The sequence below is a fragment of the Scleropages formosus genome, chromosome 2, assembly GCF_900964775.1.
Source record: "Scleropages formosus chromosome 2, fSclFor1.1, whole genome shotgun sequence".
Classification (NCBI taxonomy): Eukaryota; Metazoa; Chordata; class Actinopteri; order Osteoglossiformes; family Osteoglossidae; genus Scleropages; species Scleropages formosus.
Window position 1 is genome coordinate 16,916,520 of NC_041807.1, and position 135,343 is coordinate 17,051,862.

Genomic DNA, 135,343 nt, shown 5'->3' on the forward strand with positions numbered 1-135,343 from the left:
GACAGAATCTCGTGCAATAAGGTCAGTTCATTTTTTTAATTACCACTATTGTCAGCTCACCCCTTATTCGCTTAACGCTGATTTTTAATATCCGGTTTTTATAGATTGACATTTGAGAACGTTGTTGCAAATTATGCATAAAAGATCCAGCAAACCAAGACACCAGCTGTCTCCTTCATGAGAAATGTGTTTATAATTGTAATGTCACTGTGTAAATGTGATTTTCCTAACCCTAACCCTAACCCTGACCCTGACCCAGTTGGTCTGGAACCCATCGTGACTTTTTTATTTTTAAGGCATTTTTCTTTTCTCATGGTCATTCAACCTTTTAATGCGATGGAATAAATGCAGGAAAACACGTCACCCGTCTCCGGTCAAGTGTCACTTCTCATCCCCAGGGATCACGGTGTTAGGTGAGGCTGCGGTAAATACCACACCCGCGCTACCGTTTACCCCTTCTTCCGTCCGCAACTTTAATTTGGCTTCCTGTTATGTCAGTTTTGATTTTAAAGCCCACCGAATTAAAATGTTAACAGTACGCAGACGCTTTGTACCTTTTTAGATTTAAATGCTTACTGTTAGTCGAACGTGAGCACCATGGTACGTTATTCGCTTTAACGTCTCCGCGTCAGAAATGCACCTTGGTCCAATCGTTTCGGCGTGTTCAATTCCATTTAAATCGCTTTAGGCCCTGGCAAAACTCCACTTGGCCTTGCGTACCTTATGTAGAGTGTAAAAATGATTGGTAAGTCAACCCTTTGACGTGGTGCTCCCATCCAATATTGGGCGCCCTGTTTGACCAAATTATTCCAGGTTATTATCGCAGGTTCTACACTTCTTTCTAGAATTCATCACCTACAGACCCTATTTACCCAAATGATACCGAGCGTGTGCGTAATTAGATACGCTTTGCTCTTTATTATAGTCCCACCGGTTTATTTCCTACGACCGGCCGGACCTGAACGCACACCGCGACATAAATGCGAAATATGAACCGAAAACATAAAGTTCAAGCCTACTGGTGATGGCTTTTTTCTGTGTTCAGATGCCTAGCGCGGAGGATGTCGTGAGGTCAGACGACTGCGGTCGTGTTCATGAGCGAGGGAGTCGCTAATGCCGTTACGCAACGTGGTGACACTTCTTTCCAGCCCGAGGTGTCGTCCGCGGAGGGCGGAAGTTACACTCGCGCCTATCTCGATGTGCGACGACACCGCTGACCTTGGCTCCAGCTCCCTGGAGGACTCCGCTGGACCGAGGCGCTCCTCTCCACCATCCCCCTGGTGCGGATGAGACCGGCGGTTAAGTCCTCGAGACGTTCAGCCCGACCTTGTCTCCGTGTTCGCTGAGGCGTGGCCGCAAGCAGGCGCTTGCCAGGGCATGGTGGACAGGAGGGGCCATCCCATGTACCTACTGTGCAGGGGCTCCGGACTCCAGGGGTCCAACAGCCACGCCCGCCCCGGGGGGGTCTCCGGGAGCGCGCGCTACTCTCCTGTTTCACTGGAACAGGACTCCGCGGTGAATAATGGATCAGGCGCTCGCAGCGGCCTCAAAGCGGACATAAAGGGGGCAGCGTCGCGCGTCGCGGGCCCCTCCGCCTCCAGCTCGCCTTCGCCGGGCCCGCGGCTCGGAGCCCGCTCTCCGAAGCACCTGCCGTACCCCCGCCGCGCCGACATGAGCATGCAGGGCAACGTGTACAACTTCCTGGAGAGGCCCAGCGGACGAAAGTGCTTCCTCTACCACTTCTCAGTGTGAGTAAGACCGCGAACGTCTTCTCTGACCGACGCTCTAACGCCTCCCAGCATCTCCCAGCACCCGGAGGCGTGGGTTTAGCGTTCATGCAGTCCTTCCGGTGGTGTATCGAGACCGAGGTCGTGAAAGTCGTTGAGGGCGAATCCGTCGTGCGTTCAGCTAACAGGAGCAGCGGAAGAAGCGGTCATGGGGTTGTCAGTTCCATTCCATCGCATCTCGCGTGCTCGTGGGAGGACGAACCTGTCGAGGAGGTCCGCGATGGACGGTAGTCCTTGTTGAGTTTCTCAGCCCACAGCTTGAGATCATAGAAGACTTTCTGTGCTCTTCCCCACTGCTGCCAGCTGGCTTCCTCTACTATTTATTTATATGTGTCAGAACTGTAATTCTGGATTATTATGCGAAAACCTCATTTGGCCCCTGGTGCGACTTCTGAGAAGAGCGCTCTGTAAGAACACATTCTACTGCACTGAAAATATTCAGTCTTGTACATTAACTCTATAAAACTACACACACACACACACACACACACACACACACACATTTTCAGAACCGCTTGTCCCAGACAGGGTCGCGGGGAACTGGAGCCTACCCGGCAACACAGGGCATAAGGCCGGAGGGGGAGGGGACACACCCAGGACGGGACGCCAGTTCGCCGCAAGGCACCCCAAGCGGGACTCGAACCCCAGACCCATTGGAGAGCAGGACCCGGTCCGACCCACTGCACCACCGCGCCCCCAAAATCATTTTCAATATGTAATTTTATATTTAACTGCGGACACCGAGGGCTGACGGACATCAGGTGAGCTCGTCTCCGCAAAGACACAAGCTTCAGGTCTGTGACCACAGACTACTTACCGCTAGTTTGCCGTTTACCCCGTAAAAATCACAGTTCATGGTGACGAGGCTCTTTCGATGCGAAACCCCCGACCGCCCTCGTACATGCCGGCAGCGCTCGGTTTAAAAAATATCTCTTATTATTGGCAGAAGGTTCTTTGCTGTAACGGACACTTTTCCGGGGCTCTCTGCGACAGAGGTGGGGCCTCGAAAGTCTCGGCTCTTTTGTTTCATTAATTGATGCTCTGGAAATTTGGCAGCAGGCCACCGTGAAGAGGGAAAAAGCGCCTGAATGAGGCCTCCGTGTGTTTTTGTTAAGTTTTCGCTTTGGGTTTCAGATGATCTGCTCGGGCGGTAATTGAGGCTATAACGTTTCCACGCCGTGAATACCCGTGGAGCGCAGGCTGCCTCGCGGCCCTTCGGCTTCGCTTCTTTAAGTAACTCTCAGCCGTCAGCGACCCTGTTCCGCGCTTCCTGCCGGACGCGGGGTCGCCTCGCTGTGCGCTCGCCTCCGGTCCCGCTCCTCACGCCACACCTCAAGATGTTTCGCGGGTTTTAAACCCGGCCGTTCAAACTATGGAAATTCTTCTCGAAAGTGCCTGGGGGTTGTTGAAATGATTATTGTCGAAAAAGTTGGGAGATCAACTGTAGAACAGTAAGGTAACACACAGACATATGGTCACACACTCATTTGGGGATTTATAAGCTTAAAGTACGTATACACACACACAGTTGACAACCGCTTGTCCTGACGAGCCAGAGCCAAACCCAGGGCAGGAGAGGACACACCAAGGATGGGACGCCAGTCCACGGCAAGGCACCCCAAGCAGGACTCGAACCCCGGACCCACCACGCAGCAGGCCCTGGCCAAACCCATTGTATCACCGCACCACCCCCTCCCCAAGCTTAAAGTACCTACAGTTATTTACCCAAATATAAATCTTGGTAATTTTTACTAGAGCAATTTAGAGTAAATTCCTTGATCGAGGGTACGACAGTAGTAGGTGGGATCTGAACCCAAACGCCGCAGTTCTATCCACTACCCTATGTACGTATGGAACTGTAACTGTAGGGATTACTTCCTGTGAGGCCGAGCAGCAGGGCGCAGTGCAGTGTTGAGTAGCGCTTGAGTTCTGATGATGAGTGTGGCGAGAAGAAGAGTGTCGGCGTGGGCCGGGAATGTGGTTTCCTGCTCTCTGTCACGCTAAACAAAGTTGTCGTCTTCTATGCGCAACCAGCTGTGGTTCCGGCGTAATTAGTGTCAGTAAAATGGTTTATTTCCATACGGGTGGCTTACAGGCTTCCAGAGCAGCCTCCTTTACAAGCACAGCGTTGGTGGTATAGTGGTTAGCATAGCTGCCTTCCAAGCAGTTGACCCGGGTTCGATTCCCGGCCAACGCATGCGGGTTCTTTTTTTCCCCATTGCAGTTCTCCTATATACCGAACGATCACTTTACAGTTGACACTAAATGAATAAAAATAAATGCTTTTTGTTTCGTTGTTGCCTCATGCACGAATCTTCACAGTTTGCCAACTTCTTGCTTGTTGTGCCTCCATCTGCGATCCGGGAAAACCGAACATACGCGAATGTAACGTTACCGTTAATATTGCTTTTTTTTGCAGCCGGTGACGTTTTTCTTCCCGGATCAAGATTTCTACGGCAGGACAACTAACGCGTTCTAGCAACCCGGAGCTGTCACTGCTTACGGAAGATTCATTCATCATCTCTGTTTCAAGATATAAAAGTATTTAGAGTATTGCATGAATGCTTTGAAATCTGTCATGCTGCATCGAAACACGATTCCCGATAGACTAACCATAAAAATACGCTGCATGAGGGATCATCTGAATCAAAACCATGCGCCGAGTCTCTAAGATTCCTGAAACCCTTAATAAGAACACTTACCACGGTAGCTCTGCAACTTCAGATGGACGGTCACTGGCCGGTTGCCATGGTGCTACTGTGTGACTGATGCTACCGCATATTGACACGTTGCTCAGAAACACCGATCACCATAAAGCTGAATAAAATACTCACACTAAATAAACATAACACATTTTTTACAGAGAACTTACAGCAATAAGTGGTTAAATTCACCATCCCTCCTTTTCCCTTTAATGACTTTTTGGTGCAGTGGTTAGAACTGTTAACCTTGGACTCAAGGGATGTAGGTTTGAGTCCCACCTTCTAGTGCGATGCTCTTGAAAGAGCATCTTACTGTGAACTGATGCAGTAGAAATTGCCCCGTTGTCTAAATGGGGGGTTGTTATGAAGTGTTTTTATGGAAAGTTAGTTAAATAAATAGATGGAATGTGGATGAGGCATTGGCACAGTGAGCCTGGCTGGGTGCCACCCTCCGGTGGGTCTGGGGTTCGAGTCCTGCTTGGGGTGCCCTGCAATGGACTGGCGTCCCATCCTTAGTGTGCCCTGCACCCAACGCCTGCGACCCCACCTGGGGCGAACAACCCCAGCCAGTGTGTGTGGATGAGGCATCGTGATACCGGGATGTGCAGCTGGTTTATCGCCACGCAGAGCTGGGCTTGTGGTCAGAGAGAGTCACACAGCATCTGCAAATGATGCGATCATCATTTTCGGCGTGAAGGAGCGTTTTTCCCCTCCCGTAATCTCCTGGGCCGAACAGAATGGGCCGTTTTGATCATAGATCTCCTCCGTCCTTACAAGCTGTTCTTAATCTCCACCCATCTGCCCGTAGCGCGCCCCGAACGCCAAAGGGATGCGGTTGTGAGCGTGCGCCTACGATGGCGAGTGTCCGGCAGATGCATGAAAAAGTAAACCCCGAACGTAAAGCAGCTGTGTTAAATGCTGCGGAATGAGTGTCCGTGCCATTTATCGGCAGCGGTGCGCGTCTGCCAGGAAACACAGCGCCTTCGGACAGGGCTTCGGGGTTGGATATCAGAGACGCCGAGGAGTGATACCCCAATTACTCCCGTTTCCCTCTGGGCTGTGTTGACATCCCCTCGACACACAGTCACTGGACACTACCGCTCATCAACTCCAACCGCTGCCTGTGCATTATGTATTTACACGTCCAAAAAACTATCCATCATGTTGTTTTTTTTTTTTTTTTGTATATATAATTTTATTATTCACTCTTTATTGCATTAGTAGTAAAAAATTAATAGTAATATAAGAAAGAGTGTACTTCCTTTTTTACTCTTCGTGACATTACTACTCAGTTTTGATTCTCATGTCTTACTCACACGCACCGGCTGAAACCGCTTGTCCCGAGCGGGATCGCGGCGAGCCGGAGCCTAATCCGGCAACACAAGGCACAAGGCTGGAGGGGTGGGACACGCACCCAGGACGGGACGCCAGTCCATCACAAAGCCCCCCAAGCGGGACTCGAACCCCCGACCCACCAGAGAGCAGGACCCGGCCAAACCCGCTGCACCACCACACCCCCTTGTTTTTAATTATTTTATTATATTATTGTCATATTCGCCTGCAGAAGCGAGTTCTAGAATCTAAAATGCTGCTCTAACTTCTACACAGAACTGCCTTTTGTTTTTAAGAAGATGCTGATAAGTTGAGGGTTAGGGTTAGGCTAACCCTAACCCTAACCCTAACCCTAAAGTTTCAGGCTGTATTAAAGGATGGGACAGAGAGGATCTGGGGGACCAGTGCAGGCACACGGGACATAGCAGCATCGGAGTGGCTGTACCTCCTCTGCACACGCGTCCACATGTGTAACGTGTTCCGCATAGGTCCGTACGCGAGGAACAGTGATCCGTGAGAAGAGCTCTCAATCAGTGCCAGCGCGACGGGCCTCGCGCGCCTTCGGTCCGTACGGCCGCCTGCTCTGACCGTTCTCTTTCGACCGACAGGTTCCTGATGGTGCTGATCTGCCTCCTCTTCAGCGTGCTCTCCACCATCGAGCAGTATGCCGTCTTCGCCACCGGGACCCTCTTTTGGATGGTACGAGTCACATGGCAGAATGGCTGTGTTTTCCTCTCATAAATTCACATTCGTTCACCCGACAGACGGTTTCCTCCAAAGGGACTTACAGTGATTACCTTTATCCAAGGTGATTTACAGTGCTAGATACAGTGTAAATGGCACCAGAACACTTGCAGTAATTTGTTCTCTCGTACACCTGCCGACGTAACACACTCGGTACGAGCACTGTGCAGTACGGTAAGAGTGAAGAAGACGGTCCTTGCCGTGCCACGCTGCCCAGCTTGCGGCCCAAGGTCCTTGTTTTGCGCTGGCGAGCGACCGAAGCGTGACCGCGGACGACCGGTAAGGTACTCGGCCGCGTAACTGTTCGGAACCGCAGCTGCCGGAGACGCTCGTGTCGAAGGGAAGCGCAAGACCCTTTCGCACGGATTTTACAGCACAAAGCCTTTATTGAGCGTAGCTGTGTGTGGTCACGCGCGACGTGGAGAGTTTTCGGAAGCAGGCAGCGTGGAAGTAAAAAGCGGTTGTTGCCTTGCGGTCGAAGAACGCGGGTTCGAATCCCTCTCCTACCGCGGGAGCCCTGATCAAGGTACTTACCATGGATTGCTCGGTGCAATGAACGCCCTAGGTGTATAAATATGTAAATGATTGACGGTGGCTCGGTTTAGTACGGCATACCTAACGCCGTAAGTCGCCTTGGGCAAATGTGTCGGCACAGGGTTAACGCACACACACTTTCTGTACCGCTTGTCCCATACGGGGTCGCGGGGAACCGGAGCCTTACCCAGCAACTCAGAGCATAAGGCCGGAGGGGGAGGAGACGCACCCAGGACGGGATGCCAGTCTGTCGCAAGGCACCCCAAGTGGGACTCGAACCCCAGACCCACCGGAGAGCAGAACCCGGTCCGCAAGGTTAACAATAATGAAAAATGAAGATGCGTTTTGACGTCCGATAGGGCAGTATTGCCGCAGTGCTGCGGGGATCCACATGGGGGCGCTCAGACTTCACCTCGACAGCACGGCTGCGGGCTTCAGCCGCATCAGAGAATCGCTTGATCGCGGCCCGATTGAGACTCGATCAAGTGGGCGACGCCGGCTGCCACTCTTCACGTCACGTTCGGAACAGAGCAGGTTGTCAATAGCGAATGATGAGAAATTTCTCAGTCCACGTGAAAGACGTGTGTCCTTTCGGGCTAAGCGAGGTTAGGAATCGCTTACTGAGGTGTGATGCGGCAAACTGTTACTACGGCACATGCGGTCAACGGTCGGCCTTTTCCGGAGCCCCTTCAGATTTCATGCGGGTTGAGGAACTCGGAAAGGTTCCCGCTTTCCGACGAACTTCAAGACAATTTCTTGAAGTTTTCTTTTTTTTCCGGAACACCAGGGACATGATACAAAAAAAAAAAAAAAAAGTTGTTTTTATGTGTTCAGCGGCAGCTCTTTTTTTTTGTATAGGTGAAACAAGAGGAGACCGACATTTCCTTAGAACGGGTTTGCCGGTACCTTTATTCCCCTTCTGGATGGGTTTCTCCAGGAGTGCCACTTTTGGCCTCGGTACCTTTGCTTCGGCCGGACCTACAGCAGATCGTTCCGCTCCCTTTCCCCTGAGAAAAAGCACCTTTCCACATTGTTATCGTCAACGTGTTTGTACTTTTGTTCCGGAGGGTTCCTCGGGGACTCTTCCAACGGCGGCAGCCGCAGCTGGCCGCTCGTGCCGTCGCGGCCGTGTCAGTCCAGCGGCGACTCTCCTGTGGGGCAGCAGGCGGCGTACCGGTTAGAGCAGCCAGCTTTTGACCCAGATCTTACTCACCCTGAAGTGCTGCAGTGAAAATTACCCAACTGTATAAGTGGATAAATCACTGTAAATAGCTTAACACCGTAAGCCGCTTTGGGGAGACGTGTCAGCTGAATGAATAAATGTAGGTGTAAACGTAGCGCGTGACAGTAGTAGGAATTACTCTGAGTCACTCTTACCTCACGTACTTACGTGTACATTTATTCATTTAGCACAAGCTTTTCCCCAAAGCGACGTACAGCCGGTCGTAGACGAAGTTAACAAAAGTGCTTTTCACCAACGGACACAGACACGCAATTCTCGAAGTACAGCCAACTAGTCTAATACCACCATTTGGTCAGCATACATTACACGCTTTTTGCATATAGAATTGGTAGAGAGTGCTATTTATTTATTTTTTTTTATTAGAACAGATGATTTAGTGCAACTTCATGGAGCATATACAAGATTAGGAGAAAAGTGGGTTTCAAAGAGAGCTGTTTTGAAACCTTTCTTCAATGTCGAGAGGATGGGATTCAGCAGTTCTGAGGGGTAGAGGGAGATCATTCCACTACACTGAGCCAGAACCGTTCTTTATAGGCAGAACTGTACCCTGATGCTGAACATGAACAGGTGTGTATCTGCGGGGGGGGGGGGGCTTGGTCTGGGCTGAAGGGGACCAGCCATCGGGCCTAACAGAATTCCTCCCTTGAGGTCTGTGGTGCCGAAAACTGTGTACCTCTGCTCCCCCTCCATGCACGCGCACACACACACACACACACACACACACACACACACACACACACACACACACACTCCTCTGGGCACACGCTGCTCCCCGGTCGACGGATTTTGACTCAGTGTGCTGAGAGCGGGAATGCACGCGGTGTTCTGTAAACTTTTTTGGCCAAGATAGCCTTTCCAGGACTTACCGCTCAACATATTCATTTATTTTCACGCTGGCTGAGCTCCCTGGAAGCCGCCTGTCTGTTACTCACACACACACACACACACACACACACACACACACACACACACACACTGACATTGGGCTGGCAGGGAACAGGCCTTGTCGGGAAGAAGTGCTTACGGTAGCCCCTGATGGATTCCAGTTGTTTTTCTGAACTTTCTCTTTTTCATTTTCTCCACACCTGCGTGTGTATGTGTGTGTGTGTGTGTGTGTGTGTGTGTGTGTGTGTGTGTGGATTATACTTTCGGAGGGAGGGTGCGCTGACGTGCATGAAGTGAAGAAGCCTGCTTGTTTTGGACAGCAGAGAGAATGGTGCTGATGGAGGATGTTTGTTTTCTAAGGGCAGCTTCCATGAGTTCATTTAGGACCCCCCCCCCGACACACACACACACCCCCCACCACCACACACCATCCCATCCCACCCCACACCGCCCCTCCCCCGCTTAGACAGCTGCTCACGAGTAGCACGTCACCGTCACCTTAGGATCATGCCACATGAGAGGGCTGTAACATCCCTGACCTGTGCGGGCTGTTGACCGCATGATGGACTTCACCAACTCTAGTCAGCCCGTTGACCAGGAGCGTGTTTTTTTACCGCGGTTATTCACACTCCTGGCCTGCAATACTCTCAGTAGCTGAAATGTTCTTCAGCAGATTTAGTGTTCTGCCCCTAAGGCTGTCCACTAGCTCAGCTAGTTTCTTCTTTCAAGCTGTTTTAACAATCGTTACACAGCTTTGTACAGGGGACCAATTTAAAGATTTTAAGATGCTTCCTGTGTAGTTTTTATGACTTTGACCTCTTCATGTTTCTTCTAATTTCCCTCACCCTCCGTGTACGAGCAGTTCATACCTAAACAACCCATAGCTAGAAGTGTTGATCTGTTTAGTGTGACCCCATCCCTGAGGAGCTCATAGCTCAACCTCTCTCCACAAGGCAAGGACTGACTTCCTGTAGCTGGGATCTGGAGCCCAGCACGTACAGGACTTGATCAGTCCCTTCCTCCACCCTCTGCCTACCTGGAGGTCCCACATTTGAATGTCTGAAATTGAAAGTCGGAGAGATCTCAACTCTGCCTCCGACATGGGGCTTTCAGCTCCCTCTGTCCCTCGGAGCTGCTGAATCCCCCTCAACCTCCAAGAAGGCCCTCAGAACCCATCTCTTCCAGACCTACTTCTTTACTGATCTCCTATATGCTCCGTAAACATGCTTTATATAATTTGCCACGGTCTGTGTTCTACTGTATGTGGCTAGTCTAATATACGCTGGTAAAAACTGCGGTATTGGACAAACTAACTGAAAAATGTGCGTCTGCATCTCTTTATCTGTTGGCGAAATGCACTTTTGTTGACCCAGAGTCATACGTTGCTGTGACAAAAGGCCTGGTTCACCAGACAAGAGGATGCCAACTCAGGGTTTCTGGATTCAGCAGCCTTCATTGAGAAACTCTTCAGCTGGACATTGTGCCGGGGAATCCTACGGGTGGCCACTCTCAGTCCCCAGCCAGTCCTCTCACTGTCAAAGCAGGGCCATCCATTGGGGAGTCATGGCAACTAGGTGTTTGTGTTAGGGTGCAATGCTGGTAACCAGGTGTACGTGTGGGTGTGCATCTGATGTTCCATATATGGCAAAGGTAATGCATTAGGTGGCACGGTGGGATAGTCATCTGTTCTGTATGTGTGTGTGTGCTTTGTCTTCCCACATGCCACAATCACACTGGAGAAAAACATCTAAATGAATAAATGTAAATGTAATGTTTGGTTGCCGTTCTCCAGTGCGCCCTGGCTCCGTCGCCTAGATGGACCGTTTACAGAACGCATGTTTGCTCAGTTCTCCAGCGCTCACTGGATCTGCTGTGGTACTGTTTGCCCAGATGGTGCCGCATCTGCGGAAGGTGAGCGGGGCATCATGCGGCACACGGCGGCTCAGCTCCGCATATCCCCTCTCCTCTACAAAAGGATGGGCATACTGGGACTGTCAGGGGTGAGCTTTCCGGAGCTGTGGTTTTCCAGCAGGCAAACACTTTCTAGCGTGTGTTGCTTTTCACGTGCGCCGCTACGTGTGACAGTAGGAGGAAAAGGGGATTAGCGCAGCGCCGGCGAGTTCGGGCTCGCTGCAAATCATCACGAGCCTGTTTGCCCCCATTTATATACCTGCGGGCATATGCTGAGTTAAGTCGTTCAGGTTTGGCCTCCGTGCCGGCGAACCGGCGTGACCCGTGCCGTTGTAGCAAAATGACAGTCGCCTGTAACTTCGCACCCCGAGCCGCGTTACCGCAGCTTAGGCGTCCGTGTTCATTTTCATGGAGCGATGCGGAGGCTGGCCAGTCCAAGCAAGCGGCGGAACGGCCACCCACCAATGTTTGTTTGTCCGGTCAGTTGCAGTTTATTACGATGGCTCCAGATTGCCAGAAGAACGACCCCAGAGCTGTGCCCCTTAGATTGGCGGTGCGTGAGGTTGAGCTTGACAGGGCTTGTCCCGTGGTCCACTCCAGGCTTTTTGAGCGGGTGGGCGATCCGAGGTAGGGCTGAGTTCCACCACCGGCGGTTTCTGCAATCTCTGCATGCTGTCAAGGATGACAAATGAGGAGATGAAAAGACGGGTGGTGCGAGAGCCCTTAAATCCCGTGGCCCGGGGGGGGAGGTGAGCCTCCGGGGGTTACGATGTCTTGGTGACGATGAGGACGCCTTGACAGCCTGACAAGTATGTGCAGGACTCCATGGTGGGGTGAGCCCTCCTGCTCTTTAGGTGTTTACGTGACGGTGCCAAATCGTACCGTGGAAATGACTCAAACGGCCCGGGTGATGAATCAGATTAAAGTTTCCCAGCCGCAGGAGATGTTATCGACGCTTGTTTTTGTGAGCCCACCTTGAGCATTAACCCCCACCACCACCTCTTTTTGGAATCTTAAGTCGCCTCATCTGTCAGCCCCACCGCCAGTTCTGAAAAATTATTGCTGGGGCTCAAGATCAAAAACTTTATCATGACTGTTTTGACACGATCGGCAGCGTCTGTCTCTGTAGGGGGGGAGCTCTTATTTGTCCTGGTGGAGTAGGTGCTCTGGCCAGGACACTGAGCACTTTCCGTGACTTGACACGAATTGTCCCTCTGTGATGCAGTGTGATGTTGTAGACAGAGCTGTCTGGCCTTGGAGGAGGTGACGGTATTGATCGTGAAGTCATAACCCAACCTCAGCGGACATATCCCCGGACAGAGGGTTCAGGTGGGGGACATGGAGGTAAGAACCACTCTGTTTTCACTGTCTGTTCACCATCCCGCCTCTCTCTTGGATCCCGCAGGAGATTGTTCTGGTGGTGTTTTTCGGTGCGGAGTACGTGGTCCGCTTGTGGTCAGCGGGATGCCGCAGCAAATATGTGGGCATCAAGGGCCGACTTCGCTTTGCCAGGAAACCCATCTGTATCATAGGTGAGTCCCGCAGTCCACCTTCCGTGTTCCACGGAGACGAATGCAGGTGTGATTTGAGAGAAATTACATCTTCCTTAGCTTACTTTGGTCTGGATCATTAGTCATGACATATAAGTTCCTTCCTTTTCAAATCGTTACGAATGTGATTTAAATGAAGTTTTGTTCAACTGGATGTTTCCATCTTCACACGTTTTTCGTCTTACAGACTTGATCATAGTCGTTGCCTCGGTCATTGTCCTGAGCGTGGGCTCCAATGGACAGGTGTTTGCGACTTCAGCCATCAGGTACAGCCGGCGTCATAAAATAACAGACAGCGTTAATACAGCCGGTGTTAAAGTAACACAGAGCCTATGAAAATAACAGATGCAGATCTGTTACAGTACATTTGAAAGCATACAGTGAAGCAGAAGAAGAAGCATCTGGCATCTGTAGTGTGCAATGGTCATTTGTCTTTTCCTTTTATGCCTTCAGGGGTATACGATTCCTGCAGATTCTACGTATGCTGCATGTGGACCGACAGGGGGGCACCTGGAGGCTTCTGGGATCTGTAGTTTTTATTCATAGACAAGTAAGTCATGTCGTAGAGTTTAATTTCGCATATAACCATCCCTCATTTACTGTTATTATTATTCCAGCTGCATGGATTTCATAGCTGATACGTTGCAACAGGGAGAAGAATAGGATGCATCATGCAATTTGAGCCATTTATACAGTTGGTTGTTTACTGGGCCAATTTATAGTGTTACTTGATATTGGGATCAAGGTAACGAATCCACGTCCGTAGCTGCTGCATTAACTACTGCCCTGTTATACTGCTGGTCAACAGATGACTATGTATATTCATGCATGTATATGTTTAAATTGTGTAATCAACTATTTTTTTAAAATTACCCACAGATGCAAATACCTACTTCTAGGTCAGTAGGTAGATAAATAGACATTAGGTGTTTGCATCTGTGTGTATTTTTCTTAAACAGCTGATTATGTAATTGACCTAAATAAAAATTTCAGTTATTCAAGAGATGTTATGGGGTCAGCTGTTTATAAACACTTAAAGCTTACCTTTGTGGTATTTACTGAAATCCTGAATCTTCTGGTAACGTATCTCAATGGGAACGTTTTGAAAGAACGACCTTGAAGATTACACTAATCCTGCAGATTAGTCAGAGTGACTGCGTTCGTGTTTTTCCAAATCGGCGTGTTGTTCTTCCCCAGTAACCATTATGGATTTCTGGAAATCCGACGGGACAAATTGCAGCTGGTTTGTTCCACATGAGGGATGTACCTGTCAGACTCTCTCTAAGCGGGAGGCAGGCTCCTTCCCCTGACGTGCGCCTCTGTTGGGGAGATTAGCGCACCATGTCCCCCGTGGGGGCGGAATGTGAACGTGTGGTCACCTGGGGAGCTCCCTCCCCCATCCTTGCTTGAACCACAGTGGCCCAGTCATGACTTTATAAGGCACAGGAGATACTGATCCCCATTCATAACGGACCGTTTTGCTCATTGCGCTTCGGTGAACCGTCAATGAGCAAACTCTATTCGTGATCCCATTTGATCCCCCCAGACCCCACCATAAGGAAAAGCAGCATTCTCATGGGAAATGAGCCTTGCCTTTTAAGGCTCTGCTTGCCCGCAGAGGTTCTACAGACTTCGAATGCACCTGGGAAAAAAAGTGTTTATGACAAGCAGAATCTGTTCTGAGGGAGCACATGTTCAAACCTGAACCTTCCCGTCTCACGTGGTTCATATTATCAGCAAATTTTTGCCTGAAAAAAATTAATGTTAAATAATTTCTTTGTTTGTCTTCTAAAGTGAGTGATCTGAAGGCAGAGGTGAGCGGGACAAGCTTAGAGTTTCTCAGTGGGATGTGTGTCGGGGTATATTTGGAGCTCCTTCATTCAAAACCTTTGTTAGTTATCGCAGACAGTCCCTGGGCTTGTGTTAAGAACAATAACTCATATGAAGCCATTCATTGGACAAGTTAGCATTTCACTGATGTCATAGTTATATAATTTTTTACTATCCTAAGCCACGCTTTCTTAGAATGAACTTGGGGAAAGAGACACTAATCAAAAACTGCAATTAATCGATGTGGACCATAAGCATGGCATTCCATACTAAATGCTTTTTTATACACACTTTCAGTGTAAAACATCAATATTTCCAAGACCCAGTAGTGCGTATAACTAATTCAGGTAGCATTGTTTATAAACTATGGTTTCAGTAATTTACAAGCCACACTGAGAAATGAGCTTTTTCTGTTTTACAGTGATGTGGTTTTCTTTGTTTATCAAACATCCTTGTGTTGTTTCCGATTTTTTTACTCATTTACTGCTCTACTAATTTGTACTCAATTTCTTTTAAATCGTTGTTATTTCCTGTCAGTTTATAAACTTCTGTGCTGTGTAATACACTGCATAGGTGGGTGTTTCTGTTTTTATTGCAGGAGCTGATAACCACACTGTACATTGGTTTCTTGGGCCTTATCTTCTCTTCCTACTTCGTATACCTGGCTGAAAAGGATGCGGTAGATGAGGAGGGCAAGACTGGCTTCTCCACCTATGCGGACGCCCTGTGGTGGGGTGTGGTAAGAACCTGTCACGTGAGAAGTGGAGAAAAGGACGCTGTACTGCAGCAATGGTTCCATCAGTTCAGTTCAACTCGTGTTTATGAAGCACCCTTCTCAGCACAGCGATGCAAAGCATCGGAAGACTGAGCAACAGTGACACAGAAGTGAGAAAAGAAAACCAAAACACAAAAGTAACTGAATCAAAAGTTCGATCAAAGCCTGAATCGAAATTGCCAACAGTAGTTATGAAAGCCAAATGGCAACTGAGGAGAGGAAAACAAAAAAGTTCCACTGGGGAAGGGAGAGTGTAGTGGAACTAAAGCCCGCCAGAGCTTGACATTATTTTTTTCTGTCTGGTTGCCCATCAGACAGGTATATTTTCTAGTTTAACCTGTCCCGTCAAATTTTGCGCATGTTCACTTTTGGAAAAGTATCGGAAAGACAAAAGTAAATGCCCAGGGTTAAAATGTCCTTGTAAAAATTGTAATCAAAGTGAGCCGATCATGGAAAGGTAGCATAGGTACGAAAAGTCGTAAACATAAAGAAATTGCCCAACATAGTAAACTATTGAGCTATTTTACTCCATTCTTGACAAATTTGGGAGTTTTCTAGTGAAAAGACTTATTTTAAAACAAAGTGCAGGCAACACAATTAGTGATGTCACGCAACTTCTTTAATACGATGCCGGTGTTGTTCTGCATTGAATTTCTTAATATTTTACCTTAATTTATTTCCCTTCTGCCCATTGGACAGGCAATGGAATGATTCTGCCTGTCCGACTATGAAAATTTAAGCAAATTACTTGTCTCAGCCGTTAATGCCGAACCCTGTCCAACTGTTCTTGGTCGAGCTCTGAGACTGCACTCCCTCTTCTATAAAAACACACACGCTGCCTACAACCGCTTGTCCTGAGCCAGGCTGCGGCGAACCGGAGCCTAACCCGACAACACAGGGCACAGGGCTGGAGGGGAAGGGGACTCACCCAGGACGGGACGCCAGTCCATCACAAGGCACCCCAAGCGGGACGCGAACTCCAGACCCACCACAGAGCAGGACCTTGCTAAATCCACTGCACCACCTTGCCGCCCTTCTGTAAAACCATGCAACGATAAAAACATACAATAATACCTAGAATGGTTGCTGCCATTGATGCTGACTTATGGCAACCACATAAATGGAGTGCCTCCAGAACATTCTGTCCTCCCCTTCTATCCCTAGCCTTGAAAAGGATGTACCCATTGTTGCTGTGATTAAGATGCAAGCGGAGTTCCTTATCATCAGTGACCTCAGCCAAGTCCGCTATTGCCTGTTTGTTTCAATGTCCAAAGACTTTAATGAGACCAAATAATATGAGATATTGTTTTTCGCCAAGCAGTGTGCGCAGTTAGTTACAAAGGGCATTTGTGGAGAAGCAGTGTTACGGAGAAGGCAACTTTCACCAGAATGTTCCGTATGAGATATCCCAGGGCTGGGTTATTGTCTAGGTCATTGCTGAAGCGGGAAGTGAGGAACGGTGTGAATGTGCGGGTGGACAATGGGGCCGGTGCTCAACAGAACGTCGCAATGCCGGCGCGGGGCTATTCATGATTCCCGGGTGTCACAGGCACACACAAAGAGGCAAGAGGCTGCTGCTTCCCTCGCTAAGTTGCCGTTTGATCCTTCCCTGGTCTCGCTCCACAGTTCAGTTAATTAAGCCCGTTCAGTTAAACGTCCCCGGGTTTTGAAAACTGATGCCATTTGCGTACGCGGGGTTCGTGTTTCAAAAGAGTGGCAATAACCCTCTTTCACAGCTCTGGTTTTGGTTGAAAGACTTTTAAACGCTGTATAATAATGTGTCAGTTCCTTTAATTAAGCCTTTAAGTGTTGGATTTGTTGTTCGGGTCATAAAGATTTGAAGATCTTTGGTCCCTCATCCGCGCCGCGTTGCAAAATAATGAACTTGTTTGCCTGTGCTAGTTCACCAAAAAAAAAAAAAAAAATCCTAAAGGGGCTTCTTTTCATTTTCTGGGAATGTAACACTGATTTAGGAAGGAGTGAGGCAGGCGATTGCCGCAGTGCGTGTGTGTCTCGGGGAGCAGGGGGAAGCAAACCGCTGCTACGCCGAGCGCCGCCGACTTGTTTTTCCCAGCTCCGGGTTTGCAGGTGCAGCTCCCAGCTGCAGGGCCGAAGTACGCCAACCTATGAGTTGCTGCCCCGCCGTCCACTAGAACAATCAAAGCAGATGGAGGTCATTAAAGGACCCTGTGTTTGATCTGGCGCTGCACTGTCATTTTTGCGGAAAAACTGAATATTTAGAAGCTTTAGGCATGACGAGGCGGTGTGGAATACAGCTTGGTTTTACAGCTGTCGACCGTGGCTGCAGTTATTGTTTAACAGGGAGAAAAAGCAACGGAGGGCTGGGGGAGGGGTGAGCAGCAGCTTTTGACCCATCCTGGTCTTGCCACACACGTAGAATACGGGCCTTGGGGCAGGTTGAGTCTCCTCGAGTGGCCCACTCCACACGACATGTCCCACATTTGGTTAGTTGCTGATCTGTGGATGAGGATTTAAATCCTTTTACACTCACTGAAAAGACTCTCCAAGCGTCGCACCTTAGATCACCCTCCCCCCATTGTCTCCATTCAGGGCAGGTTGGGCGTAGGTTCCAAAGGCACTTACTGTAGGCCAAGTGCCGCCTGAATGTGTCAAAATCGGCTCATTTGAGGCCGTGCTGGTGCGCTGGGGGATGGCACGCATACATGAATGCTCCCCCTTAACACCAGCTTTTATGCCCCTGTATTTGTGGTGGGCCTGTGTTCATCAAGGCTCAATAGCCAATTGTACCCTGGTGGAATGCGTTGTAAAGACGCTTAGAGTAGTGACAAATATGGAGTGGATCTACCAATGCAGACAAATATTTATAATCCATGGTAATCTGGTTCCGTCGTGAAGGACCCGTGAAAGCACTTCGGACAGACCCCGTCAAAGTGCCTGATGAACTTTGAAACGGGAGAAAAAAATTCTTCAGAGTTAGCAGCGTGTAGTGAGTTCGAATGTTCTCCGGTTGTCTTTGTTGAAGCGGTTCCCGTTTGGGTCAAGCAGAGCTCCTGCAACGCTTTCTGTGGTCCTTGACGGACCTGGAACTTGTAAACTCGGAGAGTGAACACCGAGAGCCCAGAGCCAAATCTTCGATATTTACACACGTTTTCTCTAGGTGACGGTGACAACCATCGGCTACGGGGACAAGGTCCCTCAGACATGGATTGGAAAGACCATCGCATCCTGCTTCAGCGTATTTGCCATCTCCTTCTTCGCTCTGCCGGCGGTAATGACCTGTTTTTTTTCCATTCTTTTCTATTTCTGTTTCTTTCTATTATCAGCTTGAAAAAATAAGAAATAAATAAAAATGCATGTGTTTGGATTGTGATACAGTTTTATATGTTTTCAGATTTGACTGGGGTGGAGTTATGGAATGATCGCATTAAAGCAGGAGTCGGTGTAAAATTCCCCGCTAAGATAGATGAACAATAATGTGCGTGTGTTTACGTGTCGGTGGAGGGTAGAGGTTTGGACATTGACGCGTGCAAGTACGATCATTCTACCCTAACGCAGGCCCAACCCACATCTGTCTGCTTCCAGGGGATTTTGGGTTCAGGCTTTGCTCTGAAGGTGCAGCAGAAGCAGAGGCAGAAGCACTTCAACAGACAGATCCCTGCCGCAGCCTCTCTCATCCAGGTACAGGGACGTGGAGACGGGGTTCCACACGCTCTCTACCGCGGCCTCCAGTAGTCAGAAGCTGCACTCGTTGAGATGGTCTCAGGGTGTGTAGCTTCAGCACTGCAAAATCCATCATCTGTTTGAAGCGCTATAAATAGTTGCCGCTTGTTATGAACCCATCTGTGTTTTTAGTAAAGTCACCTAGTGTCCATTGCAGTACACAGCTGAGAAAGATACTGAGTCTCATACAGGCCCATACGGTCAGGGGAATGGTGGAAAACACACACACACACACACACACACACACACACAACCTGAACCGCTTGTCCCATACAGGGTCGCGGGGAGCCGGAGCCTAACCCGGTAACACAGGGCATAAGGCTGGAGGGGGAGGGGACACACCCAGGATGGGACGCCAGTCCATCACAAGGCACCCCAAGCGGGATTCGAACCCCAGACCCACCAGAGAGCAGGACCCGGTCCGACCCACTGCGTCACCGCATCCCCCATGGTGGAAAACATTGTGATGGAAAACATCGTAGATGAACTTGTAGACCTTAGTTGATACTTGCTAACTTACTCATTTGCTTTTGTTAACCACTTGTCCTTGTCAGAGTCACAGCAGTCCAGAGCCTATCCTGGAGTCACTGGGCTCTATTCCAGGAGGGTTACACCCTGAACGAGATGCCAGTCCTCCTCAGTGCAGCCACACATGCACATGTTCACACTCTCTGGACAATTTAAAGTCAGCAATTAACCAAAACCCATGGTCAGCCAGGGGGCGCGATGGCGCAGTGGGTTGGGCCGCAGTCCTGCTCTCCGGTGGGTCTGGGGTTCGAGTCCTGCTTGGGGTGGCGGACTGGCGTCCCATCCTGGGTGTGTCCCCTTCCTCCTCTGGCGTTATGCCCTGTGTTGCCGGGTAGGCTCCGGTTCCCCGTGACCCTGTATGGGGCAAGCGGTTCTGAAAATGTGTGTGTGTGCATGTTTGACCTGTGGAACGAAACCCATACAGACACGGGGAGAAAGTCCACATTTTACACAGACTGAGCTGTATTGGAACCCGTGCCCAAACAGTCCGAGCACCGTGAGGCGACAGCGCTACCTGCCGCACCGCTGTGCCGCCCACTATTTCATGCACTCATTTAGTTCTGCCTATATTTAGTTAGTAAAGTTACATTATGCTGTCTGGGGTTTTTGTATAAACACACCCAGTGCTGTTAAAAACTGGCAGATTGCATGTCCAGAGGGCTTTCTTTGTTCTCCACAGTCCATGCCAACGTATTTTACGAAAGCAGCGAAATCCAAACAGTCTGAGCAATCGGTCTCTGTCCAGGAAAAGGTGAGGCGCTGTATCCTCCCTGTCAGAGACGACAGGCAAATATTGTACGTGTTGGTGAGGGAGCGTGGGGCTACAAAGGGCGCTTTGAGCTGGTCGGCGCCTCCGGGGAAGCGACAAGACCGAGAGCATCAGCCTTTTGCTGTCGCGGAAGGGTCACGGAGGGACGCCGGCTGCACCGCGCAATTACGACGTGATGGCTCAGTTTTGCACACGTCCCGCTCGAATCAAACGCGCAAGGTTGTGTTCGGAGCCCGTGACCCTCGGTAGCCTTGTAGGGTGAGGGACCGCGCCGGAGGCGAGTGACGCCGCCTTTCTCCCCGAACTAGACGCTGTGGCGCTGCTACGCTGCGGAGTCCCCTGAAGGCTGCCCTGCCACGTGGGCGATGTACGAGCTGACCGTCGACCGCGTTCCTGCCATGGCTGCCGAAGGCGGCAGAGAGAACTTCAGGAAACTGGTAAACAATGCGATCCTCCTTCGTGCACCGTCGCCTCGTCTGTGTCGTACCCCACCGCGTACGTCTCAACCACCCCCTGTTCTCGGTTACCCCCTTTATGAACCGGTTCCAAACCGGTCTTGTACAGCAGCAGACCTGAATGTCTATAGGAGAAAAGTTTTTTTCTTACCTTGGTGTTAAAATATTTTGAATAGTGACCAACCACAGACTGAGGCCTTACTCTTTAATAACCCCTCAGGACATTTGGACGGTTAGTCAGTGGGATGCAATTTTTTTTGCCCGGAGAAGTAACGGCGAGTTTCACCACATCGGTTCTTCGTTCTGTCCCGTGTTCTCTGCCCTGTGCCGCTCGCGTGCCGGAAAGACTCGGAATTTGACTCTGTCCCACTTGACGTTCAGAGCAAGCGCTGCAGGAAGAAGCCCAAGTTCCCTCGTGACAATGGCTTCCTGGGTCCCGCTGTCTCTGGAGAGCAAGCCCTGTCCGTGCCGCAAATCACGTTTGAGCACGCGGACAGTGCGGACGCGAAGAAGGAGGCCTCTTTATACCTGGACGAATCCTCAGGTAACGGAGTCTCAATATCAGCCTCACATACTCGAACGTAGCGCAATAATCCTATATAGCCGGCCAGATCGTAATTGTACGCTGAGATGTATTAGTTGCCAGATAGGTTAAAAAAAAATTTCCATTAGTCACTTTTTTGCTAGCGGATATTTTAGTTTTTATTTAGTCTGTGGTAATGTACATGTAATAAAGGCCACGGTGCCAAGTTCCTGACTTTAAACAAATATGCTCCCCAAAAACAAAGGAAGAGCAGTTCTAACTCCGCTTTCTCCCGGCAAGTTGCGACGTTTTATTTTGAATATTTGACTGACGTTGGACGATAAGGAAAAGGATAAGCCTGCAGTATGTGTAGCTGCAGAAATCCAAGGAAAACGGAGCAAACGCATTTTTCTTGGAGTGTGCGGGGGCTGAAGGACCTAGAGGGAGGCGGGCGTCGCACAGAGAGCATGGGAGAAAGGTTGTGGCGGATAACACCCGTGAGCTTATCATCATCAAACCCAAGTTATATTTTAATTTTTTAAATTTTTCTATTTTTCGTATTGCGTTCCCCATTGAAATCATGAAATGGAATCAAGTAAAATGAAGTGCAAATAAATAAGAGAAAAGTCAGTATTATTTCTACCGATCGTGAGACATGCTGTGGCTGCCCTGTAAGCTGTTGTGTTGGATTAAACGCCGAGCCAAGTTGCGTGTCAGACACAAGGAAATTCTGGAAGGGAACGGTGCTGACGGTGAAGGATAGCGATGTGCTTGAACGAGCTTCAGAATGGGGTTCTATTCTTTTTCTATAGGACCTCATGTTTTTTAATGGGATTCGTTAAAGGAAGTGGCTGTCTGCTGCTTTCTGTTGTCATGGCGACACTTTTAAACAGCTGTACACCTATTTATGCGAGAGGAACCTCAAAATGGTATGGAAACACTTTAGGATGTACCACTATGTATCACTATTACTTCCAGAACTGTCCATGCAGCCAGTAAATAAATCTTCACACTTTGCTCCCCTGGGTTCAGATTTCTGCATGTATAATTGTGTGATTGCATCTATTTGATCTGACATGGGGAGGTTCTGCAGTTTCCTGCACATCAACCTGCCTTTGCTTTTTTTGTGGAAAAAAAAGGGTGGTTTGCTTGTAGGTGTTTGAAAGAATATGATGCTTCGAGGCCTGATGCAAGAATGGTCACCAGTGTCAATGTCATTTCATAACCTTAAGCACATTATGTCACGTGATCAATCACACACACATAGTCTGAAGCCGCTTGTCCCAAGGCGAACCGGAGCCTAACCCGGCAACACAGGGCGCAAGGCTGGAGGGGACACAGGACGGGGATGCCAGTCTGTCGCAAGGCACCCCAAGCAGGACTCGAACCCCAGACCTGCCAGAGAGTAGGACCCGGCCAAACCCGCTGCGCCAACACACCCCTGTGTGAGCAATCATTTAAAACGAATTATCGCGGTATTGAAACCTTTCTTCATTTGGAGCCAGACTTGGTGAGCCAGTGCTTTTTATAACCAAGAGGTGATGTCATGCAGATGAACACTTTTGACATACTGAAAAGTCATCAGTGCAGTGAAAAAATATTTTACACGATAAGTCTAAACCTCTGGGACTTGGAGGGTTAAGGGGAAGGGTGGAGGAGGGCGGAATGTTGGCAGGTTTGGCGATTGAGCGTGTGGCAGAAAGACCAGAGCAGAGCAGCGGGATTCTGGAGAACTGAAGAACTGCCGTTAACCCCTTTCTCTTCTCGCTTCATTCGCCTGGTGCTGCGCAGAAAGGCGTCCATGTGTCCAGGAATGGACATGTCCTCTCCTCAGAGGATCTGAGGGTCGGTTTAAGGTCAGAGGGGCTCTGCTCTCTCACCCGGGCTGTAGATGGAGACGCGGAAAGTAAAGTTTGCAATTTGGAGAGATCCCCTGAGAGAATCTTGGTTTACCACAGGAGCCCAGGGTACACTGCGGTGTTTCACAGAGGCTGCCCCCCAGGTGCATCGCAGCTCCGCTCCCCAAGGAGCTGGCGGAGAGCGTGGTGTTGTCGGTTGTTTATGAGGGTTTTTAATCTCTGCGAGAACAGGGCCCTCAAACAGCCCTGCGTGCGCGAGATTGATGCCACATGCATCCAGTAAGGGCCACATGGAAGTCATTAGTCAGCAGTGGTGATTTCAGGTCATGTGTACCGCTTATTGTTGCTCGACTTGTCGAAGCTGCGGCCCTTGCCGATTGACAGCATGATGAATATCTACCAGAGAAACGAGTCCAGCCTTTTCTGGGCTTTGTGTCTTCCTATTCGAATGTGAAATAGCAGGAAAAAATGTTCTGTGGTTTATCCCAAGTATGTTTCTAAAAATAGCCAGAATTGTATTTTGTTCTCTATTTTTTACCCCCTTGAAATGAACAGTGAGCTCGCATTAGATCTAAAATAGTTTTGTTTCGGTTCTCTGTCAAAATTACAAGATTTTGGTTTGAGTTTGATTTTTTAACAGGTGGCACAGTAGGTAGCACTGGTGTGTCGTAACTCCTGTGCTGTGGGTTCAGATGTGGGTTTGAATCAGGGCCACCGTGTGTGGAGTTTGCATGTTCTTCCTGTGTTCATGAACCTTTCCACCCACAGTCTGAAGAAGTGTGTTTCTGCTCAACTGCTGACTCTAAATTGCCCTTTGTGCAAACATATGAATGAGTGATTGTGTGTGATTGTCCTGCAATGGACTGGTACCCCATTCAGGGTGTACCTTGCGCCAAACTGTCTCCAGAAAGACTGCATACCACTGTGACCCTGCTTTAGAAAAACTATAATCGAGGATGGGTGGATGGATTTTATAAGGCTGAAGAAAGTTATTAAAGGGCCAATAAGTGCAGAGAAAGATCTGTAATGAAAGCACCAAATTTCTCTCCTGATAGTGATGGTGGCATGGCTGCTCATCACAGTTCCTACCCCTGTATTTGCTTCCCAATGTCGTTAACATTTTAGGGATTGCCTGCATGAAATAACATTTACTGTATTAAATTAGATGGCCTCACACCATAAGCTGCCAAATCTTGTGAAACTTTAACCCTCTTTGTCTACGGCTCTAGAGCCATCGTCCCTTGGAAGAAACAGGAACTTTGTCTTCTCGTGAAAGGTCACATAAACAGCAACAGGCGGTCATGTGTGTACGTGCATGTACTCCCTGAATCGCTGGAGGCTAACAAGCTCTTCTCTTGCTTCCCTGCTGCATGGCGGTAAACCCGATGACTCCAGTGAATGGGTGTTACTAGACAGCTACAGGGATAAAGCAGGATCTCACTTGGGGCCTAATTGGTGACATGTAGGGAGCCTACAGAAGACATTGCAAAGGAGCTGATGTCAATAGATCTTTGAACTTCAAACAAGCCTCTAGACCCAAGACAAGCCATGTATGTTTCTTGTACAGTCTATTAAGAGCCATTTGGTCAATGAACTTCATACGTTGCATTACCCTTGCACAACTGGCATGATGGGTAATGATGGTATCTGAAGAAATGAGGAAGTTATGTAACTAAGCTAGAATACAACAGTGTGTGGTTAGGTTGAGCTGTAAAGGTATTCTTTAAGATGGTGATGTTCTTTACACTTTCCTGCCTCAATGAAACCTATCTTTTAAATCTTGGGATATGTTCTGATTGTGTATATTTTACAACTGCTTTATGAACAATCATAACAGTCTACCCAGTTTTGGATGAGGTCTCTAAGCACAGAAAGCTCTCAGGGGTTAAATGTTCAACCTTTGCTTCTCAGTCCCATCCATCCATCCATCCATCCAAAATGTACATTTGTTTTTAGGCAGTAGATAGAGTGCAGTCCACTGTCATGTCACGCAAGTTATTCTCAGTTGAAGGAGCGTACACGGGTAGACACAATGGTATTAGTAAGTCATTTTCATCGAAAGCTCGTTTTGAAGAGATTTCCTATTTTGGTGTTTCAGCCCATAGAGTCAATGCTGTTCTGCCCTTCACTACAGCAACAAATGTTTTTACGACATTGAGACGCAAAGGCCACTGGTGGAGTTCTGTCTATCGCGGAGCGACGGCCTGGCTGCTTCCGTCTTGTTCCATTGCGTTCGGCTCCTGGGCTGTTTTTCTTGGCGCTGTGCCCCCATTTGGAATGGCAGCAAGTCAGTGCAACACTGGTGACAAGGAACTGGCCACTTTTGAGGAGGAAACGTCATGGCCAATGGCTTTGGAACAAGAATGTCATAGCTCTGTGGAAATGTGCAGACAACATCCATCACTGGCCTTTCTTAAAAAGACTCGCCTGAGTTTCTGTTGACATGTATGGCACGGAGCTGCTACCTGTCATTTTTATTAGGCTGGAATGGCACGTTTCACCTTGTCACCAAGCACGTCGAGCTGAAAGTGAGTGGAAAGTGAGTCTCCTCTCTCGGATGTTAGCAGCTTCGCTCCTTGCTGCAACTGGATGGTTTTCCCCTCCAGATGAAGAGAAGCCTGAGACAGGATGTACAGGAGTAGACACCTGGGCCAGGATCGAGGAAATGTTGGATTAGACCAGCCATAAACAATCATCACATTGTTTCACTGAGCCCTTGACCTGCTCTTCCTGTCTTTTGATTCTGTAGTCTCGGTCTGCATAAAAAATCCTTCAATAACTGTTAAATATTGTAACATGTTTATTCAGGTGTTTGGAAATACACCTTATTAAAACACATGTGTTTACTGTATTGACTGAAGTTCAGTAAACCCCTCACCATGTTCCTCTTTTGTGTCACTAACGCCTGGTCCTTCTCTTTTTCTGCCATGTTTGCTGTGTTCGTCGTTTCATGTTTGGACTGTGACAGGTCATCAACAGCCATGGCCACCCTTGTCTCTCAGCTGTCCTGCTTCTCCAGGTAGGATCCCAGGATTTTACCCTGCCCTGTCTTTTCTCTTGAGGGTCTCTGCACCTGAATAAAATTTTGAAAGAAAACCAATACTGTAAAGTTTTAGAGGCTCACATTACAGTAAGCACAGTACATGGGTTGTATTTTGACAATTTCGCTTTTGCTTTTATTTTCACAGTCAAAAAGAGCCTGGATGTTCCCTCCCTAGATGTCTCGAGGACCAACAGCTTTGTAGATGAGGTGGACTTTGTTGCAGAGGATGTGACATCTCCCCTGGTGACAGGCACATCTGAGTGAGTCCATACCTCTGTTCCTCAGGAGCTCATGTTAGAACAGGGATGTGGGACCCCTGGCCTCCAGAGTCGATTTATATGATGGCTTTGGTTCTACCTCACCTCTCTATTGTTTAATTGAAGTCTTTTTTGGTCTTCAGTCACTTCTTCTGGTGTTCCAAATCAGTGGCTTAGAGGTAGATGGAAGAGATAGGGGCTGTGTGCTCTCAGACCTCAAGATTCTATGGGCAGCATCTCCCTCCTCAGGTCTGAATGGTTTGCAGAAGAGAAACAAGGAGAAACAGTATAGTAGTGCATATTCAACTATCAGAGTCTTTAAAAACACAAAGAATACAAAGAAGGAAAGGCCAAATACCCAGGAATCCCTAATAGGTGTGAGACTCTAGGTTAATGGTAGCCTCTGGGTTGTGTGCTCTTTCTGCTATGGGGTAACATGGGCAAAGTGGAGTCTCCAAGTTCCATAGTTATGAATTACATTCAGAGACCAGAAGGCTTTAATTTAATGATGACTGCATGAAAATGTCCAATTTGAATGTGTCATGCTACTAAATGGAACCAGAACTCTTCAGAGTCATTTTTTATTTTTTTCTTATTTTTCTTGTTTCCTTGTCTGATGGCTTAAACTGATTATTTTTAACTTTCCAGTTTCTCAAGTATTCCATGGATCTTTTTCATTCAAATAGGTAATTTAAAATTAGTAGGACCAAATAGCGAGCCGCTTCTGGTCTTCACGGATATTTGCCATTGACTGACTTTTGCATGTTGCATTTTTTCTTGTCACACTCGCGCATATTTTTTTATACTTAATTACGAATTTAATAGCGCAGGGCAACATCCACATCTCTTGTAGAGTTCCTTCCTGCTGGAGTCAAAGCGGGGTCTGGTTTCATAGGACATCTTCTGTTGATATGTTTCTTCTTAGGCTCAAGGCTCCAGGCTCCAGACTTGTAAAGTTATGTCTTTATAGCTTTTTATAAGCTCTCAAATAAACCAGAGGGACTCAAATAGTGGTTTATCTGAAATAAAAGGTCAGTGGTAAATTCTAGCACATGTCTTGCAGGTGTTAAAAGCCCCATTTTGGCACCTACTGTACAGCTTGTCAGTCTGAAAGTTCTTCACTGATAACTATGCTTTCATTAAACATTTTGTTGTTTTCTGCTGCACTTTTATTTTCCCCTCTGTGTATTTTTTGCAACATTGCATTTTTCAGTTGTGCTGTCATTTCTTTTTTTGCTTGACATCAATCCAGTCTGGAGTTCTGTTGGGGTTCTTCATTTTCAACTCGAATACTTCTTTCATTTTCTTCTTCTTTCTCAGCCCCCACCTCAAGTCATAACCAATTTTCTGGTAGATTTTGATGAGCTTATGCGCAATTTCATTTAGTTTTTTTGCACTATGCACTCCTTAGGAAGCCTCTCCAATAGTTGGCGGTGGAGCAGGGGCTATTAAGGGTGAATGGTTTCATCCCCGCTCTCCTGATTCCTCTCCCTGCTAATCCAATTCTTCATTAATGCTTTCATTCTGCATTCCTTCATTTACGAACTAATGTTTTCCCCATGCTCCATGGCAAATACAGCCCTCTGTAGAGAAGACAAGCCCCTCCTCCTTTGCTAGCTGCTGACAAACTCACCCAGACCCCAGCCTTCTCACAGCATGTGAACACAACAGTGTATTTATGATCATTATGGTTTGATTTGTTTGCCATGGGTCTTATTTGCCTACGCTAGTGGAAGCATAATAATATAAATATATACCGACCAACTGAAACATGTAATTGCTCTAAAAGATGACACTGGAATTGCTGACGGGCTGTACTGTGGCTGAACTCATCCCTGGACAAGAAGTGGTAGTGGTCCAGTTACCAGGACATTGAATAACCTTGTGGGTTTTTTTTGTAATTTGTCTTTTTTCGTTACTGAAATGCATTTAACATACAGTAAACAGTCATCTTGCACGAGTCAGACATGACATTTTGTTTGTGTATCTGAAGTTGAAAATGATAAATTTCTGTTCCTCATTATCTCTTTTCTAAAATATGGACTCTGTTTGACCTCGCATTCATTGGCCTACACAAGGCTTCTCTTTGGTCATATCCTACAGGGCGAGGAGGTTATTATATCAGAGCAGCGCTCGTTTCTGGGCTTGTTGTGGGTCCAGTGCCGTGTTGCCTTTCACTCATCAACATGCTCTGAGCTCGACTTCTGAGGACCATTGAGCAAATGGAATGAGACTGATTTGGCGTGGATTGTGCCTCTGTACTTTGTGGCTACTGTGAATGACAGGTGTGTGTTTGAAGTGATATAATGTCACATGAACGCAATTTACATCAACCTTCAGCTGATGTAATCACTACTAAGAATTGCACTAGTACAGCACTCGTGTTTGGGCTATGTTAGAGCTCTTAAATTTATTCATTTAGCTGACACTTTATTCCACAGCAACTCACACTTATTTACCCATTTGTGCAACCAGGTAATTCTTACTGGAGCAACTTGGGATAAGTACCTTGCTCAAGGCTACTCCAGCAGGATGTGGGGTTTGAACCTGGATCCTTAGAAGACAAATGCAGCAGCTGTGACCATTACACCACCTACTACCTTAGTACATCTACTGGAGCACAAAGTCCAGCAATCACCATGAGTGCAGACCTGTCATTTTTAATGTCACACTCCTGGGCACATTTCTACCACTTTTGTATGGTCATTAGTTTTCCTTTATTCTTGTCTTCCAACTGTTTACGCAGAGCAGATACTGTATGTCGTTTTAATTCTGTATTTGATGGACTCAGATCACAAGATGTCATTGGGTGTGTAGAATTTGTGTTTCCTGATTGGGCGTTTCTGAACTTGACCTTTTAATCGTATGATGAAGAATGTCTGGGACCTACAGTACAAGAAGGTCCACGGACACAATGGCTATGATTCATTTTTCTCTGCTGGACGAGGTAAAAGTGAGCCAGCTGGAGGGGGTGGCATGCTGCATAGACTCTGACCAAGTTCAAATGGACAGCATGAAAAGGGGATTTTCTTAATTACCCAATTAGTCCCAAAACTCAGTCCATCCATATCACAGAGATGGTTCAAGTAAAAGGCTACGTTCTCTGCTAGAGAGAGCAGTGTCGTCTTTGTGCACTAATGAAATGATATGAAGTGGTAATTGGCACATGCTGCTGAGGGCGGGGGATTGTGGCCCGATGAGAAACGGGTGTGGGTCCGTTTGGAGACTTCTGCCGAACCTTCTTACGGCTGGCAGCACTTTGCTGTAATTACAGTAAGTACACGCTCAAGGGGTAATAGTGAGTGGGAATTTACTCTCCTGGGTTTGTCCTCTGGAAGAGAAGACCAGAACAGACTCGAGTGAACACACAGAGGTTTTGCTAACCTTTTGGAAGCCTTCTAGAAGTAGATGTAGATGCAAGGATGATAAATCTCACATGTATTCATCTAGCTGACATTTTCATCTAATGTCACGGTGTTAAGTGACTTACAGTGATTTTATCCATTTATACAGCTGGGCAATTTTTACTGTATCAGTTCAGGGTAAGTACTTTAAACAAGGTATACTACAGCAAGAAGTAGAATTTTAAGATAGGTCCTTTGAATTCAAATGGGAAATGGTCCTTTGGTGACACTGGTAACAGTTTGGTTGGTGGGTCTCTGGCTGTGTGCTCTTTCATTCTGCCCTGCACCGTTGCTTGACTTGCCACAGCCCACAGACTCTGCAAATGGCTGCAGCACACTGGAAACACTTACATCAGTGTATTGTGGAAGCAAGTCGGCCCCGTCCTTTCTTCAGTTACACCCTCCTCCCTGCTCTGGCCACAAAGTGCAGAGGAGATGGTGGTAGTAGTGGGATCAGGCAGCACACTTCTGCAAGGAGCTCACAGCAGATTGTTCCACCCCGTTAGCCTACACGTGGTAAGGTGCATGGTGCTGTTCGCTGAGATATAAGTATGCCATACCCATTGTTCTCTGTGGCACCTCTGGAGAACAGGGGGCAGAGCCCCTCTCTCAGCGGCTTGGAGATCCTTATCAAAGTACACACAAAAACTAAACATGGATGTTTATTTTCTACTCATGACGTCTGCATGTCGGTCTCCTCCTCCGTTTGTCTCGGCAAACATTAGCAAGCAGGATAAAGTGTGAGCAAGAGACCGTTGCTGTGGGTGTTTGCATGGATGCAGATGGAGACAAACCCTTTGCTACACAAGGACTCGTGTTGCATTGGATAGACTTGCATGACCTTGGGAAGGAGCAAGACTGAGCCGTAATCTCCTGTGAGAGACATGGACGATGTTGTTATCAGGGGGATGTGGAACTGGCTGCGGGGCCGAGCCTGTGCTGATCTTTTGTGGCTTTTCAAAGGCCTAAATTCCAAGCGTGCACAGATAGTGAAAATATGCACTCTACTCCCAGATTCTAGAAAAGATAGTATAAACACAATGTATAATCTAAGGTAGTGATTTTAAACACATCCCAGATACAGTGTATTGGTTTTTTTGCCCTTCAGTCTAGACGTAAGTGTGTATGCTTCAACGTGATGGTTAGTCGTATTTTTCACAAGCCTCTTTTCTTTCCTTTTCAGGTAAAATTTTAACAAATTATTACCGCTTGCTGTAAAAATCTCCGAGGGGGCAAAAATGAGAGAACCTTGGATGGGGTGGTGAAGTGGGCATCCAAGCACTGTACTACACATGCTGCAACGGTTTGTAAGGGCATTAAAAATAAACACGGTAAAAATCACCATAGCTTTTACACCAGTAAAAGGGAGTTATAGCCAAATATGGGAAGAGCCCGATTCTGCCCACTCCTTCAGCATAGGGCGAGAGAAGTCCCGTTTTAACGATAATCGAAAACTGTCTAATCTGCTTCCATGTCCAAAGGCGACAGTGGGGCTCTGTTATCTCTGATTTACTCTGGGCTCTTCAAGGAAACAGTCTGGCTTCTTGCTGCGTCTAGAGGTTCTTCTGGCGCCTTACCGGACCTGTAAAAGTCCGCATGGAACACCTTGAGGGTCTCTTCCACGGCTCCCTAATTGCTCCCTTTGCTTGTAAGTCAAATGTGGATGACCTCTAACCAACAGGCCTAAAGAACGCATCAGCTTTTATGTCCAATTCCTTTGTCCAGACCAAAATTTGCTTTTTTTGCAAAATGTACATGCTAGATGAGTCTCAGGTAAACCTGTGGCCTGTTAAAGGTACATTCATCCAGGAAGTTACTGTAGAAGGACATTCATCGTACTTGGAAATTTGTTTTTTTTTTCTTGCCGAAGGATAAATAATCTGTCCTGGCACAGCCATAAAGGTCAGCAGAAAATAGCTCTAAGCAGACAGTCTTTGTGGAACTGCGCTTGCATCTTTTTCATTCCAGACGACGAGTCAAATTCCTTTCCGAGGGCCGTGGCATAGGGGGTGGGAGTGATAACATGGTTGCCTGGGTGGCCAGCTTCACTAAGGACCCTTTATGTGATGAGCTAATATAATGTCACATACCTTGAGTTCTGTTGACATGATTACGTGTGTAAGTTTGTGTACGGTGCGTATGACCTCTGAAACAGACCATGAAGAATAATTTTTAAAGGATTTCATTACTTGATATGCTGGCATGAGGTGGATTCCGTCGTTCAAAATCTTATAAGATAGGAGAAAAAGGTTGGTCTTGCATTAGACTTTTTGGGGATTTTGGTACCTGGCTGAGGACCACTAGCTGCACTGTACGTTTCAGCCAGAATGTTTGCTATTAAAGTAACAAATTGGCTCGTCCCGTCAGAAATATGATTCATCTGTGTGCACACAGATGCAGGCTGGTCGACCGTTGTAGAGCTGTTTGGAGTCCTCGGGGAGACTTATAAAAGGCCTGTCTGTTGCCGTGCTGAAGAATGAAAAGAACAAATTGTGCAACGGTTTCTTGAACCGCTGCCAACATGGGCAAGGGGGGAATAAACGTCTTCATAATAAAACGGCCACATTCTGATTCATCTCCCAGGACATAAGTGTCTTGCATGCACTTGGACAGTAGTTAATCTCTTCGCCAAGACTCAGTTTTTATATAGCCAGCGCCTGGATCCCCATTATTCGTGTGCACAACCAATATTTAAAATACTTCCAGGGACTGCTTTATGATATCCCGAGTAGCTGGAGCCTTTTCAGGAATGACACCAAAATCCAGATAATAAGTGACTGGACATAAAACGTTCCAGCCTGAGAGCTGAGGAAAGGGAGAGAAGAAGAAAAAAGTTGAACCGTCGTAAAATATCCTCCTTGAGTTATGGATTACTGCACGGAGAGACAGAGAGCAGTAGCTTCTCGAGCAGAACCGAATCACATTTGTTTTCATTTTAAACTGTTAACTGTGATTCATCGGCTGGATTTCCTGTCCGTCGGAATTTTCCACTCTCAGACCAAGTTTTTGCACCTCTTTATCCAGTAATTTTGTATTGACTTTCCATTGTGTGGTCTTACAGTTGGATCTTTGATTCATGCTCTCGCCACACTTGGTCAAAGAGTTGATCCAGTGTACATGGTTAAAAGTCTTCCTCGTGCCTCAGGCTGAGCGCTTACCGTGGTACTTGTCAGCATGAGGTGTGCGGCTGCATGGTCATTTCCCACAAACGCTTCTTCTGCAGGGTGACCTTCTAGTCATTGTGGCGAAAAAGAACAAGTGTAGAATGGACTGTGAATATGGGGTTAAGCCTGAGGGTGGGCTTTGATATGACATTCTATCACTTGTCTCAGCCCTGCTCCAGACACACGTCCCATGACCGGTTTGTCTCAAAGGAGCCAGTTTGCTTAAGGCGTGGACTTTACATAGCAGCCACCTTATCTCTAGTGCACATGGTGCAAAATGCTCTCACTATGCAGTGTATTTGTTTGTTTGTTCTCTTTCTGGACGGTCAGTTATAATACATCATGCTATGGGCTGTGCCAGAGGGATAGAATTCAATACGGTCCTTATCTCCAAATACGCTGAAACCTGCTGCCGGCCTGATTGTGAAGGATCAAAAGAGAAGTGTTCACCAGCATTCAGGAAGGACTCACTGACTGTGGAACAGATTCCAAACACAAAGATAACGGCCAGCAACTTTTTTTTTTTTTTTTTTTTTTTTAACAGCCGTGTGCCAGACCGAAGCAATAAAATGTCCCTCCATAAACGGTTTAATTAAAGAGTACATTTATATACGGGCCGTCGCTGGATTCCCTGGGCCTAATGAAAGCCTCCTGTCAGTACAGAGAGTAATTGTTTACCCGCAGCGTCGCTGGCTCTTGTTTTATGTGCGGCGAGCAGGGCTGTGGGGGCGGGTGGGGACTGGAGGCCGGAGGGCAGAGGGCACATTGACTCCCCGGCTGGATCCGTTTGGCAAACACCAACAGTCCCCTCCTGATTTTCACCGAGCGCAGGAGTATCGACCTTCTCCGGGTCCTGCAGACCAACCCTAAGAGTAGCTCCTTCGCTCCCCTTCTCCCAAAGCACAGTTTGTTCAGGCAAAATGTCAGGCCTGACGTTACCGAGGGTGGCTTCTCTGTGTGGGGGACCCTAGCAACCTAGAGGGCGCCATGGCAACGGCAATGGCTTTCAAGCCTCCACTTTCGTCTCAACCCCGCTTTGGGCCTAGAAGACCCAGCGGAACCCGCTGAGCCTTGAGCCAGAACCTCCGTGACAGTTCCAACAACCCCAGGGCGTGTGCGGAGGGGTGATACAAGGCTAATTTTTCTTGCCCACCGCAGCTCCCCGCTGAACGCAGGTCACCGTAAGATGCCAAAAACGAGAGTGCAGATGCTCTCCGATGGGCCTTACGCTTGAGCCTGCCAGGAGTGATCCATCCTCCGTGTAATGAAATGTCAAACATTTCATTATACACATCAGCCGGGCAACTTTTGGCAGCGGAAGGTATCCTGTCTGCCTGGTACAGCATGTCCCATACCACGTCAAATCTTACAGTGAAAAGAAAAAAAAAAAAACGGGAAAGAAAAATAAACACAGGAAATTACTGTTTTTGTAATATGTCTTGCAGAACCCTGAATGATGTCATGTTTTCTTTTTGTTGTTTTTTGGAGGAAAATATTAGTGAAATTAGCCGTGTGTTTATTTTGATTAAGTCTGACCACCACCAACAATTACAGTTACTCCAGAATAAAGCCATATTAATGGAGATTATGCACTTTTATTTTTGGCTAGAGTCTTTGTGTGCCTTTTGACATTTTGATATTGCTCTTTCTTTATTCCTGTCGGTAAACTTGTTTGATCCTTCGAGTAAAAAAGATCGGGGTCAGTTAGATCGAATAAAAGCTATCCCAAATATTTTTAAAAATACAAAGTGCTGCTATTGCATTTCAAAACTCCACGTTTTTCCACTCTCATACAGTCCCTCTGCAGAAGATTTTTGAAAACACCCATGCAATATTCTCATGTCTCTAGTCTGAACACGCCGATACATTTTATGAACGCGGTTCACTTTTAAGACGCACGTATTCTGTAGAGATTAACATTTACTCCAACTATTTTATGGGTTTCCACATTTTAAAAAGTAACACTTGTGACTGAATGAAATTCACTGAACGCAGTCCAAGGTGAGACAAAAAACAGCACGTTTGAGCAAATATTCTGCACCGCAGGGTACATGGCAGGATGGCTTCAAAGGGGCAGGATCGTGAAAACAGGATACACCTGTTCACTTTAGTGCCCGGTAAACCACAGCGACACAGGTTACTGAAATATATAAACTTCTGTGTGCTTTTTCCCCCTTTTTTTGACACTGCTGAGATTGTGTTGCTGTGAGCGAAGTCAGCGGCTGCTAGGTTTGCGCTCTGCCCTGTTCTCTAGGGCGGGGGGCAGGGGGTGGCAGTCGTGGTATTACTCGGGGGCACGCAGCCACAGAGCTCATTCACAAACCCGTCTGGCCCAGGCCGCTCGGAGCACCTGTGCAAACACACGCCCCGCTTTCCAGACCGGGGAATAAAAATGCCGGTGCATACCAGTAGCACCTGCATCTGTGATTCATCCACTTCTCCGCTCCACCCTATGTTGCTTTACCCTCCCTGAGATGGGGTGGGGGTGGAGTTTCTCAGGTGTGTTCGGCTGGCTGAGCCCTGGATCCGGCGACCCCGGCACCGCAGGGTGACCACGAACACCCTCTTCTCTGGTGTTGGACTCAAGGGAAACCCAGAGCTACATTATGTCATTGAGTGCACCTCATTCACTTCCCCCTTGCACCCGTGTCGGTTTAAAGCAGGTCTGATGAGGGACTGCATCAAGGCCGTGGTGTCCTCAGCACTCTGATAGCTGCCTTGGGGCTTTGCTTTCCTGCCCCAGTATCACTCACTGCATCCAGAGCCACTGAGAGGGGTTTTGGTGCCCCCAGATAAAAATCCATCCCGTACCTTTGACTACTATTGTTAAGTGAATGGAGGATACATAAATATTACAAAATATCTGTATTTTAGATATAGATTCATGTAGATGATGAAGGGAAATAAAATTTCAATTCAGAAGTAAAATGGGGGGGGGGGGGCGGTGGCGCAGCAGGCTTGGCCAGGTCCTGCTCTTGGGTGGGTCTGGGGTTTAAGTCCCTGGGGTGCCTTGTGACGGACTGGGGTCCCGTCCTGGGTGTGGCCCCTTTGTGGCGCCCTGTGTTGCCGGGTTAGGCTCCGGTTTGCCACAACCCCGCTTGGGACAAGTGGTTTCTATCTATGCGAAGGCTGACAGTTTGTTTCATAAATAATATGAAACATAATACTGTATAAGGAGGCAAATCTTCAATTTTCTGAGAAAACTGTTTCCTTATTACTAAGCAACTTTTTTTCAGTTTCTTTTTTTTCTTTTTTCAAACATTGCAGTCTGTTTTCTGATTTTAGTAGGAAAATTGGTGGTTCCAAATTTCAGCGCCCCAATTGCCAAGGTTTGCCTAACTATAAAAGCAGCCCTGACTGTGTTGAGCAGAAACCACCATAGACCGTCCTCTACGAGGCTGATGATCGGGGCCGGGGGGGGGTCCACAAAACAGCTTCCCAATGACACCTTGCCATATGGCAATCTTGACTCTTCAGTGTAGCCAAAGATGGAAATGCTTTGTAATCATCACCCTTTAGCCACTGTGTTTGATGATCCAAGCCAGTGTGACAATGTTTCCCGGGCAGTATTTCACTGGAGGGCTAGGGTAGTGTGACCGCTGTTGCCAGCCAGGACACTGTACACTTCCTCAGTAGGGTGGTCAGTGCCTCGATGTCAGTGAGGACACTTTGAGCCAGGACAGGATATTCAACTCTTTAACACACCAATTGATCATTAAGTCCTTGCTGAGATTAAAAGGGTTCTTATAGTAAGACTGCAGTTAATGCAAAATACAAACCAGCTGTTTGTTATTCAAATAAGCAGCAGGTAATTCTTTCCGTGGGGAGAACAATCAACCAGCTCTCAGCAAGACCTCAGTGTTGCTGGCATAGGCTCAACGGCTTCGTACCTGCGCATTCATCCCAGACAAAGGCCCCCCCAGCTGGCGGTGAACGTTTGTCCCTGCTCACGGACGTCCGTTTTTCACATGTCGATCTGAGCTGACGTTGGCTACGCATTTTCAGTCCCATTCTTACAGTCTACATGATCTCAGCATCATGGTACCCGACACCAGTACTGAATTGATTTCTGATTCTGTCCAACTCAGGCTTCAATACAGAATGGGGTCACTTGCAGGCCTATAGAATGTGAGTAATGCTCACATGTACTGCTGTTTTATTGGCATTAAAGCCAGATGTTTAAAAGAGTCATCTGAGTTAACAGGTAAGGCCCCCTCAGCCCCATCTCCCTGAGAGCTCTTTAGTGACCCAGGCCTTTGTGGTCCTAACAAGACCCATACCACCCTAATTAAATCACTCCCAAAGGCCATATCGCTAGGTTGTACTAATAGTGTTCGGAATAAGTCTCGCAAGGTGTTGAAAGCCACGCCCCTTTCAGCACATGTGTGCATGCGAGCCTATTGACAGTGCAATATTTTTAACAGCGCTACTGTGAAATTACAGCCGTCTTTCTGCAAAGCGAAACCGAGCTGCGAAAAACCTCTCGGCCAGATACGTGTCAGCGTTTTGTTAGTATTTTAACAAGGTTACGAAGATTGACTCAAAAATATGTCATTGGTGTGTAGTTAGAAGGCATTTTGTAAAGTTCTTTGTCTGTGACCAGAGCAATAAAACGTGGTTGTTTGTTATGATCGCTGTTATCGTTTGCCAGTTGGACCTGCCTTCCTCTGTAGGAGCTGAACTTGGTTCATAAATTAGATTTGCATAGACGGCTGATGATGGGGCTACTTGGTCAGAGTAGAGGTGGAGGCCATCAAAGTGGGTGGGTGTGGTCAAGTCAGAGAGGCGTTGACCGCTGGCCTTCAGAGAAGACGTCGGCAGTCAAGGGCACATTCAAGTGGTCAGTGTCAAACTCAGGACAAAATCATTTTTTTGACATTTTTTGTGATCATCTCTCTCTCCAGTCTGTGGTCTCACCAGACTGCCAGACCACCATACCACACAATGCTGAGCAGCAACACTACTCAGTTGTCTGGACTCACATAAGCCTCATGCAGCATTCATGCCTGGAGCAACAGTGGACTCAGGCACGCTTTAATGACCATTTCATGTTGCTGTGTTGCACATACTGATTGATTTTTTGTGGGAAGCCCAGATCTGTGCGTATCCAGCTGAGGTTCTGTTCATGGAGAACATTGACAGTAGTTTAAAGTTCTTAAATTTAGCTCAGCGTCTACGGCATTTGCTGGTACACCCCCCCCCCCAGTTGTCCTTGGCGTGTATGTATGAGTAGATGAGTGTGTGTGGTTGCCCTCTGATGACCTGCTGTCTAATCCAGGGTGTAACCTGCCTCCCACCCTGTGCTTTCAGGATAGGCTGTGGACCACAGCAACCCTGCGGTTATTAATAGCGGATAGGTAGTTGGGTTATGAAATAAGGTTCTTTAAAGTGTAGATTAAAACACTGTTTTCAGTTTTATTCACATCTGTAAAATTCTTCCAACACTTGACAGTTATCATTCATTATTTAGTTATTATTATTATTAGACATTTGGGCAAACCAGGCTGCTTGGCCTCTTCCCGTTTGTTATAGTTTCATATTCCACATGTAGAGGGTCTTAATTTTCCTGATTGGTCTACTGAGGAGCAAATGGGAAGAAGGGATAAAATGCTTGACCCTCATGTCCACAACTGTCAGAGGTGAAGACAAGCCCAATAATATGGAAATTTTTGATTAATAAAGCAGAAGAAGGAAAAAAACAATAGAAAGAGGTCCATTTCATGGTTTAAAAGCCTCGCCTGGTCTTTCCGGGTTTAATCAGAGCAGAAATGAGTTTGGAAGAATAAAGTAAGTGGATTTGTGTCTCAGCAGCTTGCATCTCTCCAACGCCAAGTACTTAGTATGCTTCATCCTAGGGAATGACATCATTTCTCCCAGTCTTAGCTAAGGGGCATCACTTGGCTCAGAGCAGGTCTCTCTGGATTATGAATAATACCTCCCTTTTCTACTTTATACATCTTTTTCAAATGAAATGTGATGTTATAGTGTTAAGGTTGCTAAACCTTCCATGGAAGTGTAGTTCCTTGGGTTTTCAGTAGAATGTTCTTTTTTTTTTTTAGCAAGAAAGCCTCTCCCCAGCCACTATAATTTGAGTAATAGGGCTTGTCAACGGCACGTGAAATAAGAGGTGGAAGCAAAGTATTGTATAAGCAAATGGCATTCTGACATCCTTTTGAACCTAAAATAAAACGGAGTTGCATCTGACCTTTCTGGGTTTTAAATAGGCTGAAGGGTAAAAAAAAAAAAAAATGTGGCATTTACGTAACCTCGCTTGCCAAGTAGATTGGCTTTAGGATGCTTGTTTGTCTGGCAAGAAATGGTTTTAGTCACCCCTTGTATTGCATTCCAAAGCTCTTTGGTAATAGGAGACCATAAATGAATACAAGCACTCCAGAATGGATTATTTTAGCAGGCTTATGTGAATGGGCGAATCTGACTGTTGGAGTGAATACATGCCTGACAGCACTACCACCAGGAGGTGCTGTGGCAGCACCGTCGAGCATCGGGCGAGATCGTCTGTCAACGTTCGGACCAGCGGCGCTGAGAGACCTGGTTTAGTTTCTGCCATTCATGAGGCTGCAGGTTTGCTCAGACTCGGGGAAAACTTTCCACCGCGTAGGAGAGGAAATGTTTCGAGCCAAAATGGAGTGGAAGCGAAGGCCTGTGTGCTCGTTGTGAAGTCCTGCCTTGAGTTGGTCGGATGCATTCTGGCTCCTCGTCAATCCCCCCCCCCTCAGTTGTTTTACATTCACGGTCGTTGTGCTTGAATTGCAATTACCACAGTTGTCCCTCCACGGCCAAAAAAACATGCATGAAATTGCATGCTAATTCAGAATTGAAACCACATTTTCCATATTATTCTGGGAATTAGTCTTTTGATGGAACCAGAGTTCTGGATCTGTAGTAAACAAATGAAAGAATAAAGTTTGGAATGAAGGGGACACTCGCCTTCCCTTGATGGGGGTTTTGGGTCGTAAGTTTACATGTGCGATGTGCCTTCTGTGGGCTGAGAGCAGCTCCGGGCCTACGGCATTCTGGATCGGCGATGTCATCCGGGCTCAGGCACAGATCTTAGCCTTGTCAGTTTTAGGAAATGTTCTCATGCTCTCACATTGCTGGGAAGTGAAGACTGCGTCCGTGATGACGAGTGACACCCCCCCCCCGATTTTTTTTTTTTTTTTTTTTTTTTACTGGAAATGGGATGGGGCTCCTACCCAGCGATTTCCCCCCATACAGAAACGTCCCGTCGCAGCACAACGTTTCTCACTTGCAGAGATCCGTCAACCTGCCCGGAGCACCGGTCCCTCCCGGAGGGCCCGGAACCTGCTCCCGCTGCTCTGGACACCTCGTTATTAGAACGGACAGCAGCGGCCAAGCACATTGTCCGAGGTGTTTGTTTTACTTTTTATTTTTGGCTGTGTCTCGAGTCACAGACCTAGCCAGGCTTCAGCGTTTCTTGTAGGTGGAAAAACATACTTTGCTCTGTAAGGGCTGTAACTCCTGCAGAAGTGCGTGTAAAACCAAAGAGGGGTGGGGGGAGACAATAACTGGGCTCTTTTTTTCCCCAGCTTTGAGTCAGATGCACAACAAAAATAACCCGGGGAGGACGGCCCGGGGTCTGGCGAGTTGGAGACCAAACAGGATATTGTAGTACACAGACTCGGATTCCTTTCTCCTGTGTCTGGAAAAGCCGTGGCTGTGAGGATGCTCGTTGTCCGGGCCCTTCCGCCGACCCGATCGCGGGCTCGATGAGCCGCCCCGGAGAGGAGCTCCATCTTCACACGTTAGCAGTGGGAAGAAGATTCTTTGACAGGCCGTGTGTGTGACTGGGGGAGGTTAATAAAACAATTTGAAATGCGGTTACCCTTTGACCTCAGGCCTATTTCATCAGTCAGTCCTCATGCAACTAATGAAATAGTGCTCGAGCACATAACTACATTTCTTTTTTTTTTTTTTTTTTTTTTATGAGGGAAGCCACAAGTGAGATGAACTTGACAGTGACTTGCTATTTTAAACAGTTGAAAGGCAATATCCAGGCGTTAAAAGCATTACATCACTCTATGACTTTTTTAATACAGTGAAAGAAAAAACAAAAATATGAAATTATTGTGAAAAAAAAGCATTTTTGTTAGGGTGGAAAAGGTGGGGTGTTTTTTTTTGTGTTTGAGATTGAGACACAGATGAGGAATATGTAATTCATGGTGTGTTTGTTGGTGACAAATCTGGAGGGAGTTGCAGGATGGACAATTGCACCTACTTTTTACTCTCAAGGTTAGTGCTTATATAAGCAACGCCGGTCCCAGGCAGATGCAACAGTAACCAAGTGTGTAGAGCTTTACCTTCAGAAGGAACAAGACTGAAAGACTCAAAGATCTGTTCCATTACTTATAGCAAGCGGTGTCTACATTTTATCTCGAAGGAAACGTTGAAAAAGAATAGCACTTTGATTCTTAGAGAAAGTGGGTTGGGTGCCATTCGGACCCGAGTCATAGTTCCGAGCTTACCTTCGGCAGACAGGGCTGTGCTGACTAGGAGCAGAGTTGGGATTTTCATTGGATGGGAGATATTTGTTGAACAGGTATTATAACTACAATGTCAGAAGCAAAGTGTTCTCTCACTAGCTGGTAGTGTAGTTGTTTGAGCTGTTGGCTTTAGACCCAACAATCTTAGGTTCTAATCCCACTTCGAGGTGTGGTACCCTAGAGCAAGATACTGACCCTAAATTGCTCCTGTAAAATTATCCAGGTACATAAATAAGTGAGTAACTGTAGGTTGATTAAGACTGTGTCAAATCCCTAGAAAGAGAGGCCTGGTGTGGTGGGTGTCTTCTGTGGACCTGGTGAGTGTGGTGGGGCAGGTGGATTTTGGTGAGTTAAAATAACTGCGTGTGATCTGCTACAGGAGCCGCTCCTTCACTTTGTTCTGTCGTGTCACTTGGAGCCTTCATTTTTATGTTTGTCTCCTTAAGGAAACAGAAGTTCACACATTAGAACGCAGTTTTCTGAATTCACAAGCGTCAGTAAAACACGGCGACTCGCGTAGCCGGTTGAGATATCAGATTTGATGTTAGCTGCAGCCTGTTTAGTTTTGTGGAAGCGTAAGTCTCGACAGAAGGAAGTACTGGCTTTTCTACATTTCGAAAATTGCCCGACATGATGTCGAAAACTGGCAAAAATTTGGCATAAATTCGTGCAGTGCTTACAGTAAGAAAATAAGACCTCCGTAGAGCTTTTTGGCGATTTATTTTCCTTCCTCCGGGGGGGGAGAACATTTAGTCCTAACCCCAGTGACTTGTGATCTCCGAGACCCCCGCACTCTTTGTGTGCCAAAGTCCAGCCAGCAACGCAGCGATGAGGAATTCCTTTCCGAATCACCAGCATTCAACGCAAGGCCCCAGTAGTGTCAAAACAAACACGGCGGCGCGAGCGTGGTAAAACTGGCCATTGATGTAAACCACCACTGACTGAGTTGGAGGACAGCAGGTGGTGTAGTTGTTAAGGATATAGACCTATAGGAGGGACTGTGCTTATGCAATTTACTTAATTATGTACTTAAGTGAGAAGTGTTCAACAAAACATCCTGCTGCGTAGATGAAAAATTAATAATTATATCAGAGGCATATGGGGCAGCACTTATGTAGGTTCAGACACAAGCATAGAGAGACCCATGGAGAGATTCCATTGCTTCTGTGTCCTGCAGGTTGAGGCTGCTGCCGAGTCAGTGTGTGTCAGTGAGTAATTTCATCGTTTCATGTTGTAAGTTTTTTTTTTTTTTTTTTTCTCAATATAGCATGTGTTGCTCATACCCTGACCCTCCAGTGATTCTGGAGTAGGGTTAGGACCTGCGTGACCCTGACCGGGACAAGCGGTTAGTGAAAGTGAACGAATAAATGAATGAATGAATGAATGAATGAACGAACTGTTCAGAGAATTCTGGGGGATTTTCCTGGTATTGAAACGAAAGTGGTCGGCGACCTGCTGTACGGGAGTTGCTTTCCCCTTAACGACACGCTGAGCATAGTGGTGTTTGGGGTGCGCTGGCCGACCCTGTACGTGCACTCCGTTTTGCGGCAGGCCTGTCTCTTTCGGGCTCCTAAACATTGTCACCATGGGTTAAAAAACCATCAGCTGAAAAGGTTTCATTTTTCCCTCTCTTTTCATTCTAAACCACAACACTGCTTTAATTTTTTTTTTGTTTAAGTTATGGAATGAAGGATGGCTACTCTTAGATACTGTCACGTTCACGCCCACAACACAAGCAACAGCACCTGACTCCGCACTAGCTCATGAGTAATCACTCACCCTATAAAGACCCTCTTCAGCCCCCGTACCGTTGCGGAATCTCATTTGGGACAACCGCCCTTCCTCGTGTTACTACACTCTTGCTCTGTTCACGATCTCCGTTTTTTTTTTTTTTGACTCCTTGCTTCGTTCTCCGACCACGTCCATGGTCCTCGTTCCCGTCCCGTTCGCCGATCGGCCGACCCTTCGCCCGTCCCTGGTTTTGAGACCTTGCCTCTTCCCTCAACGTCTAACGAACAACGCTGCACTTGGGTTCGGCCGTCTCGGCTCCCTGTGTTCCGCGTGACGGATACTAGTCGAGGAATTTCTTTTATTGTTATGGTCAACACCTGAAGTTCCCTCTGTAAAAATGTGGATGACCAAAGTGTTTCACTTTCTTCCACTAGAGAAATTAAGATTGGATCTGCATACAATTCTAAGGAATTCTGAAATGTCTGGACACCTTTCTGAGACTTATTAGACAGTGCTATGTGTACTATTGTCAACTTTTCACCTATTTATGTACGTGGAAGTTCTCAGTGCACTGTTTCTGTCTGCATGTTGCTGTAACCCAGTGCTGTTGATAAAATTAATGCGAAAAAAGAAAAGGCGACAGTTGCCGTACATCGTAGCGCCTCGGAGTTTCCCCGTTTCGGAGTGGCGACTAACAGCTCTACCCCCAGAAGCCCTGCCGCTCTTGATGTCCTGAGTGCAGTGCAGCGGAGCGGGGCCGGCGGGGGCCGTGCAGAGCGAGAGGGTGGGGGAGCTCCCAGAAAGTAGGTGAGCGATTGAGACAACAAGGGATCGGGGGTGGGGGTGGTCGCCATTGAAAACAGCGCTGTTGCTAGGCAACTTTGTAACATGGTAACAATGGACAAAAACCTCATCGTACCAAGTCCCTCTTTTAATCACTTAAACACGAGGAGCAGCAGAAGAGCACGGGTGTTGCAATGGGTGGGGCTACAGCATAATTTTTTTTTTTCTCCTTCCTGCAGCTAGATTTGGATATTTTGAACGCCAGAAAATTTTAAGCGTCCAGCTGAAACTTGTCAATCGGAAAACTTTCCATGTCATGTCGTGTGGCGGCCAGGAGCGTTTCCACCGCGTCTGAGCCAAAAAGGAAGCTGTTGAAATGTAGTGGTGAGAAAATCAGTTTTTAATGCATTAACTGAAGCACCTGTGTGTTTAAAGCTCTTCCAAAGTTTGCTCTTTGGAAGCATTATCCGGGTTGGTCGCATTCTTCTTGCCCGATTCTCCTGTTGATTTGGTTTTTTTCCTTCCCTTCGACATTTAAAATGCTCGACACCGTTTTCTTGCCCCGTTAGGGTGGCGGGGGTGCACTCGGGTGGGTTAAGTGCAATGGCCTGATCCCGGCGAAAGAGAACGCCCCGCACACCGCAGTCTGTGCTCATTAATCAACGAATCAATCAATGATCAACCCAAGAAGTTAAGGAATGAAAGTGATAAATACATTGTGGAAAGTGACCGATCAAACCCCCTTCTCCCATTTAACAGTGCCCTATAAAGCCTTCGTATTTCACATCGACCCAACCCCCACCCGTAAGCCCCCTCAGATCCCCCTTCCCTCGTAGCTGCCTGGCAACCATAATGCAGTTGTACCCTGCGCTGAATTATTACTTTTAATCCTTCTAATTGTTCGACTTTGTAGAATGGGTCTCAGTCTGCTTGGAACTAATTCTGTCTGGGTTTTCATTTTAATTCGCCACACTGAGCCTAAGCTCTTTCAGTGCGAGCCCCTAAGAATATAAACCCCTTATCTTCCTGCGTTTCAGGACCCTGAGCGACATGCGCTGGGAGTAACTCCTCAAGAGCCCATAAAACATTCTTCTGATGTTCTTTCGTTTGTGTTCCTAAGTAATGGTAATGCAGTAGGTTGTTGGAGCGGAGCCTCAATTGCAGACCGCTTCTGGCAGAGATTGTCAAAAGGTTCATGCGAGTGTCAGTCGTCCAAGAATGGAGCCGGTTTCACCGCTGTTTATGGAATGGGGTGTGGAAGTAGTAGCGAAGGGTTCACTCAAGTAGTCTGCGGGCCCAGAATGGCATGGGTTTGGAGCAAATTGCGGACTTGTCTGTATTGGGATGGGAGTGGGCTGGCGCCTCTAGACCACTCGATTTTGAGTCTGTCCCGCCCCCCACAAGGTCAGAACGCCATTCTGGCTCCAGAGAGCGAGACTCCCCACACCTCGTACCCCGAACATGGCTCTTTTAATCGTATTTCCTGCCTTGCGTGGATGACCGACCGGCCGCCTCTCCCTTAGTCCCTTAGATGGGAATTTGTGATGAGAGCAGAGGCCTTTGATGTGGCGGGTGCTGGGCTTGCGGGGAGACGGCCAGTCGGCCCCGAGCTTTGATGTGTGGCCGGGGCAGGCGCTGCGCGCTCGCCGTTCGTCTGTCAGTAGCCCAGCTGCACCCCCCCAAGCCCCACCCCCAACCCCAACCCCAACCCCAATCCAGCCCCCACCGTCACCAGGAGGTCATCCGGCTCACCTGAGAGACTGCTGGCTCGGCCCTTTAGGGAAATGCATCAGATGCAGGTAGTCCTCGAATAATGAATATGTGACTTCTGACGACCCGGATTTACGGCGACTGTTTCATCAACCTTATTGCGTTATTTTCAAGTCTTAATTTTCGGCCGTAACGTGTAACAATGACCATCCGCTAACGTCGATAACATCGGCCGGCTGTTGTGCCGCAAGGTACCGCATTCCTTACCGACTCAGTCAGTGTGTCTATCGGCAACCGCGTTTTATTGACGTTATTGCAGAATGTTTCGCTTGTGAATTCAATTATTCATTCATTGAAAGTAACTAGCAAGAGAAAATGTGAGTATTCTGGAGGTGCAGAAAACTAAAAGCAAAAGAAAACACATTTAGAATTGAAAGTGAAAATAACAGTTCTGCATGACAATGTAGTTATAATAGCGTACTGTATTTGCAGTATTCGCTCACTCACTCTCCCTAACTGCCCGTCCTGGTCAGGGTCATGGCAGTCTGGAGCCTTTCCCGAAAGCTCTGGGCACGAGGCTGAGGAGCTACACATCTGGACAGAATGTCAATCCATCGCAGAGCAGCCGCACACTTACAGCAATTCACCCATTCGCACACTGAGGGCAATTTAGTGTCGCCGGTTCACCTGAACTGGATGTCTTTCGACTGTGGCAGGAAACCAGAGCATCTGGAGGAAACCCACAGAGACATGGAGGAAACATGGAAACACCACACAAAGTGAGGCAGATTCAAATCTGTGCCCAAAAGCCTGAGCCGTGAGGCGACAACACCGACTAGGCTACTTTTTGTATTATTGTATTTATATATTAGCGTTGTTTTAAAATGCTGTCTGGTAGTGTTGTGGTTAGAGCTGCTGTCTTAGGACACCAAGGTTATGGGTTCAAATCCCTCTGCTGGCTGTCATATCCTTGAGCAAGTTACTTACCCTAAAAGTTGCTAATTACCTGCCTCTGTGAATGGGTAAGTTTCTTTGGAGAAAAGTATCAGATAAATGTAACATGAATGTAGTGGGACTTTAGTAAAAAAAAAAAAAAACATCACATCCCTGTTAGGAAAAAAGCACTTAATTGGTGTACAGATCAAAATAAACAAGAGTATGTTTCATCAAGCGATTACTTCTAGTTATTTTTTTTTTTAACTACACGTGAATGGTTTGTTAATGTAAACCTTGGTCCTCTTTGTGCCACTTTGTTCTGATCTTCTCCGCGGCAGAAGACGTATTTCCCAAAACAGGATGTCAGTTCTGCAAAGCGGGTCATATGTACTCATGAACTTTATTATCAGTGGGGGAATATTTTGGTCATTAGATCTTTTCAAAAAATGCATACAGTAAATATTCCTTGAGAACAATTTGGCACATATCGTTATTTATTTTTTTAGTCCATTGCAAAAATGCAGAGAAACCCAACTGGTATCCTGTCCAGGGTGTACCCCCTTCTGCCTTCCACCCAGTGATTCCGGAATAGGCTCCAGACCCCCCAACCCTGACTGGGACAAGCGATTCATGAAACTGGGTGGGTGGATGGATGGATGGAGAAACCCATTTGCTGACCTGTGAACTTCCATAATGTAAACATGACTAGAAAACAAAGTCATGGGTGAACATTTCTACTGTCACTGCAGCATTAATGAGTGAGTTATATCTGTTGATGACATCGCTGGCGTCAACTGGAGATATAAAAGTGCTCTTTATGGTTTGTTTCAAAGAAAAATAAACCCTCCCCTCATTTTTTTCAGTGTATTTTCCTTAACATCCAGCCCTGATTTCATCCTGACCCCTAGCGAGAGGGGTTCTGTGGACTCAGGAACTCTTATCTGTGTGCAATGGCCATGAGTCAGACTCCTTCTGAAGCAAATATTTTGTCCGATCATCAGTGATTTATTTCCTTGACAGATTATCCATAATGATTTTTCTTACGGGTCTTCCAAAGCAGAACGGCAGAAGCTCCGCAGCTTTCGGCAACTGGTGCAGAACATTTGGGCTATTCATTTTTTTTTTTTTAACCATTTGACTCAGCATAAGCAAGGTCCAGTTAATTTATATAATCTTCCTTTACATAGCATTTGTCCATGAGAATATACAGTCACTGTTTCCACAACATTTAAGCACAGTGCCTTGCAAAAGTATTCACCCGCCCTTGGAAGCTTTCAACATTACCTGGATTGCAAATTATACTTTCATGTTGTTTTTGCAGTTAGTGCTTTTCTTGTGAACTCATTAAGCTAAATAAAAAATTTCTTTTGACGAATACAGTGCTTTGCAAAAGTTTTCAAACCCAGATAATTTATTTTGGCACCAAGTTGTCACAGCCAAAATAAGTTATCTGGGTTTGAATACTTTTGCAAGGTACTGTATTTGTCAGAAAGACTATTTTTTCTAACTGCGGTTTGTTCTATGTTTCCTAAACTGTTTTTTTGCAAAAGGGTGCTTTAGTAATGATGCTGCTGTGTAAGTTGGAGAAAATGAAAAGTGCCGAGTCGGGAAAAGAGCAACTCCTTTATAAACAGTGGTTTGCTCATGTTTTCTTTGCATATGGAGGCGGTAACTTTCTTGGGCAGAATTTACATTCACATTAATTCATTTTGCAGACGCTTTTCTTGTAATGCCCCAACAACACTCCTTTCCCCCCAAGTGAACTCACGCACACCCTGGCACTTATTCCTGTGCATTGTGTTATAGCTGAAATGAAATCTCAGCTGAAATGAAAACTGTTTCTTCTTTGATTGGCTTTATTAAAGGTTCATTGAAGGTTTTTTCCTTAAGTTTCCTTCTTTTCATTTTTGAAAATCAGCAATGGAAGGGCAGACTGAATGGATGAAACTGGTGTTTGTGCTTTTTATCCCTGCACATTTAAGATGAATATTGATTCTTGGAAATGGTTTGCATTCCTTTTCTATTATTTGTTTGCTAATATAATTGACTGGGACAGTTTTGTTTTTCTGGGGAATTTTCTTTGAATTTGAGCAGGGAAGGAACAGGCTTTGGGTAACCTTCAGGCTTTGCATTCAAGCACCCCACCCACCACACCAGAGCAAATGTGGTCTCTGACTATGGCAAGGTACAGAAAAGGCAGCTTCCTGTGTGATGAAGGGAAGCGAGCATGGTACAGCATTGTAACCTACATACGATTTTTAGACTGAAACCACAAATAGGGTCCAAATGGACAGCTGCAAGATGTGAAAGAACCTCACCTCTCAGGCTTCTCAAGGCTGAAGACATAGCGTGCTGAAATCATCGCTGGAGGGTGCAGGCGAGAGGGACATTTCCAGTTTAATGACTTTCCGCTTCATTAATGAGCACAACTGATGAATGAATGCAGTAACGGGCAGGTGGCTGCTGTACCCTGTCCAAGTCGGCGCACGGCAGCAATGCATACCTGTGATGCTAGAATACAGGTGTGCTCCAATGCGGCTGGATACGCCTGGATTAATACGAAGCATGTGAACTCGTGAAATGTTTGTGAAAAAAGCTGAAGTGGATGAGCAGCGATATAGATGGAACCTTGAAATCCAAACAAAGGGCTATCAGTGAGCCCAGAAAGGGCTTCTTCGAGTGTGATGTGGAACAGGGGGTCTTCTGTTCTCAAGTCGGGCAGCTGCGGTGACCTGGTCTCTTCTATAACCCTCACTGAGAGGGACGCAGGCATGGGGAAACAGTTCCTTTAGCTGCTTCAGAGCTGCCGAACGATGGCGAACGAGGAATGAAGATGCTCATCCAGACCCTTCCGTGGTGTGGTGGGAAGGGTGGGCGGAGCTTGACGTCGTCTGCCCCGGCGAGACCTTTTTCGCCTGAGCCGGGCCGCCTAGAGGCTCCTAGGGGCCCCAAGGCACACACACCTGCTGCTCTGGGGCACCGTTCATTTGCCCCCCCCACCTCCCACCCACAGGAGACTTCAATCCCTTTTTGATGAGACGGCTGGTTTTGATCATCGTGAGTGGTCGTGTTTGCCAAGCACCGTCCCTCAATGACAGCACCAGATCAGCCCTCTGTGTGGCTGAAAGACCCCCTCCACCTGTCTGCCCAAACATCACACCCATTAATAATATGGACCCTCTTAGGGCAGAAATTCGGGTGTAAACACACTCACAGTAACAAGATGAAAGGGAACATGGTGTCAGTAAGCCTATTGAGAAGGAAAAGTGGCCAATAACACAAAAGGCTTTGAGTGAATGAACAGGCCGGAACTTCTGTTAACAGTGAAGGGTCATTCCCCCATACATATTTCATTTAACAATAATGCCATCAGCTACTGCACTGGGAAATCCTTTTTTGCCCTTTATTATTATAGAAGTACTTGATCTCTGGTTTCTGGGAGAAACCATACGTTACAATTCTCATATACTCATAAGTCGTACTTTAGTTACCTTTCCTGAACAGCAACTAATTTTGGAACTTGGTGATTTGAAATTTCTTGGAATACCCCAAAAATTTATCAAAAGACTTTCATGCAAAGTACCTGCGTTTCCAAGCGTATGAATAAATGGAGGCCTAAAATGTTATAAACAGCGAAAGGATGCAGAAGGACGTTTCTTGAGAAATATTGCCTTTGGCTGCTGTCCACATTTTCGCTGGTGAATTCTTGCCAGATGCCTCGAGTATTCTCAAGTGGCCTTTGTGTTGTTTTGGAAAGTGGTTCTTAAACAACATAGCCCGAGTCGCTCGTGATTGTAATCTGTTCGATCCAAAATGGGACGAAAAAACAAAGGCGTAACATTGCAATTACATTAAATCCCTGATTTGTCTTCTGGGGTCCAGAATCGCGGTGAGGGGCGCCTCACGGAGCTGGTGTGCCTGCACTGCGCTGATGTGGAATTTTTAAAGTTCAGAAGCTATCACCTCTGGGCATGTACGATGCCTCAAGAGAAAAAAAAAAAAAAATTAAAACTGGCCATCCTTTCATTTGCCGCTTGCTGTGAGCTGGCAGTTTGCTTTTCGGTGCGGCCAATGCAGCCAAAGAGGCGACCTACATTTTACAGACCTTGGTTTGAACTCCGAGTGAGGAGCTCTATAAAGGAGAAGTGACTCCTGGCTGGGGGGGGCCCTCTAGTTGTTTACATCGCTTTTTCTCCCCTTGCCGAGCTGCCTGTTTGCAGAAAGATGGTGTATTTTCGAGAAGGGCTAGGTTTAGGAGCTCCCTTGATTTTAATTCTTGTTTTGGAAAAGGGATATGTTTTCCTCTCATAGATCAGTGTTGATCAATTTATTTTCTTGATTTTTAAGGGGTGACAGGCAGAAGACAGGGACTGTGATGAGTGTGTGAAGAAAGGGAGAGACGAAGAGATATGGCACTTGCTCAGAGGAAACGGCGACCACAGTCTGTTGAGCCATGGCTCTGTCTCCCTAGAGATCAGTCAAATGTCAGATATTTAGTTTTGTGCATGTGCCAGTTATGACTTTCAGTTTCTTGTGAGTTTCTGAAGATGTATTCACCGTGATATATTTAGATAAATGGTGGCATACATTTGCGAGCCACCAATATTCCCTCCTGTGCAACACTTTATTTACTTTGCTCTGTGCAGAAGAAGGTGTAAAACTGATAGTGGTTCTTCTAGAACAGCTCCCATCAACCTTCTTCAGAAGAGCACATATACCCACCGTGGGCTTCTTTTGAAAGCCTCAAAGCTGACATCCTCGAGCAAGTTGAAGTCACTTCATCCAAAACATCAAGGCCCCGCCATAGCTGGTCTCCTGTGACAGGCACACAGCCTGCTCTTGGGTTTCTCCACCTAGAAATCTCATCATACGTTTTCCTCACCTATCACATAGAACTGAAAAGCCATTAATGTGCCTCTCTGTTGAAACGTTCAAGCTAGTTCAAAGTGTAAGTCGTGCTTGTTTTTTTTTTGTTTCTCTGCTCATTGAAACACCTTCATGCACAGAACAGATAGCTGGACTTCTCTCTGGCAGGTATTGGTTCCTACTTGGGGGTTTGTGGCTTTTTGTGACAGATTTTTTCATTACCATTCGCTGCAGCACACACACGCAAGAGCACATGCACTATCGAAGCATTCCACATGGGTTTAACCATGCTCCCACCATGTTTCCAGGTGGAGTACCCAATTGAGCTCTGTTCACAGTCATCAATGGGACAAGCTCAGCTGAGTTCCACATTTTCACAGATGCTTCTGAAACAAGTAGCATCTGTGTTCAGCTGAGCTGAAGACGTGCAAAGCATTTATGTCATCAGGCGGGAGTTGTGCGTGCTGTGAGCTGCTCTGTTGTTGCTTAAACATAGAGCGTTCAATGTGCAGTTAAAGGAGAAAAGGAATGGACATGAAGTTTTGACGCATTGACATTTAGAAGGCAGAGTGTCTTCTCCTGAGTAATTTTCAGAAGATATGTCTGGTTTCTTTATATTAATTTCTGCTGTATTTATTCATATAGCACATAAATTTCTCCAAAGCAGTTTACAATGTTAAGTTGCCTACAATATTTATCCATTTGCGCAGCTGGGTCATTTTTACCAGACTAATTCAACATAAGTACGTTGCTCTGGGTACCATTGTAGGAGGTGGGATTCTAACCCATTACCTCCATACCCAAATATAGCAGCTCTCACCACTGCACTGCCAGCTTTTGACCAGAAAAAAAGCAAATAAGTAGGTAAATAAATAATGCATGGAAATGGTTAATTTTGCGATTCCTGCAAAGGCAGAATGTTACAGAGGCGGTGCTGAGTGAGACGGGGAAGCCCCGCAGACAGTCCCTGTGTCACGGAGACAGGAAGCGTGCTTTCGCCGTGCCGTGGGTGCAGAGCTCAGCTCTGCTCAAAAACCTGCCTTCTCAACATTTCAGTTTTCTGGCAGCCTCTTGTAAGATAGTTCCAATCTCAGTTGGGGCATGTCATGCACTTGTGACAAATTAAGGACTTGAAACCTAGTCAAGAAAACTCTTAACACTTCAGTTTGGGTGCTCAGCAGGTTAAGGGGAGGAGAGGAGTGTCAAGATCAAGGCAGTTGTGACCATTTGTTAGGTGAGGTCGCAATAAATGCAGTGGTGTGCGGCTCTCAAACTCGTACATCTGTTCCGTCAAAAATGATAAGACAGATCACAACTGAAACGAAAACTGTTTTCTTTCTACAGCCCAATTCTTTCTTTGGAATGGACTGTTGCTGTTGGGTAAACTTAATGAGAGCCGCTGTAGTGTGATGAGTGGAGCTGCTGCCTTCTGATCTGAAGGTTGCAAGTGTGAATCCTGCCTACTGCTGTAGTGCCCTTGAGCATGGTAAATTCCTTAAATGGATTGAGTAAAACTTACATAGCTATGTGACTGAGTATCTAAGTGTAGGTAGCTAAACATTGTAAGTTGCTTTGGAGAAAAGGGTCAGATTTATGACTAAATGTAAAGAAGAGCTACTGGGGCATTCGTAATTGGGCTGGTTCTGTAAAGGTCATCGAACCCCTCTTCTGTGGTGTCTTCCAAAAACCAGGTCCACCTCTCAGTTGTTCTCGGGATGTTTCTTTGGTCAAAGCTCTCTGGCTTTGGATGTTCGCCCTCCGTTTTCACACACGTCTTCCATGCCTGCTGCATCAGAGTCTGCGACGGCTCTCAAGATCTCCTCAAGCCATTGTTGTCAGACATTTTGTGCTGAGTTTGCGGACTCAGATAAAGGGCTCTTGAGAAAGGCCAGACTGCGGGAAGGGGGGGTGCTTTCAGAAAGTGGCCCTGACTTCAAAAAGCTGAAGAAATGAAAGAAAGCACAGGCTATGTGCAACACAGAGGTCGTCCCACTGGGGCCAAGTGGGACGGACTTCAAACAAGAGGCAGCTCAGATATGAGCCAATCTCTGGACATCTTACAAACAAAAGACACATATACACTGTGCTCCATATATAACCCATCGCTGCTCCCTACAGCTGCTTCCATTAATCTTAAATTAACGTCCTCTTTTCTTCTCCCACTCCCTGTGGTCCAGTTTCGCTTAACTACACCCCTGGCTTCTTCCTCTTAATGTCGCCAGCTTGCAGAATCATTATAATTTTTGAAAACAAGTTTTCCGACCAAAAAGGCCATAAAATGAATGTTGTTGGAATAGTGTCACTCTCGAGAGAAAATACAAGAAGGATCGTGGCTTCGGGACCATCGTGCAAGAAGGCTAGTGGCTTCTTTCAGTCAGAGCAGTACTAAAATAACACTTTGTTTTTACTGTACAGTATTATGACTGGTTTATGTTTACTGCCTGAATGTTGCTGTAAATCAAAAGCATCATAATTTAAGTTTCATTGTCACAGTGCACCGGGTTTGCACAATATTTTATTGGTGTGACTTTTGCAAGATACCATAGTACTCATACGTGTGCCTATTGTTTTAAATTTAACAATCAAGCAAGACCTCCCTGCTCAAGTGAAGGTCATTCATAAGTTGCAGCAATCACCTTTGTCAAGTGCCCCAGTCACGGTTCTTCAGTTAATTTATTTCCATTGCACTGCATTTCTTCTGCTGCACTAACATACCTGCAGGTTTTGTGATCGGATATGGAAGAGTGTACTCTCTGGTTCCGATGATTTCCTATGGCCTGTGTTGCGACCGCAGCGGTTGTCCAGAAATGCTGATTGTCGATTTGCCCTCTTGCCAGGGCTAAGGGTACTTGTAGTCACTAGGAACCCCAATTTTTATTCTTTCTGACCGGACTGGTGCGAGAGGCCATTGTGCCGGGAGGTAAGAGTCAGCGCAGGGGGCCTGGAGACAAGGGGGCTCAGTCCCAAGTTGGTCATCAGCATTGCGTCACAACTGAACCTTGAACGTGATTGTCGTGGTGTAGCTGCCCTCAGGAGTTGACCTCTGGGGTGATGTATGACATTGACACTGCCAGATTTGGTCATGACTGCCAGACAACCCCCAGGACAGTATTATAGTGGTACAGTGATTGAATTTGCTACCCTCCACTCAGAATACCCCCCAGATTGAAATCCAACTGGTTGTATAGAAGCCTTGATCAAGGTACTTGCCATAAATTGCTCCAGTAAAACTTGCCCAGCTATTTAAATGGATAAATTTCTGAAAGCAGCTTTACCTTACAACTCTCTTTGAAGAAAGAAGCATTGGCTATATGAATAAATGTAATGTTTATTGTAAGGTGTTATGGCCAGAGTGAAAATTAAGGTACATTTAACTTAAAGGTCATTTAAGGTTCACTCCATCTGCATGTATAGCTCTCTCCATTGTTTAATTGCAGTGTCTGAAACCCGGAAATGTTGCTGCACCCTCACATTAGGGTTTTTTCCCTGCCACCTCATTTTCTTTCTGACCCTGCCTCAGGGCTTTGTCTCCTTCATTTGCTGGCTGAGCATAGAGGTCACTCGTTGAACACCTATCAAAGTTTTATGTTGTTGGCCTCGTGTTAGATTGAGGGTCAGGGTCAGGGTTAGAGTTAGGATTAAGGTTAGGGTTAGGGACAGGGTCAGGATTAAAGTTAGGGTTAGGGTCAGGGTTTGGGTTTGTGCGTGGGTTAGGGTTGAAGTTATGGTCAGAGTTGGGCTATGGATCAGGGTGGGGTTAGGGTTAGGGGTTAGGTTGGGGTTAGATTAGGGTTAGAGTCAGTGTTAAAGTTATGATTAAGGTCAGGGTATGGGATGGAGTTAGGGTTAGGTTAGGGCTTGGGTTAGTGTCAGGGTTAGGATTAGGTTTACAGTTAGGCTTAAGGTCAGTGTTTGGGATAGGGTTAGGATTAGGGTTAGAGAAGCAAACATCTCTTTACCTAGGCTGGGATGAAATACATCCTTTATAGCGGATTATTTGTGGGTCCATTCTCTCCAGGGTCTTGTGCGGTACAAAGAGTGCTGAGAAGCAGGGGGTTCCATCGAAGACCTCAGCAGCCTGGTAGCGTGTCCCATCTACGTCTCCCATCTGGGCAGCAGTGCCAGTATGGGATCTGTTTGGGGGGTGCTGTGGGGTTAAAAATGGTTTTGGGCGTGGGGGATGGGGTGACGTTTGGCTTTGAACTTGGTACTGGAGTGGAGAGGGAGAGGGGGCGAAGCAGGGAGGTGTTTGGGTGGAACACAGGGAGTCCTTTATGAGCTGAGCTGAGGACAATGGTGGCATGGCAGGACCATTGGGGAAAGGGGTTAATTCCTTGCGTTAAGGCAGCAAAGTGAATGAATGGGCAAAGCAGGTGGGGGTGGGTGAAACACTAGCCCTCACCCCCTAACCCCTGGATTCTGTATGGTGCTGGACTGGGGTCCTTCAACAGATAACATCAATTACCACACGAGGCCTGGTAACCATATGGCCGCCTGCCCTATGGAAAGCGCTCATTCGGTCTCAGGCCTTCATATGTTTCCAGGCATTTATTATAGATGCTGCTGCGTATCGGCTCAGCGCTGGCAGAGGGGAAGGCTAATATTACAGAGGTGTCCACCAGTCGTGGGTCGGGATCGGGTTGCGCGGGGAGGGGAACGGGCACCCAAACCTACAGCTCTCAGCTGGCGCGTCGCTGTAATACAAAGCTTTGAAAGGTGCTTCACGTTCATGCTCAGGTATGGGGAGATGGGGGACACCCGGGGAACCAAGAGCATCTAAATAATTCAGCTGTCGCAGGGAAATTAAACTGCGCTCAGGAGGCTTTCCCAGGTTCCCAGAAAGTGGCCGTTCCTGTTTGTCATTCTGTCGCGAATCACTGCGGAAAATAATTTCCTAGCGGGATGGCATCGCTCTGTTTGAAATTTAGGTGTAATTGAAAAGACTAGAGGTCCACAAACTGTTCCATATCCCCATTAACAAAAAACACATTTTACCACAGCTTCACTAGATGGACTCTGTGTGAATTTTTTTGAGTGTGTGTGTGTGTTTTTATTATATAATGTGGAAAATAGAGAACAAAAAAAAAAAAAAGAAAAACAAGAAAACATCTGGACAATTAATCATTTGGCTCTTAAAGGAGGAGAAAGAAAACTAGTAGTGCGCTATAAGTGAAGATCACAGCGCCAGCACTGCAGGGCTCTTAGAAATGGACAGTAAGGGATAATTTTCTATCTGAGGCATGATGCTTATTAATATTTATTGGAGGACTCTTTGGTTCCTGACCCTGTGAGGGCAGGAGGAGATGGAGTGTGATGCTGGAGCTGGAGAGAGACGTGGCCGTCCCCGTCATGACCAAACTATGAATCACACTCACCGCACCATTTACAGCGCTGTTTGTTTTACAGGAGCTTGGGGACGTGGGGCTCTAGAAGGCGGCGCTCTTGGGCATGTTCCCGCACTGTAGTTTCTGATGAATCTGATGCCTCCAGAAACATGTGGAGTCCAGAGACACCTCTCTGTGCGTGCGTGTGTATGTGTGTGCGCGTAGGGGGGGTGCATGGGCACGATGGGGAGGCAGAGGCACATGACTTCTGGAATCTGCTGACTTGTAAGCCACTGGGGCACAGAGGAGTCCCGCCACATTTGCGTCCGCAGCTCAGCATCCCATGAAAGGTGATTGGTCCGTGACAGTTCTGTTTTGGCCCCCACGTGGGCAGAGGACTGCTCAACTGTGTCACACGTGTGCTCCGAAGGCCGGGGAGCCGGTGTCTCTCCCATGGAGTTCCGTTGTGCGACGGAAAGCGTTTCACTTTGATTTGATGGGCACCAAGAACCTGGTCAGGGGCCACAAGTGTACTGGGCTCCCATGGGGCCCCATCGGTAAACATGGGTTTTGCTGAAGCCTGAAATTTCCACTGTGGTGTTGGGTCACTGTGGTGTGTGTGGACTGGTGAGGGATGTGCAGACTCTCCGGGACGGCACGCCAAACCCCCCCCTGCCCTGAGGGGTGTACTTATTTATTCATATCCCTCCTTTAATCCACTCTGGGCAGCTGGTCACAGCGAGAGGGGTGGGTACGAATGCATGCCCAGCTGCCTGGCGGCCCCCGCTGCCCCTGCTTGCGTGAATATCCTGGCCTCTGGGAGCTTTAATAATTCAGGGTCCTGCTTGGGTTTCCCAGGCCGTGCAAAGAGTGTCACGCGAGAGCTCCGCTTTGCTTCGCTCTGTCCGCACGCTGCCCGCTCTCCTCCGAGTCGCCTTAATGAGCTCCTGCCTTTTGCCGTCTTCCGAGGATGACCTCCACCGCCCGGGACTCGTGCGAACGGAGTTCCCTGTCCAGCGGACCCATTCGCAATAACCGCTGCGGTGCCTGTGCCGCTTGTCGGCTGTATAAGCCTGCATATTATACAAAGTTACAGTAGATTAGGTGTTTTACATTCATATGCACATGGGGGTAGCAGGTGACATCGCAGTTAGGGCTGCTTCCTTTGGGCTAGATGATATGTGGTTTGAATCCCACCTCCTGCTGTAGTACGCTCGAGCATGGTACTTACTGCGAATTGCTCCAGTAAAAATGACCAAGCTGTATAAAATGGGTAAAACGCTGTGGCTGATTTATACACTAACATATAGTGACCAGCAGCGTTTGCTCAGAAACGGAGGTGTCCGGAAAGGAGGAAAAAATGAGTTGATGGCAGGCTTTTGCTCAGCAGAAACATGACTATATGTTGCATGGATACAAGGGTGCGGGGGGTGTGTCACTGCGTCCGAGGCCACCTCCGCTCCCACCCGCATTCTGCTAATCCGTGCAGGCCTGGAGGATCAGCGAGGAAGAGCCATCCCGCCATCCTGGCTGGGAGCCTTTGGCCGTGTTGTTTTAAATGTAATCTGGGGTGGCCCAGACCCACCCGCTCCGCCTGGGTGCGGCCGACTAGGGGGATGAGGAGGATGCTGCTGACAGCACCGTGGGGGGGCTCTTCAGCTGCTGTTTTCACAGCCTGATCCACCCTCTTCCTCACTGTTGTTGACACACTGGGTCTGGTGTCTGTTGGTTACCATAGTGTTTGGTTTACACTCAGCACCGGTTTAAACCAAACTGGCCAACGACCCGACGTTAAGCGGAAAGGGTCTGGGGCCTTGCTGGGAGTGTGTGGGATGCCCTGTCTGAAATGTGATCCAGTGTTGTAAGGAGTGCAATTGCACAGAGGTGAGGGGTTGGTGTATTTATTATATTGAATCTGTAGTGTGAATAAAAGGCATCTGATTTGGACAGTCACAGCCATACATACATCTAGCTGATGCTTTTCTCAAACCCCACTTGCAATGTTAGTCTACCTATAGTTATTTACTCATTTACACAGGTGGGTAATGTTACTGGAACTATTTTAGGGTCATTGCTTTGGTCAAGGGCACTACAGCTAGAGGTGAGATCAAACCTGCAACCTTTGGGTCCAAAGGCAACACCGCTAACCCCTATGCTACCAGCTGGCCCTACGTTTCATTTATTCTTTGTCCACATTAGTGTCTAGATCTTTACAATTACTAAATGTGCACAACTCAGTGTATTTCAATAAATAGAATGGAACAATCTGAGGACAAAAGTTTTACATAAAATATTATGAGGCCAGCACTCAGAGTAATAACTATATATATGATTTTTATTCAGTGTAAATACAAAATTGATGCTGTAACAGCATCGGTGAGGAGAATCTGCATTATTTCATGTCTGTGAAATGAGAATGACCCCTTGTCAGGTTGCAATGACTAAGAAATAAACAAAATCTTACTTGAACTCTTTGCCTTTGGTTTAGGTTCAAACATTTCAGATTTTTGTGTAGATTAGCGTGCTTGGTTGCTATTGCCTCCACTGTATTTTCTGGAACAGCTAATTATTTTGTAGATTGTAAGCTATTTGGTCCAGTAGGTGGCGAAGTGGTTACAAGTGTGACCTTGTGCACAAAGGCCCTGGGTTTGAATCCCTGCTCTCAATGCTGAACCCATGAATAAGGCTCTTGCCCTGCACTGATACAGCAAAGCTGCATAAATCAGTAAACGGCTGTAAATAATTTTATGTAGTTTAGTGTACAGTCCTGACACCGGACATCGATTTGAATACAGTGTCTGTTCTGCAACCTCCGAAAAAAGTGCACAATTTACTTTATGTTCCTCTGTCACGGAAAAGAGAAGTCTCACCGGCGAACCTCACGATTAATGATACCATATGCTTGTATCACCGAAACTTGACATTAAAACAACTTTAAAGAGAACAATTATAAGATTAAAATCTGGGACTGGTGATATCACAGCGAAGCCCCTGCCAGTTCCAGTCTCGATCACACAGACGGACTTTAGATGATATTGCACCATCGCCGGCCGGTGTGCGATCAGAAAGGCCAGATGGAAAGTGAGGTTAATGAGGTGCGATGATGAGCGACTGCCAGTCAAGCTTATTCTCAGGCATCCCAGAGAGGCCTGTTTCTCAGTTATCAATGGTGGGAGTCAGGATTCTCCCACACAGCAAAGGAACGTTTTTCTAGAATAATCCAAGTCTGACTTGGCATAAGATGTGTGGCTGTCATTCATGGCTGTGTCTATTTTGATTTCTAACTTTTGCAATAGTTTCAAGAATAATGCACAGCATTCGTTTGTACACTAAGTGACTTGCAGTGATTTACCTGTTTATTTAGCAGGGTAATTTTTACTGGAGCGGTGCAGGGTAAGTACATCGCTGAAGGCTACTACAGCAGAAAGGGGAATTCCAGCCTGGCTCTTCCAGCTGTGAGGCAGCTGCTCTCACCGCTACGCCACCTACTGCCTCCATATTATTAAACGTATAAATTATGCCCGTAAATTAGAAAAACACTCTTATTAACACTATTTTTACATATACTCATGGCATGTACTGATTTAACACCTTTCATTTTAACAGCCAGCGGTGACTCGAGATGTTTATTACCTTGTTTCTACATTTTTTGCTCTTATTCACACATCAGCTGTCAGGTATCCTGCCCTTTTTTACTGCACTGTCACACACTGCCTGTATGTGTTCGGCGAGAGGGATCTGGTCCCTTCTAGCCCTGAGTCCATGAGCCTGAGCCTTGTTGTCAAGCTGGGGAAGGTGTCAGCAGGGGGCAGTGTTGCCATGGTTCAGGTTAAGCCCCCCTCCCACCGCCGCCACTAGTGCCAACACCAGCACGGCTGCCAGTAAACACATTTCGGGCCAATGGTCCGCTCCCTCCCTCGTCTCTTTCTGCACGAGGCCCTGATTGCACGGCGCGCAGCATGAATGGAGCCCGAGTGGAAAAAAGCTCCGGTAAATGGGAAATGAGGCGTTGGGCTCCCTAGGGAGCAGGGTCCCAGCAATCCACCCTAGATTTCGTGAGGCCTTAGACAAGATGAAACCAGAAACCAGCTCCGTGGGACACGTGCGAAGGACGTTGCGGACGCCCTGGGACCCTCCCCATGTGACCCACTTAAATCGGCTAATCCCGGGGCCTCGGGACGGAGACCGCCATATACTCGAAACGGCGGACCTCAAAAATGAGTAAATGCTCTGCGGACGCCGTCCTGAAGACTTTCCACCCTCGTCGGTCCATTTATTGCACACTGTTTTTATAGCAGTTCCACGTGGCCGTGACCATAATAATGGGATGTCTTCCGAAACGACGCCGTCTGCAGCCTGATCTTCTTCCCTCCTCTGCCTCCGCTGTGTAGACAGCACTGAGACGTCCAAAAGGGTGTTTTGCTCTCTGCCAGGTGTCCTCTTCTGCTGAGGATGAGTGTCACCTGGGCAGCGGTGCAGGTATTTGCGTGGCGCTGTGTCATTTTCATTCCATACTGGAGCATCCTAAATATCTGCATTCCTACACACACATGTGGACGCACACACACGCAGCCCCCTCCACCCATCCATGGATAGAGGACGTTTCCCCTCGGGGGGGGCGATAGCGGGTCAGGTGGGGCGGAGTGCAGCACGGCTCGCCTTGTTTTCAGGAAACCTGTTTCTCTCGCTTTGAACCTTGGGGGGGGGGGGCACGTTTCCTGACGATGTCTGACTCAAAGGGCAGAAAGAATAGCAGCCCCCAGCAGTCACGTCCCCCCTCCCACCCGTCCGCTGTCGTGCGCTCCATTCAAAAACAGCCCTTTGGTAAATACACGACAGCAAACCCAGGTGCAGAACTGCAACCCTTCCTGAGTGCAAAAGAAAAAAATGACCACACACACAATCATAAATGCACTGGTGTTCATTTAAATCAATTTTTAACTCTGCATTTTACACATCAACATTTTTCTCATGTTTTTCAATGATTTTAAATGTGTTCACTTTGTTTCCTAAATAAATACTCTTCATACCTGTACTCTAAACCCGTATTTACTGAGTTACTCTGAATAATACTACTATATAAAAAACAAATAAGTCATGTATTAATAAATGGAGGAGCGCGGTGGTGCAGTGGGTTGGACCGGGTCCTGCTGTCTGGTGGGTCTGGGGTTCAAGTCCCGCATGGGGTGCCTTGCGACGGATTGGCGTTCCGTCCTGGGTGTGTCCCCTCCCCCTCCAGCCTTACGCCCTGTGTTGCCGGGTTAGGCTCTGGCTCCCCGCGACCCCATATGGAACAAGCGGTTCAGATGATGCGTATTAATAAATGTACAGCTACGTATAAATATAGGTAACAGAAGAAGTTTGTTTCCAACCAGACTCTCTTTTAAGGAACTGAATGTTGTATGTTGTGCAGTTGGTCGTGCCCACCTTAGGAGGTGAGCGGAGGTAAAGAAACAAATTTACCATCCTATTGTTTGCTTTCACAGGCTTCACGAGAAAACAGAGTGCCGTGTCTCTGTCCGTAGGAAATGCCCCTTCTCCTCCGTCAAGACGGGGCGACTTGCTCCAGTGTGTTTTTTCCCTACGGTAACACAGGCCTATTAATAAACCAGTGAAACCACACGGGTGATTTGGAAGCGCAGTAATGCCTGGCGCCGTTGCAAGAAATTAAACGTAATGATCTGCCGGGGTTGCGGGAAGGAATATAAAATATATAGAAATATGAACAGCCAAAGAAAGATGGACTGCGAGTGCGTTTGTGCCATCGAAGTCCCAGTTTGCGTCGAGGTGGTTCCACATGAAGCCAGCGGTCTGTTTGCCGAGTGACCGCCCGCGGTGACCGCGATGCTGGCCTTTTGTGCCCAGTGATAGATGGGATCTTCAGCATCTCTGCGCTTCATCGTTTACCGCGTGCCATACCGTAATGTACATTACTCACGTCAGAAATTACACGCGCAAACCAATTTATCAGGGTGTGATTGGTGACGCCTCAAAAGTTTTGATTCGCTGCGTCAACATCTGGTGTCACTGTGCGGTTAGTCACTGATTAATAAAGCGCGGTCAACAACGCCTATGGCCTAATTCTTTTCGTTCTTTCAAAGAAATCAGCTGCCAGTCAAGCTTGTTATCGCATGAATAATGTTTCGCATTGACTGTGTCGCACTCGTGACTTGGATTTTAACTCGGTACGTGTCGGCGGTATATAGAAATGTTAGGCCGGAGATGTTCTTAACTGTGTGCTTCCTATGGAGGACAGCGATCTGGAAATCCTGCTCTGTTTCCAGAGCCTTCCGCATCGTGTGGATGATCGTAAGCAAGAACGTGGAGTAAGAGCGTTGAGTTGAAAAAATGGAGATGCGCTCGTTTGAGGCTGAATGTTGAGGTTGAAGCTCTTACGGCCTGGGACACATCTGGACGCTAATACGACCAGCCAGACCCCAGAATGCTGCAGTTCGCAGACATGAACCGCCGATTCCCATCATCCCCTGGGGTTCAGCTTAAACCCGTCTCATACAGATGCTTCTCCAACAACATCGCAAGACATTGTTAAAGTACCCAGCTGCTGGTGGCTCCATGGACTGTGAGGTCTATCGAGTTCAACTGGACACCCGTGTGGAATTTTTCCATTGGCACACACTTAGAAAAATTGACGTATTATCAAATATATCTATGGCACCAGGCACAGTTTTTGATACTGCGGGTTCTTGAAATGTCATCAGCTCACGTTTTACTCCTTCCTGCACATGGACATACTGCAGTTCCCTGTGCGTTTGTGAAAAAATCTACTGTTAAAAAAAAAAAAGAAAGACATTATTTCGCTTTCGCTTCTCGATTTCCTGGAATGGGAACCAAGGAACGTATACGGTCGCCGGATTACTCACTCGGTCAATTCTCACTAAGGATACACTCTTTACACCGTTTGGTGTTTGAAGGCGCAGGGTGCTTTCACTCCGAAAAGAGGAGAAATCGCAAAGCGAATTACGTCCGTTGACACGTTGCACTTTATGCTAATGCTGAACCACGTGACTGATGGAGAAGCCGAAGAAACGTTCTTTTCGAATGCCTAGAAATCCCAGAATTATTATTCTTTTTTTTAAAAAAAAATTTTGAAGCTTTTGTCGCATTGAATTTTTGCCCGACAGTCTTTTCTTCATTTTTCTTCCCCTCATTTTTCCGCTTTTTAAATTCTTCCCTCCTTCGTAGCCCCCAAAATGTCCCCCCGGCGGGAAATCCGGCCCCGGAGACGTGAAGTGTAACACGCGCGTTCGCCTGACCCACCGTGCAAACGCGACATGCTTGTAACGGCGGATGTGACTTCGCGCCTGGGCTTCGCGCGGCGTTTTGTCCAAATATTTGCGCCGCCTCTTTTCTTGAGCACCGTGCGCAAGATAACCAGGCTGCTTTAGAAAGGAACCGCGCACCCGCAGCTCATAATCCGTTTCGTATGTGTAATTCGTAATTTAAGCGCTCGCTGGACGCACGAGACGATCCTGAAGGGCTGCTCCGGGCCACGTCTGAAGAGTAACGCGGTAACGTGCGTCCGAAAAGCGATGCTTTAATGAGCCAAGCCGGCACCGAGCGCGTGCACCGAGCCGGGCGCGGCCGGGGCGGGTCGCTTTAAAGAAGGAAGCGTCCGACAGAAGGCAGGCCAAGGCCGGGCCTCTTCGGAATCGGGCCTAATTAAATTCTGCGTCCTCCACGGACCCCGGACGGCACACCTGTACGCGGGACTTCATTACTCTGACCCATGAGTGACGGCTTGGCCTAGGGGAAGCCCCTTGTTCATTGTGATCCCTGGGCTTAATTAGCAGCCCCCCTACACACACACACACACACACATATGCGCGCGTGTTCAGACCGGGAGCCCCCCGAGGCACGAGCTGAGCGTATCGAATGCCTCCCTGACCCTTGTCAGGTGGAGTGGGATGGAGAGCCCACAGCGGGAGCCCCTGCGCACAGCTGTAATCTACTCCCCCATCATCACCCCACCCCACGCACGACAGGGTGGGCATCGGGACACGCGCGGGCGTAGCTGCGCCGCATTGGCCGCAGTCTGCCCCGGTGTCTTCGACGGCCTCGCATCCAGTCCGAAGTCCCCTGAAAAGGTTTTCGGTCCTGCTGGAGGTTTTCATTCTGGGCGGCGCAGGGATACCAAACACCATTATTTTCAGCGGGCGAAAATGCGAGCGCTAACTCTGCCTGGCATTTTCCTGGAAGCGTGGTGGACAGACATAATCCATCCCCCTAATTAGGAATTCCCTAATCAGTGAAATATGGAATTACAGCTGTCTCCCCTCCCCCGCCCCGGTTATTATTTTCACAGACTCCGTGCGGGCAGCATGCCGGCGTGAGCGTGTTTAAATTCGGAGCGGTGAGCATGCGTGCACTCTCGCTGCGTGTCGGCGTCGATCAGCCCAATTCCTCCCACTTCAGTGCGTCGGGGATAAAGACATGCTTTTGTGTGTGTGTGTGTGTGTGGGGCAGCTGGTAGCATTATGGGCTGGAGCTGCTGCCTTTTGGAGCCAAAGGTTGCGGGTTTGAATCCCACCTACTTGTAGTAGCCTTGAGCGAGGTACTTACCCTAAATCGCTCCAGTGAAATTACCCAGCTGTAGAAATGGGAAAATAATTGTAGGTAGTTTAAAACTGTAAGTCGCTTTGGAGAAAAGTGTCAGATACATGACTAAATATAAACGTGCGTGCGCGCTTCACAATCAGCGGTGTCCAGCGCAATACATTTGTAAACATGCTTCATATGACTCAAGGTCAAGACTGGGGGCCATCTGAGTTCATCCATGTGGTCAGACACGGTTCACGCCGCCTTCATCCGTAGGGTGTCTGCTGCCAGTGTGCTCGGATCACGGGGGGCCAACGTACTTTCATACCTGTCTTCACTTAAAGTCTTCATTCGCTGTCATCACTGCAGCCACATATTACTCCAAACTCATAAACAATTCAACATTTCATCCAGTTCATCCATTCTCTTGTAAGCTTTTGATTCATCTGACCAGGGGCGTTAAAGAAGAAGCAGTTAGGTGCCGTACCAGGGTAAACGATGTGCAGTCCTTAGCGCTGGAGACGTGCTGCGCAGAACTCCTGTGTTATGCTGCCATGTCTAATCTGCGCAGGAAACAGAGCTTCGGCTTTGCTGTCGCCACGGCGATAGATCCCCACCGGGTCGGTTTGTGCTAGATGACTTATGTCTGTCAAAGGGTCTCTTGGTAATATCAAGGTCTGCTTTTCAGCTGGGCTCTTCCTGGAGCGAGGAGTCAAGGTTGACAGGCGTGACGGACGGCGTCTGGAAATATCGGCGTGGCGTGGTTCTGCGTTTAACGAACTTGAGCATCGGCGCAAGTGAACAGGAATTTACCTGCATGATTTACTTGATTTACTCACCATGCCTGATGAACTCCTGTGGGTTTTTTTTTCTTTTTTTTTCCCTCGCTGGCTGGTTGGGGAAACCAGCTACTTTTGAAAAAGTACAAACAAAAAACGGAGTGAGAAGTATAAATTGGTCACACTCTCATTTAGTGTTTTGTGCCTCAACTACCACACCGAAGGAGTAAGCTACAGGGTTTAGCAGAACAAGTCTAGAATGTTCTCGCAAGGTTCCTCCTGCAAGATCTTCATGTTAGATGAAAAGTAGCGCGAAACAATTTTTTTTTCTTACGGGAGATGGATTGCAGCATATTACAGTATTTGTGATCTGTCATCAGTCTGACCGACTGTTTCAAATAAGACATGGCAACGCAGAGCTTTTACCTTGTTTGAACTTTAATGATAAGCGTTGTGTTTCCCTGGGGAGATTGGAAAAACCCTGTTTGCCCGTAGATGTATTTAGATAGGGTGTGGCAACCGGGAGGGAAGGCCCAGCAGCGGCAGCAGCCACTTGACAAGCCGTCGATGAGCGGCTCTCCTCCCACGATGACTGAGCTGATGGCCGAGACGAGCCGAACGGAGGTGTCCATCAAGCGACTTCGCGGCGATCGCTGCGGACACTGGGCAGAGTGCTTCCCCAGGCCACCCAGCGCACAAATAGCATTAACACTGCAGCCCTTCTGAAATGTCAGGTTTACGGGAGATCTACCTTGGATAAGCACATCTTAATTAAATGCCTCTCCACTCCAGTAGTTTATTCAGAGTGGGGGAGAGAGAAAATAGTGGAGAAATAACTTTGCACAGCGCGGTGTGTGGGACTGGGGGGGGGCTCGTCGGGCGGGCGGCTTTGTTCAAGTGGAAGACTCTAGCGTAGGGGGGTAGACACAGTGCTGCAGAGACTGGCGAGGCAGAGGTCTTGTCCTCCTGCTAATAACGTTTAATTTGCTCCAGCCCCCCCGCTGCTGCGGTGCCCCTCAGACTGCAGCGCCGCTGGGGGGACCTGACAGGAGCGGAGCCAGGCTGTAATGTGAACATGTGGCTCGCTGGCGTCAACTTGATTAAGTCTGCGCACGTGTCTGGGGAGCGGAGACAGGAGACGGAGGGTTTAATCACCTTGGCTGTGACAGCCTTATCCTCCTCCTCCTCCTCCTCCTCCTCCCGACTCCTGTCCCCCAGCCTCCTCTCCCCTCCGCCTCTCGCCGCCCCCACACTGTCGGCCCCCCTTTCGCTCTTTCGTTTTCTGCACATCTGCGGTATTTTACCTTTCTCACCTAATCTAATACTTTAACCGCTGTTAGGGATCATCTGAAAATCGTGTCCAGGATGCACTGATGCTTGTGCAGTACATTCCTCCAGGACATTTTTGTTTTCTCTCTCATAATGACAACAAAAAATATGTTCCTTAATTTCTGTCAGCATTAGAGAAGGAGTATTTCACTGTGTTTGTTTCTGTTTACCATCTCCAGGGCAGGGTGTTAAGCCCTGGTGCTTGACACTTTTTGGGTCCGTTGCCATGCCGACAAAGTCGGCACGGCAAGAGGCTCATGTTTGATTTGGCACAGCGGCCAGGTGGTGGCCGGAGGTGGCCGGGACACGTGTCCCATCTGAACGCCAGTGTGCTGCTCCGTCGCCAGTGCAGGTGTGGACATTTACATGAGCTCAAGCAAAGCTGTGCTGCCCATCACATGTGTGGCGTCATGGATAAACACGGGGTGCATTATAAGGAGGCATCTAGAGTTGACATCAACAGAAGTAAGAGCACTGGCCTTGACCGCTCACCGTTACACATACAATGCCTATAAAAAAAGTATTCAGCCCGCAGACTTATTTATATTTTACTGTTGACACCATTCCACAGAAGAAACACTCTTTAATATTTCGAGTAACATAAACACAGAATAACAGTGCATAAGTATTCACCTCAATACAAAGTCAGTATTTAGTGCAGGCACCTTGGCAGCAGCTACAGCTTTGCACATCCTGATGCTGCAATTTCTGGTCGTTCGTTCATGTGTAATTAATTCAAAATTGATTTATGGAAATATGTTTTCACTCTGACATGAAAGAGCAATTTCATGTGTCAAAAGGCCTCATTAAATCCACAGAGATTTAATGCCCTAAAACAAAAAAGCAGAAAAGTCCAAGGGGGGTGAATACTTTTTGTATGAATTGGACAGGGTTTTCTTGTAAATCAGAGTAGGACATAAGGAAGAAGATGCCTCTGGTTACTTTGACCAGTTCACTCCGCTCGTCTGTGGCACCTCCCACCCCTTTAAAGGCGTTCCCGCGGTGGCTGAAAATGCCATGCCTCTGATTCTTTGCTCTCGCCAAGCAGCTGTGCCCCACCTCATGGACCCTCCACAGCTCCAAAAAGCACAACATGGTCTGGAGAACGGCTAATGCCAGGCACAGACCCCCCTTCCCACCTCATCGATCAAAGCTTGTCGTTATCCCATGTGCAAAGTGATTGTATTACCGTGTCGCTCTCCCTCCCGCTGCTGAAAGCTCCCACTGTTTCCCAAAGCCACACTTCGCCCCGCCAACACAGCCTGCAGGCCCGTAATTTTCCCTCAAACACAGCAAGTGCCTCTCAAAAGGCATCCAGCTTGCATTCTGTCCCCAATCTTGGTTTTAGATAAGTGCTGCATGTGAGTCCAGACAGCTGAGGCGAACGCATGGACCTGTGGTGCCATCAGTGCTCAGTCAACTCAACCTGAATCTCTGATTTGTAGTGAGATCTAGACTGACTAACTGGGTACCTTTCAACTGCCTTTGGGCCTGAAGGTTGCACGTTTGAGCCTCACCTCTGGCTCTAGTACCCTTGAGCAAGGTACTTACCCTCAATTGCTCCAGTAAAATTACCCAGCTGTATAAATGGGTAAATAATTGTAACCTTAACATCGTAAGTTGCTTTGGAGAAAAGCATCAGCTAAATGTAAATGATCTCCTCACTGTCCACCTGTTAGCCTTCACTGTACTTAAAATATTGACTGGTACCTTGTTGGCGTTGCAGTGCTGTCGTGACGGGGTTTTTTCTGTCCATTGGTGGCATAGAAGAATCAGTTTGGCTCATTCTGAAATCAATCTACATTTACATTTATTCATTTAGCAGACGCTTTTGTCCAAAGCAACGTACATCTCAGCAAAAGTACAATTTATACATTACATTAAGAGACATAGCTGCAGACATGTGACTCAAGTAAAGTTAGTTTGTTACCTACCATTCGCTGCACCGAGGTTCATTGTTCAAGTAGATGCATAAAACACAGGATAGACTAATCCTAATACCCTCCTACCAATTTTTTTTTTTTTTATAATATTATAAGATCCACAAGCAAACAAAAACAATGCCAGAGCAGTGGCTGAATAAAGGCTTTATCTGGTGATGCTCACAAAGTTACGGCGCAAGAACATCTACACAACGTGTGTTAAAGTGGAGGTCCTGAATACTTTCTGAAGCCGCTGTACGTCTCAAATTGTTTGTAACCCTTGCTGAACACATGGGTTTAAGTACGAAAATGAGTTTATTCAGAATAGTCATTCTTTGCTGCGTTCACTAGTTCCCTTCCACTACTGCAGCACAGTGGTTTTTGCGCTGTAAGAGAAAATACACTTTGTCATTTGTCTTTGTGGGCTGCCATGTTTTTCTACTTTATCTTTTTTGTGCATGTGCAGAACCTGGTATTAGACTCTCTGGTTTCTCCCAACCCAAGGTGGGGCTCTTTTGTGAGGGCTAGAGAGAATAAGGGCTGCAGCACTCATTCCTTAATATGGCCCGTGACTTAAGCTCTCGTGAAAGAACAATCCAGAAGGTTCCAGTGCCCCATGAAACACAAACTGGTTCACTGGGTGCCACGTGGACCAAGAAAAAGGTTTGAAAACACAAAACAAGGAGCTTCCGTGGCAGGCATGGTGCCGGAAGTTACTCCTGTTAATTAGTCATGCTGTGAACACGAGCTGTAGAATTTTAACACGGAGGGAGAAAAGGTCGGGTCATATCTGCTTGTGCGGTTTGTTTATTTTCGGTGGCTATAATGCCGAGTCTGCCAAGTTTTCACCAAGCAACTCTGAGATTTTCCAACATCCTTTCACTTCCTGCTCACCTCTTTGGTTCCCTGCAGCTCTTGGTGGTTTGCAGTATTAGTTTCTTTTTTCCTGGAGTGAGATAAGAAATGAGACGCACCAAAAGGGCATCCCGTGTGCTGAACTCACGGCCGGGCTTCTGGGTGCGCTATCAGCCTTTTCTCATCTCTCTTTACGGTTTGCCCTTGCTGCTGTTTTTGATCGGCCTCCAAGCCATTCACCGAAGGTCTCTCGTTTAATGTCCGCTGCGGTAAGGTTGCATGCAGCCTGGTGGCAGCTCCGCTGGTGTGTTTTCACTCTCCGCAGCGGTTATGCCAGCTGCGCAGTTCACTGGTGACGGGTGTGGTTAGGGAAGGGATCTGCAGCCTCACGCTCGCTGTGTTTAATTCGTTCCCTACACTTTCAGTCCAGTTTCTGTCTTGTGGTTTTATGATCTCCAATTTCTTCGCTATGATCGGACCAACCAACTGGAAATCTTAGTAATACTGCGATGGCTTACTGGGTATACTCAGTCCGGTTAACATTGTCTTCCGCACCCTACGAAGATAATGTGTTCCCAAAAAACTCTTCAAGTCAAATGTGGGGGGGGGGGGGGGCAGTTGGCAGCGTAGTGGTTAGCGCTCTTTGGACCTAAAGGTTGCAGGTTTGACCTCCACCTCCAGCTGTAGTACCCTTGAGCAAGGTACTTACCCTAAATCGCTCCAGTAAGGTAACCCACCTGCAAAAATAAGTAAGTAATTCCAGATAGACTAACATTGTAAGTTGCTTCAGAGAAAAGAGTCAGCTAAATGTGAAAGGCATAAAATTACCTTTAGTTTGGATATTAAAAATACTTATGTGCCCCTGAGCTCTAAAATAATCACCCATGCAAAAATATCACTGAATTCCATTGAAATGGACATAATAAATAGTCACTCACTTACAGTAAGCCCTAGTAATGGTCAGGGCGCTCGGAAGCTGATCTGCTGAATCGCTGCCCACAAGGCTAGTGGGGGAAACCCTGAAGGGGATGCCAGTCCATCGCAAGTGGACACAATTAGAAAACCAATGTTTGTAAACATGAAGAAGTGCCCGGTAAAGCGAGGTTGGGATACTGAATGAAACTCCTTGCAAATTTCAGTTCTCACAACCCAAATGGGCGTATGTTGGGGTGTGAGTGTATAATGATGCACTATTAATTTCAAAGTGTAGAACCTGTGGTTTCCGGGGCCCGGAAGGACAGGGACACAAATATTCTTGGGAAAGGAAGGCAGTCGGAATACAGCAGGGCTTTTAATTAAACAAATAGCACAGCTCAAAACAGGTCCAAGTCAATAAAAAAAAAAAATCATTATGTCTCTTTTACCATTCTTTCCTTACCACCCACTTTTTTCTGATGCTTGAAAACCGGAAGGATCAACAGCAAGAGGTGTAAGAGCTTACCTCTGAACCACTTTGACACGGCATGGTGAAGTGTTCAAGATTCCTCCAGGCCATCAGGTCAGGATGACACCGAGTGCCTGCTGGGTGGAGGAGATAAAGCACAAATGACTGCCACCACAAACCCATCTGAAAAGCTGGCTCACTGAATGCACTGACCTGTTTTCCTCACTGAATTCCTTTCTCCCCTTCCTTCCTCCTCTATACTACCATTCTCCATGGTTCATCAGCATTTCTGTCCTTCCTCATATGCGTGGAGGTGCAAACGTTTTCTCCGAGTATGCCACGGTGATCATCTTGTTTTCACCTGGCCTTTCCAGACCTCATCTGCTTTTCTTGATTCAGCTGACAATTTTTTCCAAAATTAAGGTTTACTCATTTATGCCACTCAGCAATCTTTCACCGGAGCAACTGAGGTGAAGAATCTTGTCCGAGAGTGTTTTACCGGAGTAATACAGGGTAGGTACCTTGACCAATGGTACTACAACTCGAGAGATTCAAACCTGGATTCTTCAGGTCCTTAAAGTCCAAATAGGGCTCCTGTAGCCACTGCACTGGCTGTTACACCACCTAAGTGTGAAAAAAGTGAGGGAATTGGCACTAGACTGACACACCGTGAGTAGCCCTGGCTGAAAGAAGAGGAGCAATACCATCAACGCTATAGTGCCACGTTGCCCCTCCCCACAAGGAAGTTATGCCAGTTTATTTCACTCCTCAGTATGTATTGTTCCGTAGCCCATGTGCATTTTCATTCACTTTTGCAATTCCAACATGTGACTGAAATTGGATGAGATGTGGCCTGTAACCTCAATGTTTGTCTCAAAGCCCTTCTCCATATCCCTTACCTTAAATTTGATCTTTACCTCATTTGCACCATATGAACGTGGTGTTATTCAGTGGAACTGCAGCTGCACTGCTCAGTTCATGCATGCCAGGCACTTCAGGCTCTGCGGTTTGAATCTCCATATTCATGATTTGTCAGGTTTTGATTAGTCGGGTCTGATTGAATCTGCGAAGCCTGCGAGGGGCCCGGTTCGTGGTAAAGAGAGGCTCCCTGCCATGACGGCTCTCGTGTTCACTCGTGTCCTCTTGGATTTCGTTTTGTGAATCACGTCAGAACTTTTGACTTGGCTTTCTTGAACGTCTCCCCGCATACATTGAACCCACCTCAGAGCTTTTTTTGATCTGCTGCAGGTGTGTGGAGCACAGGAAACTCCCCAAAGGTGTGAATGACACCAAACACAAGTAGAGAAACAGTGTGTTGGCGTTTGTCAGCAAGAACAGAAAAAGTGTATAATAAACATCAGTGTTATCAGGCGTTGTTGACCAGCTGCCAAGACATCCCATTGTTGTTTGACTGTTTTGTGGCACAATGCACTAGCGCTGTGGTTGCAAACCAGCTCTGGTGTCACAGCTTTCACCTCCCCCATGACCCCAACACGCTTTACGAAGAACTTCTGGACGCACCACCTCGGCCATGGACGGACAACCCTGTTAGCAATCACCGCAAGAGTTGGCAACGACAGCAGGGCAAATTCAAGTTAGTTATATTTCAGCTCCCAACTTTGAAATCAGGCATTTTAAAATTATTGCTTATTTTTGTATCAACAGTGGTGTGTGAATCAACATTCTCTACAACTGGATTCATCAGCTCTAAATACACATCTCGCAATTATTCTCTCATTAACCACCTGTTAGGGGCGAGCTGGTCTGGAGCCTATCCCAGAAGCACCGGGTGGTAGACTAGGAGAGGTACACCCTGGATGGGGCACCAGCCTATCGCAGAGGTCTCAAACTGTTGATGTCAACACGGAGGCGGCGCTGAGATGTGTGTTGAGTGCAAATGTTCAGCCAACATTTCCACGACTTCTCAGACAAATGATTTTATGTAAAATTTTCCATTTTTTTTTTTCAGTTTGAACAGTTTCAACATTTCCATCTAGGGCAGTCGTAGCCAGGTCATCAAAATGTGCATGCTTTGAATACACTATGGACAGTGTTATTATTAATTTTTGGCTTTCTCAGTTTTTGCATGGGGCTCTGAATTTCACTTGTCATTCGCCCCACCTGCGGCGACACTGAAGAACAGGTTGCCTACCCGTGGCCTAGGTCATACAGACTTGCACGGAGTGAGCCAATGTCGTCCCCTGCCGAACAGCTCTGCTATGCACACATGCACCGTCATGCATCCGTTTCCACAGTTACATGGCTATGGGCCACCAGCTGTGCTTTGTGAGCCTGGATTTGACTGGGAATAGGCAAATACCGTGGTGTGGAACAAAGGGTCTCAGCACAACAGAAAGGGCTCATTAGAAACAGGGTTTTTATGTCTGTAAAACCCGTTGTTCCACCTATTCCTCTTTTTAAAAAAGAAAGGAAGAATAACTTCTTTCTGAGAATAATGGGGTTTATTAATCCTTTTCCTATGAAAGGAACCCCTCATCTCATAGGCGCTCACTAGTGTCTCCTCAGTTTGGCCACAGGAAAGCATCCAGGACTGGACCCAACAAGAAGGTGTTCTGTCCCTCTATGGTGACCTGCCCCCTCTTTTGCCCATCATATTAGACTTTTGTGTTGACACAATCTGTCAAAGCCAGTGTTGTCCCTGTTTGTGACTGGGTACCAAAAATCAAGACATTTAATCATAATATAGCTGTGTAACGGGGACACTCGGTGGATCAGGGCTTCAGCTGAAGACTAATCCCATAAATTGCTTAAAGAATCAATGGTCCTGTGTAGTTTTTTGGGCGACCCCCTGACTGGTGGCAATAAATAGCTTCTTTCTCTAACATGCTTAATCCCACTAAACAGCCCAAAATCCTATTAGTGCATGAATTATAACCTGCTTCGGCACCTCGCTCTTCTTCCAGTGTTTCATTGTGCTTTGTGGAAACCCAAAACCTCCCCATCTTTCTCTGGCCTGTGGGAGGCAGCGTGTGTGTGTGTGTGTGTGTGTGTGTGTGTGTGTGTGTGTGTGTGTGTGTGTGTGCGCATGTGCATATGTGTTTCAGAATGCCGTCACTCCATGCCAACTGTTACCAACTTCCAAGCAGCCTGCTGTGCACATCTTTGGAGCCTGATGGAAATTGGTGTTTATGTTGAAGTAAAACCACAGCTATTTCATCTCCCCTTTCCACCACTGGCACTGAAAGTCATCTAGCCTGCATTGCGACATGTGTTTCAGTCGCTGAGTGTATTATTGAACCTTTGAGGATGGCTGTGATGAACTGATGAATACTGTGAGGAGTACAGCTGGCTGCTGGAGCGCCACTCCTCTGACCCAGACAGAGACTAAATCACTGTTATAATCATTTAAAGCATTGGTCATTTTTTCTGCTATTCCTCTGCTCTAAAGTACATGTCTTAATAATAATACTGATGATAAGCCTGAACTGTTAATCATTTTCATGAAACTGATGTCACAGTAATGTTCTGCTAATGCACAGTGTGCATTCTGTGGCAGCAGATACTTTACCATATTAGACAAATGAACCTCGAGACTTCTCTGAAGTTAGTTTTGCATCACAGGGGCCCTGTCCGTTAAAGACGACGACATGTTACAGATCAAGGGCAAAAGCACAAAGATACATGGGGAAAAAATTAATAAACAATCAAACAAAGAGGCAAATAAATAAATAAATAAATAAATAAAATAAATAAATAAAATGCTTTTCGAATGATTTTACAATGTCATAGATAACTGAGTGGCTTCGATACACTTGTGTGTAAATTGCTGGTATACCTCTGAGTATTTTTGATGGACTCCACAACTGTTAGAATTCTGTAAATGTCCCTTTCGTTCTCAGCACTCTCTCCGAATCGTGATCATCAGAAAAAATTTTTGATGGGACCAAACTTGGACTTTTGCTCATTCAGCTGTCTCAGTGTTTTTTTTTCTTCCTAAAAACTTTTTGTGGAGGTTTCTCTCCGCTCGGTACCATCGGCCATTAACCAGCTAACTGCTAAATCCATTTACAGCAGCAGAGAATTTTGTGTGTGTGTGTGCGTGTGTGAGAGAGAGAGAGCGAAAGAGAGGCTGTGTGACTGTGTGTGTATGCAATTATCCATCTGCATATATTTTTTGGGTGTGAGTATATATTCTCACCCATTCTAATACAGGATATATATAATTGTGTGTCTTTACTTCTGTACGCTTGTGTGTGTGCGTGCCAACTTGCCCTTGTTTAGCATGAAACATGTGTTCTGCTCAGGAACAAACGCAGGGGACATAAATGTGTCACAGATGTGCTGGGGGTTTCTCCCGTTATCTGTTTCTGCGGTAACAGACCGTGATGCCGAAAAGGAGCACATGCTTCTCTTTGTTGTCTTCTGTAAATTCCGCGCTTTGATCCTCATGCCGGCTCGCTCGAAACGCGCGCGCCGCTATTCAGCATATGGGCCGAAGCCTTGTAAAGGCGCCGTGTCTTTCCTTGTGTCCCTTGACATGAAAACAAGTGTAGCAGTGGGACTTGACATACGGACACTTTTAATTATAAACACGCTCCTGAGTTATCGAGTCTGCTGGAGGCTTCGTCGGCTTTGTTGCGCCTGCCTTCGCTTGGCCTCGCTGTACTTTGGCTGCCATCCTGCACAATAAAACACAACGAAACGTTCATACGTCGCTGTTTTTCTCCCCTCGCGTCAGAAGAGCCATCGGCAGTGGGCTGTTAATGGTTAACCTCTGCTCACCCCGCTCTTTCATTTCTTACCCCTATACTGAAGATGAGTGTCTGACCCCCTAACCGGTCTGTTTCAAAGACTTGGCTACCCAGCCCAGAGCCAGCAATAGACCACTCACAGGAAGTATAGTGTATGTCACCCCAGCCCACTGGGAGCCACAGTTGCCACTGACAACGCTGAACTTGCCGAACTGAAATAAAGTACTTCCTGCAGAAGAAACCTGAAAAATCTGTTAAGCGCGAGTTTCAATGGGGAGTGCATGTGGCAGAATTTGCCCGTGATTACAAAAGACCGCGGGACTTTAATCTGCGCACACTGTACACACCGGGCCTCAGAAAGAATGCCGACTCTGTGGATGGTCGTTTGGTCATAAGCCTTGTATTCATAGGAGACAACAATCTCTCCTTTCATTCTGTAATCATATGGTGAAGGACAACAACAGTAAGAAAGTCCTGCAAGATTAGAGCTTTGCTGACTCAAGCACGGTCTTGAATTTCAGCATTTCGGGTTGTCTGGTTGAACGCCCTGTGGAGGAAGGAGAGCAATAGAGTGGGACTGTTGACCAAATGAAGCGCGGGACTTGAGCAAAAAGGGCGTGTCGCCTGCTGTCAACGGAAAGTTTTCAAACGAGTCGGCATTCCTCGTGGTCACGGTTACCGAACGTGTCGCACGCGTTTTGTCGGAGGACGCTGCAGTCACGAATCGCGGGCAGAAGTTGATGTCAGGGCTCGGTTGTCCCGGAGATGGTCTCCTTCAGCTACGGAAACAAAGCAAGTATACGGAGCCAGGAATGCAGTTCATTCCAACCGCACATGGTTTTTGTTTACCTCGTGTGTTTTCTTTGGCAATTATGTTCCGTTTTTGAGCCTCACACAGAATTCGCTCGGGAAGGTTGTTATGGACGTTCCTTCGGCTGATTTCGTCATAAATGTTTCCTTTCTAACATTTGGAACAGGAAGAGGGGGGGGGGTCTTTCGAAAGCCCGCTTTGATCCACATGTTAAATGGCTCCCGTCGCCAATTTGGCTACTAAATCCTTTCATTGTCCCGACTCCTAATTAAGGCCTCAGACTAACTTGTCGACTCCACAAAAGGGGCAGGCTTGTGTGGGGGTCGAAGCCCTTGGAAGCCAAGTCATGGCAGCAGCCAAAACATTCCCGTCTCCCGATGTCCTGTAAAAGAACAGATTAGAGCAGAGCTGCCCCTTCTCTGTAGAGGAAATTCTAACCACCGGCACTAGTCGCTTGTCTACCCGTTGCTTTTTGCACCTCCGCAGAGTTCACCATAGTACTCTCCACCTTGAATGCGGAGAAAAGGGTATGGCCCTTACAGGGGTCAACCCCACAGCCGTCGGATGTTTCTGTTGCTCATTTGTGCACCCGTGCGTGCGTGCGCTTTAACTTGGGAGCCAGCATTTTCCATGCTTCGTAATGCTGACTTCGAGTTCCGCAATAATATGCGATGGAATGATAAACACCGAGTAAAACTAGCCACCTTTTTCAGCACTATCTCGCGAATGATCTGTGATTTCATTGAGGAACTAGACCTGATGTGTCTAGCTTCCAGAAGGTGTCTTCTCTCGAGGTCACACCGGCCATCAGAGGAAGTAGAGCAGGACGAGGCCCGGCCTCCTCTCATATTTCTGGCTGAAGCAGTCGGGAACAATTGAGTTTCGTTCCATTTGTTCCCCTTAATTGGAACAGAACAATGACTTGCAGTAAATTAAAATGATTAATATGTCTAGAATGCTCCACCCTTCCCCCAGCTCAGCCCGATGAATTGCTTCTGAAGCAGACTGCCAGACTCGTGCCAAGAGGTAAACACACCCGCGTGTTCGCGTGCGCACACACACGCACAGACTCCCACGCACTCTTCTGTTTCCCCTGCATCTAATTTCCACACATCTTTAAAGTATCCCTGAAGTATGTGTAAATACAAAATAATAAAAGGAAATTAGAGAACAATTTGGAAATGGCTTGAGGACAACTAACTTAGAGCAGGCCCTCACTACAAAATGACACTTATTACGTTGGGCAAAATGGGAACTGTTTGGAATAACCAGAGGAAGCAAAGAACATTTAAAGATAGGAATTCATCAGCCTAGGGGGTGTGGTGGTGCAGCGGCTCAGTGGGTTGGACTGGGTCCTGCTCTCTGGTGGGGCTGGGGTTTAAGTCCTGTTTGGGGTGCCTTGTGATGGACTGGCATCCTGTCCTGGGTGTGTCCCCTCCCCCTCCAGCCTTACACCCTGTGTTGCCGGGTTAGGCTCTGGCTTGCTGCGACCCCACTTGGGACAAGTGGCCTCTGTGTGTGTGAATTCATCAGCCTGCTCTGAGCTGCCTTTCGATCTCCGAAGTGCATCTTTCATTAACCATGAATGGCCAAGCAGGAATAAATGGAATAATAACAACCATGGTTGCTGCTGCTGCTGCTATCTGGCCCTTTTTGAAGAAGATGGGGTTGTTTCGTGTGGGATGCCATGCGTAGGTTTGGGAGGAAGCTTGGAGAGTTGTCACGAGGAAGTCATTCCTGATGCTTTCCCTTCCCATCCGCTGTTATGTAAATGTTCATCACAGCCTATCTGCATTCTGAGCCAATGGGTAATTTCACTGCAGCAAGTTCCACTCTTGTAGGGCCACAAGGGACCCAGTCTTGAGGCGGACTCAACAGCAGACCCATCTTTATGATGCATAGGTCAATTAATGAGTTGATTCTCTCTCTTGGCCTGTGTCTGCTTGACCATCATTCAAAGTGCATCCATGTTTCATTCACACACATTGCACTAGGGAACATTGCCCCATCAGTAGCCTTGAATTCAAGTGACTTATTTGCATGTCATCTGGCAGGGTGAGGTACACACACAAATCAGCTGCATGTTGAAATTTCTCTTTTTCTCCTTCTAGGCTGTCACACGCTCACAAAGCAGCCATCAGAGTCATCCGAAGAATGCAATACTTTGTGGCCAGACGGAAATTTCAGGTAAAGGGGGATGTGGGTCCAATAGGACTCATTTGTGATCTTTAGTGAGTGAAGGGGGCAGTTACATTCGTGGTATTGTGAGGAAAAGGGGTGGAGGGTCTCCCCTGGGGCAAGTGTGCTGCTTCGGAGCTTGCACACATCTGCATGTCTGACTCAGCCTGTCTGGCCCAGCCTGAGAAACACAGTCACCCCTTGCAAGTTGGAACGTGTGCTTTGCGTTGTGGTCCAGGGTTCAATTTTCCGTTCAAATGGTTAGAGTTAGGGTTACCTTCACCCTAACTCTAACCCTTTGCTCTTCATCTGTCCCTTTCCATTCTCTGTAAAAAAGGCTTGCTTTTCACACACACAAAGCTTTGAACCTCATTCTCTGTCTCTCCATAAGCAAACATCATTCACACACACAGGCTGAAGCCACTAGTCACAAACGGGGGGTCACGGCAAGCCAGAGCCTGGCCCGGCAACACAGGGCATAAGGCCAGAGGGGGAGGGGACACACCCAGGATGGGACACTGGTCCATCAGAAGGCACCCTAAGCGGGACTCAAACCACAGACCCACCAAAGAGCAGGACCCAGCCAAGCCCGCTGCACCACCGCACCACCCTATAAGCCTGTATCTCGTGGCTTTTCTGTAGTGAAAGAGAAAGCGTTCATGGGAGTGTTCACTGGACCTGTTGCTCTGCGGACCCAGGGGACTTAGGGTGTGAGGATGGGAACGGTAACATGTTAGTAATTTCTTTTCTCTCATTTCTCCGCAGCAAGCCAGGAAACCATATGACGTGCGAGACGTGATCGAACAGTACTCCCAAGGCCATCTGAACATGATGGTACGCATTAAAGAGTTGCAGAGAAGGTGAGCACCTATCCACCCCCCCTTTATCCTGTCATCTCCAAACCAAGCCTTCACCCGAATAGAAGACACAATGGACAAATCATGAAAGCAAAAAAAAAAAAAAAAAAAGAAAAAACAATGAAAGCAAAAAATTCGAAATGTTTTTTTCTTGAAAAAATTTGCTCAGCAGACCTTGAACAATCAACCCAAAAGTATTCTTCACCACTGTGCTATCTGTTACCATACTGAAAATGAGGCACCCAACTATTGCGGAATACTAGGGAGTTTTTTGTAACCATGCTCTCTGGACTGGCCCCTGAGTCTGTCGCAGTCTTGTGTTTGCGCACAATTCTGCTGGAGCAAATAGATGACTCAATGGGCCAAGAGTGGGATATTTCAATCCTACAGAAACCAGACTATGGCTGCCAGCAGTATGGTTCTGAGTCATTATCTGAACAGTACGTTGCATCAGCGGGTTTTTCAAGCATCAGTGGACCGCTGTAGTACCTGCAGGGCAGTGGTTGCACAGATGTCTGTTGCCTGAATGAAGAACTCACTGGCTGAGGCTGAAGGTGGTTTCCCCTGAAGACAGGAGGTGGGATTTATTCTTTGCAGCTGCATTCTGAGCTTTCTGGTCCTGGCTTGGAACCAAATGATCTCTCATCAGAGACTGTGTCCTGAGGTGCTCCACCTCTCCTTTGCCTATGTCTTTTGAACGGCCTTCAAGTTTCTTCAGAATTTACCAGATTGATATGTAGTGCAGCCCCTAAAAGACCCCAATCCACAAACACACTCCATTGACAAGAAGGGATCTGATATTTTAATGACCCGTGTGCTTTGCCTGTCTCACTCTTTCAGACTGGATAACTCCTTGGGGAAAGCTGGAATGTTCCTACCAGGTAAAAACAGGATGGGCTTCTCATAGAATCAATGTGACAATTCTGGGCTCATCAATAACTGAGGACTAGGTGTGCATAGATGAAGAACTGAATGCTCTAAGCTGTCATGAAACAGAAATAATGTCAACAGAAATAATCTTATGCACTTAAGGTGTATCCCATTCTGAGCATTGCTTACATTAATGATAATTTGCCGTACAAGTTGCTGCTTATCACTCACTGCACATCTTTTATTTCAACTTTTCAGGCTAAGTAAGGCTGTGTGTTCTGAAGAACTGAAGTCTACAGATACATTTCATTAAAGACAGGTTGCCTGTCACATAAAAATCATAGCTGCAAAGATAGCTAGATGTGTCGCCTAACCCTCTTTTGTTTGGTGTGTTTTATCTTTTGGCTGAGATGATTCACTTTGTTGGCCTCTGGGGTTTTGCACACTGTGACCCGCTTACAATTCCAGTAATGTGCCCAGTGCCCGTCTCAACAGGAACAGAGAAAGCCATTCAGACACAAACAAACCAGCAGCCCCGTTCGAGCTCACCTTAGGTCTTAATTAAAGCTGATTACAACTCCGTATTGCGGTATACACCAATTGTGTTTATAAGGCCTGCATTCCTTGCTCTGCGTGCCAATGGGAAGTGGGAAATGGTTCAGATGAGCCCCTTGAATTCTCAAGCCTTGAAAACAAGGAACCATGTGCGCATGCAGCAGCAGCTATGACTGTGGTTTGGTTGATGGGAATTTCTGCTTTTCCCTTCAGAAAAGGGTGTGGACAAAGAGTACTACACGGTTGGAGCCAGACTGATTCGACTGGAGGACAAGGTAACCACTTCTCCATGCTTATCCCTTTGAAGGTCATGATATGATCTCTCATATTAATTATTCATAAAACAGCGGTTACAAATCCAAGAAACTGTGATATACTCTGGACCGCTGCCAAGTGAATTTAATGAGTACTTGTGTGATCCTGCACAGGTTTAAACCTAGTAGTGTTTTTTTATTTTTTTTTTTTTTTTTTACAAAGACATTAAAAATCACAGTCCAAAAAGGTTGTGTTAAAAGTACATATGCAGGTGTATGTCGAGAGATGGTGATCACAAAGTGAAACATCAAAATCAGATTGTTAAAGTTTGGCTGATAGGCAATTTCCTGAACATGTTGCAACCGATGTCATGACTGCAAGCATAAACCCGGCAAAAAAATGGTTGCCTTTTAAAACCAAGAGAGGCAAGTTGATTTCAAAGTCGCAGGTCTCGGAGCTGTTTCTCGACAAATGAATGGGCTTTTTCTTAAGCCCCGAAAGGCCCGAAAACAGTGAATTATCATATAACATGCATGGTTGATCAAAATATTAGCATTGTCATACAGTATAATGGTTAGAGAATTCGGGGACAAGCCATGGGGTGTTAGTTGGATGGCTGTGTTCACACCTGCAAGCCTCACTGGGAGCCTGGGACACATTATCTTGGTGATGATGCGATGGGATGTGCCCTGGAGAGAGCCTGAGCCTTTTTGTTAATCCTAAATTGCTATATTATAGCAGTGTAAGTCACCTTGGTGAATAAGGTGTGGGCTGATAACATAGCGTTCATTGAAAGCAACGTTGGAGAAAAACATCTGCTAAATGAAGCAACGTAAACGTAATATAAACATAATTGTCTTTGTCTCCAGACAATCAGTTCTATTCGCTCCATAGAAAAAGTGAATTGGCTTTTTGGTACAACATTTATAAACTTTTGATGGCCAGATCCAGGTACCGTAGTCTTTCTACCCTTTGGTCCAAAAGTGCCACAATTAGGACGAAACTGGACAGTTTGATTGTGAATGTCCTTCTGACCACTTCAAGTGTCCCTTTCCGAACTGTGTCTTGGTTCCGTGTAGTTTTTTTATTCCCAGTGCACCATAATGAATTACTTTCACAAAAGGTTATTTTCACATCAGATTTGGTGCCTTCTATGAATTTCCTTGCCCAGTCACAGCATCCCTGGCAGTGAAGAGGAGGAGTTTTGATGGACAGGACCAAGTGAGAGGATGAGCATAAATTCAGTCTATGGTCTTTCTTCAAGAATAGCAGTCTGTACTATGACTCCACTTGGTCTGCCACTAAGCTTTTGAGTCGGTGAGCAGTGGGAACTGAAAGTTTGTATTGACGCTCTGTATGTGCCCTCCAACATCCTTTGAGCAGCTCATCCCCCTGTTGTTCTCACAGTGTCTCTTAGCTGTCCTCCAACTAAGGCACTATGATCATATTTGCAGTGGTAATTTTCTTCCTGAGCATGAGAACCTGGCTAGCCTTTCTCTAGCTTGTAGGTATTGGGCTCTGACCATTCATCCCTGTTTTCATCCCTGTCTTTGGTGTTTTCTAGAGAACCATCCATGTCTTTGGTTAAAGTTCTGATAAGTAAAATTGAGCCAGTGCACTGGGATTTGCCTTTTCACATTTCAGGCCCTTTTTGATATGGGAAAGATAGTGCTGATACTCTAATCTTGCGCTTGACGGCGGTCTGATTTTGCGCAACTTATGACGGGGACGTGTACAGGAAGAGGATGGTACCAAGAAACGAATTAGCTGGAGAAATGAACTGCAGGAACTGTAGTGAACTGTATGGGATAGGAATTTTGTCAGCCCAAAACAGAGCAGACCATTTTAGAGCAAGTGTGCTGACACCTAAATATACTGACATCAGTCATGTGAGGCATGATACAAATAGGATTTTTTTGCAAGTTAAGTAAAGTATCTTGAACTCTAGATCTTTCAGAAGCAGTTTTGAACAAACCTGTTGCAAGGCACTGTGGTTATAGTACATTTTAAACAGTTCTTCAAAGCTGTGATCTGTGGACTGTTTGAATTTGCCAGAAGATAATATCATGGTAATTACAAGAATTATAAGTTCTGTTGGCAGCATGGTGGCAAAGCAAGTAGGGCTGTCGCCTCACAGCACCTGAGAACGTGGGTTTAATCACTGATCAGTTTGTGCGGAATTTGCATGGTCTCCCTGAGTCTTTGTGTGTTTTACTCCAGTTTCTCCCACAGCCCAAAAGGTATGTATAGTTCAGATGGATTGGTGATGTTAAAATGCCCATAGTGCGTGAATGGGCGAATGCATGTGTGGCTGCCCTGTGATGGGCTGGCATCCTGTCCAGAGAGTACCCTAATCTCCAGTGTACCTAGAACCCAGTGATTCTGCGATACTCCAGTTCACTGCAACCCTACTCAGAACAAGCATTTATTGAAACTGGATGGATGGATGGATGGATGGATGGATGGATGGATGGATGGATAAGTTCTGTTAATATATCTTGCAAAATGTGCTGCTGTTCTTAAGATGAATCCACAGCATGCTGGAGTGTACTGGACATTAAAAAATAGTGTTTTACTGCAGGACATGGCCTTCTTAATGGATGTAATGGACCCTGAAGTATTTCTCTATAGACTTTGATCAACTATGATCAAGTCTATGCAGGCCATATATTTCATGAGTACAGACGGCAGCCTGTTTATCATTTGTGTTAGGCCCCCTCCTCCCCCAGATGCTGAGGCTTGTCTACTGCCATCAGGCAGGAAGAGGATCATTATCTACACTTCAAGGGATGCTGGAGGATGGAGAAGAAATAGGGCCTAATGTTTCTGGCCAATAACTATGAAGCCATTCTAAGAACGTGTCCTTTGGTGTCTGGCTAAGGGCTCTGGCTCATGCTTCAAATCTGGGCTGGTGGGGGTTAGGAGTCTCTTTGAAAGCCATCCCTGTTGCCACTTTGTTCCTCCAGCAAACATGAAATAAAACGGTAGAAAAACAAACCAGTTTAGTGTGTCAAAAGGCCCTTGGTCTGTGATGGGACCTGACTCCTTTAATCAGTGCTCTTTACAGCTCAGCGCGACTGCAGTTACGCTCCCCATGGGACCCTGACAAGGACACGCAGAAAGCTTTACCCCCTGCATGGAAACTGCTCTCCTGTTAAGTTAAGCATGACATTTCTTCCTCTTTGCAAACAACGTGGCAGGAAAGTTCCGAAGCACATCGACGGGCCAGAAAACTCAGACGCTCTGCAGTAAATCAGGCTGATTTACTTTTCTCACTTTTTTAATGTTCTTATGAAACCCTTGCAGATGCAGCACACTTTTTGTTTTTTTTTTTTGTTTTTTTTTAATTAAGGAAGACATGCTTTCAGGCAGGGTAAATGTGAGGCTGATGGCAATAAGGAAAAAAGAGGAGAGAGAAGCTAGAGACATTGGATGGGACTTCCTGCAGATGGGCTGGTATTGTTTTCGGAGGAGCCGATGGTCCCTCGTTTTTCCAGGTTGATGTAATGATCCGGTCGATGTAGTGATCCCTTTAGGCATCCAGAAATTCTGGCTAATCCTGTAACCTCCCTCTTGTTCAATTCAAATGCCATATCTTCACCTGTTCTGGTTCAGTCATAAATACGTTAATAAGGTACTTCTCTTCCTCAAACACGTTGATCTGTTTCCTCCTTGATAGGAGGAATGGGTCATGGGTCCTTTGAGAAACTTGTTTCTAAAGAATCCCAGGCTTAGCCAGTTTACCACTGCAGACATTCAAGTTCAGAGAGGTGAGTGGCATAAGCAGATAGCTGTGTTTCCTGTTTTATTAGCTGGTGTGGCTCTGTTGGGAAACACATTTCTTAAGAGCCTCACCTAGTTGCGTAATCCGCCTTTTTTGGTTTATTTAGCCGTAGTGACACATTCAACGCAAATCACAGGCTGGACACTGACACAGCTGAATATGAACTCCAGAGGAAATTAGAAAGTAATAAACAAAGTGACAACCATGTCTGTGCTATATGCTTACTGTACAGTAAAATGGGCAGTGAAGAGTAAACAATAATTAATAAACAGCCAGCCATTAGGTGGTAAAGAAATGTGTCTGTAAGTAAAAAACTGTTTTACTGTAATGCAACAAAGAAGAGAATGTAATCTCCAAAATACATTTAGCTTAGAAACACAGTTGCTTTTCCTTGTAATATCTACATCATTTGTTTAGCTGATGCTTTTCTCTAAAGTGACTTGCAACATTAAGGTACTTACAAGTATTCGCCTATTTATACAGCTGGGTGATTTAGGATAAGTACCTTGCTCAAGGTTGCCATAGCTACGGGTGAGACTTGAACCTGAGACCTTCGGGTCCAAAGGCAGTGGCACTAACTACTGCACAACTAGTCACTCTCAGGCCCTCCTTTTTTTCCAAGTTGCCCGACTGCTAGTAACTGCTGCATTCAGGACACCTGTGAAAAGTTCTGCATCTTCAAGCATGTCTTTTTTAAATTAGTCTTTAAAGTTCATGCTGCCCAGCTGGTCACCAGTCCTGTAAAAGTCCATCTCAACACTGAGGTGCTGCTGTGGAACCGATCATTCTGCAACTTTTCTAGGGCCTCTACCAGGGCTGTGAGTGTATGAGTGCAACCAACAGTGCATGAACATTGTCCTGACGTTGTCTAATCATTTCCAACCCTAGCATTTCAGTAACAAAGAGTATGGAGGAAGGGAAGGTTGGCTTTGGTCACTCTGTGAATTCTAGTCCGGATATGACGAGGTGCTGGTCGGATCCCCCCACCCCACAGAGACCCCCGTGTGCTCCTACCGCACTGCGTCGTTCAGCATTCCACATATTTTCCCATTTTAATAGCACTACATGGTTGTTTGTTTCTTTCTTTCATTCATTTTCTGCCTGAGGCAGCACTCCCAGTTGCACAAACGCTGATGAACGCCTGCCCTGTGTTCTGGCCTCTGTTTAGGCTTCTGAAAATCTATTATCCTATGAGAGCAAGCTGTCTGCAGCCTCTCGGTGCCCCTTCATTCCTCTCGAGGCTATTACAGAAAAACAGGCAACTGTTTTTGAAAGGTCATAAACAAGTCAATAGGCTTAAAATGAAACTCAGACTCTTTTTATTGCCGTCATAGCATTGCACTGAGCGCTAAGTACCCCTGGTGCCTTGCTGCTTTCAAACACCATTAACTCCGTCTCCCTCGTGGGGGATAAATGTTAATGACTCAGCTTTTATCTGTAGAAATGACAGAACTGAACAGACGCGTTCATGTCACGCATAACTTTTACATGTCACGCATGCTAAATATGCGTGTTTGTTATACACATTCCTTTTACGCACCGTTGGTAAAAGCATGTAAAGTCGTAATCGCGCTCAGGATGGCAGAAAAAATAAATATACATTTAACTTGGGAGATGCCCGTCTTTACACTGAAAACATCTATTTTTACGGCCCGTAACGAGCGAAAAGTGTTTTCCACAAAAGCACGGTTTATTTTCCCCCTCACCGGTACCTCGGAGTGAGTGAAAAGCAGTGATTGAAGCGGGTGAATAGAACTGGTGGGCTGCACGCGGCCGTCGTGCTTGTTAAAGGAAAGATTCAAGTGGAATTACATTAAACACCTGCTAGCAATCCAGGCTGGATTTGGGATCTGTCTGGGCACAGCGTGCTGCCTGCGGTCGGCCGTTTCCTCCTTCCACGTGGATGGTGGCCACTTAGGCTCCATTTTTGGAAAATGGGTGGGGGACTGTGAAATACGGCAGCCCTTTCCCTTGAACGCCGTGCTCCGGCCAGTCATGTGTTCCATGACTTTTCCTTTTCGTCATGTCGCATGTTACAGCCATGCAGGCTGGTTTGGACGTACCAGAGTATTATTTGTTATTGCTTTTCGCTATTACTGTTTTTTCAAAAAAGCACGCTGGGAGAAGGAACCCGAAACACTTTAAACAGTACGGTCAGTCTGCGGTTTAATTTACTGGAACTGAACAGTTTGCTCTTTTTCCATCCCCACCGAATTTATTTGTCCATCTTCTTTGAAGATAAACAGGAGGTGTGCACTTTTCCACAGCCACGTGACCGGATCAAAATCGTTAATGTTCCCTGCCTTTGGCGGAAGCAGTAGGTCGACCGTAAAGATGTGTCTGACAGAAGTGGTCACAACCACCAGGGCTTTTAATAATATGTGCGTGTATTTTGGCCGCTGTCTGGTCATGCTTCTCTTGCCACCTTAGGAATCGTTTCTCTTTCTTTTTCTTACAGAGTTGTTCAGTGTCTGTCTGTCCTCAGTGCAACCTCACGAGCTCAGCACGCTCACGGTTGTCGTAGTGGTCGACTGTCTTACGCGTAGCACATCTAATTTAGCGAAGCTGAAGTAGCTGTAGATGGTCCTCTAGCAGGAAGATGTATAGAAGCTTCTCACTCGGCAAAACAACAGTGAGAAGCTGTCACATGAATAGAGGCGCAGGCAACATCGACATGTAGGGTGTCCTTAGGGTGGAAGTGCTGCAGTTCAGTAAGAACTGGCTGTGGTGTGTCTGCGGTGGTGGCGGTGACAGTTGAAGAAGTGGTCTCATCCAGACAATGGTGACAGCCGAGGTTGGGGTGGGATTGCCGCATTCTGCGTGGATCCAATGGGCCTGGGACTGGTAGTCTGAGCTGGCTCCACTGGCACTGTCCCCACCCAGGGACAGCGGGCAGGGCACCCATGCACACACTGGAGCTCGTGTTTACGGAATGATGCAGACGTGCAGGTGCAGGGTGTGCCGGTCTCATGCCCTCATATCCCACGGTGTCTGTCTCTCATCTGACTCACCAGGGGAACACTGGGAGTCACCAGGGGCAGGGACTGTGGGAATGGTCGGAATGGCGGGGCCTGTGGTAAAAGATGGAATTGCTGGGGCTGTGGGAATAGCAGGAATGGCAGGAGATGTAGGAACGGAGGAAATGGGAGAGGATGTAGCAATGGTGGGAATGGCAGGGTCTGTGGAAATAGCGGGAATGGCAAGGGTTGCAGGAATGGCGGGAATGGTGGGAATGGCAGGGCCTTTGGGAACAGCGTATGCTATTGTAGTCCTGTTTGCTTCCTATTCATCCCACTCTTTGGAAAAAGTTAATCTCTATCCTTAGTTTCCATGGAAAAAGTGTCCGCATGGTGTTTGTTGTCTGTTCTCTGAATGTTCTACTGTTATCCATGCATATGACTGATCTTACAGTTCGGGCTGTGTGGCATGTTTTGAAACAAAGTATTCCGTGCATTGCTCATATAATGGCTGGTTCCATTTTATTTTAATGACCTTTTTCATGCTTTCGTCCTCCTTACCGTTTTATCTTCTGAGGTCCTTCCGTGTAAGTTTGTAGGAAATTAAGCACTTTCCTGCATGGGAGGCAATGAATAACTTTATGCGGTATGCGGCATAAATACCACACTTAAGTCAAAATTGTTAAAAACTGATGTAAGACACGTAGTTTATGCGCTACCGAGCAGCTTCTTGAAAAATAAGCGGTGGCGTCAACAAGGACCTGTCCCAGCCCCCTGAATGTACACGAGAGGGAAAACCCAGTGGCTATTTACACAGAGTGGTGGAGAATGGCCTCCTGTCTCTGTCCCAGACCACCGTGGTTAACCACTGCTTGTTCTACACTGCCTTACACTTTGACAACAATGTACTCCACAAAATGAAAACTGCTATTTAACGTTTTTCTTTTTTTAAGCAAATCATGAAACACAAAGCGAACTGCCTGGAAACCAAATACCTACTCCACCCCGGAGATTATATGGTCAAGGAACCGTAGACTGCCTGAATAACAAATGGAGTCATGAAGGAAGGCAGTCTCCCAATTGTGGCATTCTGAATGCCATGAGGTAGGGACCCTGGTGGTTAGCACACTAGAGTTGGGACTTCAAGATTATAGGCTCAAGTCCCAAGAACAGCCATGGTGTTGTACCCTTGAAAGAGGTATTAAGCTGTAGTGTTTGTGAGCAAAGCTGCACATGTTGCTTTTTGAAAACTAATTACTGGGAAATTGAATAATCATGTACCTATCAACTGGCCACTCCTGTTCTCTTTATTTACTCAATGGAATGAACCTGACGTGACAGTAATGACAAAGTTTCATACCCATCAGTCATGGCCACGCACCTCACCCACATGAGGAGCCAACGTAAACTCTGCAGGTGAAGATTGGGTTGAGATGACGCTGGCTTTGCTAGCATCCATTTGACTGCCACTTCTTGGCTATGCCAGCTGCCCAGTTCTTCACTACCCGATGGGCTGTTTATATGACCAAAGGGAGCTCCAGAGCCACTGTGTTTACTGCATTACTGTAAAGGAAGAGGGAACACTTTGAAGGACGTGCCCAGAGCATGTAGCGTAATTGCTAGGCGAGAGATTTTTAAACGCACCATTAACGTACAGCAGCACAAAGTTGTGAATGGGATGTTTGCAAGAATGTTATCTTGAGCACGGCCATTACCGGACGCGAGTGAGCGAGTGAATCTGGAGGTTGTGTAAGTGAATTTGAAGGTTGTCCATTTTTGTTAGAGCTGTGGGTCTTGTAGGGCCCTACCGTAGTACCCTTGAGGGTTCTTGTAGTACCCTTTAAATGGGTAAAATTTTAAGTCCCTTTGCATGGAAGTCAACACTATATAATATAATACAGTGTGCTTCCCAGACTATTTTGACCTTGAGCTTGACATGTTTTGTGTGTCCCACTGTAATTCAGCCCCCAGAAATTTTTAAAGGGCATATGGGAAATGTATTGCTGTTTGTTTTCACACACAGTGCTTTCGCTGAAAAGAGATATTCCAGCAGTTTCTAGCATATTCTAGGTAAAATTCTAGCAGTTTTGACAATATCAGTGAGTGGTGGATAGCCAAGTGTTTATGTAAACAACATAAACCATAAAAGTCTGTTACCAGGAATTTCCACCTTGACACTTTCATTTAGGGCATATTAATGTGGGTTCCAAATTGTTCCGCATTTATGACTGGTTTTCATAAACGTGTAAAATGCATGAAGATTGTTCCAAAAATAATCCAAAGCAATAAACTCCGATCCCATCGCGGGGTCTGTAGAGACGCACTGTAACTGCTAGAGGAACCACACTATCATTATTACTCACTAACACACTATACACACTTGTTTAACCAAAGATTCTCTCTAACGCAATTCATGGTCTACATCACTGGGTAACTTTTATTGTAGTGACTCAGGCCAAGTACCTTGCTTAAGGGCACTACACAGAAGGTGGTTTTTGACCCCTTGCCCTCCAAAGGCAGCAGCTCTAACCACTATGCTACCAAATGCTCCCGTAGAAAAGAAAACAGAAGATATAGGTGTGACCTATGCATCGTACCAGATATATCGTTCATACCTGTTGCGATTTCCATTTCACTCCAGTCATAGAAGCATGTAAAATGAGAACAGCGGGGGAGCGGGGGTGTCGACTGAGTCACGGTAATGAGGGGAAAGTCCCCCTCCTCCTTGGGTGATAAGGTGGGATGTTTTGTGTCAGTGACCTTAGGCAGTCACAGAATGATAGTCAGGCTCCTGCCCGTCGAGTGCAAAGACAGCGTGGGCACTCGGCCATTATCTCATTAGCCGTTACCTTCACTGGGGAGCGGGGACAGAGGCACGTCAGCAGAGACCTTTAACCCCTTCATCATTGCATCCCATCCCCTCCCGAATCTGCCATTCACTTGATTAAATCTGTGGATGACTTTAAAATATCGAGAGAAAACAGGCATTTTATTCTTCATAAGGTATGTTTTAAGTACATTCATATTACATATACATATAACATGTATATTATGCATAGCATGCACATCATATTATATGTATTATGTATGTATGTATTTATTTATTTATTTAACGTCTGCTAAATGAACAAATTTAAATATAAACGTGTTACTTTTTATTAGATTTCTTGCTTTTATTCATCCTTCTTTACTGAATTAGTTTGCTGTACATTCTGTGGGGGTTGTGAAAGCTTAGAGTCAGAGTTAGGGTTTTCATTAAACTAAAAATGTTCCATGATTGCAGCTTCTTTTGAAATTGTGCTGAGTCTCATTTCTTTTTTGTAATTAATTTCTGAAGGAGCAACCGCACGGCAGTAAATTCGGGAAAACTGAAACTATTTCGCTCGAAAGCGGCTTTCGCTTTCTGAGAGCACAAAGCAAAGTCAGAGTTGGTTCAAAGTGACGGGATGCATTGGAACACATCACGGCCTGGACTTTCAGAAAGCTGTAAATGTTGTGAGAAAAGCTGCCATTTACAACTTCATGGTTAATGTTATGACAGCATTGTTGGTAATACACCTTATCATAAAGGTCATACAGCTATTCCTGTCTCCGGTGTCCAGTGGCCGCTGTTTATCTTCTTTCCTTTTTGTTTCTTTTGCCTTCTTGTGTATATTTTTCCACTGTTCCAAATAGCTTCCATACACAGGTAGAGTTTGGTCTTGCGGGGACAGTGTTTGTCCACTGCTGGATGGAAAGAGGAAATCCAGAGGGCATATCGTTTACATTTATTCATTTAGCAGATGCTTTTCTCCAAATCGATGTACAACTCAGAGTAAACAAAAGTACATTTCACCCTCAGGTGAAGAGTTACAGATGCAGACGCTCAATTCTCGATGTACGGTCGGTCCAATGCCTTTGTTTTAGCTCATCCACATTTCGTAAATAGTAGCATGTAGACTCGATAGGAACTACAAAGGTAATTGTGACAGATGATATAGCATGAGTTTACAGAGCAGTCAGGTGAACAGGAGAGAAGTGGGACTGAAAGAGATGTGTTTTGAGACCTTTCTTGAACGTTGAGAGGGATTCAGCAGTTCTGAGTGACAGAGCGAGGTCATGTCACCACATTGGAGCCAGAACTGAGAACTTCCAGGCTTTTGATTTTGGACTTGTTGTGTGTGGAACCACCAAGCTTCAGAGTTGGAAGAGCGTAGTGTTCTGGCTGGGGCATAGAGGGTGTTCAATTCCAGTAGGTATCAGGGAGTGGGGAGCAACGGCTTTTGCGCGGGGTTGGTTTCTTCATCTGGAATGGCCCGGAGCAGAGATTACAGCTGTAACATTCCTGCGCACTCTGCTCACTCACACTTTCCCCGAGTAGGTACTGTTACCGTAAACGCCGGCCACGGGTACGTTTTTTTTTTTTTTTTTTTTAACCAGCTCAAACGGGAAAGGCAGCAGCAACATATCAAGTTTGTCATTTTACGAGGTAATCGAGTGTGGCGAATGCCAACAACCGGCGAAACAGGTCACCCCCTTTGCGCTGCCTGGCTAAGCGTTCACGTGTAAGAGATTAAGGAGGGTGTTTCTCTTTTGGTGCCGCGCTGTTTTGTTCCCGCTGACACGCTCACGTAACACGGCACGGTCGAGCACAAAGGTGTATAGGAAACTCCCATATTCAATACCTATTATATGCAAGTACAATTGAGGCACGCAGACAAAAATAGCCTTATAATCTGTGGACGTGATCGCAGGCACTTGGATATTGTCTCCTGTTATTCCTCTATTGTTGTTTACACGGAACACTGTTTTTAGAGTCCTGCTCCAAGTTCCTTAAGCCCTGTTTTTAGACTCTGTGGTCTAAAAGATCGTTTTACAGAATATAAGCGGAAGCCCGGCATGTCCACTGGAGTTAAGGCCTATCGAGCGTGTGCAGCATTTCTGGTGGTTAAAAGGAAAGCGGAACACAAGGTCAGACGGTTTCGAAACAGTCAATCCGTTCAGATGTTGCTGGAGTTGTTACCTTAAATGTAGCCGTCAGCCTTTCTGCAAGACAACATGCTACTTTGGGCTGAGTGAAAATGACTGGGATTCCTGGCCTGCTACGTAGTCCAGACGGGAGCGTAATTGCAGGAACACTCTTCTTTGAGCATAAAGACCATTTCGCCAGGCATTACACAGTTCCATGCTGTGGTCTGAGGTTCCCCATGGAAATTATTCACATGGGAGCAAAAAAAAAAAAAAAAAACAAAGATTTTTCTCTTTTAATTATTGATGTTCTTTTTGGGGAATTCCAGCCCTATGATTATGATCATTAACATGATGTAAATTTCTCCTCCAAATGACATTTGGAGCATGTAGCTCACAGCGTCTAATGAGCATCTGGGATATGTGGGATGCTTTGACAGTCGCAGACTCATTGTTCTACCATGTATCCCTCAGTGGGAGCTCCCTGTGGAATGAAGGACCCCTCTGGGTTTCACCAGGTTTCACCTTTACCTGTAGGGTATCAACACAACCATCACTCTAGGAATCTTAATGATCTTAAAGGAATCAGCTTAATGATGTTGTTATTCCAAAAGATGCACTTTCATTTGAGCTCACTGGGAAGCTCCAGCACTCTTGCATTTACATTTTACTCATTTAGCTGATGCTTTTCTCTAAAGCAAATCACAGTGTTAAGCCACCTGCAATTATTTACCCATTTATCTGGAGCAATTTAGGGTAAGTACTGTTCTCAAGGGTACTACAGCGGTAAGCAGAATTCAAATGAGCAACCTTCAGATCCAAAGGCAGCAGCGCTAACCAATATGCTATGAGCTACATCAGTCAAATTCATTTAGCTGGCACTTCTCCAAAGCAATTTTCAACAATTTACCTCTTTATACAGCTAGTCAATTTCAAGTAAGTGTCTTTACTCTGTTTCGAAGACTAGGGTTTCAAACCTGTGTTCATGGAGTTCCAACGCAGCAGCTTCAACTACTCTTCCTTCTCAAATTCCAACACGTGCTCATGAGATCACACCATTCCTCTGCACTTTGTACACCCCAGTATGAGTGCTAGTCACACCTTTGTATGATCCTAAAGCGCACACACTCTCCTGTCATTCACCTTTTCTAAACTTTGAATTTACTCTGGAAATCACTTAAGTCCTCCCTGGTGCGGTAAATAAGGAGAGTGGATCATTTTAAGATGCGGAAAGCCAAGCCGAATGTTGGCGACAGACGTCTGAGCCATAAAGTGCTGGGTTTATAGAACGGGGTGAAGTGTTTTGGACCCGGTCCCTCTTCCGCAGGTGGTGGCAGCACTGAGGAGGAGCTGCAGTGGAACGAAAGGGCGGCTGGTGACCAACACTGTGGCAAATGCTTTAGAAGCAGTAACTGTGTGGACCTGGTTTTCACCACTGTACATCTGTGAGCGAGGCAGGTGAAACCACAGCCAGACCATCCCTCCCCCAGGTGGCTGTCAGTGAGTACACGTGCCCAGTAGTCCTTTTACTGCACTCTGAGGAAGGGTGGCAGTAAATGTATAAATAACATCTACTGCAAGCTTAATGGAAATTGTAATGGCAGCCCATATAGGCGCCACTTATACATAAAATGATAATTAGACTGAGCAATTCAACAATTCCCTAGTTTCCTATATAGGCAGTCAAATAAACAGAGCAATTAACTGAGGACTGCTACCAAGGGAGCTGACTGCCTGCCTCTTGACTATGACAGCAAGACCCCAGCGAAAGTATCCGGAAATTTCCTAGCAGAACCCGGGGTCCAGCTGACGGCGTGCCGGCCTCTCTGCGTTTCGAGTTCTTTTCCCGCTCTTTGAGTGTCCTGACCCGCTGCTTCTTTGTTCCTACGTCTCTAGGCTTTCAACCTCAGCAACTACCTTTGCCTGCCAGTGCAATGCATGTTTGTGTGCTTTGAGTTGCGAGTTGCTTTGGAGAAAAACATCTGCTAAGCGAATAAATGTAAATTTGAGATGACACTTGTGTACCAGAGGACTTTTTTTTTTTTTTTTTTTTTTTGGTGGGACTCTGGTTCTTTCTAGAATCGATGATTGGATGAAATTTCAGGTGGTGGCCGTGAGCTGATCCAGGAAACCTGACAGTTGGACCAGTGTAAACCTTAGCAGTACAGAAGGGCAAAAAAGACATTTGTATTTTTAGGATATTCTTTCACCTAATATAATGGTGCTTTTCATGATCTTGGGTACAGATGTTTGTTTTCACTGATGTGTGCTCTTCTGTGAGTTATGCGAACACTGGTTGCATTCAGAGGCTGTACCGTTCCCATGGCTCTGCACTCCGCTGACACTGCAGGATGACAGGATTCCATCTCCAGCATCTCCCGAGTCCCGTTCTTTTTTTTTCCCCCTTCATCATTATTTAATTAATTTCTTGTTTTGTTGTGATTTATATCCACTTCATTTTAAACCTCCACCTAATTATCTTCCTCCTTCTTAATGGTCTTAATTAGAGCCCTCCGAGCCACGCGTCGCTGAGTCGGCGCTCTGTTTGTTTCGTGCCGTTTCTCCCGTGGCGAACCTCGGGCAATTTTGTGGCCAGAAAACAAAGAGCAACTTGTAAGCAAGCTGTACGCTGATGGATTAGGGTTGCGTGTGTGAAACTGGATTCCATCTCCTAGTAGTTTCCTCTGTGGGAAGGCCGGCGTGAGCTGTTTCATACTTAGATTTATTTGCTTAGCAGTTTGAGCAGCTGACAGTTTCACAGTTTACTGATTCCTGTGATTATTTCTTAGTTTACCTGATGCTGCGTTTCAATCTGTAACTTGCACAATTTATTATGTTACAATATTTGGAGAGGTTGTTCGACGGAAACCCAGGTGTCAGTGATCCATCCCTATACAAAACCCTATACAAAATGAACTGTCTGCGAAATGATATTAACATGTGATCCTCCTGCGTCACTGCAGTGCAGCATTTTCAGGAACTGTGGTGTAATGTTCAAAAATCACTGATTTATTTTATAATCATGGAGCATGTTGAAAACAAACCTATACATTTTATAGTCTTGAAGCAGACTAGGAAGCATGCGGACAGATATTGGACGCACTGTTTGTTCGTACAGCTCACCTGGTTGAGATAGCTGTGGTTGAGTGCACCATCACCTGTGCGTTCTCTTGTTTTGTTGTCCGTCTCCATCTCTCACTTGCTCTCTGTGATCACTTCGTCTAGACCCTTGACAACCACAGGGGCCTTGTACCACTTCATAAGCGATCCCATTAAAGGGAGACGTCTCTGATGTCTCCGTGGTGGCTGTCCTTTGGTGTGCAGGTGCCAGTCTGGAAACGCCCAAATGAGCTGTTATTGGTTACCCCACCCAGCTTGCGCTGGATTTTCAGGGGGCTGAGTTTATGTATGTTTGTGAGAAGTTGGGTGTGGTGATACCATGCGTTATAATGCTATAAACACCTTAAAAACAGTGCATCCGGTTGCTGCTGTGTACATCACGTATCCCTGTGTGGAGCTGCTAATGTGGTCCTCCATTAAATGGTACAGTAGGACGATTGACTATGGCCTACTGAAGCTGTGTTGAACGCTTCAACTTTACGCAGGTTCTGTAAAGAGCACACACAAGCACCCAAGCCCTGTGAAGTGAAGGCATTTAGGGCTGTGGTTTAGAAGATCGTCGTCTTTACTTGGTAACGACCTATAATGTGGGCCATGGCACCTCAAGACATAAGGTTTGTTCAGTTTAGGGTTAGGATTAAAGTTAGTGTTAGAATTAGGGGTTAAGGTTAGGGTTAGTATTAGGGTTAAGGGTAAGGTTAGGCTTAGTATAAGGATTAGAGGTTAAAGTTAGAGTGGCAGGGCAAGAGCCAGCTTCATACATTATGCTTCTCCCCAAACCTCCTCTTATGCTTTTCTCTTTTCGGGCAAGAACCCTTTTGGACCCCTACACATTATCATTGACTCACTCAAAGTCCTGAAGGTGTGTGCTAGAAACATGGTACATTCTGTGCTGCTACCGGTAATTGTGCTTATTTACTCCCTCTGTGTTTATCAGTAGTCTTTTGGTTGTGTTAAAATAAAACTAAAGTATTTATTTAACATTTAATCTATGTCCAGATGAAATGTAATCACTTCTCATATTTGAATTGGATTTATCCAGTATTTACAAACAGTTACTGCCTCGAGTGTTATTTCAGAATCAAATGGCTTTGTTTGCACTACACTGAAGGAGCCAGACTTTGGTTTGCTTCAGACTCATTGACCGTGAAGTGCTGTAAGTTGGAAATAACTCAGCACAGCATGTGTGATTCCACAGGCACGGTCATAGCGTAAGAGTGTCCTAGTTAAGATGATGTAGCCCATCTTTTCTTCAGGTTCACAGGTTGCCCTTCTGGTTACATAGTTTCCCAAGAGAGCTCTTGGAAAGTGCCAGTCAGCCGCAGACTGTGAAATACCCACAATGAGGTACCAGTGGCCTAGTGACGTGGGTGCCTGCTGTGATTTCGAAATGCTGCTGCTTTCTGCTTGTATTTCCTCACAACCCTGTTTAACTTGGTGCCGACCCCAGTGACCTTGAGGCTTTCAGAGAAACCACGCTCATCAAGGAAGTTCTGCGTTCGTGCGTTGTGAGTTCCCTCCGGCCCACCTATCTCTTCTGCAGGGATGACCCCTGGAGATTGCAGTCAGTCAGAAAGGGTTCTCGGGAGAAATGTCCTGTTTTCCTTCTGGTGCACTGAACTGGATGAAGGGTGTCTAGGCGGCCAGGCTGAGGAGTGCACAAGCACCTCAATATGCCGTAATTCCACCCTTTTCTTCGCATATTTCTTTGTCATAGTGAGATTTAACCTTCTGCCACAACCACATTTTCATCTTCTTGATCTTGGTATGCCTTCTATGTTGAGCAATAACTTGTTCCAGTTGACTGTTCATCTCTTTCTGGGTTTGTGCACATGATCAGGGTGAATGTGCACATGAGAGCACTAAGGTGCTGTCTGTAAATATTTGCTCTGATTTTGTGAAACTGAATATTGTTTTTCCCTGGTGTAAATGTAACCACACACTAGTGCAAACACAGCATGGCTATGAGTTGTAGAAGACATGCAAATAGTAGTTACTTAGTGGTAGAGTAACACCAGCGCTTTACCATTTCTTTTGTAGCTATTACATACTGTACACTTAACAAACACAAACAAAACATACATACAGATGATACTCACTGTTTATGCATAACTTTAGTCTTAATGCAAAAAAACAAAAGAGTAAAGATAAAGGAAATCAACAGAAACAATGGAAATTAATTTGCATTCAAGTTGACATCTCACATCTCCTGACCTCTGTGATTCAATGTGAGCTTGAGCCCTACTCTGTGTGTTGTTTCTATGTTCTCACCATGTTTCTGTGCATTTCCTCCCAAAGTCAAAAGACACGAGTTTCGGTTGAACCGGTCACCGTGAATAGTCCGTAGTTTATGTCTTCGTTTGTGTTATGTTGCTCTGCTGTATAACTGGCTGAATGATTGTAGGGTGTCCAGTGGCACTTACAGTGATTGTAAGGCACTTTGGTCTCAGATAAGTAATGGTTAATAACCATTGTAAGTTGATGTGGAGAGAAGCATCTGATAATGAATAAATGTAAATGTCTTGAGTCACTCGGCTATTGGGAAGCATGCAAAATCCAGAACTGGTCCATCCTTATAAACGTGAAGAAATGCCATGGAGGCCGAAGTAGGGCTATTAAATGAAAGCCAACGTAAAGTGAAATTCACAGCTGAATGACCATATCCTTGGATATGAGTTTATGATGATTTTTGTGGAGTGAGTATTCCTCCCTGGAAATCCTTGGAGATTCCACAGAAAAGGTGTGAACTTTGAGTAATGTATGGGTTTCACTGGCTGAAGTTAAATATGATGTGGTCACGTTGGCTTTGGGGCATCAGATGTATAGAGGGCCTTCTCTCCAGATGTGGCTATGTGAAGGAATAAGGGCAGCAATGACAGCATTTCAGTGACAGTAACCATGACAACAAGCACCAAACACTTCTAACTTGTCATTTTAGTGTGCTTGCATGAGCCCAGAAGATGAGCACATGCATTTAGTCGATCTAAGAGTGAACCTCCGCGCAGCACCATCTTTAACTGTTTCATGCCTTTTCCCCCAGTCCCCCTCCTATGAAAAACCAGGGTTCCTGGTCTTGCCTTTCACAGCACTAAGTAAGGCAGCTGGTCCGGCTCAAGTTACTGTGGCTGCCGCTCAGGTAACAAAGGGGGACCATTCAGGCTTTGGCAGGTGCTGTGTGAGACAGGGGGGTGTTCAGGGGAGGTCAGGGGGGTGGGGGAGAGGTTACTGTTATACGTGCCAAATGATGGGTCTTTAAAAAAAATGAATGTATTTAAAGGAGCTCTTGAAGCATTTAACTTCTGTGCACAGGGAAGGGTTAAAGGTAGGCCTTCAGAAAAGAGTTGCATGTCCTTACCAAAACTGTAAATACCACAGTAAATGGTGGAGTTCTAAGACAAATCAATACTTCATAGACCTCTGAGGGAATTTGGGCAAAATATTTGATATTTATTCAAATAAGAGTAACTTTTACTCATTCAGATTTTCTTCAAAGCAGCTTACACTCTTAAGCAACCTACAATTATTTACTCATTTATACAGCGGGGTAATTTTTCTGGAGCCATTTAGGGTAAATACCTTGCTCAAGGGTACTACAGCAGTTGGTGAGATTTAAACCCACAACCATTAGATCCAAAGACAGCAACGCTAACCACTACGCTACCAGCAGCCCCCTATTGCCTAAGAGTTGCATCTCTATTTTGCAATTTTTATTCTTGATCACAAGAGAAGGTGTGTAACCAAGGCGACTTCAAAAGGTGCAAGCTACATCCGTCACATTTTAACTTCTTCTGTTTGAAACACTCTTCTGACGAACAGCTTCCATCATTGAGGTAGACGATTAGAGGACTGCGCTTTTGCACAGTTCAGCTTTGTTTTTTGCGGTCGGTTTGTTTTTTCATGTGATCTTTTCATAGCCTTCCCAAGCTCAACACCGACTGGCTGTGTGCACGCAGGGACACTCTGGGGAGCAGAGCATGGAGACAGGTGTCTTGTGGAAGGACAGCAGGTGGGGAAGGTGGGGAGGTTGTGGGGAGGAGGAAGCAGTGTGTGTGCGAGGGAAGAGAGGGGATAGACCCAAGAGCGGCATCTACACACCAGACAGACGACTTCCTAATTACAGACAGCGTAGAGACGCGGTGCCTCGGCTTCCTGGTTCAAGGCACCAGCAGTCCTGAAAATGCGTCGCGATTCTTTTAATTACGCCCAATTACCAGCTATGCATGCCAGCACTTATTACACAGCAAGCAAAGCCCCCCAGTCAATTATAAAAGTTTACTGTTGAGAAGCAGCACAGCAGTGGTTCCTATTGGCCTCTGTCATCATGTTCGTATTTATAATTTCAATGGATATTTTCGAAAATGGGAAAAGAGTAGCAGCACAAGCAGCAGGGCCCTGAATTGAATGTATTTCATGAACAGATTCCATTTATCCAAAAGTGTTGTCTGTCTAAAATTGTATTATCATCATTCTTCTTCTTCTTATTATTATTATTATTATTATTATTATTATAGTTTTGATTTTTGTGTTGCCTGTTGTTTACTATTTAATGCATTCACTGAAGCAGTTTGGTATGAGTGCATTACTCAAGGTTGCAATCCAGGTTCTGAACCAAAACACTGAAAGCTGCCTTTGTGCCTTTCCCCAAGTTATAGCTATTTAATAGTGATGTAAGTGTATTAAGAGTTCCGGATCAGGGCACTTAAAACTCAGCTTAGGTCTAGACACCCGTTCACAACCTCCCTGAAGCTGGCAAAAATCTCTGCTTAGTTCATGTTCTGAAGCGAACCTGACGGCCACTGGAGATGGTTCTGACTTACCCCGCAGTTCTAAACCAGTGATGTCAACTCATGGGCAGATGAGCAGACTTGATTTTTTGTGTTGCTGCTGCCAGCTCGTGGCCTCAATCTGCTGACTGTTATGGAATCCATTCACTTGGGTTTATTGTGCTGGCAGCATGTTTGGCCGGTATGCCCCCACGCCAACGGCGTCTTCGAACCCGGCACGGCTGCCGGGTGCCTGTCAGTGGCACACTGCGCAGAGACAAACGGCTCCCTGATATTAAATCACCTCGTCTTCAGCTTGCCGACTCGAGGGAGGGGAAAGAATGCAGTGTTATTAGGGGCTCTGATTTATGCCTCGCTGTGGAATAAAACAGATGAATGGTTTCCAATAAGAGAGCTGTTGTTGAGGCCTATAGGGGAGAGAGAGAAAAGGCTGGTCTGCCTCAGCTGGGAGAGGCGGTTGAGTAAAAACTTGAGCAGCGCCAGGTTCTAGCTTTGCCGAACAGTGCTGCCGCTGGATTCTGTTCCCCTTTTGTCCTCTTTACATGACAGAAAAGGTTTGGCAAGGTGTTAGCACCATACATCTTAATGATCACAAGGGTGGGTGTGAAACCAAACTGGTCCAGTAGTGGATTTTACTACAGCTGGTCCTCAGTGTATGACACGGTTCCGTTCTGATGAATCTGTCATAAATTGACTTTACCATTAGTTGAAAATCCCTTTGTACTGTATTATATAAACCATAAAGATATACACATGAACAATTAACATGTATGAATGAGGGCTTTGTTTTATTTTTCAATCATTTCACACATTATGCCTGTTATGGTAGTACTAGCATAAAATAATACTATAAATACAATACAATATTCTATTTTCATGCTGCGTTTTTATTTTCATTTTCATTCCTTAATATATTGCTCTTTGCTTATTCTTTCCAGCACCACCAGAACACTTACTTTGGTGTTTGATAAATATTGAAAGCATAAAGCAACTTATTATCACACGCATCACAAGCAAAAGTCAGTGATCAGTAGACACTCAAACACTGCCTGAGAGCCAGACAATGAGAAATGTGGTACCTTGCAGCAGCGCAGCCAGCTGATGTCACCGTACAGCAAACGGAGCGGTCGTTGTTAGATGTTGATAAGTGGGAGGTAATGAACTAGGTTTCCTTGAGACTTTCATGTCTGCAGCTATGTTTCCTTCTCTTAATGTAATGCGTAATTGTACTTTTGCTGAGATGTACGTCGCTTTGGACAAAAGCGTCCGGTAAACGAATAAATGTAAACGTAAATGTTACGACCAAACGCTGGGACTCAGAAATAATATTATAAGGTTAATGGGACAGCCATCGTAAGTTCAGTTTACTGTAAGTCACATTTGTTGCAATGAGGGCCACCTGTATATTGGTTATAAGGAAAAGATTTTTTTTTTTTTTTGAAAAGGCTTCTTTCGCTCGTCAACAGTCGTATTGTTTTTCAGTTTGTTTCCCCATCTCAGTTCAGAACCATGTATTATTGTTCTTTATTGCTGAGCTGCAGGGACCTTCCTGTCTGGGTCTGAGTTGTCTTTGCTGGAGGAAAGGCGGCTTCTTTGTCTTCGTTAGAGACAACTGAAAAGGCCTCGGTTCCCCCTCCCGCCCTCGCCCGCTAAGTACGACCAAACAAACCAACAAGGACACGCACACGGAAGGATCGTCACATTCTGGCATCACACACTGGTCACCTGCCTGTGTTTGCAGGACGCAGAAAGCCCAAGCTTTTGAATAGATCCTTCCAGGGACACCCCCACCCAGTCCCGCCGCCTGCCAAACAGGCTCCGCTTGGTTCTCCTGTTTGCGCAAACACATCGACCTCCGTCTGGGACTGGAGGTGATTCATAGGAGCTCCCCGCTCTGAGAATTACAGGCCTGATTCATCCCTTCTGCGCTGCTTGGAACTTCTCAACATGCAACCTTTCAGACAGGAGCCACATGAAGACCAGGACTCACAGGAAAAGTACCTGCGGCTTCTTAGTGGGTCTCTCCCGCTTTCGGAACATCATACACACCTTGACCAAAGAAGAGTTTATTGCATTGTTGCTAAATATGAAAATAGCCATTTTCACATAACATGTCCTATCACAAATAAGCTTTTCGGGTGCCGTGTCAATGCAGTATGGCAAATTGTCTTTGGGACCATTTCAGGAAATCTTAAGGGTTAAAGGCAATGAGTCTTAAAATTTAGTTAGGCAAAGACAAGCAAAACATAAATTGCCTCCGTCACCACAGAACAAAGACACTATCTGTGTTTTCATTTCCCGTCCGATGCTCACTGATATTTATTCAAAGTGTGAAGTGGCACGAGCTGTTTCCTGAGTGTGACCAGAGTCGAGATCACAACCAGTGAGGTCTTTTTGCTGGTGGACCAGTCTTTTACCGTCTTCAACACTGTCCGCAGTGGAATCAAAGTTGATGGACAGGGCAGCAGGTGGCGTAGTGGTTAAGAATGCAAGTGTGTGACACAACTTTGCCGGGAAAGCACCTTATTATTGTAGCCTTGGGCAGGGTACTTAATGTGAGAAATCCAATTTTTTGAATGGGCACAGAGAAACACTTTCAGGATGATGACTTTGGATAGAAGTGTGTGCTAAGGTTCTATTGGAAAAGACCTCCTCAGCCTCCCGGGACCACGAGAGAACTTCCACCTTATTGCATTCATTAGGCATCCGAGCTTGGACACCACCTGCAAAGGGGGCTTAGTGTCCTGGCCGTGTTTGTGCCACTCCTTTCATTTAGCTCAAGTAAATTTCGTTCATGTGAGAAACACATTTGAGGTCTGTTTTTATAACCATTTTTTTCCTCTTTTGCTCGGTTGTTTTCAGCCCAAGGAGCACTTTCAGACACTTTAAATAAATTCTTTTGTTAGTATTTGGTTAAAATAGCGGAATATATTTTTTCCCAACTGATGATAATGATTCTGATGATGATAATGAAGCACCACCTGCAAATTTTAAAAATGATGGTAGTTTGAAAACGCAATTACAATTTAGAACAAGGTCTCTGGTGGTTCTTAAGTGCCTGTGAGGGTAGCATGATAATAAAGACCCCCTCCCCCCTCCATGCTGGCATTCTGGACCCAGCGGATTGAAAGACCACCTGTCTACTTGCGTGTGCTAAACGGGGGGTTCTCTGATAGATGTACCAGCTGCCTACTGAGGGTCCAGCCAGAGGCAAGGCCTCAGAGACCCCCAGGATCCTCTGTGACCGGCTGCTTCATGCAAGGTGACACTGTGACAGCTCAGTATGGTGTGTTGATGTCCAGAATGTGTGTGAAATCCTCTCATTTGCCCAAATCTGAAAACAATACGCTGCTCTTCTGAAAAGAACCTCCCAGATTCCAGGATTGTTGTCTCTGGAGTTCTTTGGAGCTTAAATTACTACCCAAATATACACTGTGCCAGAGCTTGTTAATGACAGCATGTCAATAGAATGCAGTTCTGTGGGTCACATTTTTGTGTGAGCACCTTCTGTATGGTTTTGTCATTCTCTTCGGTTCCTCTTCCCTCCCCATCAAGAAAACCTTATGAACCTTAAATATTTAGGAGGAGTTTTTTTCATTTTGTCCATCAGCAATTCGTTCTGCTGAGTGGTGTCTGTTGGTTGAGGTAAGCCCCTGGTCAAGTAGAGGATGTTCATATGTAATCTGGCTGGCTGTGGGGGGGGGTGTCCAGACATGGGGAATCTGGGTCCCTTTTGGGTGTATGAAGCTCCACAGGACCATGGGATTGTCAGTTTATTACTCTACCCTTGCTTGAAAGCTGCTGCACATGAAATGATTTCTTTAAAAAATGAAAAGAATGGATGGAGGGATTTCCATGGAATTTTCTGCCCTGGCACATCACCCTTATCTGGCGGTCCTGGGGAAAGAGATGAGGAGTAGGCTTATAGATTGGCGCGAGTTTGCATAGTTCTAGCAAGTCTCAGTAGTTCTTTAGCAGTTTTTTACTTTTTATTTTCTATGAATTGGGCAGCTGATCCAATGAGACACTGTAGATGTATCACTTGAGGGAGTGGGAAGGATACACCCCCCCCCAACGTTCAAGAAAGCTGATGCCAACATGCTCCTGGGCACCTCTGCGCAGTCAATCTTATTTTCTTTTCTTCACTGACACTTCTAGGCTACATTTTTAAGCAGCTTTATTTTTCCTCCTTCACTTGTTTTAGCTGGAAATTTGGAAAAGTCCCAGGTTGATAACGTTTCACGATAATAACTTCCCTCCTGGAAGCAGGATCTGTGACCTCTGCTAAAGCACCCGCTTATCCAGTACCACAGAACAGCGTGCGGTAGCTGGAGCGTTAGCTGGAGTCACAGCACTAAACCTGCCATGCCCACCCTATCGACCCAGGCAGGCTCACGCCGCCGAAGCCTTTCCTGCTCTGCTAGCACTTGGTGCTCCCTCACAGTTGTCCTGTTTGTCGAACAAAGCTGAGTTCAAAAGGTCGGGATGGAATACAAAACAGCTTGTTTTCTGTTTGGGTTCAGATAGTTCCCATGTTAATCAGCTGCTCCCTCCTGCACTCTTCATGTGGTTCTCACTGCACTGTTTGCACTGTTTGCGCTTGTGTGATGTGATTCTTTATGTTTGCCTAAAGATTGATTCGTATATTAAGCATGACGCGATATCTTTAACTGATATGAGCCGCGTATTTTCCCGGCTCTGTCCTGCATTCACAACGTAACGACGTTTTCCGGATGGCTTTTCATTCCCTCGGATCACACCGTATTGCCCATCTTCTCAAACTTGGCTTAGGAAGTACACCAACCATCCTGGCCTGGAATCAATAATCCGACTCTGGGTCTAATGTCTCCATTTGTGTCTTCCTCTTGCGAAGGTCATGGTTTACCGCAAGTGGGGGCCTGCACAGCGACACAGAGTCCCCACCATGACCCCTGACAGCAGACAAAGTCTCCTGTGGCTAGGGGTCACTGCCGGAGGAGGGGCGTAGGCTTGTTATTTATTTATATTGCATTATATTATACGATATCATAACCGATGGCTGCTACAGGGGTTGGCCCTGACCCCGCAGTTCTCTGCATGAAGCTCTCACAGTTATCAGCTATACCTAAGCTAACCATACCAATGGTCTGGCAACAGCATAATCTATGAACATTGTTAATTACTAGGTATATGGATTTCAATATAGATTTAATTAGTAGGCATGCACTGTACATTTTGGTCACTGTTAAATTAATAGTTTGCTTTTCTCGGTTCTACTGTGTGTAATTAAAGGAATACATGCCAGTCCCTAATGTTAATGTCAGGTTAGAATACTGTATGTTGGTAGAGACTAAATGGAGCAGGACAGTTAAAATCTTTGAAGGTAGCCATTGGGTAATCTCTGGAGTGCTTTAGGGTTCTAACTGAGTAGTCAGGGAATGATCAGGGAACATTTACATTGGGTTATATTTGCTTTTCAGAGCTCATATCAGTCGATTTGAATGACGTGTAACACGTTGTCAGTCCACACGGGTGTTTCTAAGCACGATGTTTGAACAGCTCCTTATTATTCTTCCCACCCAGTCGATGACCAAGATCTTGTTTGTTCTGAGGCAACAAGTATCCAGTGGTCAAATATTTGAATTGTTGTGTGTATCTTCTTGAGACATCTTGGAGACTCTTGATATTACTTTCTAGGGTGGGTTATGTATTTACCCACAATGCAAAGACTACCCAGAACTTTTTTTTCGGATAAAAGTGACACTAATACAGATATGGATGTGGCATTTTAACACTCAGCCTTTTTTCAATGTTTTACACACACTTAACAAAAGAAACAGATTGGATCTCTGAGGAAATACCACACAGGCCTTAAAAATACAATGATGTACTGTCTGCTGTCATTTCTCTATCTTTAGTCATTTAGCCCTGCTTTTTGACCCCAGTTGGCAATGAGTCATCTGTAACTGACACCAAAAGAAAATGCTGTAATGGAGCTTCTTTATCGCCCCGGCACTAAAAACGCAGTTGCTAGGGGAGACTGGATGGAGTGACCAACATGAAGTAACTCCTCCCTGCTCGGGAAGGAAAACAGTGGAAATATATGAGTACCGTGTAAATTTACATGTGATTAATAATCCATAGAAAAACATGGTGCATGATCAGTGTATCCAGTCTGTTGACAATAGTTTGTCCTGGATGCATGTAAGCATACCCCACTATCCGCCATTAATCTGTTTCTGAAAATGTGGCAAATGCCCTGAGCCCATTTCCCATTACTCCTTATGGGGATGGTAAATCAGTTTCCAGAATAACTTTAAAACCCCAGCCAACTTTGACAAAGTTCTCTAAAATGCTGTGAACTGGCTATATAACTCTGAGAAAGTGTTATAAAATGCTTAATAATAATAATAATAATAATAATAATAATAATAATAGTAATAATAATGATGATACACAACAGTACACTATACGATATTTATTTGAGTACCCCAGAAAACACCCTGCACAGACTAGCATGGCATTACAGAAAAACAGCTTGAGAGACAGAAGTCTGGGAACTTTATTGCACTTCCTCATCATTAGACAACAACTCTCACAGAGCACACACACGCCCATCCAAAGACTCTCAGCGAGAAAAACACGACAGTCATTAATCCCCGTAACTCCCCGTAATGGTTGCCCAACAATTATTTACATCCATAGCAGCAGTGCTGCATTATGGGCGAGGTACCCCTACCATTACCATTTCTACAATAAGTTCTGGAGCATTTTTTTGTCAAGAAAACACATGTATAAAAAATGTGTTTTAGTGGCTAATTTTTACATTTTCAGAGACACTTCAACAAAAGTGTTATAACGGGAGAGGCTGAGGTAGATAGTGAAGAAGGGTATTAATTTTTCAGAGGCATTATAGTGAATCCACGGATACAGGAGGGAGATGCCTGTATATGGATAATACAGTGTCATTTACATTGAAGTATACAAGCAATAGCTGAAAAAATATCGGTATTATTAAGTGCTGTGCCTCATTGAGGAATTCAATGTCTGCCTCTGTTGCAAAGTTCAGGCGGATGGACGCCCTGCTGAAGCAGCGAAGGGAGAGTTCAAGGTATTACCTGTGTAGTTGGGCTTCCCCCCCATGGGAGTCTATGTTCTATGAACTCTGTGTTCTTTCTGGGTGGGTCACTACCCCTTTTTTCTGCCTCTTTCAGGGGGGCTGGCCATTTCATGGGCACTACCGCACCTGCCCCAATGCTAAAAATACCAACCCTAAATGTCCTGGGTCACTGCCCAAAGGCTGAGGTTTTGATTTCCAAAGGGGAGCCCTGGGTGTGGTTCAGGGTGGGCCTCCTGGGGTTGCAAGATGGGAAGGTGTTCTGCAGTATGATGGAGGAAACAAGTGGAAAAGGAGGAGGTTGAATCCAGAGTGACATTCCATGGCATGCTGTCGGCGGGTCTCCCCCTCTGCCCCACCTATCCCAAAAAGGGCAAAAAAACTGACCATGTTTAGACGTGAGACGGCCTTGTGCATTCTCCACGGGTGACTGCAATAATTATTGTCCCTCAAAAATCAGCAATGGGTCTGTTTATGGAAGGCTACACTTAATCAGTAGAATGTAGCTTTATTAGCTTCAGGTGATGATGTCCAGCTCTTATCTGAAGCTCAACCGCGCCATTACTCGGCTTATCTACAGAACATTCCAGCCAAGCTACCGCACCACTTTGAACTCTGTGCATCATGGGAGGATAGACTCCCGAAAATCTCCACAAATGAGCAGAAGAGGCTCACCTCTGCCTACATTTTTTAGACTTCCCGAGTAAAACTTGAACAAACTGCCTGTTCCCAATGACCTTATCTGGTCAACTTGTGTTCTAGGCAGCACTATCTATGCGTAGTTTGTCCCATGAGTATACATGTAGGACTGTACCTCAGCACATCTACTGACCAAAGCAGATCCCATCATCTGTTCCTGCTTTTAAGCACTTGTTCATTGTTGACAGGAGCCAGTTAGCTGTTGTCAGTTACTGACATCCTCATTAAAGCCCTTTCCTGTGCGTGCTTCGGAGAGGAGATGCTAATCTTCTGGAGAATTCCAGAATTCTGCCAGCATGGGCAAGAGAGTCCAAATGCTGATGTATCGGTCACTCGCCCGGACCCCGTCTTCATCAACCGCATTAAGAGCGTCTGTGTGGTTCCCTTCATGCAACAGCTGCTTTCATAAAAAGGGAAAGTTTATTTATTTGGGTCAAAGAGAACTCTGAAGCAGGGATTTAATGGTCTCTTCGGCTGAGCGGGTAAGATGATTATGTTGTCTCTTATCGGATGGGCTGTGTTGTGTCTCTGTGTGCTTTCATGCATAGCAGTGCTCGTGTGCCTCGGGGGTGATGGGAGGAGTGCAGCTATGAAGGGGAGGGTGACAAACGGGACTTAGGGGTCTCAGAGCTTTGGCAGCACCCAAGCTCTTTCGGTCGACCGTCTGCCTTTTTAATATTTTGTTTCACTGGGACCCCAACGTCCTTCACTACCTTTCAGCAATGCCTGATGAGCGGTGTGGGCCGAGTCACCGATTTTGTTCCGCGTACCATGGAGAAGCCATGAATGAAATGAAAATGTGGTGTCAGCACAGCGTTGCTATATTTGGAAACGAGGGACAGTCATGGGGCAGTGGGCAGATGAGGAATGGGGGTTCATCATCAGGAAGCCTGCCCTTCTCCACAGCTGTGCTTTGGAGACCATATAACATGAAACAGGCTTTCTTTGATTTAATGCTTCTCAGGCTGCAGTCAGGTGAAATCGTGCGGCACGCCAGGCTGCACCGCAACGTGAGCCGCCCTCTCGATAAGTACAGCTGAGAGGGACACGCTCCACGAATTGGGCCGACTCACTCGCTCCACTTCACTGTCTCTGTCGGGAGCCCAGCTGTGCTGTCTTGTTTTGTTTGTGTGTGTATGTGTGTACGTGTCTGCGCCGGTGCGTGCGTGTGTTGGTCTGTGTGTGCGTTTTTTTTTCCTCATTTTTGTCAGACATATTTTAATTACTGTAAAACTGACCTCTTAAGCAGAGTAAATTCTAAAAGTAAAACCATGCTTTTTCATATCTGCTTTAAAAAAAACATTTAAAAAGACTTGGTGCCACACCTTTGTTATTATTCTTGTTTTACTGGGATGGGGTTAGTAGTAGTTTTGCTAAGAAGTGTTTCTCGATACCGAGTTCACTAACTACGAATGATTTTTTTTTTTTCATTGTTTAGACACAAAATGCATTCGATGAACATAGTTTTCAAAAATCTTCAGTTCACGTCTCACTTGAGCTCCACTAGCAGAAAAACAGTTTTTAACACCCCAGTTTGCAAATGCTTGTATACTGTGCTTCAAACACAAAAACACACGATTTCAGAGCCTAACACATACAATAAAATCCAATCAGACAATTTGCTAAGTTGCTAGTATATCTGCGCACATTCAAAGTCCACAACAAATTGAAGTTATGCATGTAACCAAACACAGCTGATTCCCACATCAATTCCTTGACAATCTATGATGCGGTAAAAAAGAGGATATCTTTAGAATGATTTTACTCAATACTGGCCCACCATTAAATTCTGGAATGGGTGGAAGACATGGCTGCACGATGGAGAGGAAGAGCCAGAGGGGTTCACATGTGTCTTACCTGTGTTGAAGTCTTTTAGAGAGTCGTGGAGCTGGAAGGCCAAGTGTGATACCCCATGAAGTCATTTATGTGGATGAAGGAACTTCAGTTTAGAAAAAAGGCACTGGTGGGGATGGAATGTAATAGGCTAAAGGGCCACAGTGAATCTCTCAGGTAAGAGGGGTGACAATATCGCTATGTGTGGCTATGGCATCCGTTGGGTTACTGTTTCACAGGTCCTCAATCGGGCCATACAATGTAGAGCACCTCATTTCATTCCTCGATGAGTTTTACGGAAGGCTTGTACCAAAGAGAGATCAGGGACATGTGAAGCCAAACATGCAAGCAGTTGTGGCGACATGGAAGAATGTGACTTTTCATCACTCCCATCCAGTCACAGATGGGCTTGCAGCCCATCCAGGCATGGTTCCCCATTTTCTCCCACCTTATTCACCATTCTTCAACCCTACAGAGGAAGTCCTATCCTCATGGAGATGGAAAGTGTATGACCATCATCCACATGATCAGATATCCCTCCTGGAAGGAATGGATGCTAGATGCCTGGAAATGACAACTGGAAACTGCTAGGGAAGGATCAGGCATACAACGAGATTCTTTTTACAGTATACAGCAAGAGAGGAAGTAGATGTAATGTAGATGAGAACATGCAGCCAAATGCAGGAGACCAACTGAAACCACCATGACTGTACCTGTGACTTGCAGTTTTTTTCAGTTCTACTGTCTATTTTTTTAATATCCAGAATGACATCATTATTACCGTATTTATCTTCTGGTGCTTTGTCACTTGTCAACTGTCTTTGATTTTTATATTTTGTGTGCGGTGGTGGTAGAGTGTATAGAGTAGTGCATGTGCAATCCTGTTTTGTAGCGGAAAGTTTGTTAAAAAATTATGTCCACAAAGAATCAATTAGAGCCTATAATTACAGTAAATAAAAGTTCGTGAGCGCAAGATTATTTGCTACACAGAAGTCTGTCAAATTTACCAAGTACTGTAATGCCTCCTGTCTTTAGTGTTTCTCAGGTCCTTGTGCTCTTAGAGACAGTATTTTTGAGGGAAGAAAAAAAGTGACCCTGTTTTCATAGGATTATTTTATTTTGTGCTAAGTCTGCAGTGTTTTGGGAGCTTTGTGCATTTTGGGCATGAAATGAGGAGTTCTGCAAAGCTTTGTGTTGGTGTGGAGGGTTGTGTGAAAAACTAATTTCATGTAAGTGAGGCTGTGAAGTCCTCATAATGACACTTAAGGGAAATTGTGTGTGTGTATGGTTTAGCCTGGGATTTTTGCATCAGGCTGTGGCGTGCATGTGGACTGAGTAATCAGAGACGCCTTCATCAGACAATCTTGCCAGTGAAAACAGTGTTGACCCACCACAGGGAGTCACAAAGATTCACCACCTCCTGGCACCTCGACTGGACCTAGATGCCAAAATGTAGTGGCTCGCTGAACTGAAATATTCTACACCTAAGACTCCAGGCAACTGATAGTGTAGTGCTTAGAATTGCTGGCTTTGGGTGCAAAGGTGGTTGGTTTGAACCTCACCTGCTGCTGAAGCACCCTTGAGCAAGATACTTCCCCTAAATTGCTCCAGTAAAAATTACCCAGCTATTTAGATGAGTACATAATTGTAGGTAGCTTAAAATTGCAAGACCTTCTGCAGAAAAGCATCAGCTAAATGAGTAAATACTGAGCAGAAGAAGAGCTTGCTTTAGAAGATATCTCGCTGTGTAATGCAGTGCTTTAATTGCGGTAAAATTCCACATGAGGATCAGTTTTCTTATTTGTTTGCTGAGCTCAAGCAAGTAAAAATACAGCTGTCTCTACTGACAAGCCCTGCCTGCAACTGGTCAACGGAAAACATCCCAGTGGCCCCATGCCTGCCGAGCGGGTGCCGTCTCTGGTCCCAGAAGGAGGGGGGTTGATGCTGTCATCCCTCCCCTGACTCCTCACATTTGCGTAACATCTCCGTCTGTCAGCAGACATGTGAGCGGTCCTCCTTCCTGCTTTCTGTGGGTGTGTGTGAGTTTGTGAGGTCCACATTGTCACGTAGGAGAGGCTGAAGGGTGTGAGTGAGTAACGCCCTGGTATAAGTCTCCTACCCAACCCACCAGTACAGAAACAGCTTCCCGTTGTGTTACTCATATTTGCATTTTTTCATGTGGCAGACACTTTCCTCCAAAACTGCAAACAAAAGTATATATCGGCAGCAGACAAAGAGTTACCATGCAATTCTCAAAGTACTTTGTCCAGTACCATCTTTATTGCCAGCATACATTACATTACCAAATGCTCAATACAGAATTGATTGGGAGATTTTTTTAGACAGGTAGTTTAATGAAGAGTTATTAAGCAGTTAGGAGATCAGGAGAGAAGCGAGTGCTAAAGAGGTGTGTTGTGACCATTCTTAAATGCTGAAAGGGATTCCGCAGCTCTGAGTGAGACAGGGAGCTCATCCCACCACATTGCTGCTGGAGCTGAGAACCTTTGGACTTTAGATTTTGGACTTAGCACAGATGAGTTATGACCAGTCTGCAGGTGGAGCGGCAGCTAATGTGGAAAAATGGCAAAAGAGTGGCCGACATGTCGTCTCAGAGTCCCCTGAGGAAAAGGAAACACCACCTTCATCTTAGTCACACTGAAAAGGGGGCTTGTTGTAGTCCCAGGGCCTCAGCCATCGCTGTGGGGATGATAAAAGACGGCAAGGGTTGGGGCACAGTGGACAGCTGTTCCTACAAACAAATGTTGAAAGGGGCAACTGGCTGGACGTTTACAGGCCCTTCAAAAAAGTCTGTGATCCGGGTGACTTGGTTCCCGGACTGAAAGCTCTGATTCGACCACTTTGTTCTGTTGAGAGGTGTAATTAAACCAATTAAGTTAAAAGAAAGGAAGGAGATGAGAAGAAGCAGGCATTTCCAGTGACTGCAGTGGCCAGTGCCCTGTCTCGACTGACTGATCGCAGTCATACCGCGGTGGCCCCTCGAGGACTGAGGACCCGTTACAGATGCAGATACACTGCCTGGTGTTACAGACCCCCTGCAAGCTCAGGCCACACACAGTGCAGAGACACGCTGTGTGGGATTGTAAGGTCTCTGTCAGAGCCTTGTCATCTCTGAGTAGATATGGGAGAACTGATGCTCGGCGTTGATGGACAGGCCAAACACTGAGAGACAGAGACCCACCACCAAAGACACTGCTGACGTCAACCAAGGAGCTCTACCCTGGTGCGTATTGTTATCTCATACATAATTCCCCTAGATAGTGTTTATTTGCCATGATTTCTGATTTGCTATAAATGCAGTGAAGTGTCAATCAGGATCTACGTCAGTGTTGTAGTAGCACTATCCAGTGAAACATACTTGCTGGCAACACTTGAAATATTTGCACACTGAGATTAAAAACCAGTACAGTGGCACAGAGAGTAGCACTGCTGTCTCACTATATCCAGCCAGTTCGTGTGTGGCTTCACGTCTAGCTCCATCTGTGTGGAGTTTGCATGTTCTCCCTGGGTTTGTGTGGGTTTCCTCCCATGGGATGTTTCAAGTGAATTGGTGACACCAAAATGACTCTAGTGTGTGTGTGTGTGTGTGTGTGTGTGTGTGTGTGTGAGTGCAGCTACCCTGTGATGGACTAGTGTCCTGTCCAGGGTGTGCCCTGACTGGTCTTGTGCTCTGTACCAGGAGAGCATCTGCATTGCCATGACCCAGATTGGGTTGAGCAGTTAAGGAAAATGAGTGTCTTCTCATTTTGCTTTACATGGTGAATCAAGTTTAAAGAAGATACACCAAATGAGCATTGCCCCTCATTCCGTTTTCCATACTAAATCTTAATATTTTGCAATTAATACAGGACACCATTTGCTTTTAAAATTGTTATGGGGTGAAAAAAATCATCGCGTTTAGTATTTAAATCTTAGTCTTTCTCACTTAACTTAAACATTATAACTCTTTCTGAAGAAGCAAGGTTTGATGTGGAATTTGAAATAGGAGCCACGGACAGAAAAACGCTATTAAAAACTGATGAGGAGATTTTACCTCCTGATTAAATTAGCTCTCCAACAGAAGCGGCTGTGAGCACCTCCGGCCCTGGCAAAAGATTAGGCGGGAGGATCATGTCGCCTCCCCCCACACAGTCCGTAGGGAACTTGGCCACAAGGCTCTGCGCTCCCCACCCGCACGAAAGGGCATGTGGCTTCTCTCTCATGGCACGTGCCAAAGGCCTTGATACTTATCATGCATGTCAGGTGCTCTTGCTTGGCTTCCTGTTCTTTAAAGCATGCCACCTCCCTCTGCTTCCCCCATGACTCCCCTTATCAAAATCCTACAAGCTACACCCACGTTGGTACTGGCCATGCTACTGCCACCACCGTCCTGTTAAAAAAAAAAAAAAAACACAAAGAACATATTGTATCTGCCGATGCTAAACCGAATCCATTCATGTTGGCAGAGATCGTAGTGTGCTGAAAATCGGAGGGCCACTCCGAGGTTCCCTGTCTTCTTCCAGCTGGCCCGGGACACGGGGAATGTGAGCCTCTACAGCACATTTGTTTTGGGATCCTCTTCCGCCCGTCTCTGGATCCCGGCGCCGGGCCTCAGTCCTCATTCCTCATTAAAGCAGCAGCTCAAGTCCTCCCCCTGTTGCTGATGCTCCAATGCTCTATCTCGGATGCCTTCAGAGTTCACGCGCGGCAGGGAGAAAAACAAACACAGCAAACGGCATTGTGCTTGTCGGGCTTTGAAGTGGACAAGGCCATTCTAGTCAAGAGGCTGCTGTCCCACGCTTCCTGGGACAGACCTCCCTAGACAGCTTCACCACGGCAACCAGAAGCTGCAGATGTTTCAAGGTGGTCTCCTGTGGTGTCCATGCAGACAAGGAGAGCCATGAACTGTTGGTCGCCAAACCCTTGAACCTCCATCGGTGGATGTCAGACGGAGTGCAACCATTTATATATCCTTCTTCGAGGTCGTTGGGTCCAATCCTGGTGATGGTGAGAGGGGAAGTCTGAAACAATGGGCCTTGGTGGCATTGAAGCAGAGCTCAGCTCACCTGACCCGACCTCACGCTGTTTGTGCAGGGGAGCAGGAAGTGCCGCTGACAGAACGGCTGCTCGGCTGGAGCAACAATGGGCGCCGGGTTGTAAGGATGGAGACGTGAGCCAGGCCGTGATTCACAGAACATCACATGAATTTCAGTGCTGTGTTTTCCCCTATTCTTCAAGGTTTATTCTATTGTCACAGCTGATTGTATGTCTTGTGTAGCATTCAAAATCTTTTTTTTTTTCCATGCACACAGTTTTCTGTTCACGGTGCCAAAACATTCCATGAATTAGCTGTTTTTCTGTCCGTAGGCCAACAGCTCTCCAAGAACAGTGGTTGTGGTTTCATTCATGCGCTAACTTTTCAGGGATCTATTTATTCAGTCAGTGCTAGGCCACAAACTACCACTGATGCTTTTTTTAATCTGTGTTTTTCAAAAGAAAGAAATTGCCGGTGTGTATTGTCTTCTAAACACACATTCACGCACTATTGATATTCCATTGATCTAATGAAGGGTCGCAGAGGCCCAGAGTCTATCCTGAAAGCAGAGGGCACAAGGCTAGGTACATGCTAGACAGGATGCCAGTCCATTGCAGTAGAGCCACACACTACAACCAAGTTGGAGTCACTGGCCCACCTGAAACATGTAACTTTTGGGCTTTGAGAGGAAACCCACGAAAATATGGGGAGAACATTCAAACTCTACACAGACTGAACGTGGATCGGACCTATAGTATATCCGATCACATAGCCCAAGCATTGTGAGGCCACAGGACTACCCACTATCCCACCGTGCCACCTATCTCGGTGTAGGTATATGCTGTGATAACTATTTATTATATGTTTTAAAAATTCACAGTAAATATTTTCCAGTACGTGTGACCTATGTATAATTTAGTCATTATTTGTGAATGGATATTGATATGTTGATATTTCATATCCGACTGTGCTCCTGCCCTTTCACACTGCAATTTTGTATGACGCAGCACGGGGGTGAAATAGATATTGCGGCCATTCAGTTTTCCATCTCACTCTCAGGTTTCAGAATGATGAACCAAGAGGCCTGGCATGTCTCCAAATAGTCATACTGCCATACTCTTTTGCCATCTTCAGAGCCTTTGTCACGCCTCACATTCTTATGGGGCGCTGGCCTCATTGCCCCAGGCACCAGGACTGCTGGTGCCCTCAGAACACATACTCAAAGGAGGGGTGGAATGCAGCTGAGCCAGTCCAACAGCTCTGGGCTGTAACTGAATGGACATGGATTGCTGAGAGATATAAAAATTGCTGCAGTGAAATTGTTATCATTTTATGATTTAGATGATGCATAAGGTTCCATGGCTCCAGCCTTCATCTCTTCTTCCTGAGATACTGGTCCAGTCTGAAATTTCACCTTTGTTATCTGTTTGGCGAGATTTACAGTTGGGCTACAAATAACTGGACCAGTCATTCTGTTTAGTTCTCAGGCAGCCCGTTAAGAAGAGTGCTTCATAAAAATACACTTAATGGAATTTCTTCCAACTGGATAAAGATGATGGTTGCAGTCTTAAGTCAGACCAATTCCAGCTGAACCACTTTGAAGATCTGTATACATAACGTATGTTTAGGACGTTCAGCTACTCATGGGCCATGGCCAAAATTTTCCCTTACTTTCTCCCTATCAGTTTAACCTACTGGAACCTCCTAATAATGATCCTGATGTGATTACACTGGCTGTATAAATATTAGCTGGAAGGATAAAAGATATAGCAGCACAGCAAGAACCAAGGGTCTAATGAGGACACAGTCTGACGTACCAAGTCACAGAGGTATACAATGTTCCTCTCTTTAATTGCAGGTACAGTACCATGTAAAGGTACTTTTCCCCCTTCCCGATTTCCTCAAATACTGCAGATTTTTAAGACAGCAGTTCATGTCCAAAAATCTATCCGTGTTTCTGAATTAGAGCTGTGCTCCAAGGAGCACTGGCCTAAAATTCTGCAAGAATGATATAAAGGACTGATATTGAAGTAGGCCTACAGGAATTATCTGGCTGCAGTCATTGCAGCTAAAGGTGGCACAACCAGATATTGAGAGTTGTTACTAGTTATTACACACAATGCCATTTGGTGTTGGATAACAATATCATTAAGTAAATGAAATAAATAAAAATGTGTTAGTTCAGATGCCCTTTATCTATATTAGGCTTTGTCTGAAGGTCTGATAACCCTGAGTGTCAAAAATTTACAATAATATTTTTTCATAGCACTATATTAAGTTAATTAGTAAATACTTTTTATCCAATGTAGCTTAAGTGGCCAGTTTCTTTTTTAAAAATTTTCACCAAACCACTAAATCTTTTATTAAAGCAGCTCTGGTGAAGAACCTTCTCAAGAGTACAACAGAAGAGCCCCACACAAGCCTTGGATCTGGAATCCCAAGGCTGCAGGAGCTGTTCCTTGGCTGTTACAGAGTCGCTTTAGCCAACATGTCATTGCTGTGTACTTTCTTCGGTGGGGTTGTCCCTTCTGGATCGTTCCTCCTGAAGGTCCTAATAGCCGGACACAGCCAGAGTGTCGGGAAGGGAGAGAAAGCGGGGGGTGTGGCCAACGCAGGCTGTTGCCATTAGGCCATTTGCTGGAGACAGCTGAGGAAGGTCACCTGTCTGCGTATCACATGTCCATCCTCTTGCTCAGGGAGGCTCACTGCTTCGATATGACAGCCACCTGCCCCAGTACGCAACCCCATCGTTACACTGGAATGACTAGACCTTTTCCAGCTCACCCAATGTCCACCACACCCCACAACCTTTTCGCTGGAGCGGCCCACCCAACGTTTAAATGAGTTGTCTGAAGCATGACACAAATCGAGATCTTTGTGTGACGGACCGTCTGTCTCATGTTTGTTTTCGCTTTATCTACATGGGTCTTTGCAGGTCACACTGCTCAGCGTAAGAAAATGACAGGAATTTTTCCCTTGCTGAAGAAACGGCCCAGGAATGTCGATGCCTGTAGATTACTGCAGACATGTTTACCATTCAGTTTTAAATTTAGCTGTGTGCTGGGTAATGAGTTTCTTTTTTTCTGCTCTTTATGTCCAAACATCTTTCTGTGGTCTAAGTCAGTAGTTGGAGGAGTTTCTTTTCTATGTAGCCTGCTCTTATAGTGCTGCCTGTCTTCGGTTTTGACATCTGCACTCATTCTGTGAGTTAAATGTTCGCAGTTTTTGCGTGTGAATTCTACAACAAGCCATCCCTCTAATGTGGTAGCCATGGTTTCTGTCAGCACCATATTTCATTTTCATTTCTTGAAATGAATGCAGCTTATATTCTCCAACTGCATCTGATGAATTGCACCAGCTCTAAGAGAAATATACAGAAGAACTTGGGTTTTCTGGAGGAAAAAAGATGATGAACCAAATGCCTGAATTGGATACTGGCTTAATCAGAGAGATATTGCAGACTTAAGGGTCCCGCAGTGTCCTTTTTCTGCTGAGCTGCTCTGGATGGATGCGCAGGTCAAAGGTGCTTGGAAACACCTGGTGTGGTTTTTCACAGAACAACGTGAGTGCAGCTTTTCTACCTTAAACCGTTGACTGTTACATTGACCTCTGCTGTGGTTAATGTGTTGTCTAGAGTCTACGCAGCCTCTGGTGACAGAGGCAGGCGTCTGGGGAATTATAGTAGGCGGATGTTTTTGCTCGTATTTTTACTTTTATTTTTCTTTTCATCCATTTCGCTGCATGACAACTGGAATCATTTCATGCCAGTCCATAAACCATGCAGCACCATGAAGTCCTTTTTAAAATCAAGCGCTGTCTTTACAGCTGTCACTTTTACATTCGTTGCTGATTAGAGGAGTCAGGAGCAAGGTACTGCAAAAGAATCTGGGTAGGATTTTATGTCATACAGAAGTGTTTTAACCAATAAATAAGATCTTCTTAAACAGGACAAGCTGAGATGTTCAGTGTATCTCAAAGGCTTTGGAGAGTGAAACATTTTCAGTGTGAGATGTGACATTTGAGGTTTGGGTGAAAGCAAAGTCCGTTACGTGTGGGCGTCGTTGTGCACGTCGAGAGTCCCATGGTTGCTCTCCGGCGTAGGTGCAGCCGTCTGGGGTTGGGAGAAGGCTCATCTAAACACAGGCATTGCCGCGCACATTCCTGCAAAAAGTGTTCTGCTGAGAAGTATTTGCACCGGCAATGGTGCACACCGTTCAGACAACCGGGACATTGTGTTCTGTGTCACTGATTAACGTGCCGTCTCCAGCGAGCAAACCACAAACGCGAGCAAACACATGAGCAGATGAGATTTTCCTGCTGTTACACGAAGACATTTGAAATTTCTGGCGGAAAAAGAGACAATTCTGTTTACTCTCTCTTGAGTAAGGCTTTTTGGGTAAAGATGGGCAAAACGATAAATCGAATGAGGCGAGAAGAGTTTAAGCACAATTTCGTATGTCTTCTTTTTGTCTCTCTTTGTAATGAAGGTGTTGCAGATGGACCAGAAGATGGAGACGATTCTGAAGATCCTGGTGGAGCAATTCAGAACCCAGACACCTATGTCAGCGGAGTCGCAATAATGAAGATCAGAGGTCCCGGCTTAGAGAAAGACCAATGATGTTGCGAGGCATCCTTGTTCTGTCAGATTTCCCACCTGGCCAGGAGCTGGGACTCATGGCTGGATAGACCAGCTCTTTCCACGTTCCTGCTCCCCTGGAACATCAGTGAAAATGACCTCTGATGTGACAGCCAAACATAGCTCCCAGTCATGGCCTCTGTGGGTATGTGTATGGCAACCCTCCAGCCAAACAGTCTGTTGCATTCATCTGAGTTCAGATGGGTATGAGCAGGCTCTCCTGATGTATAACATATCCTCAGTCAACTCTTCCAGCTTGATAACCAGACCTTGTCTGCACTCCCACCAGTGGCATTTACCAGAACTATGACTGACCTCACAGGATGTTTTTACTTTAAATTCACCGCTGTGCAAAAGTGGGTGTTGCCATGTGACATCAAATTATCTATTCTTCCTAAAATTAGAAGAAAAATCAGCCTACCATCCAACAGCACATTGAAAACTATGCAAAGGTAGATGTGAACCATCCTGCTCGGACTGCAGTTTTAAAGAGGCTCACAGAGCCTGTCACTTTCCTAGACAAATGCAAGAAATGCCACTGAATGTTTTTGCACCTGGACTTTCACAGCTGTATATATCACTTAAATGTGTTGTAACTAAGGCACGGCCTTGTTCGTGTACAAATCTCATCCCGTAGGTATGTTCCTGATTGTCTGTCGCTTCTTCCTCTCTGAAACCGACAAGCGCTGCAGGAACAAATCTGGAGTTGATTTATTGCCACAGCGAAGCTAATAAAAATAGTAAAACAACCGTGACAAGACTTAATGGAGTATTACAATATCACAGAAGGGAACATTGAAAATTTTGGTGCTTTGTTTGTTTAATGCCGAGCGCTGAGACCGTCTCCAGGTTCCCCGCACTAAAATAATTTTATTTTTCTTTCTGGTGCTGAGACAGCGGAGTGCAATTTGGAATAAATTTCCCCCATTGAGTTTATGATTATTTTTACTCTTGCCAGCACATTAGGCACCCAGATTCCTTGCAGGGAGAAGATAGCCTAGCGTCTGAGCCAATAATGAAACGAAACAATGAAAAGAATGTGTTACATTTAAACAGTAGGCTGTCAGAGCCTCTCTGTGTTACCCAGTGTGTTAAAGAAACAGAGCAGTGCCAGCCGCTAGCTGCAGATTAAGATCTGGAACAGCAGACTTCATTTCACATGTAGCATGGAAAGAAACACATGCTGACAGGTTGTTCTAGAAAAAGGATGTTAAAAGGATGTGTTGGATAGCATGGTTTTGCCAGTATGAAAACAGAGCACACACACACACACACACACACACACATACAGTATATATATGTATCTCCTATTAAAATCTCATTAAGATGTGTTGGCTTATAGAAAAAAAAAAGATCTTGGTTTAATTTTGTTTGGTTACCACATATTTGTGTATTTTTTCCTCCCTTAAAAACATGTTGGGATTAGCAGCTTTCAAGATCATGGGTTACTGCATCAGAACTGTTCCCTGAAGTTGAAATTTTCCAGGACACATTGATTTTTCTTTTTTTTTTTTTTTTTTTTTTTTGAAATGATGAGAAAATTTTTTCACCATACCTACTGCTGGGTTTAACTTTGAACCTCTATTTTCCATCATTCTTGAGCAAAGCAGAAAAAAGAAAGCATCTCACATTTCTGCTCAATTATATTTTTCTTCAAAAAGCCCCCAAAAAAAACATCCTGCTGGAGTCCCAAGAACAACAGCAGTATGAGCAGAATGGGATCCCCAAGGACCGGAGAGAAGGAGAGAGGGGGAGACGTGGGCCATATTCAATTTAACCGGACCAGGCAAATAACGGTATAGCAGACCCGCTCCTGGGACTTGAACTAGGACCTCTAAGTTTACAAGTCGGTTTATATCTTTAACTAAAGTGCTACAAGCTGTTCCTTCATAGACTTCTGCTGGTTACTTCTCCTTGCAGAAGTTTTGCTCTAGGCTGTCAGTACATCCCTGGAGTATTTTGGATGAACCATTATTTAACCAAGTAGTATTTCAGTGCTGCTTGAGCGTTTCCAGCTTGTTGTACTCATGAATACGGCCAGACATCTCCTTACCTGAAGGCACAGAGCAGTAATGATGCTATGGTGCCCTTCTTGCTGTACTTTGAGGGAAGAGAACTTTGCTAGCCGACCGCAGCTGAAGCTGTTCAGAGAACCAGAAGCTGATATGAAAGGATGCCATCAGAGGAACTTTTTTGAAATTGGCCTCTTTAGGGTGAAGGGTGTGACCATGACAGCACCACCTTCTTGAGTTGAACAGTCCTCAGCAGGCAGCACATGTGTGCAGGAACAGGTGTTTGAGGCAGGGGGATGAAGGGCAGCTGATGGCTGGCCAGTTTGTCTTGATACCCTAAATAACTGAAGCCTTTGAACAGTTGGGCTCATGGCAGTTGTCTTCCACCGCCTCTATGACTCTATGGTTGCAACCAAGATGCTGTCTTACCTTTGCTGAACAACAGTAAAGGGTGTTGATTAGATGGGAAATTGAATAAAACCTCCTATGTTAGAATAACTTTCATCTCTGAGTTGTTGCTGGTTGTGACCCTGCTCTAGCAAACCGTAGAGACATTGGTCCCGAGTGTCTTAAGGGCTTTGTGAAATATTTGTTGTTCAGCTGTTCCCAAGGCAACAGACTCCATGTGACCTCACCCCAGTGGGCCAGCCACCTTCCTGCCCTGTGGTGAGGCCCTCCAAATGTGTAAGGGTAACCGCTGGGTGAAGACTTACCAATGAAATGCTCACTGAAAGGGTGTCTGTCTGAAGGACCAAACAGGAAGTGGCCCCCGGCAGCTGCAGGTCCGGCAACATGGGCACACATGTTGTTATGTAAAATGGGGCCTGGGCAGGGACCCCAAGCTCCAGCAAAGTAGGTCATATTTCTGGGGTCTTTTTCTTCCAGGCCGACGGGGAAGATTCCAGGCTACAACTGGAAGGACATCAGTGGTGTAGTTTGGGCTGGACCAGCCCAGGCAGTATTTCAGGCATGAGGACAGCTGGAGCTACTGTTGAAGACACCAAGGGAGGGTGGGGATGGTGGGGAGGGGGGGTACTGGCAGACTCAGACTCAGGGTAACAGTGGAATGCACGTGGCATGTGAGGGTGTGGCCGGGGCAATGTCGGCATCCCCTATTTGGTAAAATACGGATTTTGCGTGCTACCTTGAAGGCTCTTGGTTTTCTTGGTTCTTCGCTTCCGCATCGCCTAACTTGTTTGTGGGTGCATGGGTGACATCATTAGGGGGGGGCGCTGTTAGCAGAATGTTAGCACCTCCTAATTGATTTGGGTATCGTAAGGTCAAACACTTGCCCGTAAGGCACCGGCAATAATTTGGTGGTCTTCCAGCTTCTTTTGCACCGCCAAAACCATGCACCCCATGCAGTTATGTCGCAGACCTCGGGGTGAGAAAGACGAAACTAAATGCATGTGATCAAAAATTAAACCAGAAATGGGCTGACGCTGACCCAGAGGGTGCAACACACTAAGCAAACGTACATACCTATGCTTAATTTGATTCATTAGTTCACAGCAAGGCATAAGTTTCCATGGGCTAGATATGGGGGGGGGGGGAAATGTCCCTTTGGCATTTGGGTTGTTTATATCTTTCATTGAGCATGTTTGGCCAGCTGGAGTAAATCATTGCCAGAGAGCCGTTGTGAGAAACGGAGGGGGAGGCCATTTCCCAGTATGCCTCGGTGCAGGTTGTGTTTTGTTTGCGCATATGGTCCCTTCGCTGCTATGTCACCTCTCATGGACAGTATGAGTGTCAGGGCAGTCACTCCCTCTCTGAGGTCAACGGCAGCCAAGCTCTCAAGGGAAATATCAAAAAAAAAACCACCAGAGAGCAATACTCTCTTTTGAGGCTCCTAACTCCGACTATGCTTTTCACCTCAGGTGCTCCTTAACAGACTTGGAAAAGGTTCAAACTGCCAGAACAGAGGGAATTGGGCCAGAACCTTATGTCATCACTATGAAGGGGAAAAAAAAAAAAAAGGTTAAAATTAATTGTAAAACATTTAACTGAAATGCAACGCAAAACAGATGGGGAGTTGCTTTTGCAAAATAAAGGAGACGTTCGTAAAGCTTTGATCATGCCAAACATGAAGTCACGCTTGGGCCTTTCCGCTAAATATCTGTAAAAACAGGCAGGTCTAAGTGTTTCTGTTACTATTTTCTTCTCATTATCTGCCTTTTTGTAAAAACCTATACCACATTTGTACAAACAGTGTGGTTGCAGCTGATCTGAAACTTCTGTTATTTTATGTCTCAGTGTCCTTTCCACGATATGTATTCCATCTTTATTTGATGATAAAAAGTACAGGACAGAAATGACTATGCTGCTAAGGTAGTGGAGCCCTACAATGGCACCAGGGGTGGTAAAGAGGTAAACAAGCAGTGTGCTCCTCGTCTGGCTCTCTCATTTCTGGGGAGAACTCATACCTGGAGTATTGCTTTTGATTTTTACAATCAGGTTCAGCGAAGCCTTTTGCTTCACACTGGGGTTGAACGGCCATGCTCTTCCCTTTTTGTTAACTGTGTACACCATTCTGCCCGTAAAATTCATCACTCAAACAGAAAGTTTTGAAACCACTTAAGGTATCACTCCTTAGTTGTTTTTTCTGTTTTTTTTTTTTACTCATACCATGTAGCTCTTTCTGAGTATATTAAAGGATACTCACAGTCACACATTTGTGGTTCCTGAAAAGCTTATTTCCCCTAAATATCACATAATTGGAAGTAAAACAATGAATGAATTTACTGGAAATCTTAAAATTGCCAAATCTGTTTTCCTCAGAATGGTCTTGCACCACTGCTAACTTGCATTATCTGCCCAGCCTTGAACAAAAAGCCAGAAAGCGATAGAAAGCCTGTGTGAATGAACCCCTCCAGAAATCTTTGGCTCCAACCACACCTGATGACAACCTGCAACATCTATGGTTTTCTTGAGATTGCCTTAGAAATGGACTGTGGCAACCAATCAGTATGAAAAAGGTCTATATGTTGCAAGAACCTTGTCTGATGTTTCACTCACATGATGCTATTTCTGTTACTGCTCCTTTTTTTCAGCTGAGCTGTAACCGTGAATGAATCAGCTCTATAGCCCACATTCCATCTAATTTTTATGACGTTGTGCTACGTTTCCACTGGGACTCATCCGCGCCACTCTGTTTCATTACAATGTGTTTTCTTACACTGTTGTGTCTTGGTCGCCAGAGGCCAGATTTGCTTGGTCAGGAACACCTGGGCTTGATTTGGAAAAGCCGACCATGGCACAGCATACCCTGATAGCTCTGGGCAGTTAAAGTGGACCCCACTCCCCTGGACTGATGTTCTCATCCAAGATCTGAGGATATAGAAATATTGGGCTAAAAGACTGCGGCTTCCTATCAGTAATCACATAATGCATGAGGGCCATGCCCTCTTCAGAGCAATCGAATCTCTTTGTAAAATGGTCTCTATCATGTGGGAAAAAGAACTGAGCTGCACTTTGCTGAGACAACTGACTTGGATGTCCCGTTTCTCTCGGCCGATTTGAAAACAAATTTCCTAACTACTTAAACTTTGCTTACAACGGGACGTTGCATTTGATCACAATCTTAGTTGTAAGTGCAGCACTAGAGCAGTAGCACTCAAAAGAGTAAGATCTCCTGACAGACATATTCACCTTACCCGTAGAAAAATCTTGTTTGACCCCAGGACTGTGGTCATCATCTACCATTGTGTTTGTTTCCATTAAAGGTGACTGATTTCCTCGCACAGGTTGCTTATTGTGAACTTCTAATTCATAAGGCCACCACAATTTTCCAACTTCTTGCTGTTTCTCTAGTGTAGCATGAGAATGCTGAATTCTTGTCAAGCCAGTGGTAAGTGGGTAACTCCTGGGATGCCATTTATCAGTGTATTTAGGTAAGTCATAAAAGATATAGGGATTTCAAATGTTTACAGAGTACTCCTAATGACCATTACAGTTGTCCAGCCCCATATGCTTGCCGGACTGTTGGAAATATTGCCCAGTTCGTAGAAAACCCCTCTACGAGAAACCCACCCAACCTTCTGTTAGTTTCATGGAGGTGCAGCTTACATTTAAGTCTGTCTTTTCTGTCATTGTGCTCTGGTGATTGGTATAGTTGTGAGTCCACCACATGAAAACCTGACCTGTGGATCTGAAGCATGGTTATTCCAGGAGACACCTCTCCAAGGTGGGAAGAGAGGTCAAATCATGGAATACCAATGATGGTAACCTCTCATTCTTCACTACATGCCCTTTATTGTAGTTAACGAGTTTAATTGTAAAGTAGCAGCTGGCATGGTGTTTATAGAACTGCATTTTAATTAAAAATTACCACCATTTCAAGTCCAAAGGCTTCCAGCCGTGTGGTGGACTCACGCTGTAAAATTGGTTGGCACACTGCTGGTCAATGGCCTCCTGTTCAGCCTTATCCCAGACTGTAGTTGCCGTGGTTCAGAGCTTAGGAGAACATGCTTCAGTCTGCAGCTCCTCATTTCTTCTCCTTTTCCCCAGGCTGACATCTCCCTTTTCTTGTTACATGTCAGTGGTTTCCTCTGCCTTTGTCATTGACGTACTAGCAGATTATTCCACTATTACACCATACTCAGAACCCTTGTTGGTGACACCTAATCTCACAGATGTGTCGGTTCATAAAACTACTGGAAGTGCCACCTATAGCATGACAGATATTAGCATGCTACATACATATGACTGAAATATTTCTGTTGGCCGTGTACTTTGCACAGATGCTCAGCCTCTGCTCTTTGAAATTGCAGTAGAGTTGCATGCATGGTTATTTGTTCATCGGTGTACAACAGATTCCTCTCCTCCAGGCTACCAGTAGGTACCAAGGGGGGTTTCTGTGACGCCAATTGTGGCCAGTGGAGGAAATGTGGAGAGGAAGTAAAGGGTTTCTATAAAGTGTAGAGATGATATCTTACAGGAAAGTTGAACCTGCTACTATTGACTTTACCATGAACTGCGATCATAACAGATCTGTTTCAGCACGCACCCAGAAAAACAAAAGTAGAGCGGCATTTCTCTTTTTTTTTAGAATTTTCTTTCTGGCTCTGACTCTCCATTTTTCTCAGATTAACTGTAACACTGTTTTGTGTCACGTATGAATGAAATTTATTTGATTTGCAGAGAATGACAAAATACATGTTGAATATCAGTCGAGGAGCTTACAAAGCACTGTTGAAGGAAGGTTTCCAGAGCAGACATTTGCAAGTAGCTGTGAGGTTAATTTTAAGATCAAGGCTGGAGGCTCAAATCCCAGCTGTGGTACCACTGAGCAAGGTGCTTAACCTGTTTCTGTTAAAAATTTTCAGATGTGTAACTGGGTAACAGTTTAAATCACTTTTGATGGAAGCATAGGCATAGAAGACGTACAGTCCAAAAGTTCCATTTAATCTGAGACACGGTCAGGTTGAAGAGGCTCTGCTGGGCCCATGTCAGTGGTTCTACCATTTTCCCCCTCAGCTTGTTCTCCTTTTTTCTACCGCCATCCAACTGAAAATAATTTCCATTCAGTGAACTTCATTGTGGGCTTTGTCTTACTTAGAGGTGTTATTCTTGAGCAAACTTTAGTGGTCATCACCTCATGCTGGCAATGCTGAAAAAGGCATTTCATAGGAAAGTACCTGTGACTTTCTGCAGTGTCATTCAGCAAGAGGTATTTAGAAACACATCTGCTTCTAGGAAACATTTTTGAAATGTTCTTGTTTCCTTACCAAGACAATCTCGTAACCTGCCACTTTACAAGGTACACTAGAGCAAAGCATGTGACGAATGCATGAAAATTTCTTTCCTAAGCAATATAGAAGTTCTCTAAAGCTTAATGTATGAGATCAAGGGGGGGAAATTGTATATTTCCTTTCTCCTCATATTCAACGAGGAACAGATGCCTTTCTAACAGATTCATAAATTAAAAATTAAAACCCTAACGTTTTTTAATAATTCTCTCAATACACAAATGTGTGTGGGTGGGGGGGGGGGGTGAAAAGGGGAAGTCTGTTCTGAGTCACTGTGCAAATTTCACAACGGGCAATGTGTCCCAACATATTATGGTAAGCATTTTAGCAGGGATCAAACTACCCATGTCCCCAGAATTTTTGTTTTTCCATCTAGGTTCAAGATAAACCCCACCTCTGAGAGCTGGTGGCAGGTTCCGCACTCATTATCTGATGGTGGCCCAATTTGATGAGGTTGTCTGTCCATTCACATGCCTGATCATGCTACACCCATCCTTTCAATTTCAGGACATTGTCCCAAGAAGGTAACAACGTCCTTCCTGCCAGGTTGCATGTGCAAACTGTATGGATATGCAAATTGTGTACAGATGCATTCATTGTGCCATCTTGCACTCATCCCTTCTTGCTCAAGCAACCTGAAGAAAAAAAAAAAAAGAAAAACAGAAAAAAACTCCCTCCTAATTACCCATAATGGAAGCTTTTAGGTTTCTCACAAACCATTAATGATTTTCAATGTTCTAAAACAAGCTTTTTTGCCAAGAGTCTCAATCACTATTGTGAAATGGTCTTAGTGCCACAAATGTAAAAATCATAGTATGTGATGTGCAGAATTTTACATGTCCTAGTTGAAAAATTCCTTATGTATTTGTATTTTATTCAGGTCCTGTGTGCATCTTACTCTAACTAGTATCACGTGATTAAACAGAACTCAGTATTTACTGTATATAGGCTAAATGTTAGATAACACATTCTAAAACTTTCTTGAAATTTTTTTGTTTTTATAGGTATAATTGGAACACTTTACATGCTGTTTGTGTAGCTTGATTTTGGCAGTAACCACTTTGGGTAATTTGCATGTTTGAAATGTTTTTGCTGGCAGGATATCAGTTGTTAGGGCTGATTTGGTGAATATTATAACAATAGGGACAATATTCGACTTCCAGACCGTCTGAAACACGAAGCAGTAAGGGAAGAGGCTTCCTCAGCGCCTACATGTGACTGATCTTTCCTTTCTGCTCTGCTTTAACCTTCTCCAGGTACCACTCACTTGGAAATAAATATGCATCTCACCATCAGTGCAACATACATATCGCTTCACTTTTTTTTCTCAAAGAAAAGCCACAGTCTCAGCACAGCAGTGACAAATTACTGACTTTTTACTGACTTTTCACCTGACAGAAATAAATCGCTGCAGCACACATGTCCTCGGAACCTGTCCATCAACCCAGCTGGTTTGTTATGGGAGCAGGGGGGTTACGTTCTGCTCTCCGCTGCTTAAGAGGACACTTCAGGCGGCAACAATGGTGTGTGAATAAAACCCTTTCTTTTGTTACACATGTTGTCTGTAACCTTTTGTCTGCTGGGAATAGGGAGTTCCGAAGAGGACTGAGAAAAGGAAGTTCTCCAAACTTCTCAGGATCTCTCTGGGAGTCATCAAAGGTGCATGTATGCTCTGGGCAGTGTATGAACTGCAGACAAGGCTATTGTGTGGAAGCTGTACCTCTTAATATTCCTTTTTTCCCAGGTTTCTCTTAAGATGGCACCTTCTCCCAAAGCCTGGAGCCTTTGTCTCTGATTATTCTGTGAATTGTTCTGCCCCTTTCTGCGCTGTTTCCGGCATACAGTCTCCCCTAGGCAGGGTCATTGTTTTCGAGAGAGCCCCAGACACAACAGGACTCTAGCTTTCCCTCAATGCACTCTAGCTCAACATGACCAGGGTAGAACAATGAGGCCGTCGCTGAGTGATGGTGGGTGTAGGGGGAGGTGCAACTGAGGTTGTGCACCTGCAGTCCTCAGAACCCTCTGAGAAGAGGCACAGGTGTCTTCCTGTTTTAGCACAAGCACACCAAGTTCGAGCTTCGGAGTTCTTTGATGAGAAAGGCCAACCATAGGCATGGGAACATTTCACCTTGTGTCAAGATTCTCAATCAGATTTAGCATTTTTCGTATACGATATAATACCAGGCTGAAAGTATAGGGAATCTCTACACAGTGAAACTTAGGGAGGCAACTTTTTAAAAATATCCTGATGTGATTTTAGAAGATAGAAGGTTTATGGGGTGGCACGGTGCCACAGCGCCTCAGCTGTGTAGGCATAGGGTTGAATCCAACTCAATCTGTGTGGATTTTGCATGTTCTCCCCATGTCTGTGTGAGTTTCCAGAGAGCTCTTATTTCCTTGTCCATTCCAAAAACATATTCTCCTTATTTTGCCTTTTCCTTGGACCACTCTCCTGTCCCATATTCTTGCAAATAAAACCTGCTACTGGGTTCAACAAACATGAATTCTGTACATCAAGGAACATCCCGTACAAAAAAAACCATGGAAATGTCAATACAAAGCGACGTACATCTCAGAGAAATACAATGTGTACATTACATTAGGAGAAAGAGAGACATAGTTGCAGACGTGTGATTCTTAAGAAAAGTTTTTGTTTCTTTCCACCATATGCACCAATGTTCATCACACAAGTAGCTGCGTGAAACTCAGAATAGACGATTCCACTTTCTACATTTTTTTTTTGAAATACACAAACACTCACACAGAAAAAGTGAAATAAGAAAAATAAAAAAAGAAAAAAAAAAAAATAAAGAAATAAATAAATAAATAAATTTAATACAATAATGATAATACAAAAGTTCCAACAATAATTTATAAATAAAAAAACAGCAAAATAAAGTCTGGGGATGATAATAGTAAAACAAAATGTGAGCTAGAAAAAAAAAGTATTCAAGTGAGTCATTTGAAGCTAAGTCTCAGTAAGTGAACCTTAGGCCTTGATTTGAAGGTGTCTAGATTAGGAGATTCTTTGATAATCTTGGGAAGGGAATTCATGGTGTGGAGACTTAGTGTAGAAAAGTCCTACTTCTCACAGACATTAGGTGAGGCTGAGGAACATCTAACAGCCAGATGAATGAAGATAAAGAGGTGGTGAATAGACAGATAAACGGTCAGAGAGGAGCAGAGGTGCAATGTAAAGCTTTATAGTAGGTTAGCACCAGGATTTTCAATCTTGAAACGTTCAGGACATCAGTTCAGAGGTTCTAACACATGTGATGTGGTTACTTGTAAAGAACTTGGCCAAGATTCTAGCTACTGCAAGATAATAGATCTTTAAGACAGATTTCAAGGCCCCAGTGAGGAGAGCATTGCTGCAGTCAATTGTAGAGAAGAACAATGTAACTAGCTTTACAGCAACCAAAAAATGTAACATGGGATCCTGCAATGTTTCTCAAGTGAAAAAATGTAAGTTTTAACAAATTTCCAGACTTGTGGATCAGAAGTGAGGCCAAGGTCGCATAGGCTTTTTTTTTTTAATTTGTATTGAAATTGAAGTACTGTGGCATCAGCCCATATGGGCTCAGAATTTACCTTGTGTAAGTGAAGGGGTGCCAAGAAGCATGACTTCAGTCTTGTCACAGCTCACAAGCAGACCGCTTTCAGTCATGCAAGATTCAATATCAGAAATGCAGTTGGAATGTGCTGAGACTACTGCTTCAGTATGAGGTTTAGCATGTGTATGCATCTGAGTATCATCAGCATAAAAATGATAGCTCATGCCCAGGGATTTTAGTATGTGATTAAGTATGAACATGTACACATTAAATAGAAGAGGGTCTAGCATGGATCCTTTAGGAACGCCAAACTTTACCTCCCTAACTTTAGAAGTGATATCACTGTAAGAAACATGGAAGTGGTGCTAATTGTAAAACCATTCAAGCAGAATATCTGAAATTCTAATGACAGCTTGGATTTTTTTTTTTTTCTTTTTTCTGAAAAGCACTGGCAACTGTCGTCAATAAGCGGCTGCATCTTTTCCAGCAAGTTAAGTGCTGACCTACTTTGTCTAATTTGCTAAGTCTGCAGCACTGCTAGCAATTTTGTGTATCTCAGCTTGTCTGTGGAAGAGGTCCTTGAACTCGGCCTGAAGGGCCAGTCTGCAAAGAAATCAAATTTTTTTTTCCATAGACTTTTACTAAAACATGCATGCGCACACAAGGTACCACAGTAGGCCTTAAGAAGAAAACAGCAATTTAGAAAAAAACAACAAACATGTATTAATTATTTGTGAACCCCCCCCCCCCCCCCCCACACACACACACACACACACACACACACACACACACACACACACAGCCTTTACACATGTTGTTAGTCTTAAAATTTTCCATGAATAAGACCAACTACTGAAATGTGTGTGTGTGTGTGTGTGTGTGTGTGTGTGTGTGTGTGTGTTTGTGTTTTCTCTGGGGTGAGGGTTTTGGGGAGAGGCATGCCCACAATCACAGCATGCCCAAATATATGTCCCCCCCCCTGCAAACCAAGTGCAGGTGTTTTTGTTGTCATCACTCGTACTAACCTGGAACTGCAAAACATTTTAATGGTGTCTACGTCAGTGTTTTATTTTGTTAAAACGTATTTTTCTGATTACGTGAGCATTTAGCCTGTATTAACCTTATTTCAAATTAGCATCAGCTTCATATTTTCCAGCCCCTGCCCGCCTGTCAGCTTGCACACTCCTCCACAATGCGTCGAAACATTGTCACGCTACGTGGTTACAACCATTGCGTAAATCAGATGAATCAGATATAGTGTGTCACCCGCATGTGCTAATGGATATTTTTGAAATAAAAAAGCAGCCAGCCTGGTACAGAAGTGAACGTCTATGTAACAAAAATCTGTGTCAACAAAGTCTGTGCAGTGTTATGGTTGTCAAGGTTATTAATAAATAAAAGGATACTAAAGAATAAGAAATAAGACTGAACAGTTAAAGTTGAAATATTTCATAAATTCTGAGAGGATATTTTTTCTTTGCTTGTTTTTTTTTTATTAATTAACAGCCAAACAGAATACAACAGAAGTGACAACAACATAAAGACAGAGGATGTATATTGGGAAAATTTATTTATGCACAGGCCTGGGTGTATTTCACAGTGTAAAATGAATTTTTCTGCAGTAACTATGAAAGAGTACATCAGCTTTCGGCCTATATTTAGAAGAGATTCTATGAGGAGATTGTTACATCCATTATGGTTATATTTTAATGTGATCAATTTTATCACCTCACCAAACACATGTACAAATACATTTGGTTCTTTAAAACGGCTTGCACGCAGGACTGCCCTTAACTTTTCTTTCATCTTTTGCCAGAGTCAGTTAGTGAACATAACTGTATATTGTATAAAGGAGAAATACACACAAATTGTTCGGATCCTGCCGAATGTCCTAATAAAGCAAATATTTACACATGTAATATCTGTACAGTAGATAGAGGTCAGGGTATATACTAAACAGCTCATTGTTGCTTATTTGTGCAAAAAACGTTTACGTTGTGACATTCAGATGGAAGATTTTAAATGTTTAAATTGGGAATGTTGGTCAAATATTCTCTCAAGGCTGTTTGTTAATACTTCATAAACATGTAAACTCAACTACTCAATTCAACTATTTTATCTTTCAATGGTAAATGAATACTTCAGGCTCAAAAGTTGTACTCTGAAAGGCCTTCCAGTTTCAGTGACCCTATTATGAAAGTTTTTTCATAAAACATAACTGATTGCCAAGTTGCTGTTAGAAAAGACCCTTAAGAATATTTTATCATTGATTTTGGGGAAACAGTTTTAAAAACCAGTACTTTTTTGTCTTATTCACATGGGACCCGGTGTGGGTAATATGTCCAAAAAAATCATATTTCTGCAAATTAATGCTGTTGAAAACTTGTTTTTTTTAAGTTAAAAATTCTATTATTCCTCATTAACAAGTGCTGTACCCAATACTTAAGCAGCACATTTAGTATTATTAGTGCTGTTGTCCTACACTCTGAAGGTTCCTGGTTCAAATCCTACACTAGCTGTAGCACTATTGCTCAAGTAAATTAATAAAACAAGAATACACTGTCATTTAAATGGTTAAATTATTATTAAGGATGCAAGCAAGCTGTACAGGGATAGAAACGCATTCTTGGCCTTGTGCACCATGGGTCATTTACTCAGTCATGACACATGTCATTAACTCCCATTTCTGTGTAACATAAAAACATTTATCTTCTTTATACCTACTCTTGTTTTTGCTTTTTTTCCTCTTGTCTTTCCACAAATGCTCTTAGAATGCTTCTACGTGTGCTTTTGGTATCAGAATTTATGAGGGGATTTGTTGCTTGGCCATTACACAAATGTTTTGATTTAAAAGCTTTTCGTTGCACCTACATAAAATTAGGGTTGGTGTTAGGAGTTATGGAGAATAAGGCTAAGGATTAAAGTCGTTGAATCAGTGTTTACTTAGGTACTACCAAAAGCTTTTAAAATGTGCTTAGTTTAACATCATAGAGGAAAATAATTAGTAGTCTGCCTTATGCCTGTCATTGCTTTGAATTCTATATTTCTGTTGCGCAGAATTAATTCATTTTAAATAAATCTCTTGGAAGTTTTAAGGTGGGAAGAGTGTCACCTACTGGCCCTTCAATACTATTTCCATACCAAAGGAAGACCCTCCGAAGATTAGGAATAACATCTCCACAGACACCACACTTACTTTTGCGACAGGAA

The 135,343-nt window shown here is 45.7% G+C and overlaps 1 protein-coding gene and 1 non-coding gene across 2 annotated transcripts; both read left to right on the forward strand.

Annotated features, from left to right (window-relative positions):
• Positions 1 to 1,377: 1,377 nt before the first annotated feature.
• Positions 1,378 to 121,248, forward strand: kcnq1.2 (potassium voltage-gated channel, KQT-like subfamily, member 1.2). The gene is made up of 17 exons (XM_018747162.2): positions 1,378 to 1,748; positions 6,430 to 6,520; positions 12,544 to 12,670; positions 12,876 to 12,954; positions 13,142 to 13,238; positions 15,117 to 15,257; positions 18,433 to 18,543; positions 18,858 to 18,953; positions 20,601 to 20,729; positions 21,129 to 21,291; positions 26,098 to 26,148; positions 26,318 to 26,432; positions 79,329 to 79,404; positions 80,161 to 80,255; positions 81,093 to 81,133; positions 81,891 to 81,952; positions 120,672 to 121,248. The coding sequence occupies exons 1-17, from the start codon at positions 1,378 to 1,380 to the stop codon at positions 120,762 to 120,764; spliced, it is 1,938 nt and encodes a 645-aa protein (XP_018602678.2). The 3' UTR covers positions 120,765 to 121,248.
• Positions 3,913 to 3,984, forward strand: trnag-ucc (transfer RNA glycine (anticodon UCC)). The gene has a single exon. It is a non-coding gene; the product is annotated as a tRNA-Gly (tRNA).
• Positions 121,249 to 135,343: the final 14,095 nt, after the last annotated feature.

Excerpts from the sequence above, each read along its gene's own strand:
- kcnq1.2 (XM_018747162.2), top strand. The coding sequence starts at position 1,378 with ATGGTGGACAGGAGGGGCCATCCCATGTACCTACTGTGCAGGGGCTCC. Across the intron at positions 6,521-12,543 it reads CCGGGACCCTCTTTTGGATG|GAGATTGTTCTGGTGGTGTT; the intron begins GTACGAGTCACA and ends TGGATCCCGCAG. Across the intron at positions 26,433-79,328 it reads CTGGTGACAGGCACATCTGA|GCTGTCACACGCTCACAAAG; the intron begins GTGAGTCCATAC and ends TTCTCCTTCTAG.